The sequence below is a fragment of the Amblyomma americanum genome, chromosome 1, assembly GCF_052857255.1.
Source record: "Amblyomma americanum isolate KBUSLIRL-KWMA chromosome 1, ASM5285725v1, whole genome shotgun sequence".
Classification (NCBI taxonomy): Eukaryota; Metazoa; Arthropoda; class Arachnida; order Ixodida; family Ixodidae; genus Amblyomma; species Amblyomma americanum.
The window spans coordinates 445,159,118-445,273,457 of record NC_135497.1 but is presented as its reverse complement, the minus strand read 5'-3'; the positions used below and the strand labels follow the sequence as shown (position 1 = coordinate 445,273,457).

The 114,340-nt window shown below is 45.0% G+C and overlaps 1 pseudogene; it reads right to left on the bottom strand.

Annotated features, from left to right (window-relative positions):
- Positions 1-51,849: 51,849 nt before the first annotated feature.
- On the bottom strand, positions 51,850-95,808 carry LOC144125607 (uncharacterized; annotated as a pseudogene).
- Positions 95,809-114,340: the final 18,532 nt, after the last annotated feature.

Sequence of the window (114,340 nt, the reverse complement as noted above, 5' to 3'; positions counted from 1 at the left end):
TTGCTAAAATGCTGTTTTGCTTCTCACTCCTTGCCGGAGCTTTGACAATTGCGTTCCTGGATTGGAGAACCCTGTACTCGGGCAACCAACAATGTCCATCATAGCTCTTGCAGTGCAACCGTGCAGCAATACAGCTGGTGCAGTTCCAGTTGTCGCATGAGGCGCGCTGCAGTAAACAGCCAGGTAAGATGGCAGTCACAAGAGAGCGCTGTTCCATTGCTGCAAGTTGGACAAAGTCCTTGAGTACTCTGTTGGAGAGCTCTACCTTCCTGTTACTCTGGGAGTGGTAAACAGATGAGCAAATGTGCTTGATTCCCGTTGCTGAAGGAAGTCTTCAAAAATTTCAGATGTAAGCTATAGCCTATGATCAGTCAGTACCTCATCACAGTATCCTTCGAGACTGAAAATCGCAGTTAGAAGCTTGACACTCTCGGAGGTTACGTTTGCAAAGAAGCAGACCTCTGGCCACATGGAGTAGAAGTCAGTGCAAACTTGCAACTTTCGACCCTTAGCCCTTGCAAATAGACCTACAATGTGGCAATTTCTGCTGGTCATGTTCTGGTGATGAAATTGGCTGTAGTCATGTCACCGTTGGTTTAACAGATTTATCTGCAGCTCAGCAAATGTGCACATTTGCCAATGCGCAAATGTTCACTCGCGCCATGGCGAGAGTGAACGAGATCCTCCACCTGTTTATCACGGCCTGGCCATCAGTACTGGTTGCATAGTCTCTGTTTTGTTTGAACAATATCGCAGGGTGACTCATTTTCAGCTGTCAGCTAAGCTGGCGTCAATGTTCTTACTCATCTTGTATGAACAGATTTTCCACTACTGCCAACTTTTCCCATACATTGAAGAATGGCAACAGCTCAGAGCTGAGGGTACTTTTGGCAGGCCACTTGGTTGTTATGTACAAAATTACATGTTGCAGCACTGGGTCTGCTTGTACAGCTTCCTGCAGTTGTTCTTTAGTGATACATGATGAAACCACGGAGACAATCTCTTCTTGTTCCTGTAAAGCAGGCAGTGGTAAGCGTGACAGCGCATCTGCCACCGTACATTTTCGCATCCGTGATGATAATGCACATCGATAATGCACAGCAGGCGTGCAGACAATCTTGCATTACGTGTCGATCGTGTTCCATGTGATGAAAGTAGGGTAAACTGTGCTTCATGACCTGCTTCAATTCGAACTTCCTCCCGCATAAAAAGTAATGCCAATATTCATATGCCCATACACACGCAAGTGCTCCCTTCTCTACGGCAGAGTGTTTACACTCAGCCTGGGAGAGTTGAGATGCGAATGCTGCAGTACGCAGGTCTCCATTGCATTTTTGTTACAAAACAGCTTGAATGAGTTATGCACCAATTGTGCGAATTAATTATCAACTCTTGCAGGAGAAAATAGACAATTTAGATTTCATCAACACATATCATACAAATGTTCACACTGAATTTGAAAATTTTGTTGAGGCTCTTGAATATGCCATATCGAAATGCACATTATACACTACCCGTAGGTACGAACAATCTTTGTTCCTGTGGATGAATCAGAACATACTTGAGGCTATGCAAGAGAAGGATAAATGGTACCATAAGTGGAAACGTCAAAAAGAAAACATTTATTATTCAAACAAGTTCAGATCCTCCAGAAACTATGGAGTGGCATTAATACAGATTAGAAAGAAAGAATACAACTGTATGCTAATAAAGAAAGCACAAGAAAACTCCTGTAAAATGTGGGACGTGGTAAATAGCGTAATCGGTAGACAATTAAAACAGCACATAGTTACTGAACACATTGATGAAAACACAGTTTATAAATTTGATAATTACTTCAGAAACATTGGCCCTGAGCTTGCCGCTCATATCCCTAATCTACCGTGCTCTGTTAATGACCCGCGTGTTCATGACACCTTACCGCAAGCCATTGCCGATTGCAACATCACAGCAATCGTGAAAGCTCTCGCCGCAAACAAGGCAACCGGACATGACAGGATTACTGTGAGAGCATTAAAAGAGAACATTTAACATCTTGCACCACTCCTGGCAACAATAATGGATCACACAATTTACGAAGGTATTTATCCAAATATTTTGAATATCGCTGGAGCTATACCCGTTTACAAAAAGGATAGCAATGATCCAGGCAGTTACCGTCCAATCTAGGTTTTGAGTATCATTAACACTGTTCGAAAAACTTGTCGCAAGCAATGACTACTTGGAGAGAACTAGAATCATACCTCACTGCCTATAAGGCTTCAGTAATAAGAGGTCTACATCTACAGCAGTAATGACATTGTCTCGATCAAGAGTATGTTCATCTTTGCATAATAATGAAATATCTGTAGCCTTATTCCTAGACTTAAAGAAAGCATTTGATACTGTTAATCGTAACATTTTAATTCAGAAGCTAGAGCACTATGGTTTTAGGCATTCCACTCTTTATTTTTTTACAAGCTACGCTACAAACAGAAAACAATTTGTCCACATAAAACACTTAAAATAATCTCGACAGCCTGTCTGTGCTGGAGTGCCCCCAGGGATCAGTCCTAGGCCCTGTGCTGTTTTCTATTTATGTTAACAATTTTCCTTTCTGTTTGCAGCATTCAAAAACGGTGATGTATGCTGATGACACTGCAATAGTTTTTACAGGCAACACTAACTGAAATTGAGGCTAAGACACGCTAGTCAAGTAACATCTCTGCATGGTTTAAGGCTAACAAGCTGACAATAAATGCTGTGAAAACAATGTACATCCTGTTTAGGTCAAGGCAAAACATATCACAGATACACGATTACATATTTGCCTCGATAACGTTTTAATTGAGCAAGTTGACGCCAGTAAATACCTGGGTGTAACCTTAGAAAAGAACCTTAATTGGCACAAACATATCGATCCCCTGTGCTTCAAGCTTGCTTCAGCTTGTTATATTCTATATAGAACACGGGGGAAATATCTGTGCTGGAGATCATTTATTTTTCTCTTGCTCATTGTCATTGGACCTACTGCTGCGAGTCATGGGCTAGTACACATAGATCTTAGATTCAACAAATTATCTCTTTGCAGAAAAGAGCACTGCGAATAATACTATACTCGAACAGGTATCAGCCCAGTGCTCCTTTGTTCAATAGGTTACAGATTTTGCAGTTTCCTTTGTTATATAAAATGAGAATCGAAATGGCAGTAAATAACATTATACAAAATAATTACTCGCTTTCAATTATTATTTTTGTGTTGCCTAACAGGAATACTAGAAATTAAAGCAATATTAATTTTAATTACCCTGTATCCCGAAACGCCTATGGTCGGCACCTAATTCAATATTGCGGGGCGAAAATATGGAATAGTTTACCATTTGATATCAAAATGGCGAACAATTTCCTGTTTGCTAATAAGTTCGTCTACTTTTCGAAGGTTGAGGGTTATGTTTGTCAATCTTTTTATGTCTGCTGTTGAGTGTTGCTATTGCTTTGCTCACTGATCATTTACAACCAAGTTTCATGTTGGCATCTTCTGTTGTGGTAATAACAAATGGGTACATTGCGTGTATACTAGCTTCAACTACTGGCCTAGCAGTTTTTGCAAACGTTTTGTAGTATCTGAAGTGAAAAGAAAGAAAGAAAAATATAAAGAAAGAAAGGAAGAAAGAAGGAAAGAAAGTCCATGCTCTGAAGCATCCGTGGCCACGGCCACTGGCAGAGCCGGATCAAACAAGTGCATTGCCTCACAAGTTGAAAGTAGTTGCTTCACTTCATGAAAGCTTTCAGGTGCCTCACAGTCCCAAGCGAAAGCAACGTAGTGTCGCAAGAGAGTGCGCAGAGGCTCAAAAACATCTGCATAGTGAGACCACAAGACCACATAGCGAGTCCACTTGTTTTGAAGTGAGACCACTCGCTTTGAAGTGGCACCACTTGAAAACAAGTGGGGCCGTTTGGAATCCCACTTCACAGACACCACGCACTGCCATGAATAACATAAGCGCACACTCCAAGGGAATGTTGAAAATCCGATGCAGCAAGGAGAGGTTCATGACTGAAGGAATGCAGATGAACGAACCATTGGAAGCAGGCTGTTGTCAATGCACAGTGTTTGGAGTAAATAGTACCACAGGCCCACAAAGGGCAGATTTTGTTAAAAAAATCGTCCGCCATGTTAGAATCAATGCCGCAGTGTCCAGGTATCCAGTGAAAGCGCACTTCATTAACATGTAGTGGAATGAAAAATCTTAGAGAATGGCACAGAAGAGTGTCCCTCGAGCATTCGAGTGCAGTCAGAATAGAAAGAATGTCAGCAAGTATAATGACATTAGTAACGATTCAAGGGACCTTATCTAGGGCCAACTGAATCACTAGAAAATCAACAGCAAATATAGGTGTATAATCAGGGGTCCGAAACGAATAACTGCAATCTAGAGCCAATACAAACACGTACAAGCGCACAAAAAACACAAATACACGAAGAAGGAGACCTAAACACCACGAGCGCTTACTTCCAACTGAAAACTTTATTGGCAGAAACACACATTAAATTGACCTTGCTGCATGACGTCATCTGACTGCGCTACCGACCTCAATTGGCCACACTCAGAAAATTAATTGCTTTGGCTGTCAGTACAACAGATGGTGCGCTGACGCATGACACACCCGCCTTCCTAATCAGATCTGCTTCTATTATTTCTCTTACATCCTGGCATTTATGCTTAGCTACTATCTTGCATGCGCTGAAGAACGGTTTACATGGCTTTTTGTTCTTTTCAGCGCAGTCATAGCAATGTACAGATAGATTTCCGTTTCTGTAATTGCCTACTTTCCTCATGTGCTCAAACAGTCTTTCATTTAGGCATCGGCCAGTTTGACCTATGTACCTAGAGCCACTCGAAAAGGGAATTTAGTATACCACACCAGAAGCGCATGTCACAAAAAGATCACGGTGTTTGACAGTGCATGGCTCTTAAGGCTTATGGAACGGATTAGTCATTTTCACCAGCTTTTCCAGCTTTTCAGGAGCGGAGAGCACCACTCTGACATCACTGCGTTTCGCAATCTTCTTTAGGCGATGCGAAGTGTTATGTAAGTATGGAATCACCATTGTTCGGTTGACATTCCTGTCACTAGTGTTCTTATCCCTTTTCTTTGCTTCTTTCAGCATCCCCTCGGACACAGATAAAATAAGGCTGATCGGATACCCGGCTGACTCGAGGCGCGTCGCCTGCCTTTGGAAACTACGGCACATTGAATGACAATAGGATTTTTTCAAGGCATTATTCAGGCATTGCTTAGCAATTGCTCTCTTAAGTTTAGAATGGGATGAGTGAAAAGGTATCAGAAGCTTGTTAGTCCTTGGATGGTACTCCCAACACATCAACTTTTTTGTGAGAGTTAGCCTTAAATCTAAAAACTGTAAAACACCGTCTTTTGGAATTTCATGCGTCAATGCTAAATGATTAAAACACTCGCCAAAAAGGGCTAAAAGCTGGTTGACAGTGGCCTGGAAAATCTCTGCATCCTTGTAACAAAATTAAAAAATCATCAACATATCTAAAATCAGTCACATTATAAAAGCTTTCAGGCGGTCAGAGACGACTCTGTCACAGTGAGCTAAAACTATATCACTAAGAACAGGGGCAATACAGGACCCAATACACACCCCTTGCTTCTCAATGAAAACCTGGTCATTACATTCAATGTAAGTTTACTTTAGATAAAAAGAAAGTAATTCAAGGAAGCTTCCCACGGACAAACCTGCTGTGTTTTGAAATGCTGTTGCCCGAAAGCAATCAATGCACTCATCCACGCACTTGAGGATTTGTTCTTGTGACAAGGAGTAGTACAAATTTTTTATGTCAAAAGAGCAGGCCAGAAGACCTTTGTCGTGATTCTTCTCTAAAACCTTCATAACATTTTCAGAGCTACGAATCTGAAAGGGGTCATCAATCGTTAAAAGGGCCGCGGCGGTCGAATTTCGATGAAGGCGAAATTCTAGAGGCCCGTGTACTGTGCGATGTCAGTGCACGTTAAGGAACCCCAGGTGGTCGAAATTTCCGGAGACCTTCACTGCGGCGTCCCTCATAGCCTGAGTCGCTTTGGGGCGTTAAACCCTCATAAACATAATCCTAATCGTTAAAAGATTGTTTTCTTTGCAAGAAGAGTGCAACTGATTTTTGCCAAGTGCCATTTTCCGATACATTCACCCTTAGGGGACACTCCACTATGTGGGTTTTAGCTGTGAACATGACTTGCAGAAAAGTGGCGCTACTTTTTCCTGTTTTTCGCTAAACTCTCAAGGTTCAGCTTGTTGTAAAGATCCAAGCCAGCCAACCGTAGTTTCTTAGCAGATATCGCTGGTTGCTTTCGCAGCACTGAGAAGATCGAGTCCAGCGCCTTCTTCCCAAATTGATCCTGTGCTAGCACCACGAGCCCGCCTTCTTTATCAGAAGGAAGAACTGAAAGATTATCTTTTTTCAAATTTGAAGCCAAACGACCCAACGAAACGTTTGGCAATGCACTCCTACCACGGTTAAGCACGTCAACCCCTTCCGAAATGCACCTTTCGGCTTCACAAGTGTCAGCAAAACGCGAAACACGTCGTACAAGGGAAAATTGTTCCGGAGCACTCAACTTTGGTTCGACGGCGAACTTGGGCCCAAGACTAAGGATACATCCATGTTTCCCAGTAGACGAACTTAGCCAATGGTCTTTACCTCGCACCTTGTCAAGGGGGGCCGTTTGGGCTGTGCGGCTCGAAGTTTCCTCAGCTCTTGCTGCCACAGGCATTCTGTGGCGCGGTACACTGAGGTGAAGACGGAGCGCACCGCCTGATTCCAACTGGTTGACTTTGTGGGATCCTGAAGACTCGTGTACAGTAGATCTTTGTACAGGCGCGCTTGACGCCGCCACTCTGACCTTAGAATCTTGCATATCCTTGTAGCATGACCACTTGAAGGGATAAAACCACCAAAGGCCAATTTGATGTCATCCGGTAGAATATTGTGCCTGATGCAAAAGGACAAGGCACAGCCGCGACACTCGGCGTTCACAATCAGAGAAGCGATGAAGCAAGGTTGTAGAGACGAACATGAAGAAAGAGAGCCCGATGTACTAGAAATGAAGCTCAGGAGCACGGACTGTTGGGCGAGTTGGTGCTTTGCAAACAAGTACAAACGCAAAAAAAACACAGACACAAAGAAGGAGACCTAGACACCACGAGCGCTTACTTCCAACTGAAAACTTTATTGACAGAAACACACATTAAATCGACCTTGCTGCATGGCGTCATCTGACTGCGCTATCGACCTCAATTGGCCACACTAAGAAAATTAATTTCTTTGGCTGTCAGTGCAACAGATGGTGCGCTGACGCATGACACACCCGCTTTCCTAATCAGATCTGCTTCTATTATTTCTCCTACATCCTGGCATTTAAGCTTAGCTACTATCTTGCACGCTCTGAGGAACGGTTTACATGGCTTTTTGTTCTTTTCAGCGCAGTCATAGCAATGTACAGATAGATTTCCGTCCCTGTAATTGCCTACTTTCCTCATGTGCTCAAGCAGTGTTTCATTTAGGCATCGGACAGTTTGACCTATGTACCTAGAGCCACACGAAAGGGGAATTTCGTATACCACACCAGAAGCACATGCCACAAAAGGATCACGGTGTTTGATAGTGCATGGCTCTTTAGGCTTATGGAACGTATAAGTCATTTTCACCAGCTTTTCAGGAGCAAAGAGCACCTCTCTGACATCACTGTGTTTCGCAATCTTCTTTAGGCGATGCGAAGTGTTATGCAAGTATGGAATCACCAAAGTTCGGTTGGCATTTCTGTCACTAGGGTTCTTATCCCTTTTCTTTGCTTCTTTCAGCATCCCCTCGGACACAGATACAATAAGGCTGATCGGATACCCGGCTGACTCGAGGCGCGTCGCCTGCCTTTGGAAACTAGGGCACATTGAATGACAACGGGATTTTTTCAAGGCATTATTCACGAATTGCTTAGCAGTCGCTCTATTAAAAAAGTTTAGAATGGGATGGGTGAAAAAGTGAGAGAGGCTTGTTAGCCCTTGGATGGTACTCCCAACACATCAACTTTTCTGTGAGAGTTAGCCTTAAATCTAAAAACTGTAAAACACCGTCTTTTGGAAATGATGATGTGTACCTCATTCTGTTGGAAATTTCACGTTTCCAGTGGTTCCAATATATTTCAGCCAGCTTGAGTGATTCGTTGCTCAATACCGTGGATTTACACCACTTAAACTACCCATGGAATGTCCGGTGGTGTAAATCAAGGCGTTTTGAGGTGTCAATGACGCTTCTGCGATGCTTAATCCCTCACTTAAATTTGTACTTACGCAGATGCGGGTTCGCTGCGACAGACCTTTGTGACTCATGTGGGCAAGTCGAAACATGAGATCATTTTCTCCTCTCCTGCAGGCGGTTCACAGTCCAAGGAAAACAGTATTTGTAGGTTCCCCTTTTAAGGTTAGGACTCCCCCTGTCTCTTCCAGTTCTTTTCTCGTTCGGTGCGAGAGCCAAGGAATTCCCGTTAAGCAGTGTTTGTGGCTACCTTCATGATTACTTAAGTGCGACTGATCGGTCACCCTGTTAGCTGTATACAAAATTCTATTGCATGTCCAAAAGGCTTCAATCAATTCCTGGTAATTCATGTTTCTTAAATTTAATTGAATTGTTCCATTTTTATCTTGATTCAGTCTTCAACGCCGCCGCCTCACAACTTTTTTTCCCCGTGCAAATACTTCATTGGCAATCTCCACCATACCTTGGCCAATCCGCCTGCGTGGGTTTGTGCCATATTTATTGAGGTGAAGACGAGTGTGGACTACAAACACTATCTGTGCTTGTGCTCCGTGGTTTTTTGTCTGTTTGCATTGTAAGCCATTAATAGGCAGAAAGGAATGCACGTAATGAGCATACCCTGTGCACATGAATGCGGAAAGCTGGTAATGGTTGCCCAAGCATTGCCACCAAAGCAACGGGACCTTCAAGAAACAGGATATGGTTGTGACCCCTCACATGCAATGATTTTCACACAATTTGAAAATGTGGCAAGTTACAGCAGTCCCGTGGTTATATTGATGCAAAACAAGCTAGACCATTTATGCGGAAACATTTTTAGGGGCTGCCAAAAAGGAACATGTCCAAATGTTACACATAGCATCCTGTTTCATTGATGATGTTTATATGCGTGGTAAACAATATGAAGAAGCATCTCTTTGTTGGTGAACTGCTCTGCAATCCACACACTGTCATGCAGTACACACACAATCACAGTTCAGTGACTGCAGAGCGGTCTGCAAACAGCAACTTGCAAAAAACTACACTATGCAACAAGCTTCTTTGCTCGGTATTTGTTACATTTATCAAACGATCACATGGAACTGGTATGGCTATTTCTACGCAGTGCATTTCCTAAAGACCCCTTTCTGCCATACTGTACTTTTTACCCAAAAAGCTTCCTACAGAGTCATTTAAACTGCTACGTATAAAGATGTTTGTAGCAGTTGTGCGAGCCCGAACAAAAAAAATGGTTTTATATTCCTTAATTCTTCAGTATTCCTGATTATCACGACATGGGCATTTATATGCTAGTCAAACTTTTTTCAGGCATCACAACTGATGCACCGATGTGTTTGGAACACATTCATCGTGAGACATTTCATGTCTGTTGGGTCAAAAAAATAAGAAATAATAGTTGACGGCATTAGTTTTGATAGAGATAACTAGCATCACACAGCATGCTCTTGAAATTCATCTAGCTGTTGTACATAAGTCTGTAATTGGCTTCATTGTATAGCTTCATACTTGTTTCATTTAAACTCTGCACACTGCTCTTTTCACCGCACAAGGCACGCGGAGCCCCTTGGGAATGGGCGAGGAGGATTCGGAGGTCCGCTGCTACTTTGCTGGAATCCAAACACAGCTAGGCACCTGTAAGTCACGGTTAATTTCGGAAAGGCGGCTTTGCCCGGCGTCGCGTCTCGCGGCGAACCCGACAAAGGGGAGGCCATCACACCCTCCCCCTCCCCTCCTGAAGCGGGGAAAGATTCCGAAAATAGTTTCCTAGAGACGTCCTTTTTTTTCTGTGGGGTCAACGAGGGGTCAAACGTAAGACAGCCCCAAGCAGGGTGAGGCAACGTTCTCTGTTCATCCTAGAGACGCAAGCTTACACTGCAAAATATGTCTTTCTCTTCCAAATGCAATTAACTAGGAGTCCTGTCCACAACCATTTCACCTTGTTAACTGGGTATCCCCAACCTTTCTTTAATTGCGTGTAACTCCAGCCCTTCTTCACCTTTGTCATTGTAGCCGCTATTGTTTCTCAAGTACTATGCACCACCTTGATATTAGGAAATAAACAAAGGCGCACTGGAGCTGGGTAAGTCTGTAGCTACAAGCACGGTTTTTTGTCTCTACCGCCGATTTCCACACCGCGCGATCGTCATAACTTTTCTTGGACTTGCTGTTGAAGCTGATAGCGATCATAAAATTAAGGGCGCCGACTGTAGTGGCACACGATTGCCATTGAAAGGAACAAAGCCGTCCACTTTGTCAACCCGGCAACGAGGCCTAGCGCGAGTTTTAGAGCTGACTTTGACAAAGCGCGAGTCGGCGCGCGCTTCTAACACTTGCCAACGTAAGAAACAAAGACGCGCTGCGCTAATGCTGTAGCGAGGTCTAATATGTAAATTTTCACGGCTTCCGTCGATTTCGATAACGCGCGAGGTCTCTAAGGAATTAAACAAAGCTGCACTGCACTGGGTGAATGCTGTATACCTGGGCCAAATACGATTTCAACAATGCGCGAGTCGGATGCTGATAGCGATACCGTTTAGGCTGATAGCGATCCTAAAGGGCCGATTATAGTGGCAGAATCATCGCGGCCACTTTTACCCTGGACTTGCCCCTGCAAAGGAACAAAGGCGCACTGCACTCTGCTAACACTGCAACAACGCCTAGCGCGAGTTTTGACGCCTGGCGCCGATTTCGACAAAGAGAGGGAACACTGGCACGAAACGGGACACCCGCGATCTGCCAGGAAACAATGAGGTGGCCCTAAAAAGGGCCGTTGACAGCAGCACTTCAACGTCGACCTGCTGTGGCGTGGCGGCGATGTGAGCAGTAGGCCCAGCAGTGGTCCGTCTTGTGCCCTTTTGCTCCGTACCGACGACACCGGTGCACGACGTACACCTCTCCTGGTCTTGCCCTTGAAGCTGACGCGATTCCTGGTCCATAGATCTTGACGAGGGCCGTGACGATAATCGTTGACATCAGGTCGATGCCCCGGTCTCTCGCCACGTGGTATCGGTCCGTGGCAAATAAGGACAGCATCGGCTTGCCAGAAGCATCGAGAAAACGATGCCGCAAAAAAGTTACGTTACAAGCGCCGCTATTTGCTGAGTTCTGCACGAGAAAACTTGCGAAAATATTGTTCAACCGTTACCTCGGGGTTGAGAATGTGCACGCCCGACAAGCGCTTGAGCGTGGCTGCAGACGGCGGTTCAGCTGGCGGCGCCGGCGATCCTCAAATCGCGCCTTATGTGGGTGCCCGCCGCGGTGGCTCAGTGGTTAGGGCGCTCGACTACTGATCCGGAGTTCCCGGGTTCAATCCCGACCGCGGCGGCTGCGTTTTTATGGAGGAAAAACGCTAAGGCGCCCGTGTGCTGTGCGATGTCAGTGCACGTTAAAGATCCCCAGGTGGCCGAAATTATTCCGGAGCCCTCCACTACGGCACCTATTTCTCTATTTCTTCTTTCACTCCCTCCTTTATCCCTTCCCTTACGGCGAGGTTCAGGTGTCTAACGATATATGAGACAGATACTGCGCCATTTCCTTTCCACCAAAAACCAATTATTATTATTATTATTATTATCTTATGTGGGTCGTCGCAATGGCGTGGCAAAACTTTGAACACCAGCACGACACTAGCCACGTGCTCCTGCAGCAGATAAACGAAGTCCTCGAAGGCGCAAGACATGTAGGTAAGCGGTACAGCACGTCATGAAGCGAAATTTGAGATAAAATGCGTACCAGCACTTCATGAAGCGAAATTTGAGATAAAATGCGTACGTTTATGTGGCTGGCGATTTCTCGCGGGTCATCCCCTCTGTTGAGAGCGTTGCCGCCAACATATAAGACAAAATCGGCGTGCCGAAAGCATGTCTCTCGAATCATTTCAGCTAGGCCGATTGCGTCGTGGCCGCTAAAGTTGAAAGTGCATGTTCTCACTAACGGCGAAAGCCGCAAGCGAGAACCCGCCTTTTTCTATTTCCTGTGCTGCTACCCCGCGTACAACGCTGGAAGCTCACTGGTAGGGTACTGCGCGCCCAACCCGGCCGGACTGAGTGCCGCTTCGGAGCACGTTTTGTTGGAATCTGTCGACGATGGCGTGTCCTGGGCAGCACCTGGTACCTGGAGGATTTCTAGGGTTGACATATGGCTGGGTGCGAAGTCTGAGGCAGGCTGCAGTGCCCACCGAAGAGCAAATTCTTCAGTATCTCCGATCATCCGGCATGCGATGCGAACACCAGCTTAGCAAGGGCCGCCGCTTCAGAGATGAAGGCTACATTGGGAACATATTGTTCAATGAAATATCCCCTATCAAGAGGTTGGCGTTTCCCGCTATATATGCCTGCCATTCATGAAAGGTGGATACTACATCGTGCATGCCGTAGTACAGAAAACGACTAGGGACAACAGTTTTCACAAGCAATCGTTGGGCTCAGGCGCTGCAGAATAGCTACACGAGCTATAAAAGCACAAACGTACTCGCAACAAAGCAGCTCTGCTAGCATTTCACTGTATTTTCCCACAGCACACCGCTGCATAGGTTAAACAACCTTGCGCGTCCATAAAGACGAGCGCGAGAGGCGCACATTGATCCATTCCGGTGATACCACGCAGAGCTCTTCATCATGGATATGATACGAACACACGCATAACGCACCTTCTTCTTCTGCCTCTTAATACATGGCACATGCCCACACCGGGGGATTGGCCAGGGTGTAGTGGCATAAACAAAGAAATTTCCATAGGAGACTATGACAAAATTTTAGCGCCATGCGTGAATGCTCTCGTAGCTTCTTTTTCGTTGCCCGCTCCATCGCGCGTTGAAAGCGGCTCACAGCACTTGCCCATTTGGCCTTCTTGCTTGAGAACGCAAAAAGCGTCGGAACAAAGTCTGGGTGCCGCGGTGACATTCGAGGCCTTCCTGCCCATGAATAAAATACTTCGTGATAGACTTCACACGCATTTAAACACAGTACCTCGTCCGTATCTGTCACAAAGTGATTCCCGCACAGTCTTGACATGCTTGACGGTGCCCAAGGGCAGCCACGATCGTCGAGCCGGCGAACTGCTTTTATCCACGCTTCGCGTGGAAGGCTGTCCCGGGAAGCGCTCGGAAAGCGAAAAAATCCGAGTTTGCTTCCCTTTACATATTGGGAATTGCAGCCGTATGCAACATATTTCGTAGGTATAGCCAAATGCGTCGCGCTGAACGCCCGACGGCTGCAGCAACGCACCCCGCGTAGGAAGCCGGTTTGTTTACACTTGCACGGCCGGTCTCGAGTGGAGCGCGCGACCCTTCCAATATGTTTCGCGACACCGCCGCCAGGGGATGGGCGCATGCGCAGTCGCGTCATGAAAAAAGGCGGAGAAATTTCAGCTGGCTGTCGCCGACGAGCGCACCACGCAAAAAAGCCATACCTGGACAGCTCCCGAAACGCGCGCGCTGCCGCCTAGGTTCACGAAGCGAATGCCCGCGGACCACGCAAGCACGGCGGACGGCCGGACCTAGCGATTCCCTAGGCCCTCTAGGGACAGGCCGAGAGAGGCGCGGCGACCCCACATCCGGTTGATAACGAGGGCGAAGAGAAAAAAAAAACGTCACGCAGACACGCATCCCAGCGACCAATCGGCGTTTCCAGCCTACCGACCCGGAAACGCTTCTGCTTGGGAGGTGTTACAGAAGCGTTTGCGGGGCGTATTAATAACCGAGCTCAACCCGCGAGGCTCCGTCTTCTTTCCTCACGGCTTCTAAAGAATACCTAGGTTGGGCTTGGTCGGGGATATCACTAGCCGTACCTGTTTCTTTGTGCCTGTTGTATTTTACTTAATGATAAGCTTCCACAAGGTGCCCAAAGATAATGTTTTAAACGTCACCTCAAGTTGGAATGAAGAACATTATACAGTACCGACGCCAACGATGACGAAGCGCTTGCGCCCTCGTTTACTGAGATATAGACGAAGTCCGTCGGTTGCTCGTGCTGGAACGTTGCTGCTTGTGTCCCAGTCTCTCACGCCTCGCTGGCTCTTCGATTACGTGTACTAAGTCTTCGTCGCCGGCGCTTCCAACGTGCCAATAAATCTCTCTACATTTTAAACGTTACCTCAACATTTGAGTTATGTTTTCAACACTATCCTTCAATTTCAGTTATTTACCATCGGCGCGGTGGTAAATGCGTTTACCATGTGACCATGATTGCCTTGTCAATGCCTTGGCTCTTCGCCATTGATGCTGTCTGGTCACCGAACGATCTCCCTGAGCAGATTTTCACTTAACCCGGCTGTTGTTTCCGACGCCAAGATGGAAAGCCGAAATTCAAGCAGCGCGGAATGCCTTGCTGCGTGCTCCACTGAACAAGATAGGTATCTGTGTCCGGTGTGCTATGCTTCGCTCACCTATGAAAGTGCACGGAGGCGGTACGTGCGAAAACAGCACCCTGATGTCGCCGACTCGTTGGTTCCCAATTGTAGTGCTTCGTTTGAATGTGATGTTTGCTGTAATGTTGCGTTTCCCCACCGTGGTGGCCTCTTGCGGCACCACGAACAGGTCCACGGGTTTGTGCCGAGGCGCATCAGGATTGAGTTCTCTTCCTTAACAGGTGAGGCATAAACGAGATTTCCATATTGTGCAAACACCGTTTTCTGTCATGGGGTTGCAGTATGCGGTAGTAGGGAAGCCACACAAGTTGAAATAACGCGTCTTGGGAACTTGCTGTGCATTTGGATGTTTTGTGATGCTATGCGCTAGTACATATGGGCATAACTTATAACATCAGTCATTTTGTTCCGTCTGGGTGGAGCGCTAGGCATTTTGAAAAAGAATTCGCTGCTCTTGGAGTTATGTACGGGAATAACAGCAACTGCCACTTGAGTTCTCTAACCTAACGTAACCTAATTAAAGCAAGCTTAACTGCTTTACATGCAAAGTGTGTCAAAACATTGTACACAACAATATACCGTTCTACTGTTGGTGACAAAATTTTCCAAGATGCGCGACTGATGATATCGGCTTATAGGTGTGAAGTGTGCTATTGTTTGCCTTATTTCACTAACACACATTATACATTCCAAGGCGTAGTTTCATCTCCACAAGCGTGATTTACAACCACTGGCTGATAACAAAGCTATATGCTTTTGATAACAACCGTGTGTCCTGGGCGTTTTTGTTCCCGACATTACATGCTGTGATATATGTACAGCCTAATGCGATTTGAAGGTGATCTGTTTAGGCTTTATCTACTTGGATTAACCGACCTAGCGCAATATTTATATTCAAAAGAAGGTTACAACTACGACATGAACATAGCTAGCCAAATCTTTTAGTGCCACAGTTCAGCAGAAAATCTCGCGTCTGTGGCGGTTAAATTAACGATTGATTGTGAGAGGTTGCTCTGGAAGGGCGACCCCTACTGGTGCACAAGGCCCGCCACCTCACTTGTGACAGCACCTGCCGTCGCAGGGCAGTGGCGCATCACTTAACTGCAGCACCACTGTGCCAGGCGTGTTATGAAGGGATGAATGTAACTTTTTCGAAATTCTTTATAGCGCTAAAAACACAAGGACACAGGAAGAAGCACACAGGACAGGCGCTGTGTGCTTCTTCCTGTGTCCTTGTGTTTTGTAGCGCTATAAAGAACTTCGAAAAAATTTGCTTCACCAACTAGCCCCGCAACGTGTTTTGTTAGGATGAATGTAAAGTCAAGAATGACCAATTCGACATCTATGGACTTCATTGCGTCACATCCTTAAGGCGGAGACTAAGTATCCACTGCAATTTTTTCTATATCCTGTGATCACTTTTGTTGTGCACCAAGTGCCCATCATGACAGGAAAAATTGATTTGTTCCTGTTAGGTGGAACAGGTGCGATAACCTTCAAATTTCACTAGCTTGTACAGGTGTTATTGCGATCAAAAACTGACAGAAAAATTTGTTGCCAAGGGTTGCTCCAGAAAGGAATGCACGGTTCGGTATGGACGAAACTGCAATGCTGCAGTAAATGCTGTGTTTGGCCAGAAATATAGCAGTAGCCATGTCATTCCGGAACTTCAGGCACCTTGTTTCGTTCTTTGATGCCAATGCATGCAAGCCTTCTGTTTGCAATGAACCAGAATTTAAAGATTACCATATTGAAATAGTCTGCTTATAAGTTTAGTTTAGTTTATGGGGTTTAACGTCCCAAAGGAACTCAGGCTATTAGAGAGGCCGTAGTGAAGGGCTCTGAAAATTTCGACCACCTGGGGTTCTTTTATGTGCACTGACATCGTACAGTACACGAGCCTCTAGAATTTCGCCTCTATCGAATTAATGTTGTTTCATGGCGCAACAGCCTTTTGGAGCACTTCACCCTTTTTGTGTAGCAGGTTGGGCCAGATTATGGGCACTGTTCTGTTTTACGCTGTGGCATGTTGTAAGTTATGCATACACATGGTTTATATTGTTAAACAATTGCAAAGTTAACCGAGATAGGTATGGGAGCACATTCAGGTGGCTGGAAATAAATGTGGCAACAAGAAAAACTAGTCTGTATTAATTGGGATATGTGTCAGCTGAGAATAAGCCTTCTAGATTAAGGAATGCATGCATTTGAAAAAGAAATGAAGAATTATTCAATGCGAGAAGGTAACATTGCTGCATTAAATTCGCAGTAATTTACTTGCAGTTCTGGGGATTGCTCGCTGTAGGTTAACTCGTATTGATGCCTGTTCCTTTTTCACAGATTTTGAAAGCTGGAAGGATCATGAGGAAAAGACTGAGTTTGTCCACTTTGTTGTGTCAGGGGGTACAAAACATTTGGCATCTGGAGGGACAAATAAGTATCTGGTTTGCCACCGCTCAGGTTCATATGTGAAGACAGGAAAAGGTAAGCGCCAATCAAAAGTTCATGGCAGTGTGAAATGTGAGAGGGACTGCTTGGTGACAATAGATGTCATTGAAAAAAATGGAAATGTGGTAGTAGATTATCAAGCTGAGCACTGTGGCCATGAGAAAGAGCTACGGTGTCATCCTTTGTCAATTGCTGACCAGAAGGACACTGTGCACAAGCTGAAGCTGCAGATCCCCCGTAGGGTTATTCTTTCAGATGCACGTTCGCCTGCCAGAAATCCACTAGACAGGTTTCACCTTCTGACCTCATCAGAGGTTCAGAGCATAAAGATGAAGTTTAATATTGGCAGTGAAGTGGAGAAAAATTGTAATGACTATGTCAGTACGCATAAGTGGATCGTCGAGCTAGAGGATCAAGGTGCTCTGCTGTATACAGAGCCAGATAAACTGTGAGAAGTAGGTATTGCTGAGTTTGTGATGGCAATGTTGAACACTACCCAGGGTCACATGCTACTAAAGCATGGTCAAAGAGCAGTGTGTGTTGATGCAACTCATGGCACAAATCGCTATGAGCACCAACTTACAAATGTGATGGTCATAGAGAATAGTGGGTCAGGCATTCCGTGTGCCTTTGTCCCCTCTCCCAATGTGTCTGAGGATGTCATGGTAAGATTTTTTACTGCAATCAGGGACAGAATTGGCACACAAGTTAGCTGTGGTGCATTCATGTCAGATAATGCACCACCATATGCAAATGACTGGGCAAGGGTCATGGGGAACCCTGTGAAGCGTCTGCTGTGTGTGTGGCACGTCAGACGGAGCTAAGAGTGCAACATGACCAATGTAACTGGCAACCAAAGCTGAGAAGTTATGCAGGAGAAGCTGAATGCAATGTGGACCAGCAGAAGTGAAGAGGACTTGCACAAGGAGCTGCCACAGTTCCGTACTTTAAAGGAGTTTGTTGAGTGCGTCAAGTTTGTTGAGTACTTTGAGAGGGTATATGCTAAGCGCCCAGAACAGTGGGCTCTTTTCTACATGCAGGGCACCGGATTGACTACTAACAACCATCTTGAGTCAATACATAATGAGCTCAAGAAAAGTCATTTGGGAGGGTTTCAGAACTGGCGGTCCGACAGGCTGCTGGTGTCTGATGAATTTTTTTTCCCATTTATTTCGGACAACAATACATGGTGTCCGCGGGGAGAGGCTAAAGGAGACCAGGATGTCTCCTGACGAGGCCTTACACCCGCATTACTCATCGGTGCAGATGGTGCGGAGTAACATGAGAACAGTGGTACACCAAACACGGCGAGACAGAAATTCAAAATAAGCAATTACACATGCACTGGTCAGGTAGAAAATAATACTGAAGAGGTTATCAACAATGAGCAATAGTAAGTGGCGTACAAAAGAAGAACACATACACACAGTACAGTAGGAATAACAATGAAATGCAGCAGGTATGCATAATAAAATTTCACACGGGGTGTTCAAAAGATGCCTCATTTTCTTCTTGAATTGATGAATGTTGACACTCTCTTGGGCACAAGCAATTAATGTTGGATATGTGTTGCATAAAACTGTTATTTGGTGATCTGTAGTCTGGGTGCCGTAATTAGTACGAGGCCTAGAACCAATCAAAGAAATTGTGCGCAAGTTATGTGTGATTGCTCTATTCAAATAAGCACGGGAAAAAGATTCAAAGTCATGTTTTATTTTTGGTAGATTAGGAGTGCTAGGGAGTGTTTGTAGCATAGAAAAACCGGTAACACCTTACAAGAGGTAAACATGTCATTAGTACTAACAGTATATCTACCCAAGGTGCGCAAGGCTCTTTTTTGTAGAGAGAACAACATATCTGAGTCAGTTTTATTACATGTTCCCCAAACTAAGAGACTATACACAATATGAGAATGAATAAGAGAAAAATATAACTGTTTTTTTACATGGAATGGAAGAAGATAACGAAGTCGTTGAATTAACCCAATTGATCTTGATTTTCGTATCCGCAGACTATTGACGTGATCGGTCCAGCCCAAGTCACTGCGAAAATGGACTCCTAGAAACTTATGAGAATTCACTTGCTCAATTTGCGTGTTATTAAAATATAGTCGGATATTATGATCAATGGGCTTATTTTTGGCGCGAAAAAGCACATATTTAGTTTTTTTATGTTTATTTCAAGAATATTGGCATCAAGCCATGTTCGCAGTTCATTGAGCCTGGTATTGGATCGATATTCAAGCAAGCTAAGGTTGGGACCGGAAAAGAAGACATTGGTGTCATCAGCGTAGAGGACTATATTTGAAGCGGAGTGTATATTTACTATATCATTAATATATAAAATGAAAAGTAGAGGGCCGAGGATAGAGCCTTGTGGTACACCGAATTTTATTAAACCTGTGTCGGATTTAAGCTCTTGTAGCCATGTAGACTGCCTCCGTCCTGTAAGATAGTTTTCCAACAATTTTTGTGCAATACCGCGAATTCCATATTTTTCTAGCTTTAGTAATAAGATATCGTGTTTAACTGAATCAAAAGCTTTGCGAAAGTCTAAAAATATTCCGATGGTGAAAAGCTTTTGTTCGAAGTTAGAAAGAAGGCGATCTTTTATGTCCAGTAGAGCAGTCTGCGTGGATTTACCAGCCTGGAATCCATACTGTTCTTTGAATATTATGTTTTTTTTATCTAGGAAGTTTCGTAACCTTTTATATACGACACGTTTTGCGATATTAGAAAACAGTGGCAATATTGAGATAGGGCGATAGTTGTTCATATCATTTTTGTCACCTCCCTTGTAGATTACTGTAACTCGAGCTGATTTCATCTTATCAGGGAAGATACCAGTCAGGAGCATTCTGTTGCATATATGTGTTAAAGGTGGACTAATGCTTCTAATAGCGGCTTTTACTGGTACCGTACTTATATCGTCATCACCTGGTGAACAGTTATTTTTAAGGGAATTAACGATAGCCACGACTTCTTCTTCAGACGCGGCGGTCAGATATAGAGACTCACAACAACTAGTTTTCATATAAAGGTCTATGGGTGATGGGCGACACGTGCCCGCTGTAATATTACAAGCGCCTGCATTAAGAAAATGTTCATTAAATGTATTAGCAAGTGTTACACCAGAGCAGGAAGTTCCATTAATCAGTAGCTCGGAAGGCAGACGAGGTTTCCCATTGTATATCATGCCATTTACAACTTTCCAGACCTGTTTGGATTTGTCCACTATTGAAGCAAATTTGTTTTCATAATAGGCTGTTTTAGACTTCTTTAGATCCAGATTTAATTTGTTTCTAAATTTTTTAAATTCTTTGAAATCGGTTGGGTCTCTTGTTTCTAAGAAATGAGTAAATAACGAGTTTTTATATCGAATGCGCTTGAGAAGAACCGGGGTAATCCAGTCTTTCTTAGCTTTTTTGTGCTTATGGACGGCAGCCATAGGAAATGCAATGTTGTAATTGTGTTGCACCTTTTCTAAAAATATATCGTACGCTACGGACGGCTGATTTTCTAGATATACTTCTGCCCAACAAGTTTTAGCCGTAAGTGAACAAAAATAGGCAACTGTATCTTCATTCACTGTCCGTCGCTTGTACTTAGGTTTAGCAGAATGTTGCTTATTTGAAAATAGGCCAAAAAATGGCATATGATCGCTTATGGCTGATGAAAAGACACCTGCGGTAACTGTATGTGGGGAAAAATTTGTAAAACAGTGATCAATGAGTGTTTCTGTTTGCTGGCATATTCTGGTAGGTAAGTCGATAACATTTTGCCAACCATGTAAGAACATCAATTCAAGTAGTTTACTCTGCATCAGGTTTTTCTTAAGCAAATCAACGTTCATATCACCAAATATAATGACACGCCATCTGTTTTGATTTGCTAAATTAAGGAAACTATCAGAGAAGTCAAGGAATGCATCAAGATTACCATGAGGGGGGCGGTATACTAAAAGTAAAACAATGTCGCGATGCAGTAAGATAACAACTTCAAAGTTTTAATTTACAACACATGATTCTGTAAGAACGTCATAGGGAAACGTTCGTGTACATATAGAGATATACCACCTCCGCGCTTGCCATGTCGGTACATAGAAATTGTAGCATGGAATCTGCACAACTTCCGCATCAGAGCTATACCAAGTTTCCGTGAAACCAATGACATCAAAACCACACTTTAGTTCCTCTAATTCAGCTTCAATTTCTTCGACCTTATTCTTCAAACTGCGTACGTTCAGGTGATACAAGGAGAGAACCTCTTGAGGAGCATAAGTGTTGGCATTGAACAATTGATTAAAAAGGTCAGGGTTATAGTAAGCCATCATTCCAAACAGAGATTTAGCAAGGTTCCAAGTTTACGATGCCTACACAATCTTGCTTAGGTCCTCCTCAGAAGCTATCCTTATTGCTGGAGTGCCGCTCTCCTTCCTCACAAAAAGTTTTCCCTCTGTTGACCACACAAAAGAGTAGTTCTGCTCGCGAGCTTTTGTTTTAGCTAGCCATCGAAGTTTCTTGTTAGTGGCAGTCAAATTGTCAAAAAATTGTATCTTGTCATCCTGTTCATTGAGGGCTCTGCGTTTTGCAAGCCATGCATCTTTAAGAGCCCGCCTAGAAAACCTTATCAGGGCCACAGGCACCTTCTTTTGGCGTGATGGGAGACGATGCAGGCCTTCAATATCGGAGTCTGACAGGCAGGGTAGTTCGAGCGTCACCGCAAGATCATTTACCTTAGATAGCAAGTCTTCTTTTTCTTCAAAGGGCAAGCCATGGATTTCCATGTTCTGTCTTCTGCTGTATTGTTGCAGATCGTTTAGATCTTTCTTTAGCTCGTTTTGATCTTTTTCAGTGCTTTCAAGTTTAGTGCGTAGCCTTTCAATCTCTCCATCATGGCTCTCAGAAGTCGTTAGTAGTGTGTCGTATGTCTCAGAAATATACGAAACAGATTTTCCAATGCTTGTTACGGTATCTCTTAATGGTGTCAGGCCATCCAGCTTGATAGTAGGTACAGTCAAATTCTTCTTGATTTCAGAAAGTTCTTTACCCAAAGCAGGTGGGAGCACGAACGTTTGCCCACTACGAGACAAAGATAAGCGGCATGCTGAGCATTTTAATGTTTTCTTATCTGCTTCATTTTTTGCTTTTTGGCTTACTGACCAGATAATGAAGCAGCTGATCTGTCAAGTGAAGCGCAGGGCAGACCATCGCACAGTAGACTGTTTCAAGAATCATGCTGCAGGAGTGGAAGTCTCCAAGTCTGACATGACCAGACTTTTCTGATGGAAAGTGGTCTGTGCAGTCACGATCTGAAGAACGTACTGACCCCACTGTTGTCAGGAAGGACACAATTGCCAAGCGTGCATGCTTAGCTGCCCTGAATGTAACACTTGTTTCCACAGGTTGCAGTGCAGCTGTAGGAATTTTTTCTGTGCATGAAAAGATGCCGCCATGTCCATGCAGTTACGCAGTGGGAGCTGCGGAGAAGGAATGCAACTGTTAATGAGCCAGTCATTGAGGATTCATCTTCTGTTTTGTCTTCTGCAGATGACGATTCATTCTGACTAAATGAACCTCCTGTTCACGAGTCAGCCAGTGAGTACTTATCTGCAGATGATTCATTCCCAGAGGATAAGCCTGCAACACTATTTGACAGCATTCAAGGTGACATGATTCAGTCACAAGACTTAAATGTGCTTGCAGGCGTTGACATTTAGCTTTCTGTTCTTACACGTAAATTCGGTAAGGAAACATCAACTGACCCAAAAGTGGGAGCATTGGTGCGTGAATAGATTGGCAAACTTGTGCAGATTATCAGGGGGTGTGCCGACAAAGAGGAGGAACCACCATCTAGCCCAGGCCACCGCCTGCCAATAGGCGACAATAAAAGCAGTCAAGGTATTGGCCCAAACGCAGCAATTCCACCGCTTCTACATCCGCTGCAACATGTTCTGAAGGGAAGCATGTGAGACAGCAGCTTGAATGTCAACAGGGTCTACCTATCCACATCGCGGATTATGATCCACGCATCCACATTCTGAGAGAGCACGACTACATAACGCGCTACTGAACACAATTACAACATGTGTTTATAGTGTATATTTTCCTTATGTTTCTGGTGTATGGTTTTCCTGTAGTCCCCTGGAAATTGCATCAGTGCAGTTTTACGCTGACAAGTATTTATAGCTATTGCAATAGAGTAAGCCTTGTAAAAACCTTACATATCCAGTAGACTCCAATTAATCCAACTGTAACGGAGCCACTGATCTTTGTCCCGGAAGTAAGAAATTTGGATCTATTAATGCATTACTTTCTCATGTCAAGCTAGCTAAATTGTACCTTAAACTGCTGATCTTGTCACTTCACACATAGTCTGCCCCTCTTCCTTGCCCTTCATCTCATAGTGTACATCTTATTGATATGACTCGAGGCTAAGCTGATTTAAAGGGACAATATACTGACTTTTGCAGACGTTTCTTTAGCAGCAATCAAAGGCTCCTTTCCCCACTAAACGAATACTCTGATTCAGAGCTTTGAAACGCAGCAGAACAATGTAAACCTAATTTTTTCATATAGTAGTCTCACTTTCTTGTTCAAGAAAGGGATGCTTCTGCTTCAACTCCGCCACGACGGCTTGTGTACTGTGCGATGTCAGTGCACGTTAAAGAACCCCAGGTGGTCGAAATTTCCGGAGTCCTTCACTACGGCGTCCCTCATAGCCTGAGTCGCTTTGGGACGTTAAACTCTCATAAACCATAAACCATCGTATTTTCGTAGCGATTGGAGGTCTGCAAATCCCTTTAGGAATGCAACCTTTGCCACACTGCCTGGGTGCCATGCAGTGGCAATATTGAGTGTGACATTAACCAGGATGCATGGGTTTTTATTAAAATAGCGTTGAGAATGCGAAGGTGGTTTTGAAAGTACTGTCAGTAAAATAACTGAAGTTAAGGCATGTACCAGAAACCGCTTTTGCAGACAGTAGTGCTGCCATTGGTAGGCAAGTCACTAGCAGTATATAGTCAGTCTGAGTTTTGAATACATTAAAAGAAATGCTCAGAAAGCATGGCTAAACCATGTGAGAAACTACTGCAGTAGGATACAACTAAAAAAAACTGCAGTTACTAACACTGGGACATTGTCCACGGCGTACTGTATTACTCTGCTGGCCAGTCACAATGGTTGACGAAATCAGCTTGTTATTGCTTGACTATATTAAACAAGCCAGGTATCACAATTCTAGAGCAATTTTTTTTTGTAGTTGTGATTAGTTTTTTGCTTAGGGAGCAAGAAAAGTTTAATACTGGGCTACTTTTTGTCATGAAGGAATTCTGTGCGGCAGTTCTGAATGGGGCGAGCTTCACTACAGACTTAAATTGCATCCGACTATAGTTGCAAGACAGAAAAAAAAACATTAAGACAACAAAGCCTTGTAGCGAAAATAAAAGAATGCGATGTTTCGCACTCGGTCTTATTTAATGTAGTGTGATATCCCGAGAAGACGTTGCTTAACTGCTTAGAAAGACACAAGGTTTTAAGGCAGCACTGCACAACCATTTGCTCTGGCATGGTTTCTTTGTCAATTTAGAATGTAAATTTCAGCCAAAATCACAAGTTCTCTCCTTGCTGTTGTCATCGTAAGGGAAGATGTACAAGAAAGTTTGGTTTATGGATTTGATGTCCCATAGCGGCTCTGGCTATGACGGATGCTGTAATAGAAGGCTCCGGATAATTTCAGCCACTTGGGGTTCTTTCATGTGCACGCACACTGCACAGTACACGGGTGCTTGTGTTTTGCCTCTGTCAAAATGCAGCCGCTGTGGCTGGGGTCAAACCAGAGTCGTCCAGCCCGGTAATCGAATGCCCTAACCACTAAGCCACCGGAGCGGGGAGATCTGCAAGAATGTGCCAACATGTCTACTCTTCTCCAATAGTAGACTGTCCCTGTATGATATGAGGCCACAAAAATGAAAGGAAAAGTTTTAAATTAGCAGTTAGGATTACAATTATTTCATGTGATAAAGCTTGTTTCGTTCCCTTTTCAACACTCTGAAATATATGCTCTGTGGTGAAGAGGTACGTCTGGCTACTACTGTGTGTTCACGAATCTATACCCAGAGTTAAGCCACACCATTCACAAGCAATTGGCAGACGTGCTTCCATCTGCTCGCCACCTAACTCGTTGAAGCTCCCCTGGCTGCCCCAGTCAGTTATTCAGAATTTGTACCCCCAATCAGAGCTCCACTCAATGCCGCCTTGTATGCTGAGGCTATTGTGCAGCCGCTTCCTGCCCATATTTGTTTTATACAAGAGCAAATCTTAACCACATGTTGGCTGTATATTTTTTATGAGAAAATGGCAAGCTAACTGATGTGTCAGGCATGAGTTACTCTAACCGGCGGGTGTCGTTTGGATGTGTTGCGATGTTTGGCTGCGAGTTCGTAATGCTTGAACATTTAGGAAGTTCTAATACTTGGAGCAGTTAAAGTGTGGTGCGAATCAAATGGAAAATGATATTCACTAGCTATCTGTGGTTTATAGGGGGTTCAATGTCCCAAAACGACCCGGGCCATGCGGGGCGCCACAGTGAAGGGCTCCAGAAATTTCGACCACCTGGGGTTTTTCGCACTGACTTCGCACAGTAGACAGGTGTTTAGAATTTAGCCTCCGTCAAAATTGAACTGCCACGGCCGGGATCGGACCCACGTCTTTTGGGTCAGCATCCAAGCGCCATAACCAATGAGCCACCGCAGTAGCTTGGCCAATTATTCAACCTTTTGATTATTTGCGCAGCCCTAATTTTTTAGACTGTTTTCGTGTAGCAAGTATGCAAATGCATAGGTATCTAAAAGTAGGGCACAACATGCTGTGGGCATGGTAATGAAAGCATTATTGGAGGGAGGGGACTATAAATTATAATGCAGGCTTTGGAAAGATTTCAGGCAGACTTGTGGAGTGTGGCATTTGTTTGATAGCTCATCTTTGGGCGGCCAGCACTGATATATCAAAGGAAAAATACAGTAAACAAAGCTGTCATTTGAACTAAGGCTGGGAATATGTTTTACAGTTGGCAAGCCAGGCAGCAGTTGAAAATTGAATTCGCTTTGTGTAATTGGAAAAACGTTGCTGTTCATTTTGTGTCCAGACCTGGTCTGGGGCTCTTTCAAAGAAGTTAAGGCGTGTAACCGTCCTGATGTTATGCATACCTCGTCGTCATGGAAGGCAGCTAAATCACACTCACTCGCATCCACTCAATCACACTCACAGACACGACCACCCACTCACAATCACGTTATCACACTCATGTCACATCCACGCGATATAAGTGCACTCGTTAATGAGTGTGCTGACCTGATATATTATCTAGGCAGTGGCACTAACTGGCCTGGGCGGTACGTGAGAGAGGTGTCCCCAGTGCTGGCCCCACTTGCGCTCAAGTTGCTTAAGTGTGGTGTTCATGGGCGACAGCCATTTAGTGTGTGTGTTAATGAAAAGTCTGTCCGGTCCCAGCAGTGTTTGTGCCTTGTGAAAAGGTGTTTGTGGGCTCTGCAGTGTAAAAGTTGCTTACAGCGGTGGTCCTGCTTTCCAGTAGTGGGCTCACAGTGTGTACAGTTCTAGTCTGCAGCCAAGTGGCACTAACTGGCCTGGGTGGTACATGAGTGAGAGATGCCCCCAGCGCTGGCGCCACTTGCTTTTGTGTGGCATGAATTGTGCAGTGTGAATGGGCGACAGCCATTTAGAGTGTGTTAGTTCATGAGAAGTCTCTGGTACTACACCTTGCGCAAAGGTAAAAGTTGCTTCTAGTGGTAGTCTGGCTTTCAAGTGGTGGTGTGCTCACGCAACATGCAGTTGCAACCTGTAGCCCAGTACCACAAACCGGCCGGGTTGTCATGCGAGAGAGAGGCCCGGCTGGTGCTGTTGCTACTTGTATGGTGTGAACCGGTGTAACGGTATATACTGTGATGGCGCAGACATTTCTCATATCTGCTGGTGCTGTTGGGACCATCACACCTAATATTAAAACAAACTGGGCTTTCCCCATAATTTACTTGGCTGAGTGGAAGTGAGGCTGGCGGAATTTCTCGCTACCTTTGGCGGTGTTCATTGATAGTGTGCTCGTACAGTGTACTACAATGTAACCCAGTGATGCACTTCAGAAATGTGCACACAAAAGCCTTATCCAGACAAACATGTGATCCAAAGTGCCCAACTTTGAAAATGGAACTGGTGACTGTGGTGCCGTTTCAGTTTGTTGAAATGTCGACTGGTGTGTCTTTGCATAAGGCTTCTCGAGCTTGCAGAAATCAGTCCACATGTGCATTGTCTTAAGTGCGGAAAGAAATTTGCAAGACATCCGGTCTGTCGGTAGTAAAATGAGCCAAAATCTCTTCCTGGTCATGCTCAGATGGTTTGTGCCCTTGCATATATGCGGTGCAGGGTGGCGCTGTGGCAGCTGACTGTCTTAGTGCCCTTGCTTTTCATGCTGCCTTCTCTGCACTTCGCCTGCTTGCATGTAAGCACGTCGTAGTATATTTATTTATTTATTGATATTGGAACCCCGGAGTTGGGATTTTAGCCGGGTGGGGATACAAACTAAGCAGTTTAACAAAACAGGCAAAAGTAAACAAAACAGTGCAAGTTGAAGCTCTTGTGTACCACCGGGAATACAATAAATAAACATATAAAACAAAACAGTAAAAGCAATAAAAACTAGGTGATATGTTGCAAGAACAGCGTCAGCGACGGCTGCTGCACTTCATTGTTATTGAGGTTATTCCAATCGGAAATAGTTCGTGGAAGGAATGAGTATTTAAAGCAGTTAGTTCGAACCTGAAAAGGAGTTAAAAGATAGCTGGCGTCGTTGTGGCGTCGCATATCCGGACGAAAGAACAAGCAAATCGTTAAGCTCCGTTCTGTAGTGTATTTTGATTAATTGATACATAAATTTAAGTCGTGAGCAACAATTTCGCACAGTTATTGTCGGAAAGCCCGCATGAATTAAAAGATGTGTTACTGATGTACGTCGGTAATTGTTATATATGTATCGTGCCGCCATCTTTTGAACCTTCTCTAATTTAGTTATGTTAGTTTGTGTGAACGGGTCCCAAATAATAGCATAATCTAAGGTAGGCAGAACAATACATTTGTAAGCAAGTAGACGTAGTAATTTAATCAAGCAGTTTAACGTCGTGGATTGACACATGGACTGCGAGGGACGCTGTATTGTAGGGCTCTAGATTAGTTTAGACCGCCTGGAGTTTTTATAGCACATGCCAACATCGCACAGCACATTGCCGTCTTTTGCACTTTTGAAGAGGCGTAACGCGGCCTCCTCTTGTTGAGTTGCCACAAAAATGGTCTACTCGCATGTTTCAGCCCCTTTGTCGCTTTTCTGGTGCTCTGCACTTGGGCACTGCACAGAAGCAACTGCAGTATTTGACTGCTGCTGCATCCTAGTTTTTCATGTTGCATGCTGCTATGTTTGGCCCGTTTAAATGTTTGCACAGCTACGGTTAGTCATTAAGCATATTGCCACACTGCTCACATTCTGCGAGCGCCGCCATGCGGCCGAGCGGCATGACTGGGCTCGTGTGGGAGCGAAGAAGAGGACGTTCCCGTTCGAACGTGCGCTGCTGGGTTTCTGGCCTTCGGATTAACAAAAGCCTGAGCAGCCCGCTCTTGCTATCATTTGGCGCCACCGCGTTTGGGTTCAGCCACAGATCTGTTTGCACCGCTGTTCAAAATTTCTTGATAGAATCTCACCGACTGCCTTGCTAAGTGTTTCAACCTTTTCTTTTCTATCAATTATTACATTTTGACTAAATCATTAGTATTTAATCACTCTCTTTATTATTATTCTTAAAATTTTAAAATCAAAACACTCATCTCTTTTCTGTTCATGACGAAAAATTCTCCGGTGTTATGCTCCCACGTGCTTTTCCTTTTTGTTAACTGCGTTCAGGTGAATAGCCAACCGATTCTTGGCCGATCCCCCAGTGTGGGTATGTGCCATCTTTTGATAGGCTAACAACAACAACAACAAAAGCCCTTTTTTCGTGCCGCCCTACGTTTGTCGGCGACATTTTGGTGGAGCCGCTGGGTATCGTTCCATGAACGCTCACCCCGAGGGCAACTCTGACGCTGATCAGCGACGCTTGGACACAACACCCGTCCACAAAGCGAGCCGCTGCCTGCGAGGCCTACAACCCGAGTTCGGCCAACTGACAGCGCCGGTAAGGGCCATGACATCCACCGCGGCTAGCCAGACAAGTCAGCACTCCGGGAGTGCCCCGCCATTTGTCCTTCACGCACCTCGATCGCCGCCACCGTTCCACGGGGACAGGTTCGAGGACGTCGAAGACTGGTTGGCCAGCTTTGACCGAGTGGCGAGTTTAAATGAGTGGGACGGCGAGCGCAAGCTGCGCAACGTCTACTTTGCGCTGCAGGACTCGGCCAAAACGTGGTTTGAGAACCACGAAGCTTCCTTTACCACCTGGGAGGCTTTTCGTCGAGAGCTGCTAGCGACATTTACCAGCAGCGAAAGAAAAGAGAAAGCGGAAATCGCCCTGCGCTCGAGATCACAGCAGCCGAACGAGGGCGTCGCGATGTTCATCGAGGACATGACGCAACTGTTCAACCGGGCCGACCCTGCTATGCCCGAAGCCCAGAAGGTACGACACTTAATGCGTGGCGTAAAAGAGCAGCTGTTTGCCGGACTGGTCCGTGACCCGCCACGAACAGTGTCCGACTTCACCAAGGAGGCAATGGGTATCGAGCGCTCTTTACAGGAACGGGGCTCCCACTACGGACGTCAGGCTACTGTAGCAGCCTCTTCCCAGTCCCAGTACACGCCTACGTCGCTGCCCGCCGAGGACCTTGGGGAACTTGTAAGAAGCCTGGTGCGCGAGGAACTGGCGAAACTTCGCTTTGAAGCTCCACAGGTCAGCGTCGCTGCCATTACGGATGTGGTCCGCGAAGAAATCCGACGAGTTGTGCAGACACCCCCAGCTCCACACCCGGCGCCCTCCGTTATGACGTACAGCGAGGCGCTACGAAGTCCCGGGCCAGCGATGCGAGCCTTTTCCCCCATCGCTCCTGTGCAATACCTGCAGGAGCCAATCGCAACAGCACCCTCCGTGCGGCAGGAGTTCAGGCCCCCGTGAGCAAAGCGCACGTTTGGCGTACGCCAAACAATCGGCCGCTCTGTTACCAATGCGGAGAGCCTGGCCATATCCTCCGCCACTGCCCCTACCGCAGGATGGGTTTAAGGGGGTTTTCACCTGACTCACCTCGACCACGCTACGGTGAAAGACCACGGGATATCGAACAGTACTTGGCTGAAAACGTGCAATCTTCGACCTCGCAGCGACGCCAGTCACGATCGCCATCCCCAAGGCGGTTCTCTTCGCCCGGCCGCCCGTCATCCTCTGGCCAGTTCAGAGGTACGTCCCCACGTCGGGAAAACTGAAGACGGCGTCCTCTGGGGGTAGGACCGCCGCTGCCGCAGACAGTGAACAGCCTCCATCCGACGATTTTATGCGACGACCCCACCCGCCGACCTTAAAGACGATCCCACCGCCGACCTCACCGACGACCTCAGCGACGACCCCATCGACGACGGCACCAAAAACCTCGCCGACAATTTGTCAAACAATTGTTTCCGCCGCCGAAATTCTTGTTGCCGCCGATGGCTATGACGTATCTGCACTCGTCGATACCAGAGCCGACTTTTCTGTCATGAGTAGTAACCTAGCCGCAACCCTCAGAAAGGTTCGAACACCTTGGCATGGGCCGCAGATACGCACAGCTGGTTGCCATGTGGTAACGCCGGTTGGCGTCTGCACCAGCCGTATAAAGATCCGCGGTGCAACTTTCACTGGCTCCTTCGCCGTGCTACGAGAGTGCTCTAAAGAACTGATTCTCGGCATGGACTTCCTTAAAGAGTATGGGGCGGTCATCAACGTGCATGAGCAATTGGTATCGTTTTGGACACAGCGAGCCGTTGATACCGACCCCGAGCCGCACAGAGCACCATTACGCATCTCTGATGACCACACAACGATACCGCCGAGAGCAAGCAAGTTTGTCACAGTCCAGTGTGATACCAGCTCCGGTACTCGGGGCATTGCTGAAGCGAATACGTCGCTGCTACTGTCTCGGCAAGTTTGCGTTGCTCGCGCCCTTGTCGACCTTGTTCACGCGCGTACCACGCTCTTAGTGACCAACTTTAGTTGTGAACCCCAACATTTGACGAAAAACACGGTGATTGCCCATTTTGAAGAACTTGGCGAACATGCCGGCCAATGTGCCTTATCAACAACGGCTCCCAAAATAGCCGAACAGGACACTGCAACAGCCATTAGGACCGACGTGAGCCCTGACCTTCTGACCAATCAGAAACGCCGCGTGGAAAGCCTTATTGACTCTTTCCGCGACTGTTTTGCATCAACATCCAAGGTTCGCCAGACGCCAATAACTAAGCACCGTATTATCGTCGACAGTGACCAGAGACCGCTATGTCAGCGTCCTTATCGTGTTTCGTCGAAGGAGCGCGATGCTATCCGCCGCCAAGTTGCCGAAATGCTCCACGACGACGTCATACAACCATCGACGAGTCCCTGGGCGTCACCTGTTGTCCTCGTCGCAAAGAAGGACGGCAGCCTTCGGTTCTGTGTAGATTATAGACGCCTCAATAACGTTACCAAAAAAGATGTCTATCCACTGCCGCGCATTGATGACTCATTAGACCGCCTCCGCCATGCTACCTACTTTTCGTCACTCGACCTTCGTAGCGGTTATTGGCAAATCGAGGTCGAAGAACGTGACCGAGAAAAGACCGCCTTCGTTACTCCTGACGGACTGTACGAATTTAAGGTGCTTCCTTTCGGCTTGTGTTCAGCCCCTGCGACGTTCCAACGTATGATGGACACCGTACTAACTAACCTGAAGTGGCAGTCCTGCCTTGTCTATCTCGACGACGTCGTGATTTTCTCCGACACGTTCGAGGAGCACCTGAAACGTTTGCGTGCCGTCTTCGAAGCAATTCGTTCTGCGGGTCTGTCTCTCAAACCTGAAAAGTGCCACTTCGCATTTCGGGAGCTCAAGTTTCTTGGCCACATTGTGAGCGCTCAGGGCGTTAGCCCCGACCCAGAAAAGACCGCCGCCGTCGCTGCATTTCCCCAGCCAACAGATAAACGAAGCTTGCGGCGTTTCCTGGGGCTTTGCGCCTATTATCGGAGGTTCGTTCAAAGCTTCTCCAAGCTCGCAGAGCCGCTGACTCGCCTGACAAAAGACTCCGAACCCTTTTTCTGGGGCCAAGATCAGGAAAAAGATTTCATAGAGCTTAAGGCCCGCCTCCAATCTACGCCTATCCTTGCTCACTTCGACGAGCAGGCCGACACGGAACTGCACACAGATGCCAGCAATTTGGGCCTCGGTGCGGTGATTGTGCAGTGGCAAGACGGTGTGGAACGCGTGATCGCATACGCAAGTCGCACTTTGTCCCGTTCCGAAGTGAATTATTCCACAACGGAAAAGGAGTGTCTCGCTGTTGTGTGGGCAATCACAAAATTTCGTCCATACCTGTACGGCCGCCCGTTTCGAGTCGTCAGCGATCATCACTCCTTGTGCTGGCTTGCGAACCTCAAAGATCCATCGGGGCGACTTGCATGGTGGAGCCTTCGGTTGCAAGAGTTCGACGTCACCATCGTGTATAAGTCGGGTCGGCAACATAGCGATGCAGACTGTCTCTCCCGAGCTCCTCTTCCGTGCCCACCAGATGAGTCCGACGACGATTCTGCTTTCCTCGGCGCTGTCACCATATCCGACCTTGCCCACCACCAGAGGGCCGACTGCGAACTGCTGCCTCTAATCGAGTACCTCGAAGGAACCGCTCCGTCTCCGCCCAGACTCTTCTCGCGCGGACTTTAGTCGTTTTGCTTAATAGATGGAGTCCTCTACAAGAAAAACCACGGTCCGACCGACACTGCGTATCTCCTCGTTGTCCCAACCGTGCTTCGTAAGGAAGTTCTCGCTGCATGCCACGACGACCTTTCTTCTGGCCACCTCGGTTTTTCCAGAACATTGGGACGCCTCCGCCACAAGTACTACTGGCCACGGCTTGCTGCGGTCGTCCAACGCTACGTTCGAATCTGCCGTGAGTGTCAACGACGAAAGGTACCACCGACAAAACCGGCCGGCCTTCTGAAGCCAATTGATCCACCGCAAATCCCATTCCAACAAGTCGGCATGGACATACTGGGCCCATTCCCAGTGTCCTCCATGGGAAACCGGTATATTGTTGTTGCCACGGACTACCTAAGCCGCTATTGTGAAACCAAGGATCTTCCCCGTGGCACCGCGGCTGAAATTGCACAGTTCTTTGTTCACCACATCGTGCTTCGCCACGGCGCCCCCGTGGTTGTATTAACTGACCGGGGAACCGCGTTTACGTCGGCTCTCACACACGAGGTCCTCCGTCTTAGTGGCACCAGTCCTAGAAAAACGACTGCTTACCATGCTCAAACGAATGGACTTACTGAGAGGCTGAACAAGACCATCACAGATATGATGTCTATGTATGTCGACGCTGACCATCGCAACTCAACAGGGACGAAATACTTCCCTACATCACGTTTGCGTACAACACCGCCCTCCAAGAAACGACGCGCTTCACCCCCTTCCGTTTGGTGTATGGCCGCGATGCCCTGACCATGCTTGACGCCATGCTGCTCCCGGATTGTACCCCTTCGTCTGTCCCAGGCGCTGACCAATTCGTTCGCGATGCAGAAGCCGCTCGCCACCTTGCTCGACAACGCATTCGCCACACTGACTCCCGGCGTTACAACCTCCGCCACAGGGAGGTGATTTACCAACCCGGCGAGCACGTCTGGGTATGGAGCCCTATACGTGTGCGCGGTCGCTATGAAAAGCTTCTGCGGCGCTACTTCGGTCCCTACGAGGTGCTACGTCAACTCAGCGATGTGAACTATGAAGTGTACCCGCAAGGAGTTGTCCGGTCTTCTCGCCCACCCAAGTCTGAAGTTGTCCACGTGTCCCGCATGAAACCGTATTACGCCCGTTAGCCCCTCCCGGAGTTCACATTCAGTGCTGCCACCACACGCCATCGCACTTTCGGTGTCTCCACACTCTTTATCCCCCTTGCCGGAGGCATCGAGGCGATGCCTCTTGAAAGGAGGGGGGCAATGCCACACTGCTCACATTCTGCGAGCGCCGCCATGCGGCCGAGCGGCATGACTGGGCTCGTGTGGGAGCGAAGAAGAGGACGTTCCCGTTCGAACGTGCGCTGCTGGGTTTCTGGCCTTCGGATTAACAAAAGCCCTTTTTTCGTGCCGCCCTACGTTTGTCGGCGACAAAATTTTACGACAAGAATTCGTCAAAACTAAATTCAGGAGCTGGGAAAATGTGTCACATGGTGTTGTTTGTAATTCTAGGACGACAAATTTCTGCTGTTCGCGATTTTGAGCGTATGAACTGGCAACATATCAATGGGTCTCAATGTATTCATAGTCTAAGCAAGTGACACAAACTGGCCCAGGTAACACGAGTGAGCGGTGCCCCCAATGCTGTGCCACTTGCATGGTCGCAGTCTGTAGCCCAGTACCACAAACTGGCCAGGTTGTCATGCGAGCAAGAGGTGATGCTAGTACTGTTGCCACTTGCATGGTGTGAACAGGTGTAATGCTATATGCTGGTCAAATGTTTAGGGGAATCCCTCAAGGTGGAGTAGATTTGTAAGAGTAAATACTCCCTTATTACAATGCTATATGCTGTGATGGCGCAGACATTTCTCATGTCTGGGGGTGGTGGTGGGACCGTCACACCTAATACTAAAACTGGGCTTTCCTAAATCTACTTGCCCCGGTGGAAGTCAAGTGGATGGAATTTCTCACTACTTTCGCCAATTCTCTAAATATCTATGCTCCGGTCATTTTGATTCTTTTAAGTGCAGAACAGTTTTGGATAATTCTGTAGCTTTCGGTAACTGCTTAATAACCAGATGTGCAATGCCTGGCATCACTTCTTTTTTTCTTCATCTCCGAGTTTTTTCTCTCAGATTTGGTCCTTTATTTAAGCACATTTGTCTTCCAGTTGCATATTCACGGCTACCTTGCACGCCAGCGAGATATGGCTCTGGCATGAATCAATGCCTCTGTCAAAACAATTCATGATTTTCAATTATCTTGGCACCGATTAAAACTTTTACAGTCTTGTTTTTTCTATGCATGCTGATTTCCTTCTTGTTTCAGAGTATTCCAAAATTTCTATCTGCTGTTTTATCGTTTTACCTTTCTATTTCCTCCTTTTGACTATGGTAATTTTGTTGCTGTTTTTTGTATACTTGTTCTTGTGTGGTGTTTTGTAGCCGCTATATGATATTACTGCTTCACGTTTTTCCTTTCTGTGTATATATTATACATTTCTCCTTACACTGTTTCCTTTTAACCTAAGTGTGGTGTTATTGTGCACAGTTATTAGTGCTGCTCACATGATCTGTTCTTTTTCGTTGCAGAGTGCTTAAACATAACTGCCTTGCCAGGACCTCCCTGTCAGGGACCTGTTTTTGGTAGTGTCAAATAAAGGAGGGAATGATCACATATTTTTGTGGTATTATTTATTTGCACAGATCCAGGTTTGGATGTCCAGAATAGGACAGAGAAGACAGCATCATAATTTTGTTTCCTTAGCAGCGCAGTTTCCCAATTTCCGGTTTGACTGCTCTTCACTGATTTCGGGTGAGAAGTGTTCAATGTAAACGTGATGAAAACACAAGGCCAGGGAGAATTGCGTGCTGGTGATTCATGTAGACGGCAAACATGTCGTCCCGCAGGACCAACAGCATCAAGTTTTCTGTTCTTGCCTGTTTTCATAAAGTTGCTCCCGTTACCACTGGGCGGGATATCGTGCTTCATAACCACATGATCATAAAAATACTTCTGCACACTGCAACCACTGCAAGTCTGCTTTACAGGTGTGAAAAGAGCACATATGCCCAGGTGTTTTTATTGGTGATACTATTGTGCTGTCATTCTGCTGACCAGCAAGCAGTTCTGCAGTTATGCTTTGACCTTTATTTGAACTCTTTGTTGCAACGCACAGAAGAGAAACTCTGCCATGTTGTCGCAGTGAGCTAGTGGCAACCTTATTTTGATTTTGAGGTCTAAATGGCGACAGAAGAAACAGGAAGACCTCATCATGCAAATGGATGAAATGACTGCACTAGGCATTTTTGTAGAAACTTTCTACACACAAGCGCTTATAAATGCATACACACAAACTTCGTGTTTCAAATTATTCAATACAGATTTTTCTTTGAAAAGCTGCGAAAGGTACGTCTATGCAGGTTGATTATACAGCAAGGTGGACATTACTTACATAACAGAACATAACGAAACGACGAGTATTAACCAATATAAATGGAACGTCTTAATTTATTTTGGGTTAGGGCACAAGATTATACTGACAAATTGAAGGCCTTCAACATAGCAGGAAAACCCAGTTTAAAAAACTTCTGAAACAGAATCGTAATTCGAGATATGGACCACAGGAAATATGCATTTGGCAGCTCATAAAAATTGCCTTTCCCGCATTACATATTCATAAAAGGGCGTTACATAGCATCGTTACAGGAATTGCGCCTACAGCACCTATGGTCTAAAACCGCCAATTTTCGATATGCAACGCGAGAAAACCCAAATTGAGCTCTCTGAAGCTATTTTCATGTTCAATATCTCGAAGCTTGATACAGGTTTTGAAAAGCTATGCTTGCCTCTGATTTTGACACCCTTCAATTTCGCAATATAGCCCCGTACCATGCCATTATACTCTGAACGACGTTACAATAGAATCAGTACACACCTCAAGTATTTCAGGGTTCACATAACATCCGACCTTTCTTGGAACAATCACATAGACGTAATTATAAAAGGGGTCATGACATGTTCTACCAACAAATCATGATTTTACGTTACTGCCACTAGCCACGGCATTATTAACTATACATAAAAAGGCGTACGGCCCTATGCGCTCATTTCAGCTAGAAAGCTAGAAATTGCAATTAGAAGTTGTTAGTTCTAAGCTCCTCCCCCTGGCAGTGACGGCCATATTGATGCAGCCTGAGTGACGTCATAAATCGATAGCACTGTCATCAACTCCGAAACTGCCACGCACGGTCGGTGTAGTGCACAACAAGCACCTACTCAAGTACCGCCGTGGCACACTGCAGTGAAGTCTCCAAGACAAGAAATGAAACAGGACGCGGGCCTTTGTTGCTTTTGACCCTTGTTGTGGGGTGTAGGCTCCTCATTCTCTCACCAACATCCCCCCTTCACCCCTAGCCTGAACAATAAACAACCCACTGCCCTACCCTCTTTATGCGCAGTTCAGTTGCAGGCTAGCACGGGACCGTTTGTTTATGGCGTCACAGATCGAGGGTGTGCCAGTGTTGCCTGACTCCCACACAGTTCAGGATAACTTAATTACAAATTACTTGCCGCACCAAAGCAGCTCATATTTCGCCTCTTTTTTCAGATGTGCTTAGCAAACTGAATGTAATAAACAGTTTTAGTCTGAAAAATGGTACCATGACCCCTTTAACAAGGCGGCACAGAAAGCATCTGGATTCCTTCGATGCAACCTTAGCTTAGGAAACCAAGACGCAATGCTTTTAACGTAGAATTTATTAGTGTGGAATATACCTCCTTGATTTGAACAGACGCACATATACTAATAAAACCGGAGTCTGGAGAATGAGCCTGTCCAATGTATATCTAGGAATTACTGAGTATAAAAGAAATGAAACAAATATCTGAACTTACCTCTGCTCAAAGGACAGCAAATTTTTTACATTCCCTCCTTTTTCACAAATAATACCATAGTCATTCTTCCTTTGATATGTGCCATATCATGCCGACCTGTCATGTTTTTACCTGCATTGATCACCAACTTAAAGACGAACGTACCTTTGCTCAATTTGCTTTTCAAGTTCATTCACCTCTCTTCCACCCCATTCGTCGATGGAATCAACTGCTTGGTACCACTGCATGCGCCATTGATCATGATAAATTTGAAGCCAGTGTGAAATGTTACCTCCAGCTATAGTCGTGACCCTTCCATTTTTCTGTACCTTTTGTGCAAACAATGCACTCAAATGAACAACTGTCTACTGCTATCTGTCTTTATATTAACGTGATAGCGTTAACGGCCCCGTTCTCCAAAACATCTGGTGTCAGCGTTGTGACCACAAAAAACACGGGCATGGCTTTGGCAGGTGGTCCCCCCATAGCAACCTAGGAGGCAGGTGGGCCACTTAGGTTACGTAACTTTGCAGCATCCTCACAACCTGCCCACTGGAAAAGAGCAAAGTGCCCACCATGGCATGGGCCAGTTAAATGAATGATTAGTCGCTTGGGAAGAGCAACCGGGGCCGCAGAAGGCCCACTGCTGGGAGCACCTGCCATCACAGGGCAGTGGCGCATCGCTTAACCACTGCACCAGAAAGGGTATGAAGACCTCTAGTGATCTATGAATATAAAGTAGAGAATTACCTGTATATATGAGAATTTACTCATTACACTATTTGAGGCTAAAGGTGAACATAAAATCTTATATTCTCATATTTACAGTATTCAGTGAGTTCTAGTTTACACCAGCAAGGTTCAGGTCACCAGCCATGATAATTTTACTTCCAAACATGTGCTTCAGCATGTAATACAGAGCCAAGATAGGTTCCTCCAAAATTCTAAAATATGTAGATGGTATCCATGTGTAAGAGATTCTTTCAAATGCAGCTTGCACAGCACAGCTTCAAAACCAGTGATATCTGCCATTACAGAGGAAGATGCGCTTTGTTTCAAAAATGCAACACACCCTTCTCTTGATCCTACTTCCCCGCACACAATCACATACCCGAGTGGAACAACTGCAGTCTGGCTTGCATGTCAAAACGAGGTTGAGACTCTTGGTCAGACCACAATGTGGGCTGCAGTTTGCCTGAAGAAACAGATGCGTGTTCAGTAAAGGTTCGTCTTTGTCAGACCAGAATATAGTCGGCAGTTCCAAACCTGACCAACGTAGCATACTAGCCCAATTTCCAAACCTGGCCATACTAGCCCAATTTTAACCCTTGTGCATACGTGCCTTCGTATAAATACCCTGAAGCTTGGCATAATTAAAATCACCGCCGTACTCTCAGCTATCTAAAACGTAATCTTCAAGATGCCCTGTTAACCACTTAAAAACTTGCATATCAGACTTTTGTTCTTCCCCTACTTGAATTCACGTTACCCATGTGGTCACCACACCAAGCCTATTTAATAAAATCATTCAAGCGGATTCACACCTGCGCAGCGCGTTTTGTAACCAGAAAATATGAACAGCAATCTAGCGTTACTAATGTGAAGTTATCGCTGTCACTCACTAAAGTTACTTACAAACACTTGAGTTACGTACGAAGATTGTTTTGCTTTGTCTAATACATAAAACAAACCACAGTCAGGCATCCTACTAACCTTCTCTTAGCTGAACCACATTGTGCATCCCGTAGTCTACATAAAGACCGCAGCTTTAGGCACTTATTCGGTCGCACCACGGCTGTTAACTTGACAGCCCTCCCGCAAGCCATAAGCTGATGGAATGATATTTCTGATCACACCGCTTCCATTAATGACCATGCAGTCTTAAACACCAAGAACTGCTATGTTTTTCTTGGTTTATTATGTGCTGTTTTGTACTTTGCTAGTCATGTTTTAAATGTTCCTTTAAACAGCAGAAATATAATGTGTTGTGTACTATTCTCCAAAGCCTTATATTGTACTACATATGATTTTCTGCACCACGTGCAGTTCTGTAACTTCTTTCCTACACGCTTGCCTTTTGTGTAACCCATATATGTTGAAGCTTCAGAAATTTGAAAAAAAAATGGAGAGACGATTATGACAGTGGGTAATGTGAAATTTGAGTACAGCTCTTGAAACGCCGCTTGCCACCACTGGCAGGTGATGGGTTATGCTGCTAGCCACCTTCCAGTTGCCCATTCCACCACTCTCTCCCTAGCAGGTGGTGTTTCGCTCTGCTAGTACCAAGCCAAGAGAGGAGGAATGGGCAATCAGTTACGCAGATGGTGCCAAAGACGTTGAATGCAGGAACATGCGCTCAAGAGCTTCTCTCTAAAAAAGTGATGTTTTACATGCATGCTGCTTTTTTCTGTCTTTCGCTTTCTGTATATGCCCTCCGCACATAATACTCTTATTGGAAGCCTGTGAGTGTTTTGTCTAAATGAATCTCCTGTTGAGAATTTGCCACGGAAGGGCAATGATTGCTTTGACTAGGTGCACAGCAATTTATAGCACAGCTACAGCGTAGAAGTTAAATGCATGAGGAATTAAATGGCGAGGCAGTATAAGCAGTATCAGCCCCAATTCTTTTGTAGTCTAACTAATAAAAGGGTCCGAGATTAAGCGTTGGAAGGCGGTGGAAACACCCATGGTCATATTAGCAGAAATGTAATTTCTATTCATTTTTTAAACGACAAAGTATGTGATCCCCACGCATAGCAATGCGTGAGAGCGAAAACTTCATTGTGCAGTCGATATGACAGTAGAAGTTCTTGGCACACTTAAATATTGGCACCTCACAAACAGTAGCACAAGACAGCCCATTATTGCCTTTGCAAAACCATGTTAACTGAGCCCATGATGCCAGAGGAATATCTGCGACGGAAAGGTGCTGTGGTAAGCGCACACAGACATCATGGGCACAAGGTAATATCTATCTATGTACTTTGGTTCGTAGTGCTTTTCTCTTTTATTTGCTGCCGACAATTACATCGGTAGTGGGGCCTTGTTAGGCTCAGGCCAGCTGCCTTTGACTTGGCCGTCGAAGACCATGCTCTGTGCAGTATTGAAAATAAATAAAACAAAAAAAATACCTTCCTTTGAAAGCGGAAAACTAGCAGGTCTACCAATATCCCGAACTCTCCACGACATCCTGGCGTGACCGTTCACGTTGCGTACTAGTGAACGATCCTAGAGTTTCGCTGTGGCACTATTATAGATTGAACCCCAACTGAGCGCCGGGAATTCACATCCACACAACTTCCAGTGCAAAGTAGCAGGCACGCGTGACAGGCAATGCGAAAGACTCGCTGCACAGTTCTTGAACTCACACAACTTTCAGTGCAAAGTAGCATGCAGACGCGATAGGCAAGACGAAAGGCTCACTGCAGTTTTTTTTAATTCACACACAGAAATGTAACATTCAATACTTGGTGTAACTCATCGGACCTGACGTTTAAAATTAATGAGCATCAGTGCCGTCAAAGGCTTGTATTTCGTGCACTGCTCATCTTCCACCATTTCAAAAACAGCCTGCTGGTACTTAATGTTAAAGTAAAAGTATAGCTTTCCTCCACTATTGCGCTCGTTGCTCACGCACTTGCCTGTCATGTAAGGCCAGCTACGAAACTTCAGTGCCATATTTCCAACAATCGTACGCAATGAATCACTGATATACCTGAAACGTTCACCTACCTGTCGTAAGCTGACGTCTTGCGAACTATTCGCGATGTTTTGAAATGTAACCTTGTAACACAAGCAGCATGGAGGCGGCCATCTTGTCTACCGCTTTTTGGTCCCCTAGCGATCAACGCAAGTACTGCCATAGCAAAACATATTTGAAAACAAAACAAAAACACATGTCGAAATGCATGCCAGCACTTTTAAATGCTCGCATTGTAGCTTTGATAACACTGAATACCGTACACACCGCAAGTGGCCAAGATTTCACCACTATATAAATGGGTTCCACGGTTGTAAGTTTGCAACACAATGGTTTGCAAACAAATTTGGCTGCTGATGATGACACTAGCCCAACTGTGCTTTTGGTATAATTGGCGCAGCGTTTGAAAACGTTTGCGCCATGTTTGGGCCAGTGCAGACGATGGGTACCGTTTGAAAAAGTGCTGACGCAGATGATTCATGTCGCGGTGGGTTTGATAAGGCAATGCGACAAGCGAAACGCGCAGTGTTTGATACGGCACCGGTGCCGGTGAGACGCCATCTTTCGAAGCTTCTCTTTTTCCCTTGCTCGCAAAAATGCGCCCTTCCAACTTATTCAAAAGGAAGTGCTCTGGGGCTAAATGGCGGTGTTGACAAAGCGAAAAATGCTCGACAAAACCATACATTACCAAAGACCGGCCTAAGGTGCGTAATCATCAAAGCAGTACAGACACATTTCGGCTGTACGTTCTGTGTAAGCATAAGACATAAGTGAATATAAACTGCCATGTAGAATATGATTAGATCTAGTAAATAATTCCAGTGAATTTCTTCTTATTCTGGTTTCGCTGTCTAGCATCCGAATAGCAAAGTGGACTAGTGCAATTATGTACAAGTTACGTAGGCTTACAAAATCAATTAGAATTACAAAATATTTAGTCGGCATGGACGAAAGTGGCATTCCATATCTACTTGTGTGCTAAGCACCGTTACAAATAAGAAAACATGCAACTGATGGCTTAATGTTCTTGCTTCTTCAGAACTTTGTTTTCGTAGGAAATGGTTCATTGCTTGCTACCTCATCGCCAAGTGTAGTCCTTCGAGGCGGTGTAATGTATGCTGAACGAAATCTAGGCCTGTATAGTTTGAAACCTGGGCAACGAATGTAACGTTTAAAATTGCTCCAGCCATACACGCGGCATACCTGTGTCGTGCTCACAGTTTTATGCAAATGGACAGTTTACTTCACTTCGCATGAGTGATATATGTGCATAAAAACAAATCAAGGGCCTTCATCATATTTATACTCTATGGTGCTGTCATCAATAATGGCAGCTTCTTGGCACTGCACTTTGTTACGCAGTGAAGTGATTTCATTGTATTGTGTAGGCACTGATTTAAGCATGCAGTCCTGATTGCCCTCCTTCTAAATAACTGGTTTTGATTTCCTCAGGCCTTTAATAGTGCATAGCACCTTGCCTTGAAATTCTTCCCCTTCTCATTACCTTTTCCTATTCCTGCTTTTTATTCCTTCCCACCTGGACGTGGAAGATGCATGCATATCTGCAAGGCCATCCCCAGTTCAACCTTTCTCTTCACCAGTTGTTTTTGAAAACATGTACATTCCCATTCCTGTATATTAACCTGACATTCACTGCCACATTTTACAACGTGCAATAAATGAGTGCAAGTGCGCATTTACACAACTTTAGTAGGCCGTTTCATTTCCCTGCAACTAACGCCACACTGCACTAAAATGAATCCACTGGCACAGAGAACAGCAGGCACTTGAAAACCTTTAGCCTGATAAATCGAGGAGCCTTTCCTTATCAGGCAAATTCAAAGGATGGTAATGGGGCTCAGTGGATAAAAAGAGGCGCCTCATATGAATGCCTAGGCAGAGCCACCCTGGGAAGTGATGAGTGAAAAAGTCCTGAAGACATTACATGGCTCAGCACATTAAAAATTGTTTATGAAACAACCATTTTCCTTTGTACCATTTTTGTGTTGCGCACCATTACATTTATTTATTGCACCAGCCGGTGCTGCCTTACGAATTGTACAAATGAAATGCAATGTAGCAGGAATGAATGCAACATACGGTTTCTGAATTAAAAATTTATAACTTTTACAAAAGCACGCACACAACCAAGAACTGGGGGCACAGCTACACACTCCCAGCATGTGTCAGTACAGAAAAATATCAACAAACACATCACCACACAAATTAATGTATGTTGCCAAATGGTCACAAACAGTTTCGCTCAACATGGAGAAGTGTGAAAGCCTTTACAATGAGAGCCGCAAGCGATTGCATAAAAAGATCATTTGAAATTTGTTCAGTGCACAAAGCTGCACTGAACATAACTTCAAGCTAGACTTGTACAAGGGTGCTTCCAGTGATAGTGGTGGGCTTGAAGAGTTGCACGAAACATGGAGTCCTTCCTCAATGGCACGAGAGCAGCACATTCCACGCCGTGTTATTGTTTTTTATGCGGCGTCTGATATCAAACTACTGTGCGGCTGACCTAAGTGCGCAGCAAAATTTGAATGAAGGCTCATGCCTGCCGAGCAAACTTGCGAGGAGCGCTTGGTAAGAAATCGACGAAGACAAATTCTGTCTTGTTTGGCGCTTACGATCGATGACAGAAGTATGTGATGTGTGGTTGTCTGTTTCTTTTCCTTAGGAAACAGAAGACGACCGCGAAGTGCAATTTGCTGGGAAAAATAAAGTGCTTTGCCAGCATAAACGCATTTTGTTTACATGTAGCTGTTGCATAGAGGTGACCGCGGGAACCCACCCCTTCTGCGAACTAAGTTAACAGATTGCCTCCAACACCTGCCGCACGCATTTGCTTACCATCAGTTGTGCGATGCCGACGTGCGGATCGTTACTAACGGCAGCTTGAAAGCCGCCCATGGCAAATAACCGCAGTGCACATATCACCTGCCGTCGCACCGACAGCGCGCTCGCACGCGCACCTCAAAGTTCATCGGAGACTTCGTCGTACAGCCACTCCACAGTGTGCTTCTACAGTCGAAAAAGGCGCCGTAACAGCTCGTCTGGCAAGTCAAACGCGTCTTCGTGCACCCTCCTTCGCCACTGCACCCGCCGGGGCAGCCGCCTCAGTCGTATCGCAGCGTACACTGCCGCCATTTTCTGTCACAAACGCAACGGTCAAATTGACTGCCTCGAGATGATCACAAGAAACTGTAAATTTGCGCCTGCATAATTAGGTGTGCAACGCCATCACTTCTGCCACATCCGTGACGTAATCTGCAGCCACCCATGACGCAAAAAAGGAAAATGGCCGCCGGCCACGACACACCAATAGGAGTGAGGCTAACTGACCCGTTTTTGAGAAGTTTTTACAACTTTGCTATTTGACAGTTCTTTGATACGGCCCTAGGAGTCTTGAAAACATTATCAGCAGAAAGCATGGACAGTGCCCAAGACCGTTCTGTGCTTGCATCTACAGGCACCAAGTGATTTGGAAATGACTACATTGAGAACATGTCACAATGTGGGCAAGTGAAGACAAGCACAGTCATTGCCATAGCATCATTACAACAATAATTGGAGCATGACTACAAGGACACTGCAAACGTCAGGCACTTAAAAGAGAATTCATTTCAGAGCTAACATGAGTCTCTACTAATATGGAAATATATTAAATTATGAGAATGACAAGGAGACTACGCCATGCTTTCATCTGTAGTGCTTCAAGCTAACTAGTCATATTTCTCACAAGTTAGCTTAAAAAGGATAAAAGGCAGCCCAACAAAATGCAACAGCAAAAAACTTTACAGGACTGTTTGAATTGCTAATAGAGTTTTGAAATCCACAGATGTAAGGGTGTGTCATGAATGAAAAAGAAAGGAGGGATGAGTAAAACACTGGAACGAAGGAAAGGCACGTTAATTGGCACATGACACTTGAGAGAAAGAGAAAAGGGAAGAAAAGAGAGTCCAGCGGTATTTTTGGAAGAGATGAATACGACGACGACGAAACTGAAAACAAGGCGGAAGTAGAAGAAAATGAAGTGGACGTATAAAAGGAGGGATGGACGTGGACAGGAGGAGGAACATTCTAGGAGAGGACATTGGCGCGCTGCCATCAGCTGCTGCAGGAGGTGCTCGATTGCGAGGCCTACTGACCAGGCGTGGTCCCCACCGGCTGGTGCACCGGTCCTGTGGATCGCGACGCTGACCCTGTCTTCGGAACGTGGGCCCTGTGTCAACGCCTCTGGATCGACTACTCCGCCAGTCGCTGTTGCTACCTCCCAGACCCCGTCACCAGTACGAGGATGCTCCAACGCCGACATCCAGCTAAGGCGACGTGGTAGCACCGTCTCCCTTCACCTGATCCTCCTCAACACTCCTCTCGTGGAAGAGCGGTGTCGCTTGAAACAAGGTACTACGTGGGTTTTTATCCGAATACCGCGTTCAAGATAGCGTACAAACCACCCGCGTTTGGTAGCAAGACTTATGAGTGCGACTTTGTGGTTTACGCCTGAGGACCATTAGTGTGATAGGACTGCGGTATTTTCTGTAGCATTACCTTGGTGTATGTGTAGTGCGCTGCTTTGTTGTTCACTCATGTATAAAGTGCGTCTTGAGTTTCTCCTTCGAAGCCTTCTCTCTGCTTTATAGGCTTGCTCACACACAGAGCGCTTACCATTCCACACCCTAAGCACACTTTTGTGTGACAGGGTGCAAGGCTTATAGGAACACCTTTCTGAGCTATGTGGTCAGTGTAAACTCTAATGTACAGCAAATGGCTGCATAACATTCCAATGCAGATCGCACTCAAAAACGCATGAGAAGAACCAGTGGGAATGTTACAGAGCGGACAAATACGTAAAGTATGGTTGGATGTGACAAAATTCTTCCTGGGTCCCGGTTTTCGATACCACTTTCCAAGAAGTCAGAGCAGCTCAGAAACTGTGGTGGCAGAAACACACTCAACTTGTAAACACTTAGTGTCATATTTCTCGATGAACAGATATTGCCACGTACACAGAACAGGTAGGATCGTTCAACCAACGTTACCGACATTGACATTTCATAAACATTACTTGTACCCTGCTATTTAACCCTTCTGCCTCTGCACTACAAAAAAGACATGAGGGGCGGAACTGGATCAAGAAATGTGCAGAGCTAAAATTTTTGTACAAAAGGTAACACCTGCACACCATTGCACTTGTACTCTTTAAGCAATTTCTACAGTTGCAGTAAAGACACAACCGTTGTAAACGTGCAGTCATTCACTAAGTTCACTCAGTATACATCATATCGCAACATGTCACAATAACTGAAGTGACCCCTCCTTCCATTTCTGAAAAAAACAGAAGTGTAATACAAGCCTCCTTCTCTACCCAGGCAGTGACATGCATTGCACCACATCAGAATGGACACGGGGACAATGCTTGTGAACCTGATTCATATTAACCTTGAAAAATTCTTGTATCCTGGGCTCGCCAAATGAAAGGCGGTGCTGGTTTTGCAGACAGATTCCTAAGAATCTCAAGACAACCGGAGTACCAAGTTAAGAATAGGCATGTTCTTGGAGGCAGGTCCAGTACTGACTGTTCTGTAGCCTGAAACGTTGAAAGAGAAAATTGCACAAAACAGCTGCGAGCCATGAAGATCTTCTGAAAGGCTGCTATGCAGTGGAGGGAGCCAAAGAGGAAGTGGTGCTGTTGTACCTGACTGCCAGAGGCATTGATGTTTTTTCATTAGGCATCTAGATACTAGGTAATACTCTCCATGGCACTTGATCCAAAGAGTGTCAGTCAATGATAGGCCTGTATGAAATACGTGTGCACCCCAACATTGGAAAAGAGCGCAGTACCAGGCTTATTTTGCAGCAGGAGGCAGACCCCACTTACAAAGGTGATGTGGCGGGCTAGAGAGCTGCAGCGGAGGCAGCAGTTTAAGTCTGCTATATCGCTCAGTTGAACAAACAGCTTCACGCCTGATCAGCTTGAACAAGGGAGCTGGAAAGGGCACTCCCATGGCTGTGACTGCAACGGTTCACTCAAGCACAAGGCCTGAGTTGGTAGAGTCTGTACATAATGTGGAGCCAGGTTACGGTCTTTGCAGACTGCAAGAAAGGTGATGACTGATGATCACCACTGTGTGGCTATACTCGTAGTGTCCAACAGGTGTGTTGGACATCTGTCAGTTATTTGCAGCTTGTTGTAGGTATAATTGCAGACCTGCAGACAATTGGGTTGTACCTTGTAATCAGTTGGTATTGCCAATGTGCTTGTCGTTGATGGATGCATTCATGATTGCACAGCTCCATGGGTCCCAAGCCAGGTGCTTGCTACCTCGTCTGATACCGGTTGTTGGCTGTTCCTCGAAGTTTACTGTCGGAAATGCGAACAACAAAACAAACTACCGCATACATTAAATGTCTTTCGGTTCAGAGCTGAACAGTTTGCTTGTGACAGTTTGTGAACAGTGGCAAGCTGTATGATACATGGTCGCTTGTATTTGTGGCAAATCTGGAACCAGGTACTGCAGGTGACAACTTCGGTGAAAGAGCACTGCAAAGTTCTGCAAGTGCTTTGGCTCCATGATAAGTATTCGACTAGTGGCAACATGGAGCACTATATGGTTGTGGGGTGCCGTTATTCCGAAGCAATGAAGACGTAGCTGTGCCATAAGTTTATATAACAGCTTGCCATTCGCAAGGGCATAGCTTGCAGGGAAGTAGAATACCACACTTTCCAATTGTTCTTCCCATCCAAGATTTCCAGCTTGCCAATGCAGGCTGCCAAACAGGCCAGCACAACGTTACTGGATGTGAATAATCCTTGTCATGCGGTGTTGAATGTCCCAAAGCTTCATACGAACTATAAGCGACGCAACAGTGGAGAGCTCCAGATTAATTTCAACCACAGCGGTGGCAAGTCCTGTGAAGATTAAATGCAAAAACGCCAGCATGCTCTGTAGTGTCAATGCATGTCAGAAAACCTCAGATGATGTCAACAGATTCCAAGGAGCAGATTAAGCTCAAAAGCATAGCATAAACAGATCTCACTGTCACTACAGTACCCACTGCTACGAGCACTGCAGGTAGTAGTGCAGGTCCTATGACCTGCAGTACTCGTAGCAGTCCCCATTCACATGGCCCTTTGTACCGCAGTGATGGCACGCATAAATGATGTGCCTGGTTGGCACCCTTGAGAAAGGAGCAAGGATGCCTGGTCCATAAATCTTTTCCAGGCTCCTGACGAGGATCTCAGCCAGCTCCTCCACTCCTTCACCAGCCAACAGATGGTATCCATCACCAGCAAAAAGGCGCTTCTTTGGTGCTTTAGCTGCATACTGGAAGCGATGCTGAAAATAAAATAGAATTTGTTCAGAAATAGGGCAAGTTGAGGCAATACGTGAAACATGGCCTGGTATCTAGGGTTAATGTCCCAAACTGACTTGAGCTATGAGGGCTGCTGCAATCGAGGGTTCCGAATTAACCTCGACCATTTATAACATCACACAGCAGCACATCAGCGCCATTTTGTCACCGGGCTCGGTGAGCGCCCTAGGCACTGAGCCACCAGCGCGGGGAAACATTTAAAACGTCACAACAGTATAGAGCTACAATAAAAAGTAACATTTCTGGTACATTTTCGAGGTAAACAACACATGAACAGGCAGAAACAAAGCAGACCATACAAACACAGCACTTGCCTTAAACAGAATTAATTCGAACACGTGAAACTTCTGGCATATAAAACACGCATCAGATCAAAACCTGAGTACGCCAGTCCCACCTGGAACCCACTTCAGTTACACCTAACAAACACGCGCGTATAAATTCAAAGCCATGCCGTCCATTTCGTGCATTATGCATAATCTTATTCCATCAGCGCTTCATCTCTGGAGGACAGCCTTGAAAGCCTCTTACTTTAACGCCGCATTGCCAGCCTTTGTTTACATTGTGCATCGCAACCACATATCTCACCACGGTGTGCATCCGTTTCAGATTACTTGCCCTGTTGCTCGCACAACATTTTCAGGATCTTTTTTCTCCTAAGCAATTGTGGACTGCAGTGCCCTTCCCCATGAAGTTGCCGCCATCACATGGCCATTTTCATTTCTCGAATCCTTGACAATGCATGTTCAAAGGCAATGCTTGTAGTTCCATTTTTTTTCTCAAATATCTGTAACCCCAACCCTCATGTAATAATACCTCTAGAGGTGGTCTTTGAGGAAAACGAAGTGAATGGTTTATGGTTTATGGGGGTTTAACGTCCCAAAACCACTCGGGCTATGAGGGACGCTGTAGTGAAGGGCTCCGGAAATTTCGACCACCTGGGGTTCTTTTACGTGCACTGGCATTACACAGCACACGGGCCTCTAGAATTTCGCCTCCATTTAAATTCGACTGCCGCGGCCGGGATCGAACCCGCGTCTTTCGGGCCGGCAGCCGAGCGCCATAACCACTCAGCCACCGCGGCGGCCTGAAAACGAAGTGAAGATAAAATGATTTTCAAAGGCAATGCTTGTACTTTCATTTTTTTCTCAAATATCTGTAACCCCACCCCTCATGTAATAATACCTCCGAAGGTTGTCTTTGAGGAAAACGAAGTGAAGATAAAATGCATTTTCAAAGGCAATGCTTGTACTTCTATTTTTTCTCAAATATCTGTAACCCCACCCCTCATGTAATAATACCTCCAGAGGTGGTCTTTGAGGAAAACGAAGTGAAGATAAAATGCATTTTCAAAGGCAATGCTTGTACTTCTATTTTTTTCTCAAATATCTGTAACCCCACCCCTCATGTAATAATACCTCCAGAGGTGGTCTTTGAGGAAAACAAAGCGAAGATGAAATGTCCGAATATATATATATTCATGGCAGGTCACCAAGCAGGCATGCTAGGATAAATATTTTAATACCTGCATGTTCCCCTTAGCTATGTGAGCTCTGTGTCATGATAGCGAGCATGCATTGATACAGTCACCACCTCCTGCAGCAGTCTTCTGAATTTTTATAGTTTTGTGCTCCTATTTACCCTCACGTTTTTGAGAATGAATCTGCAAACCGACAGATGCACCCACTGGTACTGGAATGTGCTGCCATGCATTCTTCATGGCCCTGCAGTTTTAACATTGCAGGCAGGCCTACTGAGAGTTTTATGACACCAGCCACTCTATCGAACGTACTACTTGCCGTGAGTGAGAGACAAGACCCTGCACTTCTCTGAACACTCACTCAGTTAACAGATGTGATTTTAAGTCTGTTACCCAGCATTTTTGGTGCTGAAAAACCAATCTTATCAGCGGTCAACTTCTTGAGATTGTGTGGCAGAGTGTGAAAGTAAAGAATGACAGCTACAGTGTGCTCTACCCTTCTTTTAAAGCTGTGAACAACCTGCATTCACAAAACGTGATGGCTGCATCACATTTTCTTCAATGCAAATGAGAATATAAGTTGGGCAACTGGAGCATGTCACCCGCATACAGAGCTGCTGAAAACTTTCGTCCATTTCGTCAGGCAAGACCTCTTCAGAGAAATGTAAACAATACATAATCAATGTTCTTTTCATGACTTTGCAATGTGCGCAACTGGATAGTGAAAGTAGTCGTGTCACCATGCGTTATCATGAGTTGTTACTAAAAGTTCGTGAAGTGAGCACACAACGTGTGGTATACAGCATGCAATCATTTCTCATGCAGCAAGCAGTTAGTATATGCTTGCAAGTAGTTGAGAAAGTACGCCAACAAGGTGGAAACAGGTATGATGGAGGATGCCTGCTTTATAGTACCTGTGGGTGCATGCCTCAATTCGAAACTGTTTTGCTCTAAAAAATATAAAGTGCAACTAGTAAAATATGGAAACTGAGATGACAGCAGCAGGGGGCGAAGACTATGTCAGTGCATATGCTCAGTTTCTCTTTCACCAGAAGAGGCCGGAAGTTACAGCCACATGCATTATACAACTTTTCCTAAACTGTTTCTTTTTTGTTTCGCCACGAACAAACGAAGATTGCCTGTAGGCCAAATAAATGTTGTTGCAAGCCAGTACCATGTTCATCTGGTCTTATACTTGCCTTTTTGTGGTCTGTTGACTCTAAAGGCGTACAACAAGACGAGCATGTCGGTACTCACGTCCGGGTTCAGGATGAACACAGACGGCATCCGCTTAAGCGTAGCCGTCAGTTTGCGGTTGAGTAACTGGTGACGGCGGTTCAACCAGCGACGGCTCGCCTGGGCGTCCGCCGTGAGGAACCAGCGTGGCACGACCCCTTCACCACGAGAACCACAGGGGCCACGTCGCGTAGCAGCTGCAGGATGAGGGCCTAGGATGCGAAATGATAATTCAGAACTCATTACTGAAATCGGCAGAAGTTCGACGCGTTGTACCACCACGTACATACCTTGATGTTGTCGCAAATCTCCTGCGGACTTGTGTTGGGCCTGGAGAGGTCATTGCCTCCCACGTACACTATACCCAGAAGTTTGCGCGCAGCAGGTTGATGCACCGCACAGCGCTTGCAAGGCGCAAGGCGTCGTAGCCGCTGAAGCTGAATGTGCAGGTCTCGACCGACGGGCGCAACCGTAGACGAGACCTGCACAAACGCTTCAGCTGGCAATCACCAACGAGAACTCTTCGCAACGCTATGATAGATCGTCATTGGGGACAACTGAAGTTCGCGCGCGTAGAAAACGTGGAAAAACGCACACCTCGAAGTCACAAACATTGGTTGGGGACACCTGAAAGGCTACAGGGAACAGGCAGCGTCAGGTTTGGTTCAGCTAGGGACAGCATAGGGGTTGTTTGGAGTTGAGTTCAGCTCGGTATTTATTAGGTAGGCTGGAAACGCTGATTGGTCAAAAAATGTGACGTCACGACTGTACGTCATGGTCACGTGATTTTTAATGACGTCATGTTTTCTTGGGGACAGACACATTTTCCCTAGATTTTTCTCGGAACTCCCACGTTTTTGACAGCGCGCGGGATAAAAAAAAAGCGCATCTTTAACCCCCCCCCCCCGCCCAGTTCTACCACCTTGCCGAGCGGGGCGCAATTGAAGAACCCTTGCCTAAATTCTCCCGCCATTCACGTTTACCCCCCCACACGACACTTTCCCGAACTCGGATGTTTTGCCGCCTTTTTATTTTTATTTTTTGTTTGTTTTCATGCACAGTGCACGTGTCTCCACTTAAGCTAACTGCGCCGCTGATTCTGCATTGACTATTCCTGCCGAAGAAGCTCCAGGGAAGTCTCCGGTCCTGTCGGCGTTTTATTCTGTTTATTTGTTTACTCGTTTTGGCCAGGGGCACGCGAGTACATGCATCTATTATTCTTATCTGTTACGCGAATCCGTCACCGACTGTTTCTGTACTCGCCGCCGCTCTGCCTTGAGGGGCGCCTATTCTCCCCTCCTGCTCCTCGTTTTCCTTTTTTCTTTCACTTTTTTTTCTGCCCGCTCCCCGCGGCTTCTTGGTGGACAGGGGGCGACAGCGCGTTTTTCTTTTTCTAATTATTTCTCTCTCTCCCTTTTCTAGTATTTTTCTTTTGTGCCCATCTTCTTTGCAGCACCCGATTGTATTTTTTGCATGTGGCGGACATGTGTGCCAATTCCAACTCCTCAAGAAGCGGAGGAAGATCGCTGTAACTTCAGTTTTGAGAAAGGACAGGCTTTGTCCGAAACGTCGACTCAAAATAAATCTGTCTAAATGAAGCGTTTCTCAACTTTGCATGTATATATATATATATATATATATATATATATATATATATATATATATATATATATATATATATATATATATATATATATATATATATACATATATAGAGTGGGCGCACGGTGGAAAAAGTAGCAATCTTAATTCTAACGTTTTGACCAGGGTCTGGCCTTCGTCAGAGTATATGATACAGGCGAAAGACACAGCTTTTATAAGTACACGCTCGTATTGAGGGAAACATTCCGGTTGGCAGATAGCAGCGGCAAACATCTCAGGGTGAGTCGTCAGTGAAAAAGTGTTAGGTAGCATAGTCAAACATGATTAAGGAATTGCGAAGGATCATTGCAATCAGATCTTTGCGAAAGAATTGGTCGTGTGTTCAAATGCACCAGAAAAGGCGAACAAAAACAGAAAAAAATCAGATGAAAACACAGATGAATACCATTGTTTAAACAACGTCGCATGTGAAAAACTGTGGGGTATGGTGCTGAGATGTGATATAATTTCCGTGATAGAAGCAAAGTGCGCAAAACAGTGGGGAAAAATGATCAGCGTAAATGAAACATGGCATGATGCGGTTAGGACGCAAGGCAAGTCAGGTTTCCTACATTTGCATTCAGACCGCAAGAGACAGTGTTGAACTTGTGTATAAGAAATGATTCGCGTACTTCGCGTTCATGGTGGGTCTTGAAGCCCGATTCCAGTAAAGTTACTTTTATTTTTTCAAAAGGGTGCTTAGTATCGTTCACGTGTTTAGAGATAAGAAGGTTAGGCAGTGTCTTGCAATGAGCTTTATGATTATTGAAACGATATCGGAATGGTGTTTCCGTTTGGCCAATATATTGAATCTTACAGATTGAACATTCAAGATTGACGTTGCATGTGTCACATGAATAGTTACCTCGAATTTTCACAATAAAGTCTGATGCTGTGCTGGAAGCCATTGCTGATGTCATCTGCGAGCAGACTTTGCAACGCGATTTTTTGCATGGGTGAGAGCCGATTGGCACACTCGTGCTTGTTTTGGAAGAAGTGAGAATGTCACTGAGGTTTTTGCAAAAACCTCAGTGACATTCTCAATTCTGACATTCTCACCCCAGCTTTGGTGAAGTCTCGTTATTGTCTTCGAACATCTACAACTTACTCCTCCGAATTCACCACCGCACATTGGGGCAATGGAGAGACTACGCTCCACAACATCCAGAGCCTCGGCAGCAAAAATATTCCATGAAAACTCCAGAGCCTCGGACATTTGCCCAAGTCGTAGGCCAAAATGCTATGTCTACCAGGCAAGCAACAGCCAGCCGTCCAGGCCTCCGCACCAGCCCACCACTCACCTCCCGGACATCGAGGGGACGCTGCAGCGCAGCACTAAAACAGCCACCCCAGACCACCAGTGGCACAGCAGCAGCACATTCCCCTACAGCAGGCACCTCAGCCCAGGCGAGGACATCAAACAAGCCATCGTGCCGTGAGGCAAGCCCGAAGAGAAGTGTACAACCGAGGCGGAAAACTGCCGTGGATTCTGCACCAGAACAGCATCCCATCACCAACAGCCCGTCATATAATTGTGGACTGACCCCCAGCACCCATGTTTTACCATATGACCTCCGGAAGCGTTGTGGTTCCGCCCAGCGAGTGCGCCGGGACTGATACACAGGCCGCGTGAGTACTCTGGTTCTCTTGTGCTCATATCACCGGCAGCCCTGTTTCAAAACTTCAACTGTTCTTAAATTACGAAAAATAATTGATAAGCGACTTAGACATGACCTTCATGTTAAAATCTTAAAAACGTACCTTCGGGCTAATATCGTGCCTAAAGGTCTGCAAGTGAAACTGATACCAGAAATGAATAATCTATCAATAGGAGACAAAAAGAAATGGAACGACATATTAAAATCAGCATCCCTAGAGTTGCTCAAAATCACAATTCGGCACTCTGAGAAAGCTTAGGTGATACTGGGAACAGAGGAGCGTCGGGCTCGGAATAATCTTCTTGTTTCCGCGCTGGATGCCGAGGAACTAGAAAGTTTCAAAACAAAAAAAAAACTGCAGAAAAAGGCATAATCAAAATTAGAAAATTTACACGGGACAAAGTTCCCCATGACGAATGGCTGAAGTACTAAGTGCGGTTGGATCAAATTCTCCCCACCCCGATATCTCTCAGTCAAAGGTCAGCCAAGGGCAAACATTCTCAAAACAGAGCCACCACAGTGTAGACAACATCACCAATCTATCTCTAACACCGCTCACAGAGTATGAGCGAGCCGTCCTATCTAGAGGGCTGACTTTTTGCCCCCGCACAGGCAAATACAATGAATTCCAACTCCTGAAAGATCTTGAAGACTTCGCCAGAAAACTTCGCCTGAGAGAATACTTCTTTGATAAGCCCGAAAGCCCCCACCAAAACTCGGACTTCCACCTAGCAAACCAAAATTGGACTCCCAACATCGGGCGGGAAAAACACTTGGATATCTATATTAAGGCAGTTCAAAATCACATTATTGAAACTTTTAAAAACCACAAGTTAGGACCAGACAATCTTCCTAAAAGAGAACGTACGGCTCTACAGGCGCTCAGCAACCGTACCGACATCGTCATAAAAAACAGCTGATAAGGGTGGAGGCATTATTGTCTTGAACAGGGATGACTATATAGGAGAAGGCATCCGACAGGTTTCTGACAATAATTTTTATAAAACCTTCATGGCGACCCCACCGGCGAGCACTCAAAAGCTATATCTGATATCCTCCTGCACCTCACAAAACGCAATGAAATCTCCCCGAAACTATGCAAGGCACTCACAGGTACCCATCCTTCTCCTGGGCGTTTTTACATGCTTCCTAAATTACATAAAGCCGGTATTCCTGGACGGCCAATAGTTTCAGGAATAGGCACCATCACAGAACCAATATCAAAGTACATTGACACTAATTAGCCACATTCCAGCCACACATCCATCCTACATCAAAGATACAAACCACTTTCTCCGCCAGATAGACAATATAACATTACCTGAAGGAGCCTTTCTTGTGACCATGGATGTAACATCCTTATACACAAACATGCCCCATGCCGATGACATTGCAGTCCTTTTAGAATGTTATGAACAGCTGAGACCTCATGAATCTCCAAGCCCAAGTGTCTTAGGAACACTAGCCAAAATTGTGTTAGAATATAGTATTTCGAATTTGATCTTCAATATTATCTACAAGTAAGTGGCACCGCTATGGGAACAAGAATGGCCCCAAATTATGCCAACATCTTCATGCTTCATATAGAGCCAAAATTTCTTTGTTCTTGTCCAATTCAGCCATACTTTTACAAGCGCTATTTGGATGATATTTTTGTAATATGGACGAACACAAAAGAACAACTTATCCATTTCATTTACAGTTTCAACTCCGTACACCCAAACAAAGTTTACAGACACCTACTCAACCAGTCAAATGAATTTTCTTGATGAGGACATTCTGGTGGACAAGGGGTCAGTTCGTACAACCGTTTATAGAAAACCAACCGACTCTCAAAAATATCTACATTTTCAAAGCGCCCATCCCCGTCACCGCAAAACCAGCATCCCTTATACGCAGGCCCTTCGTTTTCGAACAATCTTCTCTAACGACCTAGACTTTCATGACAACTCCGAACACATGCGCAACGTGCTCTTAGCGCAGCGCTATCCACGTTCCCTTATTGATGACGCCATAAGCAGAGCTTCAAATCTGAACCGTAGTCAAATACTCCAGGGACACCGAAGAGATAACTGAAATGATTACACTACAAACCTTATTCTCTCATTTAACAGTAACGCACCGAACATAAACAGAATTCTTAATAAGCACTTTAATATTCTCCAGCAAAGTCAACGACTATCGAATATATTTACATGCGCACTCCGCGTGATTTACAGGCGCGCCAAAAACATTCAGAACCATTTAGTCCACTCAAAGGAACACAAAACCCTAAAATATGGATGCCACCCCTGTGGTAAAGGTCGCTGCAAAGTTTGCATGCACATGCAGACTACGTGTTCCGCAACGAGTACGAGGTCGTTTTTCCAGCATTCAATCAACGGCAGCTTTGACTGCGACTCATCAAACATTATTTATCTTCTTGAATGCACCGTGTTTAACCAGAAATACATAGGACAGACAAACACTGCATTCCGCATTCGATTTAACAATCACCGCGCACACACCAACTCTCTCCCAAATCTTCCCATATCCAAACATGTAAACTCAGGACACCCATTTGACCAACTAAAAGTAACAATTATTCAAGGGTGTTTCAAAAATAGGCGAGAACGTGAACGTGAATCCTATTTTATCCACAAGTATAACAGTATTAAAGAAGGTCTTAACGAAGAGCCTGGTACCCTCTATTTTATTCACGACCTCCAAACAATATAAGACTTCACTTCTCGTTAATTGGCTAACTGATATACCCTTTATAACTCCTAGTGTATATCCCAGGCAATCATACCCCTCCTTACTTACACTATCCTGCCTCGTGCAGTATTGATAAGCTTTGACGTTCTTCCTTACTTTTTTCCGACAATTTGAAATCTTTGTACACAGCCAGCCCAGCCCTCCAGCCCTACAAACAATATTCCCGACGAAGTAGGTTCAACGACCCGACCAGGGAGAGGGGTGCACCGTTCAGTGAAACCCAGATCCCCTGAGTAAGTTCTTACACATGTGCTCGGTAACGTAGCCCACTCCTTCTTTAACGTTCTAGCCCTCGGCTCACCAGAAATTAGTGAGACCCCCAAAAGGCGCCTGGTTTGGCCTGTTCGTCGCTGCCAGTGTCATTTGCGCAGCGGCGCCTCTTTGGCCACGCATCTGCAGCGGCGTCCATCTTTGTGTTTGTGCATTTTGTTTGTGTGTTTTGTTTGCACGTTTTGCTTTTGTGCGCCTGTGGCTGCCGCGCTGCCCATGTCCCCCGCACCGTCTTCCTCTCCTTTTCTCTCTCTTCGCCCTCTCCTTTTTTGGCCGTCCTTCCTTACTAGTTCCCCCTCCCTTTTCCTTTTCTTTCTATTTTTGCTTCCTCCCCCAATCTTGTCCCTGTCTGCTTCCCGCATCGCCATTTTCATTTTCTGTTTGATATTTTCAACTGTTGCTGCTACTTGCTCGTTACACTCCTTTCTCCCTTTTCTGCAGCTCGCAAAATTAAAACGTACACCTGACGCGATACCACTACAGTCCTGAAGAAGACCGCACCGCGGTCGAAATGTTGATAAATAAATGTGTCACGGTAAAAGTGCCCACTTCGCTTAAACACACACACACACACACACACACACACACACACACACACACACACACACACACACACACACACACACACACACACACACACACACACACACACACACACACACACACACACACACACACACACACACACACACACACACACACACACACACAAATATATATATATATATATATATATATATATATATATATATATATATATATATATATATATATACGCTTCACTTAGACAGATTTATTTTGAGTCGACGTTTTGGGCAGAGCCTGCCCTTTCTCAAGACAACTTACAGCTGTCTTCATCCCCTTCTTAAGGAGTTGGAATTGGCACACATGTCCGCTACATGAACAGAGCAACAAGCAATCGGATGCTGGAAAGAAGATGGGCACAAAAAAAAAATACTAGAAATTGGAGAAAGAGAAATAAAGAGAAAAAGAAAAACGCGCTGTCGCCCCCTGTCCACCGAGCAGCCGCGGGGAGCGGGCAGGAATTGTCGAAGTCGCAATTCTTCGCAAGTTCGCGTAACTGAGGAATATAAACCTCTGACAGGCTCACCAGGGTTCTGTAAACTTATCTTGAACCGCGGTGGCGTTCTGTCGTGGCTGGGAACAGACGGTCGCAAGTGCTGAGCGCAATTTGAAACGCATATTCGCCTTTCGTAAATTCACTTAATTGAGGTCTTCGTTTTAAAATTGCTGTCGTGGCGGGAGGCGTTCCGGAACGACGCTGACCTTCGACGCCGCGCGAATGCAAAAGCATAGCGTTGCGCCGGGATGCAGCAAACGCAGGCGCCAGATGACTCTAAGAAGGTAGAAAACAGCGCCTTCCACTGGTTCCATGGTGTTGGTGGCTAGCCCGGGGTTTTCAGGAATGTTCGAGGGGCGTAAGATCCCGTGAAACTCATAGTAAAGGTTCACCTCGTCGACACGTTGTTGTATTGTAGATGCAAGATTGAACGACACACCGGAGCAAGCGATTTCATGCTGAAGCCAAGTTTCCTCCCCCCCCGCCCCTCTACTTTTCCTGCGTCAGGTATACGTGGTGTCAAGCAACATGCATGTGACTAAAACTGAAACTCTGAAGAAGAGAAACTGAAAGTAAGAGAACTGAAACTGAAAATAACAGAAGACAAACTGAAACTGCCGCACAGTTTATTACCTGATGGACACAGCAGTATCACGTACGTATTACTTTACGTCTTCGTAAAACCGCTGTTTGTTCTTCTATAGGTTTAGCAGCATTAGTGTATGTTTGCTATTAATGACACCCAGGTAATGAACATGATGTACCAGCTTAAGTAGTGTTGGTTCTGGTGTAACAAACGTATAATTTATAGGCATGCCTTTGTGTATACGTCAGAAATCAAATTGTGAAGCAAGCCTTGAAACTGCCTGTGCATTTCTCATAGAATTGAAAGAAAATATTTTGCTTTCATAGCATGCGTGTCATCTATATCATCATCATCATCATCATCATCATCATCATCATCATCATCATCATCATCATCATCCTTACTGCACCGACTGCAGGGCAAAGGCCTCTCCCATGTCTCACCAATTAACCCTGTTCTTTGCCAGCTGCATCCACCGTTTCCCTGAAAACTTAATCTCATCCGCCCACCTAACCTTCTGCCGTCCCCTGCTACTGTTGCCTTCATTCGGAATCCACTCTGTTACCATTAAGGACCAGCGGTTGTCTTGCCTCGGTTTACATGCCCTGCCCAAGCCCATTTCTTCCTCTTGATTTCGAATAGGATGTCATTAACCCGTGTTTGTTCCCTCACCCACTCTGCCCACTTCCGGTCTCGTAACGTTACACCAACCATTTTCCTTTCTATGGCTCGCTGCGTTGTCCTTAAGCTGAACTCTTTTCGTTAGCCTCCACGTTTCTGCCCCGTAGGTGAGTACCGGTAAGATACAGCTGTTGTACACTTTTCTCTTGGGGGAAATTGGTAAACTGCCACTCATGATCTGAGAGAACTTGCCATATGCGCTCCACCCCATTCTTATTCTTCTAGTTATCTCCCTCTCATGATCCGGATCAGCGGTCACTACCTGCCCTAAGTAGACGTATTCCTTTACAACTTCCAGGCTCTCAATGCCATTTGTGAAGTACTGCTCCCTTGCTAGACTGCTGAACACAACCTTGGTTTTCTGCATGTTAACTTTTAGACCCAGCGTTCTGCTCTGCCTGTCTAACTCATTTATCATGATTTGCAGTTCACCTCCTGAGTGACTCAGCAACGCAATGTCATCAGCGAATCGCAGATTATTTAGGTATTCTCCATTTACTCTTATTCCCAACTGTTCTCAATTCATGGCTCAGAATACCTCCTGTAAACAGGTGGTGAATAGCATTGGCGAGATCGTGTCTCCTTGCGTGACGCCCTTGCTTATTGGAATTTTATTGCTGACTTTATGGAGGACTATAGTAGCTGTGCAGTTGCTATATATATCTTCCAGTATTTTGTCATAAGGCACTTCTACCCCCTGGCTACGGAATGCCTGTGATTCAGATGTTATTATAAATATCAGATGTGATTGTAATCTTGAGCTATAACTTGAAACTACCGAGGCTGGCTGCCATCAAAAATCACTTTTTTAATTATTCAACAAATCTCATACCTTATTTCGGTCACGAAAGGAATGAAATGCTACACTTATATCTCGTTGCTTTGGTACAGTAATGGTTCATTATGCAATGTAAAATCTGATTCAGGAATATTTTTGTTACTTGTTGCACGGTTTGTTCCTGAAATTCAGCACGTCCACCAGAGTTGCGCTCCCGCGTGGTTTTCTTTTTTATTAATTCAGTACAGGTAAATAGCCACCGGATTCTGGGCCAATCGTCCAGTGGGGGTATGTGCCATCTTTTGATAGGCTAACAACATCAACAACATTCGTCTTTCACTTCCAGTCATATAGATGCTGCACTATACTTTTTCTTCTACTTTCTATTGATTTGATTCATAATGATGTCAGTGTTTCAAGACAAATCCTCAATGCTTGCAGATCTTTACTATGTGTCCAATTTTTGGTATTGCGACAATGATGGCACAATATGTAATGAAGAAGTTAATATAGTTCACCACTACAGTTCGCAAAAGAACTATGAGAAAGAAAGGGCAAGGCACTCACAGCCAAAGTACCTTTCACATACTTATAAGCTGTGCAGATAAAACGACTAAAAGGTAATTTTCCCTAAACTCATTCCATACTACGGCCGGATTTCAGGCTAGTTGTCAGAAATGTCTGGGTAGCATGAAGAAAAGGGTGAGCCGGAATGCTGTCTTGATTCCTGGAAGAAAATGGCAGTAGGCATGGGAGGCATTGGCCACGCTATCAGCATCCGCAAGTTAGGTTTACGCATGCTCCGCTTCAGGTTGATCTGATCTCCTTGCCACGAGTTGCTGATACGCCGGCTGACCCCGTCTTCTATTATGACCATATTTACCCGTCCCATGCGAAACATATGCCCGCAAATATCCTAAACGGTCTTCTTTCTGAACACCTACAGAATTTTCTTCATCTTACTGTTCTATCCAGTGATGCCTCCGGCAGCTGTGAGAAGGCGGCGATTGGGATATATTCGCAAGATCTGGCTTGGAGCTATTCCGTCCGTATCCCTGGTTATACTCCTATATTCTTCGTAGAGCTTTTGGCTATTGGTTTGGCTTTTCTCAAACTTCCCAGGCATGTACCACGGGTTCTTATTCTTGCAGACTGCCTTTCAGTTCTAGTCTCTCTCCAAAATTCCGGAAAATCTTTATTGAATCGATCGCTTAGGTTTTTTGTTCCGTGCACAGTACGTGAGATCCGCTTTGTCCGAGTACCAGCAAGCATTCGGTTGTCTATTTTAACGAGGTGACTGATTTATTGGCAAGGTTAGCTCTAAGCGCTCCTGTAATCTATCCAGTCCCTCACGTCATTCTGTTGGAAACTTCACGTTTCCAGCTTTTCCACAATATTTCAGCCAGCTTGAGTGATCTGTTGCTCAATACCACGAATTTCCACCACTTAAAGTACCCATGGAATGTCCGGTGGTGTAAATCAAGGTGTTGTGAAGTGTCCATGACACTTCTGCGATGCAAAATTCTTCACTTAAATTTGTACTTACGCAAATGCGGGTTCACTGCGACAAACCCATGTGTCTCATGTGGGCAAGTTGAAACATTAGATCATTTTCTCCTCTCTTGCCGGCGGTTCGCAGTTCAAGGAAAGCAGTATTTGGAGGTCCCTCGTTCGAGGTTAGGACTCCCTCTGTCTCTTCCAGTTCTTCTCTAGTTCGGTGCGAGCGCCAAGGAATTCCCGTTAAGTAGTGTTTGTGGCTACCTTCGTGATTACATAAGTGTAACTTACCTTGTTAGCTGTATAAAAAATTCTGTCTCATGTCCAAAATGCTTGATTATATTCCTGGTAATTCATGTTTCTTAAATTTAATTGAATTTCTCTAGTTTTATCTTGATTCAGTCTTCTACGCCGCCGCCTAACGTCTTTTTTCCCCCGTGCAAATACTTCATTGGCAATCTCCACTGTACCTTGGCCAATCCCCCCGCGTGGATATGTGCCATATTTACTGAGGTGAAGAAGAAGAGTGTGGACTACAAACACTAGCTGTACTTGTGCTTTGTGTTTTTTGTCGGTTTCCATTGTAAGCCATTAATAGGTAGAAAGGCATGCACGTAAATGGGCATACCCTGTGCACATGAATGCAGAAAGCTGGCCATGGCTGTCCAAGCATTGCCAACAAAGAAACGGGACTTTCATGAAACAGGATATGGTTGTGACCCCTCATATGCAATGATTTTCATACAATTTGAAAATGTGGCAATTTACAGCAGTCCCGTGGTTATATTGTTGCAAAACAAGCCAGCTCATTTAGGCGGAAATATTTTTAGAGGCTGTCAAAAAGGAACATGTCAAAAAGTTACACATAGCATCCTGTTTCATTGATGATGTTTATATGTGTGATAAACAATATGAACAAGCATCTCTTTGTTGGTTAACGGCTCTGCAATCCACGCACTGTCATGCAGTACATACACAATCACAGTCCAGTGACTGCAGAGCGGTCTGCAACCAGTAACTTGGAACTATACTATGCAGCAAGCTTCTTTGCACGGTATTTGTTACATTTATCGAACGATGACATGGAATTGGTATAACTATTTCTACATAGTGCATTTCCTAAAGGCTTCTTTCTGCCATACTGTACTTTTTACCCAAAACGCTTCCTACAGAGTCATTTAGATTGCTTCGTATAAAGATGTTTGTAGCAGGTGCGTGAGCCTGAACAAAAAAAAGTTTTTTTCCTTAATTATTCAGTATTCCTGATTATCACGACATGGGCATTTATATGTTGGTACAACTTTTTTCAGGCATCAAAACTGATGCACCGATGTGTTTGGTACACATTCATCTTCAGAAATTTCTTATCTGTTGGGTCAAAAAAATACGAAATAATAGTTGACGGTATTAGTTTTGATGGAGATAACTGGCATTACACTGCGTGCTCTTTAAATTCCTCTGGCTGTTTTAGATAAGTCTGTAATTGGCTTAATTGTATAGCTTCATACTTGTTTCATTTCAACTCTGCACACTGCTCTCTTCACCGCACATGGTGACATGGCACGCGGAGCCCCATGGGAATGGGCGGCGAGAATTCGGAGGTCGGCTGCTACTTCCCTGGAATCCAAACACAGCTATTGGCACCTGTGAGTCACGGTTAATTTCAGAAAGTCAGCTTTGCCCGCGTCCTTTCGTCGCCTTGTCCATCGTACGTCGCGTCTCGTGGCGAACCCGACAAAGCGGAGGCCATCAACCCCCCTCCCCCTCCTCCTGAAGCGGGGGAAAGATCCCGCAAATAGTTTCCTAGAGACGTCCCTTTTTTCCCCTGGGGTCAACGAGGGGTCAAACGACAGGCCCAAGCAGTGTGAGGCAACGTTCTCTGTTCATTCTAGAGACGCAAGCTTACATTGCAAAATGAAACCTCGTCTTTCTCTTCCATATGCAATTTCATTTCATTTCAGCAGCTTGACTGGGCCCAAGCATCCCTGAATTGGCAGTACACGAGGAACGCTCTTGTAGTAAAAAATGTTTACAAATATATATATATATATATATATATATATATATATATATATATATATATATATATATATATATATATATATATATATATATATATATATATATATATATATATACTATAACAAACACAAAAAACAACGAAGCAAGTGACATATAGATTCAATGCAATGAAAACAGAGAGGACCCGAGAAAAATGAAGAGAAAAAAGCACTCAATAGGCATACATGGCACCGGCAGACAACAGTGGCACATAAAAAATGCAACCTGGCTATATATTAACAAAATACATTTTTAACTCGCTTGGTTTAACACTAGCCAAAACTTTGTACTTATTAGGAGTGGTCGGCAAATTGTGTTCAAGAGTTTGTAGTTTATAATTATTTCGAACATATGGAATATACTAGAGATCGGTGTTTCGGGTGTAGAGTCGATTCGAAGCGGTCCTTAAATGTGCAGTACGTATTAAGAAGAATCTATAAGCAGAATAATGACAAAAGAACCTCAAAATGCGAAAAACATACATATGTTAAAAACGAATTATGTTATAATTTCTAAAAGCAGTTTGCGTTGGAGAGAGATAAGGAAGGTTTGCAATGTAGCGGATCATTTTCTACTGCAGAACCTGTATTTTTGTCACATTTGTTTTTGTGGTGGTTGCCCAAACAGATTTACAATAATTCAAACCGGAACCAAAAAGAGCATGATAAATTTGAATTTTCACGTGAGTGGGAAGGAGCCATAGACATCGTGATAGAACACCTGCTACTGAAGAGAGCGTTTTACAGATATTTTCCTCATGCCGATCCCAGCTGAGATGCGACGAGAAAGTGACTCCAAGGATTTTGTGGCTGTCAACAATTTGAATTTCTTGACCTGCGTATTTAGGAGCGCGTTGTAGTTCTACTGGTCCAATTGTTCCTTGCACAGAAAATTATTACCTTAGTCTTTGTAGATTTATTTGGAGGCAATTAGAAGAGGACCAGTTCTTTAGTTTCGTAAGGATTACGTTGCACTCTTCAATTAACTTGTTTATGTTGTGGCCAGAGATAAGTATACTGCGATCATCGGCGTATATAATTAATTTCGCTTTGTCATAAATATGCACAATGTCATTTATATAGATGTTCAAAAGCATCAGGCCCAGAATGCTGCCATGAGGCACATCAATTAGTACCACCAGAAAAGATGACTCATGGTTGTGGATATAGAGAGATGGTTTTCGATTTTGTAGGTATGATTTTATGAGGTCTAAAGGTGTTCCACGAACTCCGTTTTGAGAAAGTTTGAGCTATAATTTGATGGTTTAGGGAATCGAAAGCCTTACTAAAATCAATGAAGAGTCTGACAGTGAGAATACCTGCTTCAATGTTTTGCAGGATGCATTTCTGAAGTGATAACAAAGCTGTTTCTGTCGACTTGCTCCTTCGGAAGCCAAATTGAGCCTAAGACAGGATTTGTTTTGCATTAAAAAAGTTCACTAGACGGGAAAAGAATAATTTTTCTAAGCCCTTTGAATAGACTGGAATCACAGATATTCGTCTATAATTGGACACTACATCTTTATCTCCCTCTTTAAACACAACTGTCACTCTTGCTTTCTTCATTTCTTCCGGGTAAACTCCCGTTTCAATTACCAAATTGAAGATGTATGTAAGCACAGGTGCAATATATGATAGGACATATTTGACTGGTTTTATCTGAATATTGTCAACATCTAAGGCTTTGCTATTATTCAAATTCATAAAGGTCTCATTGGTGGGCTCAAGGAAAAGGCTTTCGAAAGGGCTACAAGATGAAGGAACTTCAGGTAGATGCATCATAGGTAAATGGGTAGTTAAAAATTGCTGTTTAAATGGCAAGCAAGAGCCTGACCGGATAATTCTGAGCCCTTATAGATTATTCGTTGAGTTGGCGCATTTTTCGTATTGCGACGTAACAAGCTCCACACAGCGTCTGAATTTTTCATTTTAACATCAGAGAACAGTTTTTGAAGATACACAATCTTAGCATGCCTAAGCTCACAGCATCTAGTTTATTTATTGTTTTTTAAATAAGATTAGAGATTCTAGAGAGCGATTATTTAAAAATGCATGGCACAACTTGTTTTTGCACTTTATCATTCTTTTGAGCTCTGGCGTGATCCATGGTTTTCTTATTCGTTTAGACCGCTTAATGTTCTTGGAAGGGAAAGTGCTTAGAGTATATTTCTACAAAAACCTTGATAAACTCTGAATATGCATTATTTTAGTCTTTTATATCAAATAACTAGGAGTCCCGACTAAAACCATTTCAGTTTATCTGGGTGCCCCCAACCTTTTTTTATTTGCGTGTAATTCCAGCCCTGCTTCACCTTTGCCATTGTAGCCGCTATTGTTTCTCAAGTACCATGCACCATCTTGATATTAGCAGTTTCTAATTCAAGCCTTCTGCAGGGTTTGAAGGACCTATTTAATTGGAAATGAGAACATGTGCACCGGGTGGAAAGCGTGTGATCTGCCAGGAAACACTGAGGCGGCCCCGAGAAGGGCCTTTATTAAGGTTGACAGCCGTTTTGTGCCTCTTCACTTGGCAGCGACGACACAGCGTGTGCGGTCCCCATGGTTTTGCCCCAGCTGTCGAAGCAATCTTCGGGCACGACCTTCGACATCTGATGTTTTTATTTAAAAAACACATGGACCAAAGTCGTGCTGTATGCAGTGCGATCGCCATGTGGTACCATTGACGGCGAAGAATCATCCACCTAGCCCGGCTCTTTGGACGGATTCAGGAAACGACTGAAAAGAACAAAAGCAACGAGCAAACAAAGTTGCGCTGCATGCAAGTTATAACGCAAAGAAACGAAGGCGCGCTGCTCAGGGCTAATGCTGTAGCGAGGTCTAATATGTAAATTTTCACGGCTGGCGTCGATTTCTACAAAGTGCGAGTAGTCGCTACGGAAATAAACAAAGACGCACTGGAGCTGGGTAAGTCTGTAGCTACAAGCACGAGTTTGTCTCTACAGCCGATTTCCACACCTCGCGATCGTCATAACTTTTCTTGGACTTGCTGTTGAAGCTGACAGCGATCATAAAATTAAGGGCGCCGACTGTAGTGGCAGAGGCTTGCCATTGAAAGGAACAAAGCCGTGCACTTTGTCAACCCGGCAACGAGGCCTAGCGCGAGTTTTAGAGCCGACTTGGAGGAAGCGCGAGACGGCGCGCGCTTCTAACGCTTGCCAACGCAAAGAAACAAAGGCGCGCTGCGCTGAGATAATCCTGTAGCAAGGTCTAATATGTAAATTTTCACTGCTGCCGTCGATTTCGACAAAGCGGGAGAAGTCTCTAAGGAAGTAAACAAAGCTGCACTGCACTGGTTGAATGCTGGATACCTAGGCCAGGCGCGATTTCCGCAATGCGCGAGTCGGAACTTCTGGACTTACCGTTGCAGCTGATAGCGATCCTAAAGGGCAGATTGTAGTGGCAGAATCATGTTGGCCACTTTTACCCGGGGCTTGCCACTGCAAAGTAGCAAAGGCGCACTGGGGTCGATGCCCCGACCTCTCGCCAGGTGGTATCGGTCCGCGGCAAATAAAGACAGTATCGGCTTGCAAGAATCATCCAGAAAACAATGCTGCAAAAAAAGTTACGTTACAAGCGCCACAATTTGGTGAGTTGTGCACGAGAAAACTTGCGAAAACTTTGTGCAACCCTTACCTCGGGGTTGAGAACGTGCACGCCCGACAAGCGCTTCAGCGTGGCTTCAGTTAACCAGCTTTCACCTTCAGTTAACCAGGTTTTCTTATTTTAGGAATGCAGGCGAAGGTACCATTCTATTCAAGTGGAAAATATCCACCGTTAAACGGTGCGGCACAGCGTACCGCATTGTATAGGGCACTATGCAGGGTATGTAGCTGGAGGGGTAAGGGCCTTTCGCTAGTGAATGTTTGTAGCCTCCTCTCATCGACTGTCCAATTTTCTCCACTGTATCGCCACCGGTACGCTAGGCTTCTGCTGACGGCGGCGGCTTTGTCACTACTTCGGCTTGAGGGGGGGGGGGAGCCGGAGTGCCATGTACCCCCAGAAATTTTCGCGGATTTACACCACTGAAAATCGCTGTTCATTAAAGAACCCTTTCCCCCTCTCCCTGTCTCGCAGCTGCAGCGTTGTGAAAAAAAATTGCGGACACCTGCAGTGATGCCCCTGCCTCTCAGGCAGAGTGGAAGGGGCGGGGGCAAATTTTGATTTGCGGACAAGGCGCATGTCGACATCATTAGCCCTGTAACGTCCATTGCAAGACTAACTCCTTTCCCACTGATTTCCGATTATCCTTGTCTTTGCAATCTCTATACCTGACACTTTTCATCCTGTGTTGTACATTTTCTTTGTGATCAAACCCCAATGTTGCCCTCTTGGACTAACGGTTTTATGCTATCATGTGCCGCCGATAATATTTCATCTTCTTGATTTCATCCTGAATTCATTCATACTGGGCTCGTTCACTGACCCTCCACGCTGCTCTCTTATGTCCTGAAGTCACCAATTTTTCCTTTTCGTGCCTCGCCCCATTGTTATTTTTACCCCAAATCTAAGTTAACCTTCAGGATTTGGTGCGTAGGTCCGTAGATATATGCGAGATGATCTCTACCTGATCCCTTCCTAAATAGCTTATACAACTTTGTGAACTTTGCGAACAATTATTTAGCCACGAAGGTAGGCTTTACTTGACTGATGAATACACAGACAGGCCTGAGAGATCAAGGCAATTTCAACTCGCAGGCTACTTCTCAAGTCCTTTCATGATAAAACAGACTGACTGCCCTATCACATGATTGGTTGACTTATGGGGTTTAACGTCCCACACCAACTCAGGCTATGTGGGACGCCGCAGTGGAAGGCTCCGGGTAATTTCGACCATCTGGGGCTCTTTGACGTGGCCACATCACATGAATATTATCCCTAGCTTACGCACTAGGTCACTGCTAAGTGGTGTAATAATGTCAATACAGAAAAAAGAGTGACGGTGCAGTGCATCCACTTTGTCTGGGACATGATCATGTCACAGTAACATCAAGTGAAACTCTACAATAAAACAATACAGCATTATACAAATCGAGAGAAATCATTACAACGACTGCGCAGAAAAGCGCATACACAGATTCCACTGCATGTCCTCATCGCAAATGTGCCAGAACCACAAGAATGCCTAGATTTGCCAATCTGTCGCTGGAGCTTTCGGCTGAAGATATTAACCAATGTCTGGGCTTCTGGTTCCCGCGTCACTGTACCTGGGCACAAAGTCAAGGGCAGAAAGTGCAAACAGTACTCCTTACATCACATCTTTGGCCCCCTGGTGGCGGATCTGGGACGGGTGCTTGCCAGTAGTGGAATTTGGTCTTCTGCGATGCTTCCTTCTGCGTATGAACTCGATGAAGTACCAGCCAGCCTCTCGACACGGTAGTGTTGTCGCGAACTGTTCCGGGCATGAAAGGTTTTGTACAATACAGGTTCTTCGTCATCACTCTCGGATGGTGTTGACTTGATGGACTCCGTTTCTTTGTCCCATTCTGAATATGAAGCAGAGTGGGCACATTTCACACCATCGGGGGACGTCGGTTCCATATTACCCACGGTTACTTGGCAGGGCATAACTTCGGCACGTGGCAGTTATGAGCATACGTTAATGGTGTCTTGCAGCCAGTGTACTTGCATTCCTGACAGTCTCTCTGAGATTACTTCTCTGTAAATTTCTCGACATGTGACCTTCTGCATGCAAATAGCGGTGGATCTTCAGGGTTTTCATTGTAACTAAGCATACTTGTGGCTTAATCTTGCGTGGAACACTGCTCCTGGTTTTAGTTTTAACGGACTTAGATGCTAGCTGTTCTTCTATAGCTAGTAGTCGGCTTCTGCCGAGGGCAGCTCCTCATTTTTTTCCTTCACAGCTAGCGGGACGCGTTGACCTGATGCGTGCTACCCACTGGCCGTCTCGTTGGGCTCTTGCTGACTAAAGTCTTTACAAGATGCTTGTTTTCTCCAGAGGCGCACGGCCTGTGCAATGACCACAGACCAGTCCTCGTCGTTTGTCATGGACCTCTGAAGGTTTCTATAACTTCCACCTTCAGTCATATCGCGACCTGTAGAGGTGCGCGCTCGCTTGCGTCCTTAATCATTGGCCTGCCTAACACTTTCCGCTGGCCCTGCTCTCCGAGTTTTTTTTTGTGACGGCGAGGTGTCACGGTGGAGCCCTCTTGACCTCCGGCAAAAAAATCTCTGAGAAATCTCTGACCCACTGCGATTTTCTTGTGGGCTTCCGTCGGTGTTACCTTGCGCACTATGAAGGTCAAGCGGCCTGCCTCGGCGGTTGGAAAGCCGATGCCTGAGGTCTTCGCGGGTGGCTCCTTCATCCGGACACCCTGGCGGCATAGGCGGCGGAGGTCAACATTCATGAACACCCGGTTATGGCGTTGGCAAACTGTGTCTCGGTCGCGGAGACCGTCCAGAAGCCCTCCTGATGCTTTGGACACCTCATAGAGCGGCTGTGGCGGTCCGATGCTGCAGGATGCGGCAGTGCCGCGGTCGAAGCTGAGGAACGGGTTGCCGCGGCCGCTGTCGATGCCGGTGTGCAGCTCACCCTGCAGACAAAAGGTGTGTGCTCCAGGAAGCTGGCGACCTTCGCAGACAGATTGAACCCATATGTTGGGGTCCAGTCCAGTGTTCTCCATCTTCGGCATCGTAGAGCTTGCTTCTTCTTCTTCTTCACCCCAGGTACATGGCACATACCCACGCGGGGGGATTGGCCAAGGTGTAGTAGGATAACGAAAGAAGTTTCCATGGAAGATGACGACAAAATTGTAGCACCAATCGTGAATTTTGAAAAATCAATGAATAAAAACAACAGAACATTATAGACAGTTAAATAACAGACAGCATTTTGGTGAAAAGAGAAGAGCTCGTAGAACTTTAAAAGAATTAGCACATCAACCAACCTTCTGAACGAACGCTTTCTTCTGTTCTATTCGTTTTCTTTCTCTTCAACTTACCTTGGTCTTCTTCATCTTCTAGCACCTAATTGGAAGGGGTACACGGACACGATTATTCTGTGCATTTTTTAAGGATATGCAAAAGGCATTAGTAAACATGGATCGTCACGAGAAATTAGCTTTCGCTCGGTAAATATTTTGTAACTGAATATCTTCTCCTATGCTTCTCCTTCGGTTTAAGCCATCCAACGGCAGCTAGCCCTGCTTAAAAAATGTTACGACATATCCTATGACTTTTCTTGTACGAGTTTATTGCATCATAAAGCTATGATTTATCATACATCATTAGGCTACGATATCGTACATCATTATTCTATGATATCATACGTCATAAATCTATGACATCATAGATCGTTAATCTACGATATCATACATTGTTAATCTATGACATCATACATCGTTAAGCTATGATGTCGTTCAGAATGGTCTATGACAAATCATTCATCATTACGCATGCTGTGATTCAACAGATATATCGTGCATCACTACGCAACTACACCTAATATACCATGATGTGCTTGCACCAGAAATGCGCTGCTGCCAGCTGTAGGGAAAGGGGCATATTGGCTAAGAATGTACACTCATGGGCAAAATATTGCTAGATCCGAGACTGTGAAAAAGTTCATTTAGTGCAGTTGGGGATAGAAATACAATGAAAAGCAGTGGCACATGAGGGCACATGCATGCTCCATCTTCCGGAAAAATAGGAGCTTACTGACCAGTGAGGAGTCAACACAGAAAAAAAATTTTCAGCGAATCCGCATTGTGCAAACTTTGGTCCATGACTTTACATGTACATTGAGCTTCCATATGAACATAGCATTTAAAACTGCAGCAGTTTATTTATTTATTTATTCAGATACCTACAGTGCCCTGAAGTGGGCATTATTTTAGGGGGGAAAACAGAAAAATGGTACAGGTAGCACAATTCAGCAACAAAAAAATGTAATGCTATGTTCAAAAGATTTATTTATCAAATACTGCCAACTGCCTCTTGGCAGTCAAAGCAGGAGTAGATACCTTGTTCTTGAACAATTTCCAAGTTGAGTTTAACAGCGGCAAGGAAATAAATTGCGTGATTGACAATCAGCAACGAGGGAATGCGCACAATCAACAAATAGAAAAAAGAAAGAAGGAATACACTTCAAAAGGCGGATGGCAAAGCAAGCAGCGATGTAAAGAAATACTTGCTGCATTACAGATAAGGTGACATGGCCGTTGCAAAAGATTCAACAGAAGGCATGTCAGCAACCTCGTAGGGTAAGGCGTTCCACTCGGCTATGGTTCGAGGAAAGAATGAACGTTAGGTGTTAGTTTTAACCTGTGGCATTACAACTGTCTTGCTGTGCTTACCTCTCGTTTTACTGGATTCGTTGAAATGCATGTAAGTATGAAAACTGATTTTGACATGGTTGTTCACAATATTGTACATCATTTATAGGCAGTGTAGTTTGCGGCGCATTTCTAGCGACGGGAGCCCAGCTCGTGTTCTCAGGTCTGAAACAGATACTTCTATGGTAATTGCGTTGTAAATGAATCTAAGTGCTTTCTTTTGCACCCCTTCAATGTGTTTGATGTTTTTCTTAGTATGAGGGTCCCAAACAGTGCCAGTGTAATAAAGCATTGCCCTAACGAGTGTCGTGAATGCTGCAAGTTTTGTCACACTAGTGCAGTGCCTCACGCGATGCTTCAATAACCACAGCTGTTTTAGGGACCCCAAAACAACATAAACAACTTGTGCATTCCACGTTAATTTGGAGTCAATCATAACGCCCAGATATTTGAAGCTGTCAACCCGCTTGACATCTGCATTGTTGATTTTGTAAGTATATATTAATGGTTCTTTCTTTCTTGTGACCATCATATGGGCACATTTTGAGACATTTTTGTTCATACGCCAGATCTGGCGCCAACTGTTAATTGCAGAGAGGTAATCACATAGCAAAGTCTGATCTTGTACAGATTCGATGTTCGGGTACACGATGCAGTCAATGGGGAAAAACCAGAGGTCATTTAAATAGATCAGAAAAAGAAGAGGTCCAAGGACAGAACCTTGTGGTACTCCAGATACAGAAGCCGAAGGGTAATTCGGACTTTCGGAGTTTTTTACACAGACATACTGTTGTCGATGGGATAAGTAACAATCAAGCCAGTTCTGAATTTGTACATTTTGCAATACGTACACTTTCTAGCTTCAACAATAACCTTTTGTGACAGACTCGGTCAAACGCTTTTTCGAAGTCGAGGAACAGTATATCAATTTGCCCACCCCCATCCAAAGCTGCCATGAGATCATTAGTAGTGTGTAGCAGTTGCGTAACCATGGATAGGCCACGTCGAAAACATATCCAAACAAGAAAAAAGAATGTTCAAAACTACATACATATATACAAGAACTGATACAAAAACTAGTTTTGTGTACAAAGCACATGAAGAAAATTTTACACACTAAGTAAACAAAATTTCGGCAAGAGCACCGTCAAAGCCGGAGGACGGCACTGACACAATATGCTCCGGCAAACCATTCCAATCACGAACTGTTTTTGGGAAAAAAGCATATTCGAATATGTTGATTCGACACTTGTATTCATGAACTTTTAATGAGTGATCTATTCTGGCGGATCTGTAGGTAGGATCAAGTACATATATGTTTCTTTCCTTATACCCATTGCACCTGAATAATCATTATGAAATACCGTATTTACGTGCATAATTTGCGCCCTCGCATAATTTGCGCACCCTTAACTTATCACCCGGGTTTACAAAATTTTTATTAATGAAGTCACAATTATGAAATCTTCAGGGAACATGTATTTCTGCATGCTGAACCCATATATGAAATTTAATTTAATGTACAAGTCCTTGTTGACTTGATGCAATATGTTATGTAACTTTTTGTGGAAAGATTTAACGAAATTTTGGTGCAGGGAACTTGCTAGAATGTATGCCATCCGCTTGTCTTGACAACAAGCTATGCAATAAGGGTAAAATTATCCCGCCTATCACAGAAGTTGAGTTACAGGGTTTTGAACTTGGTACTTCACAAACGGGAAGAAAAATTTGTCTTCCTGTTTCTGAAGTGACAACTTCAAAATTCTATAACTCAACTTCTGTGTTAATGTCAAGAGAAACCAATGGCATACATTCTAGCAAGTTCCTTGCAGCAGGATTTCTTGAAAGCTCTCCACAAAAGCTCTCCACATAACATATTGCATACGTGCTCAAGAAATTGTTGCACATGAAATTAAATTCCATATTTGGAATCAGCACGCAAAAATACATGTTCCCCGAAGACTTCATAATTGTGACTTCATTAATAAAATTTTTTTTCTAAGACCCTCTTTTCCCCTTAATATATGTGACATGTATTTCCTTTTTTCTTGCAGAGGGGCCAGCCCAGATTGATTATTGGGTCAGATGAGGTCTAATCCACTCAACAAACATCCCGCAACAAGCACGCAATGTACTTGTTCATTTTTCGGAGCCTGTCTGCATCCGCCAGGTTTGGAACAGGGTGCAGCCGGATATATTCGCCAAGACCATCTGCAGAAATTTTAAGAAGAAACATCCAAATGACACAAATTAACATATTTACCTATAGCCAGTTTGTTTTCCATGAATCTAACTGAATATTCACGGTTCTTATAGTTGCCTAATCATTTATAACATGTGCCCGCAGCAGTACTGAAGATATTCACAAACAAGCACTCATCAGGCAATGAGAATTAGAACAGTGTCTGGAATACACAACCTTGCAGAGCTACTCTATCCTTTGCAAATCTCCAAAGTCAGCTTTCCTGCATAGCAAAAACCCTTTTGCCACAGTGCCTTGAGTTGTCCTAGTCAGTGCTTAAAGTCTTGTTCCATCAAAGGGGGTTCTGTAGTGATTCGAGCACAGCTGGAGAGGCAAATAAAGGAGACAAATAAGCAGCTGGCGGCCTGTTTTACACATCGTTTAATACGAAGGTGAATAATTATTTTTAAAGGTGGTTGTTTGCTCAGTTTTTGTCACAGACCTGAAACAAACAATCCCCGTGCTCTGAAAGTGTGCTCGTTGTTGTGTAAACTTGAAGCTGAGCCGCCAGCTCTGGTTCGATTCGTGGTGTGAGGGCACAGCTTTCCCATCTTTTCTTGGTGAGATAGAAGATTCCAAGACGTTTCAAATAACACCAACGTGACTTGAATTGCAAATGTAGCACCAACAAAGCACAGGCCATATCATTCACTGGAATTCTGTGCATACTCCTGCAAAGATCCTGTATCTTTATTTTGCGCCTCCTCATGGAATCCCTCCATATATAAGCGATGAGCCAAGCAATAAACCGGACACAGGGTAATCTGCCCGAGACATAGGTGTACTCCATGCACCGTCTTCTTCCTTCATAAGCAACAGCTAATCAATTCTTTTGAGCACTTGTAGCGACATCAAAACATCAATACATCCTCCTTACTTTGACATCCTTGGCAAGTGCTTGTGCAGGTGTACTTTGCCTACAAAGCAGTGGTTCGGTAGAGCTGCTTTTATTCCCTTTATCGTGACAGCAACACATGGCTAAAGCGGGCAAGTATGGCATACCCACCACGGTGGCTTAGTGGTAAGGGCGCTCGGCTACTGGTCGGGCAGAGTACCCGGGTTCGAACCCGACTGTGGCGGCCACATTTCGATGGAGGCAAAACGCTAAGGCGCCCGTGTGCGTTAAAGATCCCCAGGTAGTCGAAATTATTCCGGAGCCCTCCACTAGGACACCTATTCCTTTCTTTCTTCTCCCATTCCCCCCCCCCCCCTTATCCCTTCCATGATTATGGCCCAGTTAGGCAGACACTGCACTATTTCCATTCCCCAAAAAACCAAAAACCAATTTAGGGCATGCAGCAAGTATTGATGTCGCACTGTACCCAATACGTGCCCTCAAAACTGGTCGGGCCACCATGGTGAAGGGGTTCTCCTTCTGCAGGGAAGCTGACCTCATTACTTTTTCAAACAATCCAGAGTTTCATAAGTAGAGTTCATTCAATGATTCCGTCATTTGTGCAGCCAATGCTCAAATAACTTGGGCAAAGAAATGCATTCACTGATGCTATATCAAAGAGTGTCAAAATAGAGACCAAAAAGCATTGATAGTAGAAAAACCTAAGCATATTTGCTGCACTTCACAATACAGTGAAAGCTCGTTAATTCACAACTCGTTAATTCGAAATTTTGGATAATTCGAAATAGTCGTCGTGGTCCGGTCCGCAGTGCATATAAGTCTATGCGCGTAAAAGCTCGTTAATTCACTCAAAAATTGGCGCCGCCACCCATAATTCGAACTGCGCGCCGCCAAGCGCTGCTGTTGAAAACCATCGTGTGAAGCTTTCACGGCAGAACGATAGATGGCAAAACGATCGCGGAGCCGCTAGGGCGCTGGAACAAGTACTAACCAGTCTTTCCTGCCGCGACTGCTTCGAGGAACGACGTTTTAGTGTTTTAGCCCTGGTATTGCACGCCGCTTGCTGTGAGCTTGTGTCCGCGAGATGTGTTCACGTGGGAAATACTGCGCCAAGACGGTGAAGGAGAAAGTGGCGATTTTACGCGAGGTGGACGAACGGAAGGCCAGCAAAGTGGAAATCGCGAAAAAGCACGGGATTCCACCAAGCACGTTGTCGACCTACGTCCGAAATAGGAAGGCCATCAAGGATGCCTACGAAGCCGAAGATTTCGTCAGCAACAGAAAAAGGCTCCGCACATGTTGGTGCGTGCATGGGAGCAGGTCACGCTGTCCACAAGTGCAAACTGCTTCCACCACTGTGGCTTTGCTGCCGGAAGTATGGAAGAAAGTGGCGACGATGGGAGTCCAGAGCCTCTGCCTGCGGCTGTGCGTGCTGTGCTGCAGGATGTTAGTTTTGATGATTACGTTGAAGTAGACAGCGATGCAGCAGTGTGTGGTGCCCGAAGTGATGAGGACATTGTCGCTGAAATTGTTGGGGAGCAATCTGTCCCAGAAGAGGCAGAAGACGAGGACAACGATGAGGAACAAGAGCCTGTGCGTCCGTCCGCGGCAGAAGTTATGGGAGCGCTGAATGTCGCGCGCCTTTTCAGCTTCGAAGAGGGGGAAAAAAGACTCCCTGCATCGCATTCGCGCGCTAGAAGACCAAGTGACTACGGTAGCCCTCAGAGAGAAGAAGCAGAAGATAACAGATTGTTTTGCTAAATAAATGTTTTTCGTGCCCTCCGGCATCAAACGCATCAATTTTTGCCCACTTTCATTAGTTCGAATTTTGGTTAATTCGAACCGGCCTGGCGGCCCCATGGAATTCGAATTATCGAGCTTTTACTTAATAAGAACAGCCCACACATCTGTTTACGTCACATTACAGCCACCAGCAGCATTCAATATCGCGAGAATTCTTCTACTTGCATCTTCACAGCAAAAAAGTAGCCAAGTTTTTCTGTTGCAACTGCATTCAGCTGTTAGTTCTTTAACGTGCTACCACTGCCAACATGGGCCACCATACACTGATCAGCAGTTTTATTTTTCATTAACTTGTCACACTGGCTGTTATTGAATGAAAACAATTCCTTGAGTTGTAACGCTCCCCTCTGAACTGAGATACTAGTCACAGTTGACAGCAGATAAATTAGGTTTTTCTAATGACTGCAGTATGCATTATTGCAGCCAGTAGAGAGAAAAACTTGTTCTCTCAGTCCACCAGACTTCAAGGACCTCACCTGTGATCGCAGCTACCGTATTTACACGATTGTAAGTCAACCTATTTTTCAAAAATTGAAAATTTGAAGTGGGCAGTCGACTTAGAATCGAAACAAAAACATGGCACTACAAGTAAAGGTGAGACAAACGAGATATCGGGCATGCTACAGCGTGGTTGCATTTTTGCTGCGTGGCTTTGTTGCATCGCTCTTGGTGCTGGCCTTGAGAAGCTGCTATGTCAACATGCAGAACTTGCATCCCCTCCCCACGCGGGTGGCGGCCGATGGCGGCTGGATAATGCTATCGTGTTAACTACTCAAGGCCAAGCTTAAACAACCTCGAAGTTTTTTTTATCGGAAATGTGATTTGGGGGGTTAACTTACGTTTGAGTCGACTTACACTCATGTAAATACAGTACATTACATGAAAGGTACTTGGAATATGTGGGGTCTAAAAAATCCCACAGCCATACACCAGTCATGACAATTAACATAGTGCAGAACTCCAAATTAATTTTAACAATCTGGAATGCGTTAAAATGTGTTGACAGTGTACAAGCGTTTTTGCTTTCTGTCTCCAGTAAATGCCTCAGTGGCTGGGATTAAATCCAATGACCTTGGGCTTGGCAGCTGAATACCTGAGCTACTCAGCCACCGCCACCACATGAAAGAATTTTAGAAGACTGTATAGACTACTCACCCCGGACTGCACCCAGCTTTTCTGGAGTGAGGGAAGGCTTCGCTTGAGCTCCGCTTTGGAGCTTCCTATTACATGCTTTGCCCGTCACGCTCCTGTCTTTCAGGTCTTTTTCTTCCCACAGTACTCTCATCAGCTGCCGTGTAAACATGCTGTCCGTTTTTGACTGCTGCAGCCATGCCCACCGTTCTTCGTCAATGAAGAAATTTCCACCAAGGTGGACCTAGAAATATATAAAAGCACGCATATAATGAACGTGTATTAAACAGTTCATTAGGATTATCAACCGCGCTTGCATCCACTACAGAACAAAAAGCCTCTCCCATTCGCTTACAAATATCCTTGCCGTGAGTCACCACTGCTTGCCACCATACACCACCAAATTATCCCCCTGCTTATCTGGCAGAATACAACTGTTAAACATTTTCAAAAGGTACTGCTAAACCGCTGTCAGTCACATACTTTGGCAAAATGACAGGCTCATCCACAAAAGTTTAGTCAACCTATGGGCTCACTCAAACTCATGAACTCGACTGATTTAGGCAGCACAACTCATGTGGACTGACTCAACTCAAGACTCATCCGGGGTCAGCCATTCATTATATGACTCGGGACTCGCTTCATCTCAACTCATTTGGGCTTACTCACCGATTTCAACCCGCGACTCATGTGTACTTACTGATTTTGACTCACGAGTCATTTGGGCTCCAATTCAAGACACACTGGGCTCACTGAGGTGGATAAGTGGCACACCTCCGATCCGACTAAGACTGGCAACAAAGGGCATGAGTTCTGACTGCCAATATCAGAAATATACAGGTTTCGAAGTCTGCATGCAGTGGCCGCAATAATGCTATAATGAATCAGTATAAGTAAAACTCTACAAACGCAGCCTACCTTTCCATCAACAGTGCCAAACAGCTCCTGACTGGAACTGGCTGCTGAAATGGGCTCAACAGCTGGAGCAAGCTTCTGAAATCGATTGCAAAATCTCATTTAACAATAACCACATTTTAAAATAACGCACCTCCAAATGGAACTATAGTATATCAGCATGCTGGCTATGAGCATACAACTCTAAGGCTACACTCTTGCAAGCAAATTGTAAAAGGAAATGCACTGCATACTAGATCAGAAAGGCTGATATATACTTCAGGAGCTGGAAAAGCTACAGGCTAAGCTGATGAGCACAAGCAAACACTTCGGTATGTACAGGTAAGTGTACTTAGAGGACAAATAAAAACCTGTTTCTAGGAACCGAAACAAAGCAACTTTAATAGCCACAGGAGCTATACAAGTGCAGTGCCTTGACGAGTACCACAAGTGCTGTCAAATGCTTTTTCTTCACTTCTGTTTACATTTTATTCATTTGTGCAAAATGTAAATGCTTCCTTCACCCATAACCAAAGGCTCGTTGAGGGTCAAGTCAGTAAAAAATGTTCACTATGAAGCATGCATGCCGGTGGCAACATGAAAAGCTGCGACCCAGATTCAATCTCAGTCTGAAATATTTCTTGCAGTCCGACTTCTCAGTCACATTTCAGCACTAAAGGATGTAAAACATGAGAACTCTGAAGGCATACCATTGAAATTTTACAGAGTAGCGGTCTGTGTTCCTTCTCATGGTTCACCTTATTCCACTCAAATGGTGCCGAAAATTCTTTCCAATTAGCCAACCTCACTAACAGTTTCTTGATCCCTACAGCTAGCTATCAATGTGATGTTGATTCCTTGGGGAAACTCACAAGAGCTATCCATCAGAACTGCATTGAAAAGGGTTATGACTCTCTGCAGCAGCGAACTGGCTATAACACTTCGCTGCCGAGCACAAGGTTGAGATTTTGAGTAACAACAAGGTGTGCGTTTCATTATATTCTACAACGCTAACACACGAGGCATGATATGAACAAAATAGACACCACAGCAGGAATAATCGTCCGTGCTTTCCCCTTGTGCATCTGTTCTGTGGAGAGTCTCGGATAATCAATGAACTGACACCCACAGCCTAGTGACAGCATTTCAATGAAGATAAATGAAAACATGCTTGCATGCAAGGAGATGCAAAATGTCCGCATGCTGTGTGTCTCCTGTACCCACGGTGCTGCAACATTAACCCTCACATTCCACTTGAATATGTGCAATGCTACAGTAAACAAAAGCGAAGCATGTTTTCAGTCTTACCCTCTGTAGTCTAGGCTATAGTACCCATCATTCAGCAAGAAAGAATAAAAACTTGGCATTTGGAAGATGCCCACAACATTATAAGAAAAGTAAACGGAGCAATTCGAAACTGCAGAAATCAAGTCTGTAATACCTGGGGCTTTACAATGCTGCCTGGATGCTGGGCAAACGCTGTAAGGTGTGGCACCCCCGACAGACCAGCTATAGGGGCTAGAAGGTTTTCCTAGTGTCGCGACCGGGGCCGGCGCAGCTGAAATAACTTGCTATGCGCAAGGCAGATGGCGCTTCTGCCCGCTGGCGTGCCGCCGGGCGCAAGAAGCCCCTTTAAGGGTAGTGCTCTCTGGTTCAGTCGGTTGATCGTGTGTGGGCTGCTGTCACTGTTTTGACAAGGCGTTAAAGTGTTAAAGACAGTGCAAACTCTGGCATAGGCTGTCTTGTCACTTAGATTCGACACGGACTAGCTGTAACACCGACAGCGTGCCGTGACAGGAGCAAATGCAAGCGTCACGTCGGGCCCGACCTACTGCGCCATAAAGAAGCGTAAAAACACATCTTGTACATGATACCGAAACGAAAAAGGAAGCGGGGCAAATTGCAGGATGGAACGTCTTTATTACACAAGGTTCCATTGCAACAATTTACTAATGCCTTTCCTTGTGCGAAGTGCCCTGTGCGAGGCTACTGACAGCGCCTCATTTTCAGCAGCTTTTTCTTTTCTCGCTGCACGCCGCACTCTTTGTTTACAGACTTTACAAGGAAATGCATCCTAGTCAGGGCGTAAAACTTGATCACTTCTGTCGTAATTCGGCGTCCATGATCCTCGCAGCCCACACCTTGAAGCTCACGTCCCAGAAGAAAATGCAGAAAGCTGGCCATGCTATCTGCGTGTAGCTTATTGCGGCTGAAAAACACCGTAAATGCGTCCTCAAGCTTTGCTATGAGCTGTTCAATTGGCCTTGATGGATAAATTAAGCCTCCATGGTCAAAATTTCGAGTAAGCGAGGCATTGTTGTTTGACTCGGCTTGCAAAGGCAAAGTGCTGAAACAAGTTGCACATTCAGGGCAAGGAAATCTTTTCAGGATTTTTCTTACAACATACCCAGCTACATAAAAAATTAGTTTGCTGTCACTTTTTTTGTCTACACAGCCCTGATGGTCGCTCAGGCTGCTGTGCTCCGCGAGCAGCTCTGCAGCAGAGGCCAAGTTTCCTCCATCCAGTAAATTATCGACAAGTTCAGTTATTCGTGCATTTTTCTCTTTGGGGACATCAGATGGTTGCAACAGGGCAGTCACTACTTCTGCAGGAACGTTTGCTCCTTTTGGCGGCTTTGCGAGGCTGTAGAAAGTCAGGTTGTTTATAATTATCAAAAACTGCCCCACAGTTGGATGGTCATTGCAACCGAAGCACTGGCGCACAATCCCAAATACATTCTCCATCCTGTCTTGGCTTAGGTTTGCGGTCAACAAGTACTTGTATTGCAGGGACGTGGTCAGGTAGTTTACAAGCGACAGTGTGCTTTGCAGCGTTACACGCAGCTGAAGGGCAGTTCCTGCACTTAAAAAGCCGCCACCATGCTGTGCAGCATGTTCCTCCCATTCTTTGAGAAAAACAATAAACTCATTCAAAAACTGTGCACTTCTTGAATCAGCACGACGGCCTTTTGATGGTATTCTAGACGACATTATAAAAATTAGTCTTTCCATTAGTTTTACAAACCGTTCTGTCGGTTCGATGTTTCGGACGTTGTCCCTTTGCAATTGGTCCCGGTAAAAGAAAATACCCTTCAGTACCTCCTGACTGAAGAGCTGAAATGCAAGGTTTACTCGCATTTTTTCGAATGCACTTGGATGCACATGTGCTTGCGTGATGTGTGGCATCACCTTCAATGTCACAGATTCTTTGTCCATTTTCCAGGCTTCCTCTATTACATAAGCATGAGTGTGTCCACCTGGAATTTGTATGCCTTTTCCAACAAAAGCATTCCGCACACACTTCACCAGGTGAGGGAAGTCCGATATGAAGTGGATACTTCTTTCTTTGTTTACAGGGTGGGGCACTTTACACTTGATTTCCTTGGATGAAGCTGCACAGATGAGAAACCAGTATCAGTAACTGATGAGCTAAACAAAACAAAAGCTTTTAAGCAGTTTTAATGCAATAAACCTACCTTTGATGCCGAAGAGCTTCCACAGGCACCTGTTCCAGGGAGCTCCATCACTTGTCCAAAAATCGACGAAAACACCCGATTTCTCGGCAAGTATCGTGGCTTCAAGGAGTATTTTCGAAAGCATAGGAGCTTTCACATTGCCTTTGGCGGCAAATACCCCTAGAATTTGTGTCCATTTTCCTGCAAATACAGAACATTGTATTGTGAGGAAAATAGTGTAAGCACCACAGGCATGGTATCAGTGAAAAATATTTTCAAAAAACATCTGCTTCGTTCTCAAACATTTAACTCCTGAACGTGCACAAGTACTAACTTTTGTATAATAAAAGCACAATTGTACAACCTTACTTGACTAACGCACCTTGGAATGGCTGGAACAATATCACTAGGCCATGATCACTCAGCACAGTCTTGCTGCTTTCGTCGTTAAATGGGCCGAGATCAACAAAAACACTAAGTTCACCAGAGCCTATCACGTTAATGTTCTCGGAGAGCTTTATCTCGTCGAACACAAGGCCCCCATGGCGACTAAGTTCATCCATTTCATTTGTCTTCTTTTGAAGCGCAGAGATTATGCTGCGATTAAACCCAAATGTGCTCTTAAATCCCTGCAAATACTTGTCCAGGCATGACTTGCTTGGCAAGGCCATAATCTCATGCCGCCTGACATGTTCATAGAGCTGCGGGCTCCTCATTCGCATGAGGATACATTCCAGCACCCACAGCTGATCGAACCGCATGCCCCGGGTTGACTTTCTGGAAGCTGCCTCGAAACATGCCTTCACAGCAAGGCGCTGCTTTGGAGGAAGGCCTCCGATTTTCTCCTCCAGCACAGTAGTTGGGATGGACTGCGTGAGTGCCCGGAGGTCTTCGACAGTGAAGAGATTTTCGCTTCCTTGCATTTATTTGTTTCAAAGTCGCTAGTCGCTTCTTATGTTGCCTGTTGAACTGGTTCAAGATGAGCTTTCTTGAGTATTTGCATCGTAGACAAGTATTGCCATCGGACGTCGTCACAGTGCAGGTTTTCGAGAAGTACGCTTTTCCATACTGTGTATGTTGGCCAGGTGAGAGAGGCTCAATCTGACAGCCGGGACAAAGTAGCAATTTATCTGCCTTCATCAACGCTGCGACGGCGTCCTCCTCACACTGCACATGAAATTCTTCAACTTTGATGCTTCTGCAGTGCAATGTGCAGATGTACCCAGCTGCTTCGGCGCAAGCCGAAAACGTTACATGCTTGATCACGCGCAAGTCACTTGGTTCCAAGCTGATGTGCCATCCGAAGCACAGAGTGGCAGGATCGTTCAACAAAACAATTCTGCAACAAGATGATGACGGAGGGACAATGTCACGAAACGGATGCAGTGCGTGCGATGGCAGTTGTAATGTGCACCCTCATCACTGACATCTGCAGGGACGTTGTTGATTCCGTTACCTGATGCCATGCGCTTTGATGGTGGCAGACAGCTGTCCGCTAGGTTCCTTTCCTTCCTTTTCTGGGGAACAGGCCTCGTCATGCAGGAGGGAGCATCAGGAAATATCGTCGGAACGGCATCATCGGTGAGCGCTGGCCGCTCGCGATCAATTTCCACAACTTTCCCGTTTATGACGTGCCTGAACGTCCTTTGAACGTAGCGTTCGTCGAAATGCCTTGAGCACACTACACAGGTTTCGTCGAGAGCCTTGTCATCTCGCTTTATGTTTCGAGCCCATTCTTGCAACCGATGAGGGTCGGACGCGGCGCGGAACAACACTTTTTCTTTCGACGACTTGTAGCCACCTTTGCAGAGCGGCACGAAACACGTGCGTCCTTTTTTTTGTCGGAATTATCACACGTGCTGCACAGACGTCACTTTTTTTTAACACAACGAGTCATCGAGAGTCGCACAAACAAAACACACAAATCAAAGCGCGCGCGCACTTGCCAACTGGCTGGGCGAACGGCGCGGCTAGCATAGCGCGGCCAAAGCCGTTCGCCTGCAAGCAGCAGCGCCACCTACGCAGTGCATCCAAACTGGTTTCACAGGGTCCCCTTGAAACGGCGGCCGTTCACGACACTAGGAAAAACTTCTAGCCTCTGTAGCCCAGCTGTGACCATATGGCTGGCCGTGGCTTCCAGGCTGGCTTCCAAACTGAAGCCCTGAAAATAGCCCCCGAAAACTGTTTAGTACACACAAAAAACAATGAGCCAGCGATTAGGATTCTTGGCAATGCAATTTTTTTAGCGCAGCTGCTGCGCTATTTGAACGATCAGCCATTGCAGAACACGCAATGCCAAATGGAGGTGGCTATGAGTTTCGGCTTCAGCAGTGTGCAGAGTGATCTACTGCCGCTGAGCATCTTCTCGGACAGTACATTTCGCAGAAGCTGCCGCTGCACATGCCGCGGAGGGTAGGCTTTCACCTATTCCCGCCATACTCTTCTCTTCCACTTTAAGCTCTCACAGTAGCCTCCTTTTTCCCTGTCCTTCTTGCAATCTGTTTGCCATCACCATACTTTCATCCCAAGCTGTGCTCCTTGTTCCCTCAGCCATTTACAATGGTGCCAACTGCGACACTGACACTCAGCGCAGGAACTGAGTGCTAAGAGCTGCACTCCAAACCAAGTTGGCATAACCACGATAAAGTATGCTCCAGGTGCACCCACAGAATACACGCTACTGGCATAATTATGAATGAGCCATACAGTTAACAGGAAAGCAAGCATGTCACCTGCTACCAAAATACTTTTCACTTCCACCACCTATATCACCACACTGAAAATCCAATGTTTAGCAAATGACTGAAAATGCTTCCAGATCAGCAGTGCAAAAGATGATGGTTATGCACAGCATTAAAAGGACATTAAACAGACATACCAACCTAAGCAAGACGGATAATTATTTCATGGCCACACTACTCACGTTTTTCTGATCGGAAAGGTGGATGCTGAGGTATGCTTAAAAGACATAATGTAAACCACTGCATTAATTTAAACAATCTAGGGATCTTCAGCATTAAAGAAATCATAGACATTTCATACGTTTTCAGGTATAGCATTCCTGATCTCCACGATTCACCTTCACAACATAAAAATACAGCAAAATATAGGAACATTAGGGCACAGTTCAATATATTATAGCAATAACTGTAAAAGTAAAGAAACGGAAGAAATTCTACAACTGCAGAAATAAGGTCTGCAATACCTGAGGCTGCATGATGACGCCTGGCTGCTGGGCAGGAATGGGAGGAACCACCCAGCTAGGCTGAACATTGCTCCCTACACTGCCCAGAGTACATGCAGAAGGGTGCAACACCCCTGATGACTGAGCAGCAAAGGCCTTGCTGAGAGTGGCCTCTGGGCTTGGTGGCACAAAAACGTCCTGTACAGAATGCCCCAGCGAAACGTTTATTATGCACAGCAAAAACAAAGTGACATAACCACACTAAAGTGTGCTCCAGGTGACCCATAGCAGACACACTGCTTGCACATGCGGTATGAACGAGCCATGCCATAGGCCATCGGTCATATATGACTGAAGTTTTGAACCTGCGACCAAAATTCAAGGCTGTGCTCCTGGACAAGCAGTGTCATTGAGTTTGCTTCTATAGCACCATTGCTTTGGTTTAAGTTTTGTTTTCTTCATTTTCTAACGCAAGGAGGCGACATGAGAAACGAAAACTTTGACCCTATGTAGTCCGCTTGTCACTGATCATGGCATCTGTTCACCATGCGCTCCTCAAAGGCTAAAAGCTGCACTTAACATTTCTGCTGGTTCTTAAGCTGTCATTTTTTTGGGCAGTAGTGGTGAGTAAGACAACCAAGTGTAATGATCAAATTTCAATTTGATTGCAAGACTTTGTCCCAGGGAACCGGGACATCAATGTGTGCTTGCGCGTTTCTTTTCACCGTTCCCGTGGTATTTTATGCAGTGTGTGTGATTTGTAAATTAGGAGAGTGGTTTTATTTGTTGCTTTAGGGTCTTAGCAACATACTGTCAAGATGTTTTACCAAATCTGCCAGCAGGCTTTTGATTATATTGATGTCAAGGAAGGCTATGCCTTCTTTACTCTCTACTGAAAAGTCCAAAAATGAAAAAGTAAGAAAAGTAAAAAGAGCAGAAAAACTGGTACCTGCAGGCTCTGCTACAAAAAAACAGGAGCAGAACTCAGAACAAGTGTAATACGTAAAACCACATCTCACATCCACCTCCACTTCATGTCATCACGCGACTTTCTTTAGTGGCACAACAGTCATATTGCTTAACTTGAAAGGCCAGGAAAGTGCAATGTATTATGTATGCAGCTGAAAAATTGCCAGAATGATAGCTAATATGATGTGGAATGTTTTGCATACTTTAATTTTTTTGTAATCAATTTCAGGCTGAGTGCAGCAGCTTATTTTTGTTTTGCTGTATTTTTTGTATTACCTGCATATTTAACCAATAAATTTTCACGCATAAATTGGGCATTTTTTTCTTCAGAAGTATAATCAATAAGCTATAGTTTGATACATTACAATGCACAGTGAATTCAGCGCTTCTTGAAGAAAAAAATGTTAAATTTAGAACACTAAAAATTGGTCATTTTTTAGCTGAAAAGAAAGTTAACAGGCAAGCAGGCATGTCGTGCCATGCTCACGTCTACAGACTGCAGCTATCATAATACACCTACAACAGCCAGAATGACATGTGCAGCCTTGTGTTCAGCAGCAAAATACTATGGTCACTCCACAACATCAGATAATTAAGCGCCCTCAGTTTTCCAAGGAATGATTGCAAACAACAGCTAAGCGCATGTATTTTTTTTAATAGGGTTTAACGCCCCAAAGCGGCTCAGGCTATGAGGGATGCCGTAGTGGAGGGTTCCAGGTAATTTCGACCATCTGGGGTTCTTTAATGTACACTTGCATCAGACAGTACATGGGTCTTTAGCATTTCGCCTTGATCGAAACGAAACCACCGCGGCCAGGATCAAACCTGCATTTTTCGGGGTCAACAGCTGGGCACCATAACCATAACCAGTGCTCTAGGCAGTGGTGTGGACAACTGTACAACTTCCAAATAATGGTTCTCATCTGTCTGCTAATCCACAATAACAAAGTTTGTGCCCGCCCTTTAATACTGCACATGCCTCATCTGTCCTCCAAGCCTTCCAAGCATTATTGGCATCCCATTTAATACCTGCTAGTTCCTCAAACAGCACTGATAGGCTAGCTTTACTGAATAAGGCTTGAACTAAATGCTGCCAGGTTCAGTTTTCGAAGGCAGCCCGTCCGGAGCCTGAGATTTTTAGCACAGTGGAGGTCTGCCTGCTGCCTTGGTCAGTTGCTCCGCAGCTGCTGGGAACTAAGGGCAGAGGGGTAACGGGTGCACTCAAATAGGAGGTTTTGGCGCCAATTACTACACCAGGGCGGCCAAATCTTGTTCTTGTGAGAGTTCGCATTGTCCGTTCTGGTCATGGAGATCTTACTACACCAGGGCGGCCAAGTCTTGTTCTGGTGAGAGTTCGCATTGTCCGTTCTGGTCATCGAGATCAGGCCGCACCCCAGGCCTGCTTATGCAGTTCTCGATACGCCATTTCTTCTTTTATCCATTGGAAAACTACACGTCACCGGGGTTCAAACACTGGTATTCTTGCAAGCTAGGTGGATGCTCTATGCGATCACTGCATTTTCTACATTGTACTATATTTACATATTCAACACTAACAGCAGTACAGCTCTTGTATTTCTCAAGCAATGAAACGAAGAATAGTCCTCACCCATATGGCAGCATGGTGCAAGTTCAAACCACATGCCAATTTAGTCATAACCCTAAAGCAATGAGATACTTAACAAACATAAACTGCAATACTCAACAATACCAAATCAGAAACTCAGCTTTATGCATAGAAAAATTGTTCACAGAATAATTACCAGCCAATACAAAATCGAACTTTTACTTCACTACACTATTTACACTGCAGACAAGCCTAATTCTGCTGTGGTTTCTATAGAAAAATGGTTAAGCAGCTCACATACCTCAACCTCCTCATCCAGCAATGGGACGGTGATGTACTCCGATTCATCACATTCTGCAAAATGTAAGACTACTGTGTTATTTCAACTGCGACTAATTTCAATAAAAAGCTAGCATGTGACATTGTGTCAGCAGGCTCAGTGCTACAACAGCCATTTTTCTAACCATTTGGCTGCCGCATGCACTTTATGACATGCCTCAAGTGTCCCACCCTGCACTATGACTAGCTCTTTTGCATAAGAGTTCCTCCACCTTCGAGTGCAGAGCCTTTTCAAGAGCGCTTCAACATGTTCAGCACATGTTCGGTGAGAGGAAAAGGTACAGCAGTGCAAAAAGCATCGAATACTGATGATGTGCTCGTGAACGTACGAGCGCTGGTGTCGGCCAGTTTCCCAACATTTTCAGCAAACTTGGCGACACCAAAATTAAATTGTACACAACTGCATTTATTTCACAAGTGTGTGAGGGCTTGCTAGCAAAAGAGCTTGGACTGAAGTACTGCTACTTGGAGGAGTCAGCCTAACGTTTTTTCTTCATTTTCAGGCTCTTTGAGCCGGTAGAATATAACTTCAGGCATTAATGTAGCTCTACTCATGTGTGCTGATTTTTTCTCACCTTTCTCAATGGTCAAACATAGCTCACAAAACCACTGATTCCTTCAGTCAGTTGTAGCATCACGGGAAGACTGACAAGCAGCAGTCTTGGCATTCGGTTCCTGGGCCTCAGCGAACCATTTTAGACTACACAGCTCTTTGTTTCATGTTGCCTGCATGCAAAATCTTCATACTTTGCACTGTAGCCAAGGCGAAGCAATGGGAGTGTCAGTATTCATCTCCTTGAACTACACGGGTTGTCTCCATTTCAGCAGCCCAGTATCCCATGCATGTACTAAACTGAAACAAAAGAGCTCAAGAACAGCAGAAGAGCTAGTGATCCGCAAGTATGATGGACAGGATTCCTTTCATGCAAAGACGCAGTAAACTCAGCACATATGCCATGGGATAAAAACAACACAGGCAAGCACTTTGATATCTAACAAGAAAATTAATTCCGATTTCCTAGCTTGTCATGGAAGTTTTGTGCATAAAATGTAATGTGAGAAGTTGGGTAAGTTGGCAGGTGTCAATCACAACAGAGCAAGAATAAAACTACCATCATCATCATCATCATCATCATCATCATCATTATCAGCCTTACTACACCCACTGCAGGGCAAAGGCCTCTCCCATGTCTCTCCAATTAACCCTGTCCCTTGCCAGCTGCGCCCACCCTGTGCCTTCAACCTTCTTAATCTCATCCGCCCACCTAACCTTCTGGCGCCCCCTGCTACGCTTGCCTTCTCTTCGAATCCACTCCGTTACCCTCAAGGACCAGCGGTTATCTTGCCTTCGCAGTTTATGCCCTGCCCAAGCCCATTTCTTACTCTTGATTTCGACTAGGATGTCATTAACACGAGTTTGTTCCCTCATCCACTCTACCCGCTTCCTGTCTCTTAAGGTTACACCTAAGGGTCAGAAGTCTCGAATCCCGACTGTACTACTTCTACTCAGGCTGCTTACATTTCAACATTAAAGAAAGCAAAAAGACTAAAATGCCTTGTTTCTGCTCTGTATTGTTAATATGTACCAGCCTGCCCAATGTGTCGCCTGCCAACTGCGCATGCGTATGGCTCGTATTGTAAACCATTGTTTTTTTGAAGGTGGAAGCAACCAGGTAGCCCGTGCCAAGAGTTCAAAGCCCAAGGTGTTTGCTTCTGGGCCATGCCATGTGGCTTGTTATGCATCACTAATGTTGCATATCTCGTGAAGCGAGACAAATCTCGTCCTTACACCCCCCCCCCCCCCCCCACAAAGGCAGCACTTACAAAGATGCCACAAGAGCCCTTCTGCAAGGTTAGAAGCAAACCCCTTTGGCTCCAAACTTTTGACAAAGGTTGTATACATTTCAGGGAATTCCTTCCTTACGCAAGTCTCTGGCAATCTATGCAGTTCGAGACACCCAAACACCACTAAAAATGACCACCAAAGATACTGCTGTTCAATAATTCGTTTACCTTCTCCCATTACACTGCAATGCCACTAAAAGCTTATCGATGCTTATGACAAGAAAAGTTATGCAAAGAAGAAATTTAAATATAGCTATAACCTGCATTGAACTGACACCGTATTCATGTGCTTTCTTTTTAGCACTTAACGTTGGTAGAAGCTGTTGGCGAGCCATATTTTCATGTCAATTTTCTACACAGTAACTAACAGCAAAAAAGCCACGTAAACATTCCACACTCCACACTGCATACTTTGACAGGCCGCCTCGGACTTGCTGGCTCCTTGGCGTGCACCAAGGCCTTCTCGAAGGACGCCTCCAACGTTTCTGCAGAAATCATGGGCACATATCAATGACGTACCAGTTTTAACAGAAATGTGACAAGCAACAGAATTTGCATATATGCAAATGAGGCATGCAGTATTCGGAACCAAATTTAAAGGAATACTGCATTAAATTTTAGGCGGTCTAATTTTGCACTGGAATGAAAGCTGATGTTCCTAACTCGAGTCAAACTGCATCATTTTTTGCATGAAAACAGCGGAAAGCACTTTTTCTCCTGATTTTTTCTTTGAACTGCTGCAACTGACGGTGGCACCCCGAACTAACTGCTCCTTGGAAGCTGTGACATCTCTCGTCACCTTGCCTCCATGCCCGACCGGCCCAACCGTTTCCGCATCACGGCGTGCGCCTGCTGGAGCTGTGTGAACGCTAGGCACAACGTAGGGGACGCACTGCGAGTGCCGCCACTTTTATCCAGAGTCCTTTGAGCTTGAATTTGATCCACGCGGCTGTCAGACCAGCGAAGGGTGGGGGAGCCAAAGTATTATTCCACTAGAGGTAACAGTGGTGCGGTGGGGGAAGGGACACGCAGCGACAAATCTTCTGGGTCCGAGTTCTTATCGCGGCAATTTAATCACCAGCGACTGTGACATAAATCTTTCTCTGCTGCAAATCCTCATCCTCAAACGACAGTGCCACAAACCTGAAGCTTCGCCGCACATAACGTCACGTAAAGGAGACATTTTTGAAGACCGAGATCCAGGCAGGAGGAAGCGATTGTTGTTGTTTTTGTCCTCTATATAGCGATAATGGCGGTCAATCATCAATAGCACAAGCGCTACATTGTCGTCTTCCAAATCAGCTGTGCGCAACCTCACAATATTAGGTGGCGATATTTACTAGGAAGTGCGAAACCAAAAGCATGACACTGCATTGCTGTTGCTCGGCAACGGCACAAGGTCCGAATATGAGAAAATTCTTTGTTAGTACTGGTGAGCATATGAGTGCTTTCGCACTAAAGATTAGTTTGTGCCGCGGCACTCATAGGTCAAAGCTGTCCTTGCACCATAACCATTCAGCATTATCATCACCTTGTGTTCGCCTCGGGGGAACAAATGGATTACAAATGTGTTCAGCCACTGAAGGACGATGGAGCAAGCAGAGTTGACTATGGACATTTCTTTGGTCTCGAAAAATGCCTCCCTCTGTAAACAGTTTCGCGGATTGTCATTACAGATATCTCACTCACTCATTCGGCTGTCCAGGAGGTCCTGCAACCTGATGTTGCGTTGCCGCTCGTACTGCCAACGTTGCTCAGCCGACTCTAGCTCCTTCTCGAGGGCATCAATTTTTTGTTCGGCAGCATGCAGAAGCCTCTTAGGCACAAGCTCACAGTCATCATCACTGTCCGTGTCAGACTCAGAACACTGGGCTTTGCACTTTTTTTCATTATCTTGGCTATCGCTGCCTTTTTTGCAGCAGCCAACTTAGTTTTTTTTCTTTTTGGTCCAACTAATGAGCAGGAAAAAGAAAATGAAGGAAAAAATATGTGCAGTATCTAATTAACATACCAACAGCATGGTGCACATTTCATATTAGGAATGAATTCCTCACCTTGGAGGGTGCTGTGTGCCCATGAGTGCCGCTGCATTCAAAAACATCGTCTGGGACAGCCATATGGCGCTTAGCCATCCTTGCTGCAAGGTCCGCTTTGGTCACTGTGAAACAGGAATGTGTAGGTATTTCTTTTTTCTTCCACGGTAAAGGAAGAAGAGTGCACTGCAATAAATACTACAAACAAGCAAGCAAGGAAGACTTCACGTGGGAAGCAAAAAATAAATACCCCCATCTTTTTGCCCTCTTTCTCATGTGGGAAAAGTATTCTTAAGCCCTTTTCACATGCAGGCGAAAATGCTTCAGAGTTCTGCTGCTACGGTGTAAAAACCTGTTTCAAGTGGTTGCAGCGGTCCAAGCGGCCAAACCAACGAAGTTCCAACAAGGTGAAAATTTTTCACCACACCGCTCAATCCCTTCTATGTGACTTGCCTTTATGCAACCCCTGGTTCAGGCGGTCCCTGCCAATGAGTTTAGGCCCAGAGTAACCATATTGCTCAGTTACTTGGCTTTTCCCCTCTTCTCGGCCCAAAATTTCCCTTTTTTTCCACAAAATATTTCTTCCAAAATAACAATATTGGAGTAAGTAGCAGCAAAGAATACATTAAAACTAAATACAAAACCTATAATCAACTAAGCGCCCCTCTGAGCCCACATACCCAACTCTAAGAACTACAACCGGAAGGTGAGGAACCATCATTATTTGCAGTGAAAACCTCACCTTACTGTTGTGCTTATATCTTCATAACAAAGTGTATTGTGGAGAGTGTTTCTACTGTAATTATTAATACTATACAGATGGAACGAACTGAACAAGGACATTGGATTTGGACATTTCTTGCGATTCAAAACTCTTTTTGAACTTGACAAAATATAAGCATTTTCAACCATATGCAAGAGGCAGAAAAGAAACATGCTTGAGAAATTTCTTAAAATTACATCTCTGGGACTTTCCACGTGCTCTCCCTAGGAGCCTGTGACTCCCTTGAGAGAGTAAGTTTTAATGAACTTATAGCCCCGTCTCTGAAGATTTTACAGTTCGCAACATGTGCACAACAGGCACAACAGTACTGACGTGTGCACACTCAATTTCTCTTCTAAACTCGCACACCAGTAAAGATAGTGAAGGTTCGTTAAATTCGGCGTTCACATGTATGCATAATTTAAATGTACTTTTTTACATTGGTTCTGTCAGGGAACACTGGCATGTCTTCGAAGTTCCTGCTTTGTGAGATTAGAAACTGCATCTCATCGAGGCACATGGAAATCAATGCAAACACTCACCTAACAAAATACAGCAGCATATGTGTTATGCCTAAGGTGTTCTCAGTGTTTAAGAATAGCCTTTTCTGAGTTATTAGAGCAATGCTAACATAGAATTATTGTCAGCAGTGTACAGGATCAGAATACAGTTAAGACTAGCAGACTAGTAAGCTGGTTAACTAATATAGAATAGTTAACTTTTAAGTATTACTGCTAGACTTCCTACTCTGAAAGCGCATTTATTTTGGCGCGACGTTGCCAAAATTTGTTGGACCACAGCACCGAGGGTAACTGCATGTTCGAAAGTCTCAACTGATATTGATATTACATACAGTGGTCTCTACACCTGTCAATAAATAAGGAGGCTAACAGTAGCAGTTAAAAAGTTATCTACTTTAGCAACCCACTAGTTAGCAGTCTAAGCTGTATTCTGATGAACTACAACGCTGACAATAATGCAATGAAGAAAATAATCACTCTGCTGATTCAGAAAGCCTATTTTAAAAAAAATCTAAGAAAATCATAGGTGAAACACCCATTATTTCGATTGCACAGACATTCTAAGTACTATACCACAGCTAATGCTGTGTAACCAGGTTCAACGACCGGCTGCTCTAGGATATATCTTCCGCAGCCTAGCTTGTTAATGAGAGCAGTATCCGAAGTAGCAGTTTTACCGTGATCGCAAAATGTTCCAGATTTGCATGTGGGATTTCCTTCTGCCGCTCTAATTTTCCCGCTATTCAGCAACACTGCTTAGGTCCACTGCAAAACTGCTTCTTGTGTTAAAACGCACGGTCGCTTTGCCAGTCTCAAAACGCGAATATAGCTCGTAGCAGTAACAGTAGCCAATTGGTGCAGGGTGTCAATGCATGCAGAAAAGCAGGGAGAAGAGTCATTTTCGAAAAAAGGGCATGCTGCATTGATTTACATACGTCCCAAGACGACGACGTCTCCGTCGTAGTGGCCCTCCTCAGCCTCGCGGCCTGGGACTTCGGAGCGCCAGTATACTTTTTTGTTTTTCTGCACATCATTTACATCGCTGGGCGCATAGTCCTTAATAAGACTAATCGCGACAATCGCCTTGCCGTCATCCTTATACACTACGTACGCGTAGGTCGGAGCGGTCGGAGGCATTGTGCTAAAAAGGCGTCACTGTTGACGCACCGCACAAAGAAGATGAGCAAAGTGAGGTACGCCAGCGAAACAGTGCGGACCGAAGTGCGATGGCTGCACGTGGGCATTAAATGGATGGATTTGGCTTCGCGTCGGAGCTTCACCCCGCGACGTCACGAAGATGCGGTGGCGCTGATGTCAGCAGCGACTTTCGCATGGTAGGCAAAACAGTTTCCGCCTGCCCGTGCCTACCGCAGCTGCTGCAGCTACCGGCGGCTGCATCATGCCTGCGCACTGCAGAAGCAGCATGTATTGATCAGCTGCGTCACTGTTGGATCCGCGTATAGTAGCATAAAAGGAAATTTAAATTAGCCCCGATAGGCTTCTCGCGATAAATACCGCATTAGGAAACTGGCTAACAGGGAATGGGCCGCGGCACTAAAACGCGAAGTCTGGGAGTCGATCGGCACTGACACTCAATGTACTTAATAGCATGTAAGTTCCTGCGTTCATTCATCTGAACATCAGCATAGTACGCTTATAACTGCGCAAGGAAAAAGAAAGCACATATGTAGCTGCCACGCATTTAACACCTTGAGCCGGTGTGCACGAGGCGCCGGCAGGTTCACTCGCCCCCAAGGAATGCTTTCTTTTGTTAATAGCACAGCATGTTTTAATGACACGTTTTATGGCATTTAATATTTACTTGAAACTGTTTCTTGATATGAACACGTAATTATTTGATTCCAGTAGAAAGACGTCAGGTAAGTTCTTGCGCGGTCACGTTGGCATGCTTAGAATAACGTACCTTAAGTGTGCTAAAAGCCACATGCCTTTTCATTGCATCAAGTATCTGTCATGTTTCGTGATGTAGTCCACAATCGCGAAGCTTGTTTGGAAAGAAGCAGCCGCAGGTGTGCTACTAACAGACACGTGGCGAGATTGAGAGGGGACGCGGCAATGAAAAGTGTTTTCGTTATTTATGCACGCGATATATGTAACTGAATTTGGTGCAAATATGAAATTACTATACGCTAGTTTCAGTAATGCACTTTAATTTTACCGATACCTGGTGTAGTTCTTGGGTAATTATAATTAACACCCTCGTCAAGTCACCTCAAGGTCTTAAATACTTGAGCAGAATGTACTCAATTTTTTTTTATGCCAGAATGTTCACAAAGCCCTGTTCTGTATGATGACGCTATTACTTCTTTTTTTAGATGATCATGTACTTATGCATGCATAGTTACATGAAAACATTTCTTACAAAAATAACGAACATAATACGTACTGCACGTGTAGGAAAATCGAGAGATAAATTACACTCCTTAATGACTCAGGAATCGTTTGCGACAAATGGAATCATTCAATTTTCATGCGTTACGAAATTCTGAAGATGTGAGTGATGCCAATCGCAGAAAATGTGAAAGGTCAGAGAGCGAACCTTAACGTTTATTCCCTCGTTTTTGTCCTCCTACTTGCGCTTTGGTCAAAGAAATGCCACACTGAACTCAGAGAAAGCTTCAAAGAAATCAAAGAAATTACCTCACAATTTTCGACGACCACGCATCTAGAAAGCGTAATTTATAAATTTCTACCGAATATTTTGCTATCATTTTTCGTCAACGTCCAGCAACAGAGCACCCCAGGGCTAAGAAAGAAAATAATTTTAGAAATCAAAAATTTTCACCAAATCGACCAGTTTAACCACGGGAGAGAGAAGTCGGCCTGGCTGGTGCGTGATCCTGCGGATAAAAGCAGAGGAGAATGAGGACACGACGCTGTCCCCACTTTTCGCACAGTGAGACACCTACGTATGTCAGCAGACGGTGAGCGCACGTCTGCTCCGCCGAAACAAAAATAAGAAGCAGCTAGTTGGCGGAGGCTGCAAACGGGAACACTCTTTAACGTACATATACTTAGCAAGATGTATCCTACACAGTATAGGAACACATGCCCGTGGTGTGGGGCAACCCCCACGCTTTACCATATAACCTGGGAGTGTAAGCGAAACTACACGTTCCACCAACACAAAACACCGAGTGCGGAGCAGTGGGCGAGCCGGCTCACCAGCTGCGAGCTCGCCGCTTAAAGGGCAATGGTGCAGCACGCAAGCGAAGCAGCGCGACTCAGTGGAGCCCTGGACTAGGGGCCCAACCCTGCTTTGAAGGTCAAGAGTCTGCAGTGATGCAGACGAAGACCGAACGCTAAACACTTAATGAACCAAATAAAATTTTCTCTCTCTCTCCGCCGAAAGAACGCCAGCACATCCTCTCGCTACTGTCCCGATGTAAAATCATTCTGGCTAGAGCAGTGTCAAAAACTTCCTATTTTTTCAATGCCTAGCGTAGAAATCATGCAACGCCAGAAACTCGTTCTGTTTACTACAAACTATATATACAATACACAGTGGCGAACTATTTTTCTGAATACGCCGCACGTGGCCAACGCGAGCTTGTGTACTTCAAGAAATTACTAAGTTGAAAACATCAACCATTGCTGTGATTCGCAGAAACTGAAAATGCGCCTACAAGCCTTGAAAACCCGCGCTCAACACCTCTCCGCGACGACACTCCCTGGCCTTTTGCCTGCCACGAGCCCGCTAGCGACTGCAGCGCCACCTCGTTTGTTTGCAAACATGCCGGAGGTTTTCGTCCTGCCGCGTGACCCGACAGTATGCGCGCTAAATATGAACGGTGTTGGGAAGTCCGCGAGGCGCGGGCGCAAGGCTTTTAGCGTTACGGCTGACACGGAAAATAATTAGTAAAAAATCCCGTGCATTCCTTCCCCACCTTTCCTTTTTCAACTTATGCCTCATGGCACACTTCTCGAATAAAAAAAAGCATCGAATACTAATGATGTGCTCGTGAACGTACGAGCGCTGGTTTCGGCCAGTTTCCCAACAATTTCAGCAAACTTGGCGACACCAAAATTAAGTTGTACACCACTGCATTTATTTCACAAGTGTGTGAGGGCTTGCTAGCAAAAGAGCTTGGACTGAAGTACTGCTACTTGGAGGAGTCAGCCTAACATTTTTTCTTAATTTTCAGGCTCTTTGAGCCGGTAGAATATAACTTCAGGCATTAATGTAGCTCTACTCATGTGTGCTGATTTTTTCTCATCTTTCTCGATGGTCAAACATAGCTCACAACACCACTGATTCCTTCAGTCAGTTGTAGCATCACGGGAAGACTGACAAGCAGCAGTCTTGGCATTCGGTTCCTGGGCCTCAGCTAACCATTTTAGACTACACAGCTCTTTGTTTCATGTTGCCTGCATGCACAATCTTCATACTTTGCACTGTAGCCAAGGCGAAGCAATGGGAGTGTCAGTATTCATCTCCTTGAACTACACGGGTTGTCTCGATTTCAGCAGCCCAGTATCCCATGCATGTACTCAACTGAAACAAAAGAGCTCAAGAACAGCAGGAGAGCTAGTGATCCGCAAGTATGATGGACAGGATTCCTTTCATGCAAAGACGCAGTAAACTAAGCACATATGCCGTGGGATAAAAACAACACAGGCAAGCACTTTGATATCTAACAAGAAAATTAATTCCGACTGCCTAGCTTGTCATGGAAGTTTTGTGCATAAAATGTAATGTGAGAAGTTGGGCAAGTTGGCAGGTGTCAATCACAACAGAGCAAGAATAAAACTACCATCATCATCATCATCAGCCTTACTACACCCACTGCAGGGCAAAGGCCTCTCCCATGTCTCTCCAATTAACCCTGTCCCTTGCCAGCTGTGCCCACCCTGTGCCTGCAACCTTCTTAATCTCATCCGCCCGCCTAACCTTCTGCCGCCCCCTGCTACGCTTGCCTTCTCTTCGAATCCACTCCGTTATCCTCAAGGACCAGCGGTTATCTTGCCTTCGCAGTTTATGCCCTGCCCAAGCCCATTTCTTACTCTTGATTTCGACTAGGATGTCATTTACACGAGTTTGTTCCCTCATCCACTCTACCGGCTTCCTGTCTCTTAAGGTTACACCTAAGGGTCAAAAGTCTCCAATCCCGACTGTACTACTTCTACTCAGGCTGCTTACATTTCAACATTAAAGAAAGCAAAAAGACTACAATGCCTTGTTTCTGCTCTGTAATGTTAATATGTACCAGCCTGCCCAATGTGTCGCCTGCCAACTGTGCATGCGTATGGCTCGTATTGTAAACCATTGTTTTTTTGAAGGTGGAAGCAACCAGGTAGCCCGTGCCAAGAGTTCAAAGCCCAAGGTGTTTGCTTTTGGGCCATGCCATGTGGCTTGTTTTGCATCACCAATGTTGCATATCTCGTGAAGTGAGACAAAATCTCGTCCTTACCCCCCCCCCCCCCCCCAAAGGCAGCACTTACAAGGATGCCACAAGAGCCCTTCTGCATGGTTAGAAGCAAACCCCTTTGGCTCCAAGCTTTTGACAAAGGCTGTATACATTTCAGGGAATTTCTTACGCAAGTCTCTGGCAATCGTATGCAGTTCGAGACACCCAACCACCACTAAAAATGACCACCAAAGATACTGCTGTTCAATAATTCGTTTACCTTCTCCCATTACACTGCAATGCCACTAAAAGCATATCAATGCTTATGACAAGAAAATCTATGCAAAGAAGAAATTTAAATATAGCTATAACCTGCAATGAACTGACACCGTATTCCAGTGCTTTGTTTTTAGCACTTAACGTTGGCAGAAGCTGTTGGCGAGCCATATCTTCATGTCAATTTTCTACACAGTAACTAACAGCAAAAAAGCCACGTAAACATTCCACACACCACACTACATACTTTGACAGGCCGCCTCGGACTTGCTGGCTCCTTGGCGTACACCAAGGCCTACTCGAAGGACGCCTCCAACACTTCTGCAGAAATTATGGGCACATATTAATGACGTACCAGTTTTAACAGAAATGTGACAAGCAACAGAATTTGCATATATGCAAATGCGGCATGCAGTGTTCGGAATCAAATTTAAAGGAATACTGCATTAAATTTTAGGCGGTCTAATTTTGCACTGGAATGAAAGCTGGTGTTCCTAACTCGAGTCAAACTGCATCGTTTTTTGCATGAAAACAGCGGAAAGCACTTTTTCTCCTCATTTTTTCCTTGAAATGCTTCACGTGGCGGCGGCACCCCGAGCAAACTGCTCCTTGGAAGCTGTGACATCTCGCGTCACCTTGCCTCCATGCCCGGCCGGCCCAACCGTTTTCGCATCACGGCGTGCGCCTGCTGGAGCTGTGTGAACGCTAGGCACGACGTAGGGGACGCACTGGGAGTGCCGCCACTTTTATCCAGAGTCCTTTGAGCTTGAATTTGATCCACGCGGCTGTCAGACCAGCGAAGGGTGGGGGTGCCAAAGTATTATTCCACTAGAGGTAACAGTGGTGCGGTGGGGGAAGGGACACGCAGCGACAAACCTTCTGGGTCCGAGTTCTTATTGCGGCAATTTAATCACCAGCGACTGTGACATAAATCTTTCTCTGCTGCAAATCCTCATCCTCAAACGACAGTGCCACAAACCTGAAGCTTCGCCGTACATAACGTCACGTAAAGGAGACATTTTTGAAGACCGAGATCCAGGCAGGAGGAAGCGATTGTTGTTGTTTTTGTCCTCTATATAGCGATAATGGCGGTCAATTATCAATAGCACAAGCGCTACATTGTCGTCTTCCAAATCAGCTGTGCGCAACCTCACAATAGTAGGTGGCGATATTTACTAGGAAGTGCGAAACCAAAAGCATGACACTGCATTGCTGTTGCTCGGCAACGGCACAAGGTCTGAATATGAGAAAATTCTTTGTTAGTACTGGTGAGCATATGAGTGCTTTCGCACTAAAGATTAGTTTGTGCCGCGGCACTCATAGGCCAAAGTTGTCCTTGCACCATAACGATTCAGCATTATCATCACCTTGTGTTCGCCTCGGGGGAACAAATGGATTGCAAATGTGTTCAGCCACTGAAGGACGATGGAGCAAGCAGAGTAGACTAAGGACATTTCTTTGGTCTCGAAAAACGCCTCCCTCTGTAAACAGTTTCGCGGATTATCATTACAGATATCTCACTCACTCATTCGGCTGTCCAGGAGGTCCTGCAACCTGATGTTGCGTTGCCGCTCGTCCTGCCAACGTTGCTCAGGCGAGTCTAGCTCCTTCTCGAGGGCATCAATTTTTTGTTCGGCAGCATGCAGAAGCCTCTTAGGCACAAGCTCACAGTCATCATCACTGTCCGTGTCAGACTCAGAACACTGGGCTTTGCACTTTTTTTCATTATCTTGGCTATCGCTGCCTTTTTTGCAGCAGCCAACTTAGTTTTTTTTCTTTTTGGTCCAACTAATGAGCAGGAAAAAGAAAATGAAGGAAAAAATATGTGCAGTATCTAATTAACATACCAACAGCATGGTGCACATTTCATATTAGGAATGAATTCCTCACCTTGGAGGGTGCTGTGTGCCCATGAGTGCCGCTGCATTCAAAAACATCGTCTGGGACAGCCATATGGCGCTTAGCCATCCTTGCTGCAAGGTCCGCTTTGGTCACTGTGAAACAGGAATGTGTAGGTATTTCTTTTTTCTTCCACGGTAAAGGAAGAAGAGTGCACTGCAATAAATACTACAAACAAGCAAGCAAGGAAGACTTCACGTGGGAAGCAAAAAATAAATACCCCCATCTTTTTGCCCTCTTTCTCATGTGGGAAAAGTATTCTTAAGCCCTTTTCACATGCAGGCGAAAATGCTTCAGAGTTCTGCTGCTACGGTGTAAAAACCTGTTTCAAGTGGTTGCAGCGGTCCAAGCGGCCAAACCAACGAAGTTCCAACAAGGTGAAAATTTTTCACCACACCGCTCAATCCCTTCTATGTGAATTGCCTTTATGCAACCCCTGGTTCAGGCGGTCCCTGCCAATGAGTTTAGGCCCAGAGTAACCATATTGCTCAGTTACTTGGCTTTTCCCCTCTTCTCGGCCCAAAATTTTCCTTTTTTTCCACAAAATATTTCTTCCAAAATAACAATATTGGAGTAAGTAGCAGCAAAGAATACATTAAAACTAAATACAAAACCTATAATCAACTAAGCGCCCCACTGAGCCCACATACCCAACTCTAAGAACTACAACCGGAAGGTGAGGAACCATCATTATTTGCAGTGAAAACCTCACCTTACTGTTGTGCTTATATCTTCATGACAAAGTGTATTGTGGAGAGTGTTTCTACTGTAATTATTAATACTATACAGATGGAACGAACTGAACAAGGACATTGGATTTGGACATTTCTTGCGATTCAAAACTCTTTTTGAACTTGACAAAATATAAGCATTTTCAACCATATGCAAGAGGCAGAAAAGAAACATGCTTGAGAAATTTCTTAAAATTACATCTCTGGGACTTTCCACGTGCTCTCCCTAGGAGCCTGTGACTCCCTTGAGAGAGTAAGTTTTAATGAACTTATAGCCCCGTCTCTGAAGATTTTACAGTTCGCGACATGTGCACAACAGGCACAACAGTACTGACGTGTGCACACTCAATTTCTCTTCTAAACTCGCACACCAGTAAAGATAGTGAAGGTTCGTTAAATTCGGCGTTCACATGTATGCATAATTTAAATGTACTTTTTTACATTGGTTCTGTCAGGGAACACTGGCATGTCTTCGAAGTTCCTGCTTTGTGAGATTAGAAACTGCATCTCATCGAGGCACATGGAAATCAATGCAAACACTCACCTAACAAAATACAGCAGCATATGTGTTATGCCTAAGGTGTTCTCAGTGTTTAAGAATAGCCTTTTCTGAGTTATTAGAGCAATGCTAACATAGAATTATTGTCAGCAGTGTACAGGATCAGAATACAGTTAAGACTAGCAGACTAGTAAGCTGGTTAACTAATATAGAATAGTTAACTTTTAAGTATTACTGCTAGACTTCCTACTCTGAAAGCGCATTTATTTTGGCGCGACGTTGCCAAAATTTGTTGGACCACAGCACCGAGGGTAACTGCATGTTCGAAAGTCTCAACTGATATTGATATTACATACAGTGGTCTCTACACCTGTCAATAAATAAGGAGGCTAACAGTAGCAGTTAAAAAGTTATCTACTTTAGCAACCCACTAGTTAGCAGTCTAAGCTGTATTCTGATGAACTACAACGCTGACAATAATGCAATGAAGAAAATAATCACTCTGCTGATTCAGAAAGCCTATTTTAAAAAAAATCTAAGAAAATCATAGGTGAAACACCCATTATTTCGATTGCACAGACATTCTAAGTACTATACCACAGCTAATGCTGTGTAACCAGGTTCAACGACCGGCTGCTCTAGGATATATCTTCCGCAGCCTAGCTTGTTAATGAGAGCAGTATCCGAAGTAGCAGTTTTACCGTGATCGCAAAATGTTCCAGATTTGCATGTGGGATTTCCTTCTGCCGCTCTAATTTTCCCGCTATTCAGCAACACTGCTTAGGTCCACTGCAAAACTGCTTCTTGTGTTAAAACGCACGGTCGCTTTGCCAGTCTCAAAACGCGAATATAGCTCGTAGCAGTAACAGTAGCCAATTGGTGCAGGGTGTCAATGCATGCAGAAAAGCAGGGAGAAGAGTCATTTTCGAAAAAAGGGCATGCTGCATTGATTTACATACGTCCCAAGACGACGACGTCTCCGTCGTAGTGGCCCTCCTCAGCCTCGCGGCCTGGGACTTCGGAGCGCCAGTATACTTTTTTGTTTTTCTGCACATCATTTACATCGCTGGGCGCATAGTCCTTAATAAGACTAATCGCGACAATCGCCTTGCCGTCATCCTTATACACTACGTACGCGTAGGTCGGAGCGGTCGGAGGCATTGTGCTAAAAAGGCGTCACTGTTGACGCACCGCACAAAGAAGATGAGCAAAGTGAGGTACGCCAGCGAAACAGTGCGGACCGAAGTGCGATGGCTGCACGTGGGCATTAAATGGATGGATTTGGCTTCGCGTCGGAGCTTCACCCCGCGACGTCACGAAGATGCGGTGGCGCTGATGTCAGCAGCGACTTTCGCATGGTAGGCAAAACAGTTTCCGCCTGCCCGTGCCTACCGCAGCTGCTGCAGCTACCGGCGGCTGCATCATGCCTGCGCACTGCAGAAGCAGCATGTATTGATCAGCTGCGTCACTGTTGGATCCGCGTATAGTAGCATAAAAGGAAATTTAAATTAGCCCCGATAGGCTTCTCGCGATAAATACCGCATTAGGAAACTGGCTAACAGGGAATGGGCCGCGGCACTAAAACGCGAAGTCTGGGAGTCGATCGGCACTGACACTCAATGTACTTAATAGCATGTAAGTTCCTGCGTTCATTCATCTGAACATCAGCATAGTACGCTTATAACTGCGCAAGGAAAAAGAAAGCACATATGTAGCTGCCACGCATTTAACACCTTGAGCCGGTGTGCACGAGGCGCCGGCAGGTTCACTCGCCCCCAAGGAATGCTTTCTTTTGTTAATAGCACAGCATGTTTTAATGACACGTTTTATGGCATTTAATATTTACTTGAAACTGTTTCTTGATATGACGACGTAATTATTTGATTCCAGTAGAAAGACGTCAGGTAAGTTCTTGCGCGGTCACGTTGGCATGCTTAGAATAACGTACCTTAAGTGTGCTAAAAGCCACATGCCTTTTCATTGCATCATGTATCTGTCATGTTTCGTGATGTAGTCCACAATCGCGAAGCTTGTTTGGAAAGAAGCAGCCGCAGGTGTGCTACTAACAGACACGTGGCGAGATTGAGAGGGGACGCGGCAATGAAAAGTGTTTTCGTTATTTATGCACGCGATATATGTAACTGAATTTGGTGCAAATATGAAATTACTATACGCTAGTTTCAGTAATGCACTTTAATTTTACCGATACCTGGTGTAGTTCTTGGGTAATTATAATTAACACCCTCGTCAAGTCACCTCAAGGTCTTAAATACTTGAGCAGAATGTACTCAATTTTTTTTTATGCCAGAATGTTCACAAAGCCCTGTTCTGTATGATGACGCTATTACTTCTTTTTTTAGATGATCATGTACTTATGCATGCATAGTTACATGAAAACATTTCTTACAAAAATAACGAACATAATACGTACTGCACGTGTAGGAAAATCGAGAGATAAATTACACTCCTTAATGACTCAGGAATCGTTTGCGACAAATGGAATCATTCTATTTTCATGCGTTACGAAATTCTGAAGATGTGAGTGATGCCAATCGCAGAAAATGTGAAAGGTCAGAGAGCGAACCTTAACGTTTATTCCCTCGTTTTTGTCCTCCTACTTGCGCTTTGGTCAAAGAAATGCCACACTGAACTCAGAGAAAGCTTCAAAGAAATCAAAGAAATTACCTCACAATTTTCGACGACCACGCATCTAGAAAGCGTAATTTATAAATTTCTACCGAATATTTTGCTATCATTTTTCGTCAACGTCAAGCAACAGAGCACCCCAGGGCTAAGAAAGAAAATAATTTTAGAAATCAAAAATTTTCACCAAATCGACCAGTTTAACCACGGGAGAGAGAAGTCGGCCTGGCTGGTGCGTGATCCTGCGGATAAAAGCAGAGGAGAATGAGGACACGACGCTGTCCCCACTTTTCGCACAGTGAGACACCTACGTATGTCAGCAGACGGTGAGCGCACGTCTGCTCCGCCGAAACAAAAATAAGAAGCAGCTAGTTGGCGGAGGCTGCAAACGGGAACACTCTTTAACGTACATATACTTAGCAAGATGTATCCTACACAGTATAGGAACACATGCCCGTGGTGTGGGGCAACCCCCACGCTTTACCATATAACCTGGGAGTGTAAGCGAAACTACACGTTCCACCAACACAAAACACCGAGTGCGGAGCAGTGGGCGAGCCGGCTCACCAGCTGCGAGCTCGCCGCCCAAAGGGCAATGGTGCAGCACGCAAGCGAAGCAGCGCGACTCAGTGGAGCCCTGGACTAGGGGCCCAACCCTGCTTTGAAGGTCAAGAGTCTGCAGTGATGCAGACGAAGACCGAACGCTAAACACTTAATGAACCAAATAAAATTTTCTCTCTCTCTCCGCCGAAAGAACGCCAGCACATCCTCTCGCTACTGTCCCGATGTAAAATCATTCTGGCTAGAGCAGTGTCAAAAACTTCCTATTTTTTCAATGCCTAGCGTAAAAATCATGCAACGCCAGAAACTCGTTCTGTTTACTACAAACTATATATACAATACACAGTGGCGAACTATTTTTCTGAATACGCCGCACGTGGCCAACGCGAGCTTGTGTACTTCAAGAAATTACTAAGTTGAAAACATCAACCATTGCTGTGATTCGCAGAAACTAAAAATGCGCCTACAAGCCTTGAAAACCCGCGCTCAACACCTCTCCGCGACGACACTCCCTGGCCTTTTGCCTGCCACGAGCCCGCTAGCGACTGCAGCGCCACCTCGTTTGTTTGCAAACATGCCGGAGGTTTTCGTCCTGCCGCGTGACCCGACAGTATGCGCGCTAAATATGAACGGTGTTGGGAAGTCCGCGAGGCGCGGGCGCAAGGCTTTTAGCGTTACGGCTGACACGGAAAATAATTAGTGTGAACTGTTACAAAATCACAGTTCGACATAAAGTGCAGCGCTAAAAGCCTCCCGCACGTGCGTTCCAGACTTTCCAGTGCCATTCAAATTCAGCGCGGTTCCTGTGGAATTCCTGCGTAGTCAAAGGCACAGCAAACAAGCAGCCATCTGGTACGCTGGCTTTGCGTTGATATATATCCCTGAAGCTAAAAAAAAAGCGCCGTCGAATGATAAATTTACCAAATAAACGAGTTATATATATCGCCTCATCAACAGCAGGAGAAAAAAAATCGTATTTATCTGCCTGGCTGAAGCGGAGGTAGGTTTAAGGAAGAGGGGGGGGGGATTTCCTCCAAAAGTGAACTATTTTACATGTGAAAAACCATGCTTAATACCGCTTTTTGCAACGAAACAGGTCCAACAATTACGGGTTCCAAGAACACCTCCTTCCCCTTCCCTGCTCTCCCCTCCCCACCGCCTGGCTATAGGCTCCATATCGCAAGCGTTCTTTCTACCTGAGTGCATTCGATTTATATATCTGTACGAAGTGCGCTACGAGTGGACACGTCCAATTTTTGAGCTATGGAATGCCCCTCCGCACGGAATAAACGAAAGACGTACCTTCACGAGAGCCAACCATTTGATGTGCCACTATCAACTCGCCACTACCGTCGGCGTCAGTTACGCGAAAATCTGACAGATGCAGGATATGACGGCCATCCTGCGTTTCCTGGCACCCACGACACAGGTGCAGGAACTTTTACGTTCGTGCCAGCATTATCGCCGGTACAAGGCGGCATGTCGTGAATACCTTCCGCTGAAGGGACGACAGTACTGTTTAGTTCCGCCGCGGACCCGACTTCAGCGGGCAATGCTGCGAACGCAGAAGTTGGGGACAACAGTTCTGTCGACCTTTCAGCGGAAGGTGTTCACGACATGCCGCCTTGTACCGGCGATGATGCCGGAAACGAAGAGCCCCCTGCGTCCCCGGCGAGCAGTACGGACCACAGTACTGGCGACCCTTCAGCGGAAGCTATTCCCGACATGCCGCCGTGTGCCAGCGAAAATGAAAATCAGCCTTGCGGACCTGGCCCAACGTTAAATGTGCACCAGGCACTCAGTGAAGCTTTGCAAGAGTATGGCAGCGCCACTCTTCCTGGCTCCACTACCACAAAAGCAGCAGCGATCGTCATGATCGTGGCGTTCGTCGTCGCCCACGGTCTCCCATGGGACACAGTTGACGGCCTTTTGCGCCTCATCGACGCATTGTTCGGCTTTAATGGCAACGTGCTGCCGAAGAGCAAGTATTTGCTCAGGAAACTATGGAGTCCGCAATTGAATCGTCATGTAAAGCACCACTACTACTGTGCAGACTGTGGCAGCGTGCTGGACCGAGTGCATGGCATGGACCAGGTCCACTGTGCACACTGCAGGGAAAACTCAAGAGTTTCAGTGCTGAAGGACAATGGATGCTTCTTCAGCATTATGAATGTGAAGGAGCAGCTTCATCAGCTTATTTCTACATGCAGAGAGGCTCTATACAATGAGCTGAAAAAAATTGAAATGCTCCAATGTACTGATCAGACCAGAGATATCACTAGTGGTCGCCTCTATAAGAACCTTAGGCGCACTGGTAGCATCACTGGTCAAGAGTTAACGATCACTATCAACACAGACGGGAGCCCAGTATACAAATCTTCAAGAGCTTCTGTGTGGCCAATTCAGTTTGTTGTTAATGAGTTGCCGCCAAAGCTTCGGCACCAGCATCCTGTATTAGGTGGACTCCGGTTTGGCTATGCACACCCCAATATGACAGTCTTCATGGACAAGTTTATTGAGGAACTGAATGCAGTTTGAACAGTTGTCTGGAAGTTTTGCTCTGAGACTGTCAAATCCAATGTTCATGCTATATGTTGTACAGTAGATGCTCCAGCTCGGGCTGCCGTGGGAAACCACACCCAGTTCAATGTAAAGTTTGGCTGCCCGTGGTGCCTTACATCAGGAACACAAGTCGCAGGTATGATTTTTTTCATTTAATTCTGCAAGTGATTCTGCTTGCATATGTGCAGCCAAACTAGTCCAGGCCCGCCAGAAAATGCTTCTACAGTAAAAACTCAAATTGTCGATCCACATGATGTGTTGTTAGGCAGGTTGGTTCATATCGAATAAAGCAGTATGGGTTTCATTTAAGGGACATTCACAAGACAGACCTGAGACGATGAACACTGTGCAACCCATTGAAAAGTTCGAGTTTTGAGACATGCCACCAAGCGGCTTCGTGGCAGGCACTCCTCCGAGTTCCTATTACTAAATGAATGTAATGCATGAAACATAGCTGTCAATTAAAAGTGATGCTGAGAATGCAAGAAGCAAAGCTGTGTTCAGAAAAAGGAAAGCAAAGGTTGTATTTTTGCCCTGTGCTTGAAATGTATTTGATGTCTTGTACTGTTCTTAACAGGTTTTGTCAGCTTCATTGTAGTATTTTAAGGTAACTCATTTAACCATTCAAAACGAGCACGAGGAATTTCCCGCACTCTACTGGTTTTTCACCTTGTATTTAAACCTTGTAGTAAGTGTGTGATACCTTGCATCTAAGAAATAATGATTGGAGGTGCTCGCCGCTATCTTGAGACAACAGGAGTTGCAAGAACATCAGCGGGCATGCTTAAAGATATGGACCGTGCCCTCGACTGGAATGTGACCGTGAATGGCCTCAAGGGTCCATCTCCTTTAGTGAACCTGAAGCACTTTGACCTAGTGTGTAGCCAAGCAGTGGAATATATGCATTGCGTCCTGCTTGGAGTTGCAAGGCAGCTCACGGAGTTCTGGTTGGACTCGTCAAACTCGCACGAGCATTTCTATATTGGTATGTGTCAATTCCTGCTTCACAGAAAGAAAGTTTGAAAGAAAATGCAAGATTAACTCTGATTGGGAAATCATTTGCGTGAGTGGAATGCTAAGATAAGTGAGGGTAAAACAACTTATGAAAAAAAATGTGTTATTGACAAATGGACAGACTGATAAGGACATGAGACTGTGACAGCACAAAGGGCATGTGCTAACTTTCAACTTAATTTTCTTTGCAGCACGGCAGCATATATAGCACTATATAGCTAGGCATAGATACCATATATAGCGGGACCACTAAAGAAAAAGAAGAAACAGTGCTTCTGCATCCTATTGTGATGAAGGGACATTATTTCTTCGCAAAAGATTAACTGATTGTGCACTGATGCACCCCACTCGTTCTTTGTGCATCAGATGTGCCTCTATAATCTTGCAGACTTCATGATCCCTGCTTCTGGCTTCATCCATGCATTCTCAGAATAGCAGCTTTTACGATTTGCTGGGACAGTCATGACAGTGCACACGCAAAAGACTATTTCAGTTTTGTGCCTCGTTACTTTTGCATTCACAAAGCCTTCATCTGTGCATTTTCTGGTGTGACAAATATATACCTTACCACATGTCAGTGCAATATGGTACACCACCCTTTCTAAGCACTGAACAAACTGTCTCTGATGCTTTTGCACTCCTGCAAGTGGTTGGAGAATGGTTGGTATGTGTAGGGTGGTATTATTCTTTTGTATCATTCAAATCTATTGTAGGCTTTTGCATGTCTATGAGTGGCAAAACAGGAAATGTATTCTGAATTTTTGGTACATTACAGTTCACTGAAACTGCTATGCAGATTGCCTTCTAGCTAAGTACTCGACAATCGACCACATTCACAATATCAATCAAATGATAGAAAAATGTGCAGAATATTACGAACCCCAACATATTGCCTTCATTGACTATGAGAAAGCATTTGACTCGGTGGAAACCTCAGCAGTCATGCAAGCATTGCGGAATCAGGGTGTAGAAGAGTCTTATGTGAAAATAGTGGAAGTTATCTATAACAACTGCACAGGTACCATAGCCCTCCATAAAGTCAATAAAGATTACAATAAAGAAGGGTGTCAGGCAGGGAGACGTGAACAGGTGGAGAGCCTGTTTACAGCTGGTATTCTGAGGATTCGATTGGGAACAGTTGGAATAAGAGTTAATGGAGATTACCTGACTAATCAGCGATTTGCTGATGGCAATGCCTTGTTATGTCACTCAGGAGATGCAATGCACGATCAATGAGTTAGACAAACAGAGCAGAACAATGGGTATAAAAATTAACACTCAGAAAACCAAAGTAATGTTTAACAGTTCCACAAGGCAACAGCAGTTCACAATTGGTAGCGAGTTGCTGGAAGTGGTAAGGGAATATGTCTGCTTAGGGCAGGTAGTGACCGCTGATCTGGATCAAGAGAGGGGAACAACTAGGAGAATAAGGATGGGATGGAGCACATATGTCAAGTTCTCACAGACCATGATTGGCTGTTTACCAGTATCACTGAAGAGAAAAGCAAACAGCTGTATTTTACCGGTACTCGCCTATGGGGCCGAAACGTGCGGTCTAACAAAAACGGTTCAACTTAAGTTAAGGACAACGCAGTAAGCTATGAAAAGAAAACTGATAGGTGTAGCGTTAACAGACCGGAAGCGTGCAGAGTGGGTGAGGGAACAAACACAGGTTAATCATATCCTAGTCGAATTCAAGAGGAAGAAATAGGCTTGGGCAGGGCATGTAATGCGAAGGCAAAATAACAACTGGTTCCTAAGGGTAACGGAGTGGATTCCAAGAGAAGGCAAGCGAAGCAAGGGGCGGCAGAAAGTTAGGTGAGCAGTCGAGATAAAGAAGTTTGCGGGGATACGATGGCCACAGCAAGCAAAGGACAGGGTTAATTGGAGAGACATTGGATAGGCATTTGCCCTGCAGTGGGCATAGACAGGCTGACCATGATGATGAATCATTTCTCGCTTTGACAAGTACTATAGTGCAAGTAATAGAGCTCAGGACAGATAGTGAGGTATCTCAAAGGCAGTGAATAGTGGCAGACTGTGCATGTTTATCAGAGTAATTTAGAGAGATGAACCAAATTCCTCCTCTTAATTTTGCAGGCACTCCATCTACAGTAGCCATCCTGGACAGGCGGTTACTGAGCATATGCCCACCCCACTCTTTCACACGGCTGTCAAGGACCCTGAACGACCGGTGCTTCTGGAAAGCCAGCGAGTGGAAAAACTGGCTCTTGTTTTACTGCCTTCCAACAGTGTATGGTGTCCTGCAGCCACGTTTTTGGAAGCACACGGTGTTATTGGTTGAAGGTGTCTTGCCCTGCTTCTTGACAATATCTCGCCAAGAGACCTTCAGCAAGCAGGTAACTTCAGCTTGTTTTGGGTAGTGGGTACAATGATTATGCTGTCACAGTATTTGTACGGTGGGAGACCAAATGAACAGCATCACAATGCATGAAGCTAGGTCGCCAAAAATAGGTGCCACGGATGATTTTACACTTTTTCGATTCATTCCAGCAAAACATTTATTCTGAGAACAGAATATTGCTTCCATCTGCAAATTAAAGTGTAAAGTGCTGTGGTTACTTGCTTTTAACGAGTTTCTTTCCAAGAAGATTATGTTGTTTCCAGAAAACATTTTTCGCTTCTCATACCTGTGTGCTGAAAAGAGAAATGTGCGAAAGGAAATCTTCCTAATCTGTCACCCAAGTGTCTATTCCTTTGTATTTCCTCCATTTATTTTCGGGTTGTGTTTTCAACCCCTTTCCTCTGTGAAATATTGGGAATTCAGTGACAAGGCCTCTAGCAGTCAAAGTGTTTCACAGATGTGTGAGAAAAGTAGTGCCTTTGCCACATGCACATGGTGGAATCTACAAAAAAGAAATGCATAGGTCCTGAATTGGCTGCAGAAATGGCAGTATTTTGAATTAGCTCTAAAGATACCCTATTCACAAAGGAACACCATAAATGTGTTTTCAGATTACCTACTCATGAATTCCTACTATGTAGGGCACGGCAAGAATGCAGTGCTTTGTAGCATGAGCCGTACCTGCCTTCGCAACGTCAGACAGCTATTGCAGCTCTCTGAGAACAGGGGAGAACTGGATATGGTTCCACATCTGCATTGCGAGATATATCTAAGCTGTGACTTAAGCGCATTTTATGAAATATGTAGCACTTACATAGTGAATATAATCAAATGGACGTAACTCCAGTTTGGTAAAAAATGACATATCTCCAGCCTGGCAAAAGATGACATATCTCCAGCCTGGTAAATGAATGAGAGCAGTCTAGTAATAGCTGTGAGACATTCCTTTGCATTGAAGGCTGCCTTATGTCGGAGCCTAGCATAATTCAAATATCGAATGTTATAGCAAAGCCTTCCTACTTTTTTCAGCAAGCCGACTACATGACTTCGTGTCCAAGGCAGCAGGATATTATGGACAGCGTTTCATGACTTTCAACGTCCATCAGCTCCTGCACCTGGCCAAGAATGTCGAGAACCTTGGACCACTGTGGGCGAATTCTGCCTTTCCATTTGAGACTGGAGATGGAAAGGTAGGGAAGATGGTGAAGGCAGCAAAAGGGGCCCCCATGCAAATTTTGGAAAGAGTTGTTGTTGAGCAAGCGCTGGATGTAGCCCTTCACTCACTTTCTTTGCCCAATAATGTCAAATCATTCTGTAGTCGAGTTTTTGGTAATTGTGGTACACAAAAGGCAATTCACATGGGAGACATCTGCTTGTTTGGGGCGCCAGTCAAGCCATGCCTAACACTGCAGGAGGAGCAGGCAGTGAATGGATTTTTAAACAAGCAGTGCACCAGTGTGAATGAATTTTTCAGAATGAGTTTTCAGGGTAGTATAATTCATAGCGAACAATACAAAAAGGCAAAGAAAAGCAACAGCTGCGCAATAGTCACACATAATAATGACTTTTTTTGTCCGGCGGATTCTGCAAGTTCATCCAGTTGATGATCTTTCTGGCACAGTGGTTCTGCTGTTTCAGAAATTGGGACTCGATAGCGTTGAGGGCCTGCCTTCCCACATTAGAGCAGGCTTTCGGTCCCCATTTACCACCTGTGCTGTTCTCACACCGTCGGATGTGGCAATGCCATGCC